Source organism: Eumetopias jubatus, unplaced genomic scaffold, assembly GCF_037043125.1.
Source record: "Eumetopias jubatus isolate StellerSeaLion01/CBP00866 unplaced genomic scaffold, mEumJub1_p1.0 scaffold_10, whole genome shotgun sequence".
NCBI classification, from domain to species: domain Eukaryota; kingdom Metazoa; phylum Chordata; class Mammalia; order Carnivora; family Otariidae; genus Eumetopias; species Eumetopias jubatus.
This window is the reverse complement of record NW_028274816.1, coordinates 52,855,422-52,982,034: the sequence shown is the minus strand read 5'-3', so window position 1 is coordinate 52,982,034 and position 126,613 is coordinate 52,855,422. Positions and strand designations below refer to the sequence as shown.

Sequence of the window (126,613 nt, the reverse complement as noted above, 5' to 3'; positions counted from 1 at the left end):
TCCAGCCCAACAACCGTATGAGGGGGGTAACTAATCCCGGTGTGCAGATGAGAAGACCGAAGTTCATAGACATCATTCAGCTGTTCAGGGACAGCTGCCCCGTGACTCAAATCCACATGCCTGACCACCAGGCCCTCTTGCCCCCTGAGGAGGGAGGCCCCGGGAATAAGGAGGGGACAAGGCCACAGAGAGAGCAAAAGGGACATCGTGCAGGTTCTTCCTTAGCCCAGCTAGCTGAGCGCTGTCCCAGCACAGAGCGGGCACTAGGGGCAGGTGTTTGAAATACCCCGTTTCTGCCAGGGGTAAGGCATAATTTCGCACCCAGGAAGCTCGCCAGAAGCAGGCATGCTGCCTCGGGGAGTCCCAGGCCAGTGGAGCGGTCATCCTGCACCACCAGGAAGGAGCTAAGGTGGTCCTTCGAGATTCGTCTGCGTTCTGATCAGACTTTTGGTAAGGTCTCTTTCCCGCCACCAGCCTGTGACTGTGCCTTCTGGGGCAGAGCATTTGCACTGTGACTGGACCCTGTCCCTGGGACACAGAACCGCCCTCTCCAGCTGCTGTGCATACCGCGCGGATGCCCCTGTACGAATGCCCTATAGCACGTGTCCTCTGTCCCTCCACGTTAGCCCCTCAGCGGGCACCTCGCCACCTCGCCCTGAGGTGTATATTCATCCACATACATGAATGCAAGAGGCTCCCCAGGAGCATGAGAGAAAGCCTGAGCGTGGGAGCCTGAAGGTCTGGATTCAGGGGTCTGTGTATGGCCATCAGTGCCCTAAGGACTTCGGGAAAAGGGGTGGGGGGGGGATTTCACCAAGGGCCTACAGCATTCCAGGTAGTGAGTGCTGGGTGCTTGGTGTGTCTTTTACTCTTCCCAACATCAATGCTGAGAGGTACAGGTTGGTGCCCCCGTTTTGCAGATTTGGAAACTAAGCCCCTTGCCTAAGGACCCAGGGCAGATTAACAGCCCAGATTCTGATGCAAGCCTGTCTGTCCTTTGCCCCCTCCCCCAATTACCTCTAAAATAATGTCCCTTTTCTGCGTCCATGGCTCCCACCTGTGATCACTCCTCTCCGCCTGCAATGGGCTCCACACTGTTCTAGGTGCTGGGGACACAGCTGTGAATGAGGTCCCTGCCCTCATGGAGCTGACAAGCCAGCGGGGAGCCAGATAATGAATAAGCAAACGATGTGGTATGTTGATATATGGCCAGAAAAACAAGGTGTTGAAGGAGGGGAAGGGGGGTCAGTACTCGCTATGGAAGATAAGGTAGAAGGGAAGGCCTCTCTCTTCAGATGGCGTGTGAGCAGAAGTGAAGGAATGAGCCGTAGGGACATGTGAGGGAAGAGAATTCCAAGTTGGGGGAACGGCTAGTGCAAAGGCCCTGCGGTGGGAGCATGGCTAGCATTGGAGAAACAACCAGGAGACTCGTAGGAGGGAATAAGGAGGAGAGAAGGGCACAGAGGAAGCAGGAAGCAGATGGTGCAGGTCCTTGGGCCACAGTGAGGGCTCTGGCTTGAACTCTATGCAGGAAGAGCCATGAGAAGGTTCTGAGGGCAGGAGGGGTGCGACCTAACTCAGGTGTTCACAGGGCTTCTCTGTGGGAGGAAACTAAAGAGGTGGAGTTAGGGTGCAGAGCCCAGTGAGGAGCCACTGCATTAGTCTAGGCTGAAGAGGAGGGTGGCTGGAACAAGGTGGGGGCAGTGGAGTAGGGAGAAGTGAGGTTCTGGATATATTCTGAAAGTAGAACCAATGGAACTTGTTGACAGGTTGGGACATAGGGTAATAAAGTGACTGAGCAGCTGGAAAGATGGGGTTTGCTATTTCCTGAGAGGGGGAGCCTGGGAGAAGCAGGTTGCGGGTGGGGAATCCGGAGTTAGGTTTTATTTATTTATTTATTTGAGAGAGAGAGAGAGTACTTGCGGGGTGGGGGAAGGAGAGAGAATCTCAAGCAGGTTTCATGCCCAGCAGGGAGCCCAACGTGGGCTCTCTGAGATCCTGAGATCATGACCTGAGCCAAAATCAAGAGTCGGACGCTGAACCAACTGAGCCACAGAGGCACCCCTGGATGCCTTTAAAACCCAGGTTTTAAATTTGAGATGCCCGTTAGATACTCCAAGTAAAGATGTCACTTGATGGTTGGATACACAGATGGAGAGAGAGAGCGAGAATAACAGCAAATAATACAAATAACAGAATAGTGTAGTGTTATTATACATAATAATATTAACAAGTTTATTAAGCTCACTCTTTGGTCTTTCCATCTGTTCTGTCTCTTGCTCACACAGTAGCCATATGACATATTAGGGATTATCCTCGGAGGAGGAAACAGGCCGAGAGAGGCTTATTAATTGACTAAGATAACACGCCTAGTAAGTGGCAAGAGTTGAGATCAGATCCTTGGTCTGCCCAGTTCTGAGACCAGATTTTCTTAATCTGCTAGTCGCTTTTGCAATAAAGAGAACTGGGTGATCCTTAAGGATTAGTTTCAGCTCCAGGGAGCCTTGAACCTGGCAGTTCTCTGCTTTGGAGATAAAGGACCCCCTCCCCCCAAACCTGTTAGGAATGTGTGTAGGCCAAGAGTCCATAGGTATTGACTTAGTAGGGGTGGGGGAGGGGCTCTCCTAAATTTTTTTCTGGAGCTTTTTCTGGTTTTGCTTATTTTCAGGATCCTGGCAGAACTTTGGTTGGGCAGTTTAAGGGGTTAGTGGTTTCACTCTGTTAATGAGGGACCCGCTGGTTTAGCGAGGTAAGAGACTTGCCAATGTCATACACAGCAGGCTGGGGTCAAGGCTCTGACCCTGGCATCCTTCCACACCTAGACATCTTCCCTGTGTCCCCACACCCCTCACCAAACCTCCTTCTCCACCCAGATTCCTTCCCTGGGACAAAAAGAATGCAGGCGGAATTGGTTTTCAGGTTTTTATTGTGGGCGTATTTCTGGTAGCGGGATAGCGCGGAGGGGCAGGCCCTCCCACGAGGCGGCAGAGGGGGCCGAGGGGGCCGAGGGGGCCGAGGGGGCCGGGCGTGACAGGTGGAAAAGGGGGAGACGCGGGGAGCTGCTTTACTCCCGGATCTTCAATTCCCGCGCCATCTGACAGAGGGCGCAGGGCAAACAAAAGGTGAGGGCCGCCCAGTCGTGCCCGACGGAGCCCTAGAGGGTGGGGGAGAGAGAGTCAGGAGCCCCGCCATGGGTCCCCCTAGGAGGTCCATCCCCACCCGGGCCCCGCGACCCGCACGCACCTGGATGTGATAGCGCTCCCGCATGCCGGTGCGCAGGGAGTGCAGGCCTCCGGGCAGGTAGGGCGCGCAACAGCACTCCCCGAAGTCGTCGGAGATGCGGCAGGCGAGGCACAGGGGGGCGAAAGTGCCGCACAGACCTGGGGGCGGGCGCGGGGCAGTCAGAGCGGGGCCCACCGGGCGCCCCGGGCCGGCTCCGCCTCGGGGAGAGGCGAGGCCGATGCTCCGCGGCGCGCAGTCGAGGGTCCCGGAGGGAATGAAGGGTCCCAGCGGCGGGTGGTTTAGGAAGCTGGGAGATAGGGTTTTGGAGGGGGAGCTGGGGCCACAACGGGGAAAGTTGAAGGTGCAAGGGACGGGGAGGTTGAGGGTCGCAGGGGAAGTTGGAAGAGGTGAGGTCAGGATCCTGGGGAGTGTTGGAGGTGGGAGGAAGGGGTGAGGGTTAGAGTGTGGGAATTCGGGGTCTAAGGAAGGGAGGGGGCGTGGGGTGCGTGGGGCCTGGCCCCGCCCCCCGGAGGGAGCCGCCGGCACTCACAGACGGGCATGTCGTTGCAGCAGTCCGTGAGTCCCGTGTGCCAGTCGCTGAGCTGGGTCTGGTAGCAGCTGCTAGCGCACTGGGGCTGACTGGTCACTGGGTAGGACATGGCTGCGAAGGTGGTGGGCCAGGGTCAGCGGGCAGCCCGACAGCCCCTCCCGGACACCGCATCCCTGCCGCCCCTTCCTCTGCCGGGCAGTCTGGGCGGGGCCACCAGGCCGCCCACGGAGGGGACACACCACTGCGCCCCCCTTCCTGTCCGCCACGTTTGGGCACTGACACCCCAGTCTGTCCCTATCGCCACTGCCTCCTGCACATCTGGTTGGGCTGTGGGTGGGGAACTCCTGCAAGTCTGGGCTAGGGTGGGTGCCACATCCGGGCGGGGCGAGATGTGCGCCGCCTCCTCGTCGTCTGGGCCTGGGGAGCCGGGTTCCCGCATTTCCAGGGGCCTCTGGGGTGCAATCAGGCGCCATCTGTCTTCGAGGCCAGGGTGCCCAGGGGAGGGAAGCGGCCAGGTTCCAGGGCCTGCAAGGGTTCCAGTGATCCCACCTTTGCCTTTCACGTTGTCGTGCATCTCAAACTGCATCTTGCTGGCCCTGAGGAGGTGGCGGTGTTGGGGACGGCAGAAGTGGCCGCGGTGACAGTGGCTGAGTCTGTCCAAAGGATGCTGGATACTGGGGGAGGGGCGGGCAAGGAGCAGGGGCACTGGGGGCTGGGTTCTCAGGGGGAAGGGCACTGGGGAGAAAGAGGCCAAGTCAGCCTGCCAGCTGGGAGAAACATGGAGTAGGGATGTACGGGGTGGGGGCGAGAAACTCGCCCGTCTCTGTACGGCTGCCGGACAGACCCCACAGGACCTTCCTCATACCAGAGGTAGAGCTGGAGACAGAGACCAGGGGACAGAGACAGGCGGAGTCAGAGACAAGTGGAGAAAGAGATCAGAGCCAGGTGCCCATAGCGATGCCACCAGTAACACTCACACCTGCCCAGCGCTTTGACTTCTCTGCAAGCCCATTTCGCAGATGGAACACCAAGGCTCAGAGAGGTGAAGAGAAATGCCCCACATCCGACGGCCCAGGCCAAGGGGGTTAGTAGAGGCCGTGCTGGGCCCCAGGACTTCCAGATTCAACCCAGCGCCACTGAGGTTGAGAAGGTGGACACGGAGGGCATTGAGAAAGACAGAAGTGTCCACCGAGACAGTCAGAGATATGCAAGGGACAGAGATGTCAGTGGAGTGGGGGTGGGGGGGGGAGGACACAGTGAAGAGGCTGTGGGCAGATGCTCCTACCTGCAGGAGACAGCAATGGCGATGATGCAGACAGGTGTGGGTGAGCCGGGCACTGTGTTCTGTCTCTGGCCAGGAGCTGCTTATATTGGGGCGGGCCACACAGCCCTGGGCGGGGCTCTGACGGAGGTGCCCAGGGAGCCCAGCCGGTCTGGCTGACCCTCTTCCCCCCACAGGAACTTCCCCTCCCTGGCTCTCCATCCCCCATCCCCCCTTTTCCCCTCTAGCTCTTGTGGGACCAAGGAAATCAGGGAGGGGGCCAGGGATGCGGAGCTGGGAGGGGAGACAGAAAGGGGAGCAGGCAGAGAGAGACAGGGGGTGAGGGGAGAGAAGGCAGAGGGGAGGCGCGAGGGGCGCAGCTGGGCTACAGTGCAGAGACCCAAAGAGAGGGACAACAGAGAGACGGGGGAGGGAACGGGGGACACAGAGACAGAAGGGGAGAGGCCCAGATGGGAGAGAGAAGGGGATTCAGAGAGGTGGACAGAGACGAAGACATAGAGAGATGGAGAGATGCCGAGACAGAGAGGGACAAAGATCTGGGGGAGAAACAGCAGAGAGAGGAGCCAGATTCAGAGAAGAGACACAGAGGTGGAAAGTGGAGAGGCAGGGAGGTGGAGGAAGGAATGGGGGGTGCAGGAGAGTGCAGTGGGGGCTCCCCTGTGAGGGCCTCTCCTGTCCCCCTGAGTGAGGCTCCCACTTCCCTGGAAGAGGGGGCACTGTCCTCCCATCTGGGGCCACCAGGCACATGGGGGGCAGTGTGTTTTGGGGGTGACTCATGCTGGCAACCAAAGTAACTCAACTCACTCGACCTTCAAACTGGGAAGGGAGGAGGCTGGGAACCAAGAAGTGTGGTTCTGGTAGGAGATGGATGTGGCCCAGGACTGGGGGTGGGGGGCAACAGAGCAGATTGGGGGCACGGGGGCCGGACTCCTGGATCTGAGGGAGGAGGGGCTGGGGCTTCATCTGAGCCCTTAACAGAGGAGGGAGAGGGGCTCAGATTCTGGCTGGGGGTGTAGACTCTTGGGTTAGGCTAGGCTGTACCCCTGAGTGTGCAGGGGTCCTGGGATTTTTGACTGCTGGGCTCCTGAGGGGTGAAAGAGCGAGGGGCCTGGAGGCCTGAGTCACCAAAGTCTGCCCCCAACAGGCCTGGCAGGGTTGGAAGTGACTCAGTGAGGGAAGCAGCATTAGAGTCGGGTGGGGTTTCCAGCCCGGGTGTCACCCCAAAAATGTAGGAGGCGCTGGAAAATTGGGGTGTTACCTGCAGAGAAGGTAGTGGTGTCACCCCACTGGGAATGGGTATGGGGTGATGGCAGGTGGATCACCCTGTCCGCCTGGGACCCCAGCTTTTCCCTCACCTCCCAATCCAACCCACACCAGGACCCAAGCCTTGGTCTCCCAGCACCACCCAGATGGCTCGCTGTCCTTGTCCCCAGACTGATGGGTGGCACTCAGCGTTTTGCTGGCGCCTGTCCATTACTTGGTCCAGGAGCCTGAATGTCTAGGAACATCTCTCCACTTCTGGTCTAGTGTCCCTGTGCCCCCATCTCTGCATCTTTGCCTCGCCAGCTCTGTATCTCTTTCCTGATGTGTTTCCAAGCTGCTCTGGTTCTCTGTCCCCCCATCTCTGAGTCTCTGTTCCCTCAAGCTGTGTGTCTCCTGCCCTCGTCCCGGGGTCTCTGCCTCCCATCCCCGCATCTCCATCTCCAGGCCTCCGCATGGAGGCAGCCCCAGGGCCCCATCCCCCAGCTGGCTGGACCGTGATCTGCAGGTGACTCAGGGTCAGTCATCTGTGAGGACCCCAGGGCTTCCAGGATGACAACCCGAGTTGTCCTCAGGTTTCCTCTCCCCATTCTGACACCGCCTGGGGGTGCAATTAGACAGCAACTCATGTAGATGAGGAAAGCGGGTGGGGAAGCTGTGAGGTGGCCTGCTTCGGGGCGAGGGGGAGGGCCGGAGCAGGAAGAGCAGGGGCCTGGGGGCTGACCAGTGGCCATGGCTGTCCCGGGGCACCTGGCATCCATCCCCTCAACAGGGTTGCCAGATAAAATATAGGATGCCCAGTTAAATGTAAATTTCAGGTAAACAACAACTACAACAACAACAACACTGTTTTTGGCGTAAGTATGTTCCATGCCATCTTGGGGATATACTTATACTAAAAGAGGTATCTGTTGTTCATCTGAAATTCACCTTTAACTGGGTGTCCTGTATTTTTATCTGCTAACTCTGGAACCCTGCCTTTAAAGACAGAGGAGAGGAATCCAAGTCCCTGGCCCCTTTTTTTCCAGAACCCAGGATCCCAGGCCTCCCGCTCTTCTTCCTCAGGACCTGAGAGTCCAGGTCCGGATCCCCGTCCTCCTCTCTCCTAGAATCCATGACTGGGCGGGGGCACTCAGCTCCTATTCCCTCAGCACCCAGGAGTTCAGGCTCCCAGCCCCTTTCTCTCCAGAATCCAAGCGTCCAAGTCAGGTCTGGGTCCAGTTGCCCAATGAGGGTTTCATAAGGCGGGTGGTGCCATCCGTGGCCCTCGTGGAACCGGTCAGGCAGAGCGGACAAGTGAGGTTGCCCCCTCTTCCCATCCTGAGCCTGCTGCTTCCTCGAGGGCCAGCCCAGTGGGGCCGGGAGCAGAACAGGAGCTCAGTGGCGTTCTGGGTGGGACACCGAGTCTGGGTTTGGGTGTGGTGTGTCTCTGCGTGTGGTGTGTGCGTCTCTCTCTGGGTGCTGTGTGTCCCTGTGGGGGTTGTCCCCACGTCTCTGTGTGTTCTGGGGTGTGACATGTGAGGGGGTCTTTTCTATTTGTGTGTCTATATTGCCTTTCTGAGAGTCTACCCACTGTGCATCTCCCCGCTCCTCCCCCGCTGTGCATCTCGTTCAGGTGTGGTCGGTTGTCATGGTTCTAGAACTCTGACTGGATTAAGGGAGGAGTGATTTACTGAATAGTAGCCTCGTGTGATGGGTTCCAGAGCCAGAAAACCTGGGTTCAAATTCTCATGGCCTCTTCCTGGCCCTGAAAACTTCGGCCAATCACTAAGCTTGCCTGGACCTTGGTGTGTCCGTCTTCAAACTGAGTGGTGGCAAATAGAGTGGTTGTGAGGATTCGACGAGTTAGTTCATGGGAAGGGCTTAGAACTGTGCCTGGCACTCAGAAACGTTTTGTGTTTCTGCGGGTGATGACAGCAAGGTGCTGTTCTAGTTGCTGGAGATACAGTTGAGAATGAAACCAAGTCTTCTCGTGGTCCTGGCTGGGTTTGAATGAGTGGCCTGCCTGTGGCTGGGCGTATAATTGCATACCTGGGGTGTCTGATTTGCATGTGGAATAGGATATTTCTGTGTGTGTTGTCAGTAAGGGCGATTGTGTGATTGTGTGCTGATGTTTATGTTTGTGTTTGTGGGTGACTGCGCGTGGTGCATGTGATTCTCTGATTGTGTGGGTGCAAATGAAGATCCCACTAAGCAGGTATCGAGGGCATGTGTTTGGTGTGATCTTGCATTTCTGACTCCGAGATGCCAGGGGTGTGTCTGTATTTGGGGTCTTGAGAACCCCTCTCTCAGCTCCTCCTTTTCATGTCCCACAGGTGACCCTGGGAGGGTGACTTCTCCCAAAATGATCCTCAGTTTCTTCCCCTCCTCCCTCTTCCTTTTCTTCCTTTTTATAAGACTTATTTATTTATTTGAGCAGGGAAGGGGCCGAGGGAGAGGGAGAGAATCTCAAGTAGACTCCCAGCTGAGCACAGAGCCTGACACAGGGCTTGATCCCAGGACCCCGAGATCATGACCCAAGCCGAAATCAAGAGTTGGAGGTTCAACCGACTGAGCCACCCAGGTTCCCCAAAGCCTCAGTTTCTTCTTATTGGGGATAGGGGGCCCTGTGTCCTCGGATGAAACACCTGTGTGAAAGGGAAGGTGGGAGGAGATGGGCGAGGAGAGGGAGAGGCTGAGAAACACGATGCGGACACAGAGAGATGGTCAGGATCGGGACAGAGGAATAGCTGCCCAGAGAGGTTTGTCCATCCATTCGGTACACATTTGCTGAGCTCCTGCGATGTGCCGGGACCTCTGGTGGGCATTGTTTCAAGGTGTGGGGGAAAGCAGAGAGGCCCAGAGAGATGCCCCAGGGTGGCCCACTCATCTCCACGGTGGGACTTAGTGACAGTTCTGAGTGATGGAGGTGCAGTGGTGGAGAGGGACAGAGAAGACCCTGCCCCTCCCCAGTCCTTCCTGAGGCCCAGTCTGTCCAGATGAAAGAACAGAGGCCATGGGGGAAAGGCCCCTCCCAGGCTGGGGGCACCCCCATGAATCATTTTCTTATCTCCTAATAGGATAATGACATGCCTGCCCCCTCCTAATCACTATTTTTTACCCCAACCGGGTCCAACGCCCATAGTGAGAAGGGTTGGACAAGTCTGGTATTTGGAAATCAGCAGAGGAGATACTTGAAAGCCCCAGTCCTACGTCCTTCCGACCCCAGGACCCAGGAGTCCTAGGCCCCAGCGCCCTACCCCACCCCACGAGTCCCCGCTTGCAGCCCCTCTCTTTTGTTTGCTGTCTACCTTTTCTAACCTCCCTGGGCCTGTCTTTATCTCTTTGCCTGTTTATCTCCATCTGTGTTTTGTGTCTCTCCTGTCTCTTCACATCTGCCTCTTGATTCTTCCTCACTGGGCATCAATTTTCTCACTTGTAAAACGGGGATTATAATAATCTGATCTCTTAGAACTGTAATGAGGAAGACATGCGATAATTATGTGAGATGCTTCGCATAGAACCGGGGCCACAGTCCACGCCATACAAGAGAGAGCTCTCTTATAATTATTGTTTTTACTATTTTAATCTCTCTTGGTATCAATATTTTTCTCTTTGTCTCCATGTGAGTTTCAAGTCTCCTCCCGCTCTGGGTTCCCCTGGCAGACAGCACCCTGGCTTCCCTTTCCGGGGAAGTGGAAAGGGCACACCGAGGCCAGAGCTTCCCCTAAGCCTCCTCCTCTTCATTTCTATTCTAAGCCCCACCTCGCGGGACCCAGAACTCTTGCCTGGGGACAAGGCCTGGCTCCAATCCCATAAATAGCCACATAAAATCTGAAACCTCAAATCCGTCATCCCGGGGCAGGCCAGAGACTCTTGGGAGTCCCCGTCCCTACACCCCGACCTTTCAGGTTCCCAGCTTCCTCCTTCCTCAAGATCCAACCATTCAGATGCTCCTCAGATCCTGAAGTCTAGGTTCCTCTGTTCCTCCTCCCTCAGATCCCCAGCCCCTCCTCCCTCAGGACCACGGAGTCCAGACTTCTCAAGTCCCCATCATCCCTTAGGACCCAAGGATGAGGCCAGCGAGCAGCGCGAGCGGCCAGACCCCACTTTCGGGGCGCTGCTGCAATCCACCACGCCCTCGGCTACCACCCCTTTGCGTTTTTCCAGAGGCGGGCCTGAACCGGGAGGCGCAACTCCGGAGCCTGGCTGTGATAAGCTACCCATGACGTCAGTCACTATCTTCCAGCCAATAGACGCTCCGCCTCCTATCGCCCTGGACCACTTGGGGCACGTTTCCCTGGTAGGCGGAGCCCACGGTCTAAATCGGGCAGCGATAGGCTCTGGAAGACGCCAGTCTCCGCTAGTCTCTGCCAGGCAGCCAATAGGCCGGGCACCTGCGGGGTGGGAATCCCGCGGCGCCCCGCAGAGGCTGGAGCGGCCGGTGAGGGAAACAGGTTCTGCAGGTCCAGTCGGTAAGCTCTTCCCAGCACGCCCAGTACTGGGATTCTGGACATAGTTCGGAGGGGAAACGGCGAGGCTTGGTGGGGTTGAAGGCGGAGGGGGCCGCTTAGCCCGGGCGACCGCGCATTTTGCTTTGTTGGGGAAACTGAGTCCCAGACATTCATGTCTCCGTTCCATTCCTCTCACCCTCAACCTGATTCCCGGCTGCGCCTACCCGGCCTGCACACCCATCCGTTCAGTCTCTCCTGCCCTCATTCTCTCTCCCACTCACGGGCTTTCCCATTTCCTTCTGTTGCTACTCACTCGCTCGCTCATCACACACTCAGCCACCTATTACTCAAACGTTTCCCGAGGTTTCCGGTGTGCCAGCGCTTGTGCTGGACGACGGTGGTGACCAAGATGAGTCAGGCCTAGGCCCTGCCTTCGAGGATCCCGGGTCAGATCCCCGGGAGGACAGACACGTTGATGGGCAGGGGTGTGCGGAGGTGGGGAGAGTCTTTCTAGGCTTTGCTGGGTCAGGAAAGGGTTTCCAGAGGAGGGGACATTGGCGCTGGATCCTGGAGGGGCAGGAGGTGCCAAGCAAAGGAGAAGAGCGTGTGAGAGGGTGTTTCAGCACAAGCGAAGAAAGGGAGGCATGCGGGAGTATTACTCTGTGTAGGTGCCCAAGAAGGAGGCCAGTCAGGTCCTTGTGGTGGGGTAACTATAAGGCTGGAAGAGGATGAAGTGAGCAAGGCCAGCCTTGGCAGCATGGACTCTGTCCTGGGGTGGGGTGGTCGTGGGGAGCCATGGAAGGGTTTAGATCCTGCAGGGGAAGACCAGGTCAGAGCTGGAGCCGGAACTGGAGAAACGAGACTGGACGCTGCCAGTAGCCCAGAAGGTGGCTTGGGCAGACACCCAGGCAGGAGAAGATGAAGCGTGGATTAGGTCAGAGACGGAGGGGATAAGGCAGAGAGAGGTTCGAGAGGCAGAAACAATAGAATATGGGGCTTGATGGGCTATGGGACGAGGGGCTGTCCAGGACAAGACCCAGAGTTCTGGCCTGGGCTACAGGGGTACAGGAGCTGTCCCTGAGATGGGGACGGGAAATACGAGCGGGTTGGTGGGTGGATGACTGTTTTGGGAGAGATGAACAAGGGTTCCTATGAGTTCAACAGGGGGAACAAGACCTTCAGGGAGAGTTCTGGGCTATGGCTCCCTCCTCAGCCCTCCATGTCTGGCTGCCCACATCCCATGGCCCTGCAATGGCTCTGGACAAGGTCACCAAGGACCCACCTGCTCCCTGCTGAGGCATGAGGATAATATTTCCATCCTCATCTCACGCCGACCACTCCCTCCCACCTGAAATCTCCTCTTGTTTCCTGGTTAACTTCTTCCCTCTCCGGCTGCTCCTTAGAACCCGCGAGAACTGATTCCCCTTTTACTGCCCACCCCTTTCCTGGGGGTAGTGGGCCTCAGGGCTCTCTCTCTGTCCTGGTCCTCTGCTCATCCCACCTGTCCACTCTTCCTGGAAAGGTTCTAGTCCCTCAGCTCCAGCCAGAAGTGAGCAACCAGCCTGCTCTCCTGCCCCCTGCTGCCTCCTGGATGCCCCCCCCCCCCGGATTGCTTCACAGAGACTTTTCGATCTCTCCATGTGCAAAACAGCTCTCAGTAGACGGCCACCCTCCTTGTACACACCAGAGCCTCCTCCCAGTAAAGACACAGCCTCACTGTCCACCTGCTCCCATGGCTAGCCTGAGCGCCAGCTTCATCCCCAACTGCTCTACTGCAATAAGTCCTCTTCAACCTCAGTTACCCCCATGGCCTCTGCCCCAGCTCAGGCCTTGTCTTCCCTGTCCCCAGCCTCCTCTGCCTCCAGGACTCCAGTCTTTTCCCCTTTCAGTCCATTCCCCAGTGTCCCAGCAGGCCCTTTCAGTGCCTTAGCTGATCCTGTCCTTCTGCTGCTCAAAGCCCTTTTGTGGCTCCCACTGCCCTCCAGTTCAGTCCAGATTGTACTCCAGGACCTTCAGGATCTGCTCTTGCCGACTGCTCCAGGCCCCCCAGGCCACTTCCCACTTTGTACCTGACCTTCTAGCCAGGCAGAGGCTTTGATAACTGCCCAGTGGCTCTCACAACTTTGCATGTTTCTTCTGCCTAGCAGACTTACACTTATCCTTTAAGGTCAAATTCAGATCACCTCCTCTATGAAGCCCTCCTTGATTACCACACATGGAACCTGGGGGAACTGTGACATGCTGTGTCTGGCTGGGTCTCTCCGCCCATTCTCCCTGAGTCCCTTGAGGGCAGGCCCTGGATAGAAATCATCTCTGCTCCAAACCCAGGGCCTACAAAAGGACAAGACCTCAGAGTCTTGGTTGAGGGACTGAGTGACTGTCACAGCTCAGCAGAGCTTGCGCTTCCAGTATTTGGGGTGATCAGTTTTGTTTCTGGTTTCCTGATACAGTTGCTGCAGTTCTCTAACGTTTGGGTTTTCTTTTCTGGGTGGGTGCTGGGGCTGGGTCTGCGAAGGGGAGTAGCTGAGAACCCAGGGCCATCTGGCACACCACCTGGATTAAGTCTGAAGGGGAGGTGGTCTGTGTTAGTAGGGGCGTCCAATCCCTCCGCACCCAAGAATCCGAGCCTGCAGTCCCCTCGTTCCTCAGGACCCAGAAGTTGGGCTCCCAGCTTTCTACTGCCAGGCTGCTCCGATCCCAGCAGCAGAGTCCGATGCTGCCCCCTGGTGGGCGACACCCGACCCTATTTGCAAGAGGCCAAACTAATTAAAATACTTTTATTTACAAAGGAACAAAACAAACCGTCTTGCCAGGTAGGGCCAGGCCCCCACCCTGCGGCGGTCACAGCAGCAGTAGAAGGCGATGATGGAGTGCAGCTCCAGCTGTCTACGGAGACTCGTTGGTGTGCGCCCCCCACCCCTCAGGCCAGGGTCTCGGCTTTGGGCCCCTGCCCCGACCCCCCCCGCCCCCGGCCGTCCTCCCACCTTAAGGCACAGCCTGCCCCTCCCGCGCCTGGCCTGACGGAGAGGCTGGAGGGGATCGGGAGCCCCTCGACCGGGGGTGGGGTTGGGGGGGACGTACCCGCCGCCTAACCGGGGGCGCATTCACCACGGAGGCCGGCTCAGATGGGAACAAGAGGCCTTTAGTGTCGCCCCCCCGCAGCCCCAGCTGCCCGCGTGGCCCGGCTCGGGCTGGGGCTCAGACGGGCTGCGCGGTGGGCGGGGCGGGCTGAGCGAGGATGAGGCGGATGCACTCCACGCACTGCGCGGCCGCCTGCCGTGTCTCGCGGCACAGCGCCGCCAGGCTCAGGAAGCCGTGCGGCAGGTCCTCCACCACGCGCAGCTTCACGGGCTTGCCCAGGCCGCGCAGCCGCCGCGCGAACATGACCGAGTCGTCCAGCATGGGGTCCAGCGCGCAGGCCTGCGGGACGGCGGGGGTGGGGCACGGGGCAGAGGAACGAGGGGAGGGGGGCGGGGAGTGGGAGACTGAGCCTCGGCCCAGCATCTCCGGCCCCCTACCCCCCTAGACCCACCACCTCTTTCCCTTTCCCCGACTGCAGGGCTCCGCAAGATCGCGAGAGGAAATAGCAGCCCTGGTTCCCCTGCAGCCCTCCCGCCCCCGGGCATTCCCTCCTGGTGGCACGCCTCTCCCTTCGGCTGGCAGCCAGGCTACCTTACCCCACCCCCACCCCCACCCCTCCGCTCTCTCGCTCCCGAGCTCCCTTCCGCAGGTGCACCTGGCCCCGCCCGCCCCTGCTCCCCGCCCCGCACTGTCCCAGTCCGGCGCTCACCACAATGTGCACGGGTGGCAGGCTCTGTAGCATGCCGTCAGACGCCAGCAGCGGCGACATGAAGGGGTTCTTGACGATGGGCGAGTCGCAGAGGGGCATCCGGGCGGGGCCCTGGCTGGAACGCCTAGGGTGGAAACCCTCAGGGAAGGCCGCGCGCGCGCTGCAGCCTCTGTCCTTGGTGCTCAGCTCATCCTGTGCCTTAGCGGCCTCGGGTGCGTAGTCTGGGCCAACCAAGAAGTTGACGTCGGAGGGTGTGGAGGGGCCAAGTGTCTCCGCAGACATTGACAGTTCCGGGCTGTTTGACGTTTCAGAGCTGTCCTTTAGGCTCAGGTTGTGTAGGGTCAAGCTCTTGAGGGAGTCTGTGCCCAGCGGGCCCCCGGGCTGGGCCAGGGCTGCCTCAGACACGCTGCGCCGCATTGGCTCTGCAAGAGGAGCAGGGGCAGGTGGCCAGTGGGGGCCACAGATCAGCCTGGCTCTGTGGACTGGGTGTGTGAGTGGCGGGCAGGAGAGGTCAGGCGGGAGGGCAGTGGCCTCTGCAGGAGGAGCTGCGCGCTAGGGCTGTGGAGGCCGAGTGTTCCCCCCCAGACTCCCGTCCTCGGAGATGGGTGGGGAGCCACAGGTGCCCCAGGCTGCAACTCCAAGGGGGAGGTGGGAGGAGTCACCGTGGAGGGGTGTGTGTGTATGTGTGTGTGTGTGTGTGGTAACCGGGAGGGTGAAATGCAAGTCAGTTTACCTCTGGGAGCCTCAGTTTCCTCCACTGTACAAAGAGGGGATAAAAATAGTCCTTACCTCATAGGAGGTGGTGAGGACTCGGGATGAGGCACTGCTGCCCCCTGGGAGGTCACACACTATCCTCATGTTTTATTACTAGGCCCGGTGCCTCGTTCCAGCTGCCTCCCTGACCCCAGCCCGAGGCCCAGCCAACCTGTGAGGGCCACTCAACACAGAGGGTGTCAACAGTGGAATAGTGAGCAGGCCACGTTCACAGGGAGCTAAAGAGAGTCTTGGGAGCCTATTCGATCCCCAGGGATCCCACACCTGCAGCCACACAGATCTGCTCCCCACATTCCTTCATGTTCTTTAGTTTTATCCCTTACCTTTGAGCGACCCGACAAGCAAGTGCCCCGCTGAGGCCAAAGACACGCTTCGGGCTGCGTGGAATGCCCACCTGAGCCTCCGCTCCATTAATCTGATCCGACCTATGCTACTTACCACTGGGGCCACGACCCTGCCTTTTGCAGGTATCTTTTCTTTTTTAACTCGTCTATATAAATCCACGAAGGCAAGATGCAAGACGATGTGAGAGTAACTGCATAAGTGCCCCGTGACCCAAGAGGGTCACCGGAATGGAACCAGTGAGGGGAGTCACGGGGCGCAGCCTGTCAGGGGTGCCGGCATCTGCTAGGAGCACCTACTGGGTGTCGGGTTTGTGCTGGGTGCTTGGCACAAATAGTTGCATGAAGTCCTTATAACAACCTAATGAGGCAGGTCCTCTTACCATCCTCATTTCATGGAGGAGCAAAGCAAGGCTCACAGATAGGGTACCTGGCCCCCATCACCCCGTAGGTTGCTCGACTGTGGGCCTCTAGGGACTGTACCTGTCACCTCTAACCTTTAGGGAAAGCCCCAGTGTTCAATGGTCCACGGTTCAAATCCCTTTTGTTTTTGTGTGTATTTGCATCCATTTGAATATCCTAAAATTTAAAAAGTTAAAGTAAGACACACTCAGTTGGAATAATTTTCTGAATAGGAATGGTATCTGTCTTCTTCTGAACACGCACTATTATTCAGAAAATACTGTTGGCTTGCTGGAGATAGAAAATGAGCTGGCTGTACTTTAAAATCATTAAAATGTTAAAAAAAAATTGTGGGGAAAAAATAGATCCCTGGATGTTGGTGATTTTTGGCTGCATGAGGATCCTGCCCTGCCCGAGGCTGGAAATCTCTCCCACTGACCGAGGTCTGTGCAGTCAGTCTGCTGATCCCTCCGACCCCAGGCTCCTAGGCCAGCCCCCGGAGTGGGGCATTACCCCCATGTGTCTCTGTTAAAAGTCTGGGAAGAATCTAGGAGGGCTGGACTCCCCCCCCTGAGGGCCCAAGGGATTTGAGTGGCATTCTTGGGATCAAAAATTGGCACATGTGGCAGGCCTTCTGAGTTATTTCCTGGGGTTCCTTTCTGGGATGGGCTGTTTGCAAGGCTACCCCCTATAGTTCCTAGGAGTTCTGAGATGACCTGGCGGACCAGAAGTCCTGGAAATTCTAGGATGTGGAGTGTCGTGGAAAAGCAAGGCTGTGTGGTAGTCCCCAGGGCTAAATAGGGGGTTAGAGCCAGAAGGTGATCTCTGCTTCCCTGAGCACCCGAGGACACAGCCACTCGCCTCCCCCCAGGACGTTCGGTGTATCCGGCTGTCCCTGCTGTCCACCCCGAGTGGGTGTGTGAGGGGAGGGCTTCACTCACCTGCCGTGGGCACTGAGTTCGTGTGGGACTTGTGCCCACTCAGGTCTAGGAAGGAGTGGAGCCAGGAGGAGGCGCCCACGCGGAGGTCTCGGAAGAGCAGGGCTGTGTCCCGCCGCACCAGCCCCATCACGCCCAGTGCCTTCTGGTCTGAGTCCGAGTGCTCCTCTGTCTCCCCACCTGTGGAGTATGTGTGGAGGGCTGAGGCCCAGTCTCAACACCTGGAACGTCAGGCCTCGGTGCCCCCGGGGACCCAAGGATTTCTGATGGCTTCAGTGGGGACCAGGAGTCTCAGATTTCCTCTCCCGAGCCCCGGGAGACTGGGCGCCAGCCCCCATCCCTGCAGGACTCCAGCATCCAAGTCCCCCCCAGGCCTCCAGCTGTGTGTGTGGCGGCCTTACCAGCATAGGCGCTGACACACTTGGTGAGCACGCTGAGGGGCAGCAGGGGGTCCATGAGGCTCAGAAGGCGGGAGGGCGAGGCGGTAGATTGTAGCATCGTGGCTGGGTAAGCTGCCATGATGCCATCTGGCACCCGCACCCCGTAGGCTGCTGCCCGGAGGGACACGGTGAAGCAGAGGTTCCCACCTGCGCTGTCCCCTGCGAGGCATATCCGTTCCCCTGTTGAGCCTGGGTTGGAGGGGGCTTTGGTCAGCCTGGCAGGGAGGAGCTCAAGCTCTGAGCCAGGAGCACTGGACTCTCAGAGGTGGGGTATGGGGGCCCCAGTCCCAAGGTCTAGCCAACAGCAATTTTAGAGATTGGTAAACTGAGGCAGGGGTTTGGGGGACAGTGGTCGGGGATCAGGCAGACTGAGGATGTGGAGATCAGGAGGCTCTGGGAAGCTTGAGAGGCTGGAGGTCAGAAACAAGGGGGACAGGTGGTGGGAAAGGGGAGACCAGGGCCCATTTCGGGAGGGAGGGGCAGCTGAGGCCTGGAGATGGAAGGGCGGGGTTCAGCTGACCATACAAAAGAGCCACATTCCTGTGCCCTGGGGCACGCCCCCACCTTGCCCTGTGCCTCTGGAGAGGTCAGAAGCAGGAGGTCAGAGGAGCTGGAAGAATGGTCTGGAGCGTGGGCCGGGAGGCTGGCAGTGCAGGACAGGGGGTGGAGAAACAGGAGAGAAAAGGTCCTCGGGGATGGAGAGGTGGGGGGATGGGGTGTCAGGGCTAGAGTGGGGGGGGCAGGAAGCAGAAGGAGGAAGTGGTTGAGACGGAAGGTCTGGAGAGCAGTGGGGCAGGAGGGGGTAAACAGGTGGCAGAGAGCTGGGGAGGAGGAGATGGCAAGGGAGGCAGGGGGTGCAAGACTGAGGCCTGAGCTCTCTCTCCCAGTGCAGCACAGGGTGGGGGCAGGAGCAGGGAGCGGGTGACAGTGAGGGGCAGGGGCTCACCGAGGAGGGCACAGTGCTTGACAGCCCAGCAGTAAGCGTAGAAGCACTCCTCCAGCGCTCGGGGGAAGGGGGCCTCGGGGGCCAGGGAGTAGTCGACGGACAGGATGGGGACGCCCAGCTCCTGGGCCCAGCTCTTGAGGTAGGGCTCATGGGATTTGGAGGTCTGGGCCACGAAGCCACCGCCATGGATGTGCACCACCAGGGACTGTGAGCGGGGTGCCTGCTGGGGGCGTGGCCGCAGCTCCAGGCTCCAGGGCCCCTCGGACTTCACCAGGCTGCTGAGCAACTCACTGTCCTGCGGGGGGTGGTGAGGGAGGAGGATCTGGGTGAGGCTGGGGTGGCCTGCCGGGGCCTCACCCCACCAAAGGGATGTGCTCAGAGAGACAGGATGGGGGCGGGGCAGGGGTAAGCACTGAGAGGTGGGAGGGCCTCTGGGGAGTGGGGCTGTTGGTGCTCCTTGGCTCTGTATCTCCTACCTGTCCTTCACGCAGGTCATAGGAGATGAGCCTGACGAGGACCGGCCCGGGGCCCGAGTGGGCCAGAGGAGGTGAGATGGTGACCGTGAGCTTGGGGTCAGCAGTCAGCGGCATTTCAAAGGCCTCTGGTGGCAGACTGAGCAGGCGGCTTACCCTCACCGTAGCTGATGTCATGTTTGCTAGAGACTGGTGGGAGGGAACAGGAGGGGCGCTGGGGAGGAGCTGCTTGCAGCCCCTTGTGCCTCCTCTCCAATCGCCACCCCCTCTACCATCACGCGCTGTCCCAGGCCTGGAGCCCCGCCGAGGCCTGATGTGGCCTGGGATGGGGTCTCTGGGCTCCAGTGTGCCCATCCTGTAACATTGGTGGGGCCTTCATCAGGCCCCCTTCTCACCGATAGCACCTCAATCTCAGTGATATTCCAGAAGGCTTTCCAGAAGTGCACATCTAGGTTCTGTATGATCCGCTCAAACTCCGCGCCGCGCAGCTCTGGGTCGATGGCGAAGCGGCCGCTTGTGAAGAGCGAGCTGGCGGTCACACCTGGGGATTGGCAGGGGTGGTCGGGGGCCCAGTGGGAGTGGGGGCTGGGGGGGTGGAAGAAGGAGGAGGGACAGGAAGGGAGGCGAGTCTGCAGGCAGGATCTGGCCAGGACTCACCAAGGCCTGTTTCGTTGCGCTTATAGTGCTCCCCGAAGGACACCAGCCCGATGGAGATGGTCTGCAGGAACGGCCGGATGGCGGGCGTGAACTGTGGAGAGATGCCGCTGGGTCACCCACTGCCCAGGAGGGACTGGAGGCGGGCAGGGGTGAGGGGCAGAGACGTGGTTTGGGGAGAGACGTGGTCATCCAGCAAACATTTAGTGAGCTCCTACTGTGTGCCAGGCACTGCTCTAGGCGACAGGAAGCAAATAAAGGCATATGTTCGATGTTAAGGAATGCTTCGTGACCAATGCTTTGAAAATTTGAAAAAACAGTAGGTGGAGGGGACACAGACTGACGACTGGGGGTCAGGCTACTTAGATGGGTAACCGGGAGGGTGCTGGAGGAGGAGCAATCCAGAGGAAGTGAGGGAAGGGTGCTCCCTGCAGAGGCCGTGGCAAGTGCAAAGGCTCTGAGGCAGCCTGTGCTTGGCGGGGATAACCTGTGCGGCTGGAGCAGAGTGAATGAGGGGAGAGGGGTGGCAGCCAAGGCCAGGGAAGCAGAGGGGGCTCATGGAGGGCCTGAGGAATGTGGATGTGTTCCAGACGTGGGTGGAGCCATAGAGGGCTGGGAGTAAGGTGATGCAGGGATTTCCTGAAAGTCAGCGAGGACAGAGATGAGGCCAGGCGGATGGGGACCAGTTCCTGGGCGGCAGGAAGACAGACAGGAGATGGTCAGAGACAGACAGGGCCAGAGATCTTGCGGCAGAAAGGCAGCCAAATGGGGAGACAGCATCTGAGGGAGGAGCCAGGCCAGCTAAGAAAAGACAATGGGGAGACAAGATCAGAGAAAAAAAAGCCATAGGAAGCTGGGCAAGGGGCCAGCAGGGTTCTTTTGTTCATTCAACAAATACAGGCCTACATCCTACTTTGTGCTAGGCACTAGGCTTGGGAGCAGGGGGCAGGGGAGGGGGGACCGGGTGCTGAGTTAGAGCCCCATGTGGGAGGCTTCTGCCCTGTGGGGGCTGACATTTTACAGGGGATAGCTGTCCCGTAGCATAGCAGCTGGGCCCTCAGAGAAGAGCTGTCAGGCATGACCTTGCCCCTGGCCAGGGGCCCAGTGGGCCAGAGAGCACAGCGGTGCCTGGCCATTTTGCCTGGAATGCTGGGTTGGGTGGCCACAGGATCACTCTCCGGGGACTCCAAGGTCATGGCCGGGACACAGGGAGGAGCCAGCTGTCCCAGCTGGGCTGATCAATATTTGTGGGGGGTCAGCTTAGGTGAAGGGAAGTTCCCAGGAACACCCAGGCTGCTCTGTGGGAAGCGGGGAAGGAAGGCCGAGAGACTGCCAAGCCCACCTGGGGTGGGGGTGGGGCGGACCCGGAGAGAATCGGGGGGGACTGCAGAGTCGCACAGCTCCAGATACTCCTGCGGGGGGGGTTCCCCGATGTGGGGCTGGGGCCCCGGGGACCCTGCACTGACCTCACACAGGAGCATGTTGGGTCTCTGCTCTGAGTCCCCAGGACCCCCTCCCACCTCCCCCCTCCCCAATTCTGAGCCCCCAAACCACTTTTGCTCTGAGTCCAAAGGCTCCCAGGCTACTTTCCTCTCGGTGTTAAGGTGAATGGTACCCCCCTGGGGGTGGCTGGGGTGGGGCCACCACCAGGTCTCCCTCATGGTCACCAACTCGGAAGTGCTCCTTGGCCTTCCCCATGGCCGGAAAATCCTGAGTCGAGTGAGAGCTCCCGAGGTGAGCCAGAAAGCCCAGGCCGACCGGGGTCCCATGGAGCAGCCGCGACCAGAGTCCCTTGAGCCTCTAAAATGGAGCTAGCCCCCTCCCTCCTGCCCATGCCTCTGGGGGCGGGGTGACTAAATGGGGTGTGCTCTTATAAAGAGGCCTTTGAGAACAGTACTAACCACCCTCCTGAGGGGTCTCAAATGATCTCAGAGGACAGACAGGTCACTGCAAAGAGTGGACAAATCTGAGTGTGGGGATCCTGGCGCAAAGAGCTATGCAAGTTAACGATGTCTTACTACACGGTGGAATCGACACAGGGGCCACAAGTTTGAGACCCCCCCCCACAACCCCGTGCAGCCGCCTAAGCCCTAGACGGCTTCCCCTTTCTGAATCTACCATCCCCGGAGTCCAGTGATACCACTGTGGTAATCCCACCATGCTGTCGGGCCAGGTAGGGGGGCCACCTGGCACCTTCACTGTGGGTCCGGAGGAGCGGGGCTGGGGGGAGTGGGGGGCTCACCTGGAAGCCCAGACAGCGGCCGTAGAAGCAGCCTTTGTGCAGAGTGACGTACTCGTGCAGGAACTCAGCAATGAGCCCCTCGTCACCCTCGAAGAAGAGCCCCCCGGGCTGGTTGGTGGCCAGCAGGCGCTGGGCATAGTAGGCTAGGGCACGGAGCTGGGTGAGGGCGGCCAGGTAGGCCTCGAGTTCCGCCAGGTTGTGGCTGGTGCGGAAGAAGATGCTCCGGCGGTTGGAGGCCACGTAGCGGGATTTGTGCAGCAGGTGCGCCAGGCAGCAGCGGGCCGTGTGCACCAGGCTGCGGTACCCGTTGGCCGGCGTCTCGGCGTCCAGGTCGAAGAGGTGCGCCACGCTCAGCAGGCGGCACAGGGCCGGCTCCAGCCCCAGCGCCTGCTCCCGAACCCCCGCGAAGACCCCCGACAGCCGTCGTGCTGTCTCCCCGGGGCCCTGGCTCGAGAAGAAGGCCATGTTGTCTTCTGCCAGAGTCACCAGCGACTGTGTCATCGTGCGCAGGTCCATGCTGTGTGTGAGCCGCGAGGCTGCGGGCGAGTGGGGAGCCCCCATCAGGCAGGGATGGACCCAAGGGTGGAGTCTAGGGCCCCATCCCCTTCCTTTTTCAGACCCAGGAGTCCAGGCCCCAGACTCCTCTTCTCCGTGGTGTCTCCTACGTGGGACTCTTCTTGGTTTCCTAGCTCCACGCCTCTCCTACAACCCCGGAGTCTATCCACCCCTCTGCTTCCTTCCAGGGACCCAAGAATTCAGGTAGCCGTCTCCACTTGGCTCTCCTGGGGCCCAGGACGCTGAGGTTCTCTGAGAGGTGTGGAGCCCAACTAGGTCCCACCTCTCTCAGGACCCAGGGGTTCAGGCCCCCTATCTCACCTCCTTCTCAAGGCCCCAGGCGTCATCACCCACAGGCCCTTCCCCTCCCCCAGTATCTGGGAGAGCTCAGCCCTCAGCCCACCCATTCCCGTCTACCTGATGGTGTCCCAGGATCCTGGTCTCAAGCCCAGTTCTCTTCTGGAACCCAGTTCATAATCCTAGCCTTACTTCAAACTGAGGAGTCAATCCTGCCCCCTCCTGGTCCCTCGGATCTGGCTGTGGAACCCCCTCCAAGCTCCAGCTGCCTCCCTGTTCCTCTGTGGGATCCCCACAAGTCGGTCCCACTGCTCCCCAGCTGGGTCCCCTGGCCTTTGGGCCTCTCCACTTGGCTTAGGCCGCACGGGCCAGCCCCACTACCCTGCCTGGAACAGCTGCCCTCGCCTCTGCCGTTAGCCTTGAGCTCACTCTGCCACACCCACGCTAAGAACTTTCTCAGTTAGTGCTTGCTCACCCCGAGAACCCGACTGCCTCCATTCACGTTTCAACTGTTATCGGTAGCATCCCCATTTTACAGGAGAAACTGAGGCTCAGAGGTGTTCAGTAAGGAGCTGAAGCTTGCATCAAAAGTGGCCGCGCAGAATTCAAACCCACATCTCTGGGTCCAGAGACATTACTTAAATCGCTGGTCTCCCTCCCAGGGCTCTGGAAGCTGGGTTTCCAGCTATGGCCCTCAAAAACTTGCCCTGGACAACGCCCGACTCCCCACACTTCAGGGTCCCTGGTGATCTTCCCTCCGGGGTCCTTGTACTGTCACCCAGGCCCTGGACAAGCTACTGTTGTCCCCCCTTGGTGGAGACGGTGCCCTCTGCTCTGGAGACTCTTCTCTCCTGAAGCCCACTCAGGACCTTGCCTGGCTTCTGCCTCATCCCCCAGAAGGTGTCTCCCCTCCCTTCCAGTACCTGGGGTTTTAAAGCGCGACCCGTTCCTGTCTCTTAGCAGACAGTGCACTCACCCCTCCCAGACCTCTTCTGAGCTCCCCCAGGCTGAGCTGCGGGCTGGGCTAGGGCTGAGAGTGGGGAGTGCCAGCAGAAGCCTGGGGCCATAAACCGGCTGGGAGGGGCAGAGCCTGCCCGGGGTGTGGCCACGGGCCCCACCTCCCACCCAGAAAGGCCTGGGAACCCGCGCGCGCGTTGTAAACACAGCAGGGAGCCCAACTCCCCGCGCCCCCTGCTGGTCCCCGGCCCCCGCTCAAATGCGAGTCCTTGTCCCAGGCTCCTCTGCCTTAGGACCCCGGAGTCCAGGGCCCCAGCGCCTTCCTCGCTTGGATCCAGGAGTCCAGACACTCAACCCCCTCAGTAATTAGAAACTGAGATATCTAGCTCGCCAAGCCTCTTCTCTCTTAGGAGCCAGGAGTCTTAGCCTCAGTGATGGAACAAAGTGTCTCTTCTCACCCAGCCCGGCTGCCCTCCCTCTCCCCAGGGTGGAGCTCAGAGAGCAAAGGCCCAGTGATCTCAGCTCCTGTCCCCCAGGCTGGCCCTGGCACAGGCGGCCCCAGCTATTGGGGGGGGGGAGAGAGGGTAGCCAGCCATGCCTGTCCCTCCCGAGGGCACAAAAGCTGATTAAGGGTGGTGCCAAGCTCAGCTAGGGGTTCTGAGCCACACATGTCCTACTGTGTGGTGTTCCCATACAGGGCACCTGCCACTTACCCTTCACAGGCCATCCTGCTGTGACTGCCATCCCCACCTCACATATGGGAAACTGAGGCTCCAAGAAACACTTTACCTCTGTTATTCCATGTGCTCCTTACCTGGCCAGCTGTTTCTCACCCTTCAGGCCTCCGCTTGTCACCTCCGCACAGAGGCCCTCCCTAACTACTCCTCTCCACCTAAGACACACCCCCATCATTACTTTCTGCCATCAGACTTGCGTTTCTTCCTAGATTTTTACACACTTGCAATTAGACACGTTCATTTACAGGTTTGTTGCTTGTTCCCCCCCAGGGACAGAACCACACTTCACGGAGCTGTGAAGCTGACGTGTAGAGGCGCAGCTCTTTAGGAAAAAGGATATAAAATCACAAATACAAACTTCGGGACAGGGCTTTGGAAGGGGTCTGCACGAATGAGAGGCCCTAAGGTCATTTGCCTGGCTGTAGGTGAATCCTCTGTCTCTCCTCCTTTTTTTTCTTTTTTCTTTTTAAGATTTATTTATTTATTTGAGAGAGAGCACGAGAGGGAAGTAAGAGGGAGAGAGAATCTCCATCAGCCTCCCTGCTGAGGGGGGAGCCTGATGCGGGGCTTGATCTCATGACCCTGAGATCACGACCTGAGCCGAAACCCAGAGTCAGACACTTAACCAGCTGCGCCACCCAGGTGCCCCTATTTCTCCTCTTTGATTATCATGCCCCCTCGGGCAGGGGGGTGGCCCCAGGGCTCATCATGGGATCTGGCACATAATAGGTACTCAGCAAATATTTGAAGACGGAAAGAAAGCGTGAAGAGTCAGAGTGGGGGCAGAAGCAGGTGAATGGGAGCTTGGGAGAGGACCACTGCTCCCCAGGGCAGACAAACAGATGAACAGACAGAGGCCTCTGGAGACAGCACTAAGGCTTGGTGGCCAGGTGAGCCTGGATGGGCGGTGGTGAGGAAGAGGCTGAATCCCAGGCCTTCATGATTCCAGGGCCCTGCTCTTCGCCCTGTTCTAGGCAGCTCCCTGGGGGCTGAGCTGGGTGGAGCTGGGAGGAAGGGATATTGAGGTTGCCCAGAAACTTGCCAAGAATCTCAGGCAGAGGGCACTGGGGCAGAGGGAGGCGCCCAAGGCCCATGGGCAACAACTGGGGTAGAGGTAGGACCCAGGGGGGTCTTGCTGCCTGGCGCCAGCCCTTTGCCCTAAAGAACCACAGGACAGCCAGACTCAGCCTGGATTCTGGCCCCTGGGGACTGAGCAGGGGTGAGAAGGGAAGCAAGCTCAGGGAGGATGGAGGAGCAAGGACCAGCTCTGAGGCCTGGGAGGGACAAGGGCTTCTGAAGGGGAGAGGCCTGCGGCGCAGATGCATGCCAGGCACTGTAACTCATTTCATCCTCTCCACAGCCCAGGGGCTAGGGACCGTCACCACCCCTTCTGGCAGTGGAGAGAAGTGAGATGCCGAGGAAGACGGGGCCGCCCACGGTCACAGGACCCGCTAGGATGGCTCAGCCGGTCTCTGCAGAGTTTCTGCAGTGTGGGGGGGCTCCTGCTCTCCATCAGGTCTCAGCTGCCCGCTTTCTGGGTGGTCAGGTGTGAGTGTCTTGGAGGCTCACACACAAATTTACATATGTATGTGGGTACATGTCATGCATAGTGTTTGCCTGGCCTGTGTTTGTGGGTGGGTGATATTTTCTCCCCAGTCTGTGCGTTTGTACGTTTCTCCGTACGTCTGAGGGCATGTGCGTGTGTGTGTGTCACGGCCCCCGTACGTCTGAGGGCATGTGCGTGTGTGTGTGTCACGGCCCCCGTACGTCTGAGGGCATGTGCGTGTGTGTGTGTCACGGCCCCCGTACGTCTGAGGGCATGTGCGTGTGTGTGTGTCACGGCCCCCGTACGTCTGAGGGCATGTGCGTGTGTGTGTGTCACGGCCCCCGTACGTCTGAGGGCATGTGCGTATGTGTGTGTCACGGCCCCTGTACGTCTGAGGGCATGTGCGGATGTGTGTTTGTGTTCTTCTTGGCCCGTGAGATTGCACGGGCAGGTGTTTGTGTGTGTATGGACGTATACACTCATTATCTGTGTGCACCCGGGTGTGTGTGTGTGGGGGGCACTTCTTACTCTCATCCAATGCATCACAAAGTTCTCTCTACTCTGCCTGCCCCCGCAGAAACCTCTGGAATCTGGCCCTTCTCCCACTTCCACTAACCCCTCATCTAGAGGATTTTAACAAGTCTTTATGTGTCTCTGATTTTGCCCCCTTCAATGTCTTTTCCACATAGCAGCCAGAGGATTTTTCTAGAACTTCAGTCTGGTCACACAATCCTAACCCTGCAACAGCCCCCATCCTTTGCTCTCAGGATAAAGCCCCAAATCCTAGACATGGCCGCCCAAACCAGGTGCTATCTGGGCCCCCTGCCCACCCAGCTCCCTAATCCTCCCCTCCCTTGCTGAGCTCCCTCTGTGCTGTAATAAGCCACTTCCTTGGGCCTCAAGGTCTCTGCCTGAGCTGTCCCCTTTGCCTCCCTGCCCCCCTTGCCCAGCAGTCAGCACTTGCTCATCCTTGGGTCCAATGTCACCTTCCTGGGAAGCCTCCCTCTTACATTTTCTCAGGACTTTCCCTCTTGTATTTGCCAGTTTACAATTATATCTGATTTGTGGGATTATTTGATTGATATCTGTGTCCCCAGCTCAAATGTGAGTCTGTCCTCACCACTAAGAGTCCAGGCCTGACACAAGTAAATGCTCAGTGAATGTCTGCTGAACGAATCTGTGAGACTGGAGCTTTCTGGGCCCACAGTCAAGGTGGGGGCACAGAGCAGGTTTGAGTTCACACACCCCTGCCCTCAGGAGGTTGGGTTGGCCATCTCTCTGCCCTCACCTGCCAGGTAAGGAAGCCCAGGTGACCTTGCTCCTTCAGAGCCTCAGCATCAGCATCTCGGAAATGGGGAGATCATAATGACACTAGAGTCATTGGTTCCAGACAAGATCAAACTGATGACTAGGACTGCTCCAGCCAGCCTGGATGTCCTTGGGGCAGGGGCAGGGTCTGATTCACCCTAATGAGATGTGGCACCAGGGCAGAGTCTCAGGAAATGACAGGTGGATCTCAGAGTTTAGTGGAATGAGCCTTTGTGAGTAGGTGGGCCCTTGGGTTTGTGGGTGGGACTGGCTCAGCCCTGTGCAAGGCACCCCACCCAAGAGGATTCTGACTCCTCATGACAAGCCTAAGGCAGCATTATTATTATTATCCCAGTGTTACAGTTTGAACATTCCTTCACTTACTAATTCAATAAATACCTGAGTGCCTCTGTGCCTGGCATATCAGGCTATGAAAATGTGGGGTAAACAAGGCAGACACGGGCCCCTTCTTAGGGAACTCACTGCCTAATGGGGAGTAATAGTAATCATAACCTCCACCTCTCAGGCAGACTTGCTGTGTACCAGTATCCAACGTGCTACACTCATTCAAACCTCACAACAGCCCTACGAGTCAGGGAGTCCTATCATTCTGCCCATTTTACAGCTCAGAAAGTTCAGACAGGGATAGAAGAAGCCTGTTGCCCAGTGTACCACGGTTTATGACCCCAGGAAACAGGCGACCAACGCCCACATTTTTAACTTTGGTCTGTACTGCCTCTGGGCACACTGTCCTGCTCATGAGGCTGTGTCTGGCAGTATGACAGTGAATGCCCTCAGGTCCCAGCCTGAGCTCTGAGCCTGTCTGAGTCTGCGTGTGTGCGTGTGTGCAAGTGTGCGTGTACTTGTGTATAGCCAACTCCAGTTCTGTCTTTGGCTAATGATGTTGCCTAAGGCAGAGAGGACAATGGGCTTGGGGTCTCTAGGGTCTGGGGGCTACATCAGTTTCTTCACAGGAACTTCCCATTGGTCCTCACTTGGCTTCACAAATACTCATCACCTAGCAAGGACTTAATGTGCGGTCCTGCCTGGGGCTTGCAATATCTCTGTTGGTCTGTCAGTCTTTCTCCAGCTTGCTGAGATCTGTAAATAATATAACACCTTAGGAACCCAGTTGACAGCCCTCCCTTCTTTGTGCCAGGGAGGGTGTGGTGGTCTGAAGCCTATCCAGGGCTCCCTATTCCTAAAAAGAGTGGGGGTCAGGAAGTTAGGCCCCAGTGGTGCTGGGCTGAAGCAGGGAGGCTGACAAGGAACCGGAGGCACGGATTGTACGAAGGATGGGAGGATGGACTGTTTTGAGCCATACTGGCCCTGGGGCATTTCCTACTACGAGGCACCCCTTCCTCCTACTTTTTCCTGACAGTGAATGCTCTCGAAACTTCCTCTCTGAGCAATAGTTTCTAAACCTCTCCATTACCCTCTCATGAGTGCTGGGGCCCTGAAAACCGGCGCTTGAACCATTTCCCCGGTAGGAAACACTGAAGCCAGGAATTGCCCCACGGTCACACAGCGAGTACGGAGCCGGACCGGGAACTCTAGTCTTGGGGACTCGCATTCTGGACACTTCCCAAGTCGTTACTGGGGCGTCCTGTAGTCTCTATGCTGAGGGTAATATTCCACTCTCACATCACCCATTCTCACAATGGATCATCCCCGCATCCCCTCGCAGGGCGGCAATGGGCCAGCCCACGGGCTCCCCCACTTCTCGGGGCAGTGGGTCCGTCCACTCAGTCCCCAGTTCCCCGCAGGATGTCCAAGGTTCCTTCCGTTCTGCTGCCGGCCCCGCGCGCTCACCTTTGGTTTTGTTTTTTCGCCACCGCCGGCGGCTACGACTCTTGGACCCCTCTTTGGCCCTCTTCGAGGCCAGGGCCCCATCGGCCCTGGCTGCCCCGCTTTCCCAGCCAGACTCCATCAATTCTCCGCGGTCCCCACGCGGGGGCCGATTACAGCCGCCAGGCCCCGCCGGGAGAGCCAATCCTCGTCGCACACCACCACCGGGCCCCCATATCACCCAATCCTGGGCTTGCTCCTCTCTGGATCCCGCCCTCTGAGCAATCCGGGCCTCACTCCACTGCCGGGTCCCGCCCCCAAACCCAGGGGCCTAAAGCCTGGCCCCGCCTCCTCGCACACTTTAAAGGGCCCGTGACCAACGAAAATGCAGCCCTGGAGGCGGCGAGAAGTGTCCTTCGGGCAGGACTAGTGGGGACTCCCGCGGGGGTCACCCCAGAAGGGAAGCCTCGATCTTCTCACGTGCTGACTCTCAGCCTCACTTTCCCACTCACCTTCCCAAGTAGGAATCCCCTAGAACGCGACCCGGCCCGCCTGCGGTAAGGGGAAAGCGGGGCGCCTTTGAGCCTCCGCCTCGGCGGGGTGGGGGGGGCGGGCGGGGTGGGCCAGGTCCACCGGCAATTCAAAGCCGGGGCGGGGCGACAGCACTGGAGGCGTGGCTCTGCCTGCGAGCTGTAGGAGAAGGAAGCCCCGCCTTCTTCCTGCCTTATTCGTCCTATTGCTCTCTTTCTCAGGATTCTTTTCTCTGCTTTCTCCCTCTCTCCCAGGGAATGGAAGGGCGGGGTAAGGAGAATGCTCGGCGCCTGCGCACTAGCCCGAAGCCGCGGATCGGCCCGTCGAGAGCGACGGTAGAGGGCCTGGCGCGTGCCTGCGAAAAGGCGGGAGACGGAAGGGGCTCGAGGCTCGCGCATGCGCACACAGTCAACTGCGGACGGAGCGTCGGAGGAGAGGTTACCGCGTTGGTGTGTGGAACGCCTCCCTTGAGACTGGGTTCTGGAGCCTACTGAAATAGCTCTTTATCCTCAGCGCCAGAAAAAAAAGACCTCAAACCCTCCCTTTCCGTCCTGCCCCTCCTCTCAGCCGAGGCCACCATTGCCGGCCCTTCCGGAGCCCCTCAGCTTCTGGACTGGGGCTGCCTTGCCTCCCCTCAGGCTGCTTCAACAACTAGCCCCTCATTCCACGGACGAGACTTTGCGTGCCCCCTTCGGCCCGAGCGCTGTGGAGCTGGAGCCTGCCCTCCCCCAGGGGCACCATGGCCTGCGTCAGAGGGGGAAGCAGCGCTGGCGGCTTAGCGGAGTCCCGGGCCCGGCCCGCTCCGATACTGCTCCCCGCAACTCTCCCTTCGTCCAGCCTCAACCTTGCCCGAGACTTCGGCAGACCCCGCAGCCCCTCTCCCACGCCACCCTTCCTGAGAACACAACCCCCAGGCCACCGAGCCTGGCTGGACTGGAGGCGGCCTGGCAGGGGAACAAGTGCCTCCCTGCCCGCCCGGGGCGACCTGGAGAGCTCAAGGATCCCCGAGGCCCGATGTTCCACCTAGTGGGGATGGAAACGCCGCGAGGGTAAGGGTTTACGGGTAGCACCAGGTGGCTGGTGCCTAAGGCAGAGGGTGCCCCAGGGCTGTGAGTTTGGGGACCGATGAATGAATACTGGCGGGGCTTGGGGGTGGGTGGGAGCTACTCTCTTTTCCTGGCCCGAAGCCCAGAGCCCTGTCCCACTTCTGTCTGATTTCCCCCAAATCCTCCGTGGGGAGGCAGCCTGGTGCAGGGAAGAAGTCACAGCCTGGCTCTGCCACTCCCGATATCAGCCCTGCCTCCTGCAAGGCCTTTACGTCTCCAGGCCTCAGCCTCCTCATCTATCAAATGGGGCTGTTGATCTTTGGAAGGACTGGTGAGGGATCCCCAGAGCCAACCTGACATACTGGCGGTCCTTAGTTCCTCTTGACTGAACGAATGACTGTCTCTGGGAGGCTCGCTCATTTCCTCCCGCCTCAAACTCACCTGTGTCCCTGTAGTGTCTGTGATTCTGGCTGCCAGTTTTCTTCCCGTGTGCTGATATCCCACCATACCCTGATGCTGCTTCATGTTTCCCCTTGAAGGCCAGCTTCTTTCCCTGGGCCACTGTTCCACCCCTCTTGGGTGATGAATTGCCCTTTAATGGAGACCCCACATCTGGTTCTGAGTCAGAATCTGTGACCCACTCGTAAAACGTCCTCCGCTCTGAGGCTCGTCGCTGTGTGGATGCTTGGTGTAGTTTTGAGAGAAATCCCCACTCAGTCGAAGATCTCAGCTGGGATTTGGCTCCTCGGACTGGAACTCTTTGCTGGGCTGTAGGGTCTGACTGTCTCAGTCTCTCTTGGGATGTAGATTCAGTCTGGGCAGGTGATCCATTTTTGCATCCAGGTCTAGGCTCGGCTGGAGGTGTTAATCCAGCTTCTTGTTGATCTGGAGGTTGCTGCACTGGGCCAGGTCCTGGCTGGGCAACATGTGCCTCTCTCAATTCTGGTTCCTGTTGAGTTTCAGATTCTTTTCCTGGCCCAGGTCCCTGCTGGAAGGCAGCTTCCTGTTGAGAGGAGGGTACCCGGTGCACGGCAGGTGATTGCTGTGGTGCAGGCTCCTGCGGGGCAGGAAGTTCCTGCTGCAAACCTGAATTTTGTGGGGTGCTAGGTTCCTGCTGGGATTCAGCTTCATGTTGGGCAAGGGGCTCCTGCTGAGTGAGGGGTCTTTGCTGTCGATCGGGCTCCTGCTGAGTACTGGGTCCCTGATGAGTCTTAGATGCTGGCTGGGGTGTGGCTGTCACTTTTGGCCCAGGCTCTGGCTGGGTGATGTGTGTCTGGGGTGGCTTAGGTTCCAAGTCAGGCCTAGACACTGACTTAGAACCTGGCTCCACTGTTGTTACTTCCCTCTCGGGAGGTGTTGCTCTCCCAGGTTTCATCCTTCTGGGCCCCCAAGGCCTTTTTTGTCACAGACCCCTCATTGATTCCTCATAATGGCACCTCCCTTTGGATTCCACTCCTTCATCCTGGCATTCCTGGTCTTCCTTTTTAAGGCAGTTGCAAGTGGCACTGCTGACCTCCACTCCTGTGCCTCTTGCTGTGGGAGGAGGGATTAGGAACGGGAGGAGGCTGTGTGCCCAGCACTCTCCTACCAGAGGGGAGGGGCTTGCCCTCTTGTGTCATAAATAGGACCCCACCCACTTACCACTCAGTTAAAGTGTTTTTTCTCTTAAGGCAAGCAACCTAATTTAGTCCTTTGTTTCATCTGGGATGACAGAAGTCAGATACTGGATGAGTGTTCCTTTTTTTTTCCCCCTCCCCTTCTGACATTTCAGGAAAGGGTTAGAGGGGAGGCAGTCTTTATATGTTTTAATAATCTTTTCCTCTTTATTCATTCTTTCAAATGGCTGCCAGTTTAATATCCTTATATTATTGCTTTGATCATTTTATTTCCATGTTAAAAAAATGACACCCTCCCATTTTTACAGCTTGAAGCCCTTTTCAGTGGCATTTGAGATCTTCCACACCATCTCTCTAGCCTTGAACTGTGGTTATGAATATGTGTTTCCTTTTCTTTCTTTCTTTTTTTTAAAGATTTTATTTATTTGACAAAGAGAGACAGCGAGAGAGGAAACACAGAAGGGGGAGTAGGAGAGGGAGAAGCAGGCTTCCTGCCTAGCAGAGAGCCCGATGCAGGGCTCGATCCCAGGACCCTGGAATCACGACCCGAGCCAAAGGCAGACGCTTAACAACTGAGCCACCCAGGCGCCCATGAACATGTGTTTTCTGTACTAGATTGGAAACTCACAGAGTGCAACGACCATTAACGATAATGATGATGATAAGAAGAATCATAAATATTGAAGGCATTTTATGTGTTGGGAGGCTGTGCCAGGGTTTTTTTGTTTTTCTTTAACCTACATTGTCTTTAGTAAGATCATGTCGGATTCGTTGCTATACCTGCCTTCTTGCCCCACTTAGCTCTTACCTCAAAAAGGTTTGTTAAATGGGTAAAAGCATTAAAAAATTGGGCAGTGGAGAGGAAGAGTGAGGCTGGGGGTGGGGAGAAGTGTGTGTAGAATCTGGGTAGAATTTGCAGTAAACAGGCTAGAGTGGGGATTGAATGAGTTGCCAGACCCCATTTGAAAGAAATGATTTTGACTTATTACATTTAAAAATATTTATTGACTTCTGCTTGCTACTTGCCTGGTTATATTTAAGGTCATTTGGGACCAGTTAAGAAGCCAGGGTTTCCAGGTTTCTTTCAGGTAATTAAGCTTAAGCCCGGGAAAGGGGAGAGAGAGCAGGGCACAGGAAAAGACTGACAAGAGAAGAGGGCACCAGAGGGAGCAATAATCTCGGGGAAAATGCTTTGTGAGAACACTGGAGAGGGGACACGGAGGGTGAGCTAGAAGTGAGAGAAGAACATCCTCTAGGTGTGCTCACTATCATCTTGACTGAGAATGTTTCATTGGGAGAGCGAGCCCTCAGAGGTCCTACAATGGCAGAGCAAAGCTTGCTAGCTGACATTGTTTGAGAAATTCCTGGCAGGCTCTGGAGTGCTTGTTTGGCTTCCTGTGGTGCCTTTGGTGCCCTAGGGTGAAAATAAAGATTAATGTTAAAAACGTTTTAAAAACTTAATTTTTGGGCACCTGGGTGGCTCAGTTGGTTAAGCGACTGCCTTCGGCTCAGGTCATGATCCTGGAGTCCAGGGATCGAGTCCCGCATCGGGCTCCCTGCTTAGCAGGGAGTCTGCTTCTCCCTCTGACCCTCCCCCCTCTCTGTGCTCTCTCTCTCTCACTCTCTCTCAAATAAATAAATAAAATCTTTAAAAAAAATTTAATTTTTATGAAAGCTTTCAAGATGATATAAAAGACTCGTCCAATGGAAAAAATAAAATTAAAAAAAATTTTTTTTAATTAAAATAAAATATATTCTTCACTCCTCATTCCTCAGAGCTGGATGCTTAACCAACCGAGCCACCCAGGTGCCCCCCAAAATAAAATACTTAAAAATAAATAAATAAATTTTTGATAGGTACTACCAAATTGTATTTTACTTCTACCACCAGTGATAAGGATCTTGATTTATCTCATTCTTCATAATATCATTGTTTCAATCAGTTTAATTTGCCAATTTACTTTTTATATGACATTTAAAAACGTCCCAAGGGAGGAACCAAATTCTATTTGACATCTTCAGAGATCAATGACCGGGTCCCCAATAGCCCCATCTCCCTCCACTTTGATAAGCAATGAGCTTCTAAAATCTAAGAATTTGGTTGAACCTTTCTAGTATTAGGAAAACTGTATCCGCCTCCCTTGCTCTTCTTATTTCCTCAAGTTGATATTGAGTAGAAAGTGTTGAGAGGTGTGCTTATCTTGGTGTTCATTTCACTTCTCTTGTCTATTCTCAACCCCTGCTCCGTCCCTAGTTGATTCCACAGAGTGCCTCTGGTTTAAGGAAGGTCATTCTTTGAAACTTACTGGTTTTCTTCACACGGGCCTTGTACTGATCACAGGGACACTGCTTCTTTGGCATCTCAGGCACTGTCATGATTTTTCTTTTAGGGGCTCTCAGGAACCAGTCTGAAATAACAGGTTTGGTGCTTAGAGGGGAAGGTTAATATCTTTGAGAATAGGGAGTGGGGGCAGGGCTTTACTTGCCATCTTCCTTGCCTTCCAGTTTCTTTTTCAGACTGCAGTGGAGGTGGGGAAAGGGGTCAACACAGAACAGTGGGGATACCCAGTTATATGAGCACCAGGATTTCTGAGTTGTTTTGCCTGACCTGTATTGGCACGAATTTGGTGGCAGGTTTGGAGGGGGCATCAAGATATCATTAAGGAGACCAAAATATGAAGATTGAGGCGGCTGCCTTTGGCTGCTTTAACTAGGCCAAGCATTTTGCCTCTCCGATTTCAGTCTTATTTATGGGTAACCAAAGGTCAAAAACAAGATCCAGGAATTTTTGTAAGGCAGCCCTGGGTTCTTGGGGGAAAAGACTAAAGGAGAAGGGGCAGCCAGAGATTCAGCCAGCTCTCCCTGGACTTTGGAGGGGTCCTGCTCTTGCTTGGAGACTCAGGAAGAAGACAAGCGTTGGTGCTGCATGTGGTGGGCTGGAGGAGAGGGCAGTGGGTGAAGTCAGCTCAGAAAACATCTGTAGTGGTGTGTGGGGGGCAGGGGTGGGGCTCAGGGGAGGGAATTGGATGGTGATGGTGCAGTTCTATTGTTGATACTGACCTTTGCACTTACATTCTTGGCCTTCTTCGGGGAGCCACCTCTTAGGAGCCTGGCGATCGTCCCGATGGCCTCTGGCGACCCCTGGTGGAAGGAAACAGGTCATGGCCAGGCACCGGAAAGGGAAGGGGCCAACAGAAATGGTACCCCAGCATTGTGCTACCTGCATCAGTGGTTTTTCCTTTCTCTCTCTCTTTTTTAAAGATTTTATTTATTTATTTTAGAGAGAGAAGGAGCACAAGGGGAGCAGTGGCAGAGGGAGAGGGAGAGAGAGAAGCAGGCTCCCTGTGCTGATGCCAGGCTTGATCGCAGGACCCCGAGACCAGGACCTGAGCCGAAGGCAGACACTTAACTGACTGAGCCACCCAGACATCCCTAATTTCCTTTTTTATTCAGGGATCTAGGGTACTTCAAGAGAGGAGTATTTTAAATGGATAAGGAATTGAGGTTTAGAATCTGGCTTAGAGAAGAGCTTAGCTGGAGGTAGGTGGAAAAAGAATGGCTTCTAGATGGAAGAAAGGACAAAAGGTGGGCATAAATCAAGACCTGACAGGGATACCTGGGTGGCTCAGTTGGTTGAGCATCTGACCCTTGGTTTTGGCTCAGGTCATGATCTCAGAGTCATGATCTCAGGGTCGTGGGATTAAGCCCTGCATTGAGCCCCAAGTCGGGCTCTGTGCTCCATGTGGAGTCCCCTTGGGTTTCTCTCTGTCCCTCCCACCCTTCTCCTGCTCTCACTCCCTTTCTCTCTCAAATATATAAATAAATTTTTAGGAAAAAAAAAAAAAGACCTGACAATACCCCTTAGCCCCAGCACACATTAAAATTCTCATGACTTAAGGAATGAGAACAAGGAGCAGATTATTCCATAAACTAGTCAGGATCTTCACCTGACCTTCAAGTTCCTGTATTTGAGTCCATAATCCCAGTTCAACTATAAAAGGATGGTATTTACTTTTGTGCCTCCGGAACAAATCCATTCCTCTTTTGGCCTCTAGTCAAGTCTGTCTTATTACCTGATGCTGTCTTATTCCCATTTTGTGATACCTAAAATATTTCTATGACAATCAAGGATGACGGTTGATAGACCTGAGACTCTGGAGCTAGAAGTGGGCCCAGATGATGCTTCCTTTGTACAGTAGTTTCTGATATTTCCTGTAAAAGTTAATTATGCTTTCACATGGTTCTCCATTGTATTTGAAGGCAGCTCCCTTAACGCACAGTTATATGTATAGTTTGTTGTTTGAAATCTACTGTGGACTGAATTGTGTCCCCCCAAATTCATGATGAAGCCCTAATCCCCAGAATGTATTTGAAGATAGGGCCTTTAAAGAGTTGACTGAGTTAAAATGAGTTTGAGTCAAGATGAGGTCGTTATGGTGGGTCCTGATTCAGTCCGACTGGAGTCCTTATAAGAAGAGATTTGGGCAAAGCGATACCAGAGATGTGAGAAAATAAATTTCTGTTGTTTAAACTCCCCATTCTGTGCTAAATTGTTAGGGCTGCCCTAGGAAACTAAAAATCTTTCTCCCACAGATGGCTCAATAGTCATTCAACTACATACAGCTGACACATGGTAGGCACTTAGTAAATGTTTGTTCAATAAGCAAATGAACAGATTTTCTGGAGAGGGCCCTTAGAGATCATCTGGTTCAATCCAGGGCTCTTTCCCAGACTTGTGCCCTTTCTGCCACACAGATGGAAGGTGTTGCATCATTTTCCCAAGTGCTAGTTTCCAAATGTTCTCATGTGCTGTTTTGAGTGCTATTAAAATAATTTAAACAGGCACACATAGCCCCTGCCATCTAAACTTTTCTAATATTTTACTCTCAACTGACCTCTACTTGTAGTTCCAGAGGAAAGCCACAGAGTGCTAGAGCCAGAGGGAATCTTGGAGGTTATTTAGTTGAATCTCTTTATTTAGAAGTTTTTTCATTCTAAATGTAATATAGCTATATTAGAGAAAATTTGGAAAGTGCAAATAAAGAAATCTTTATTCTTATCGTCTTGTGGTATTTTGGTGTGTTTCCTGCATATGATTTTCTTTATACAGTGATAACCATAGTATGTGAACAAGTTTCTTTTTGTTCACTTTATAAGCATGTTGCTCTGTCATCCTCATAATGGACATTTTTATTAACTTTTTTTTTTTTTTGAGAAAGAGAGAGAGTGCGAGCATAGAGGGGCAGAGGGAGAGAGGGAATCTCAAGCAGGTTCCATGCCCACGCAGAGTCCTACTCAGGGCTGGATCCCATGATCCTGAGATCATGACCTGAGCTGAAATCAAGAGACGGACACTCAACCAACTGAGCCACCCAGGTGCCCCCCCTTTTAAAAAAAATTTTATTTATTACTAGAGAGAGAGAGAGTGCATGAGTTGTGGGAAGGGGCAGAGGGAGAGGGAGAAGAAAACTCCCCGCTGAGCAGGGAGCCCAATGAGCCCAATGACAACTCGGGGCTTGATCCCAGTACCCTGGGATCATGATCTGAGCCAAAGGCAGACGTGTAACGACTGAGCCACCCAGGCGCCCCAATAACAGACATTTTTAATGACTGCATAACATTCCCAGTAAGCATATGAGCTCCTAATTATTTAACTGTTCACTCATTGCTGAATATTTAGATTGTTTTACTTTTGGATATTGATAAATTTATGTTTGTAACTGTTTTCCAAATGTTAGATTATTGTCTTGGGCAAGATTTCCCAAAGTGGAATTGCTGGGTCAAAAGTTAAGAATAGTTTTATGTTTCTTGATATTATTACTAAATTGCTTGTAAAAGGGTTGTACTAATTAACCAAATCACTCTCCCTTTTTTTTTCAGATGAGGAAACTGAGGCACAGAGAGAGCAAATGAAATGCCCAAGTTCACAAAGGTAATGGTGACGCCTCTGAAGCTAAAACCCGGGTCCAGGTTTCTTAAGTCTGTTGTTTTTCTGCAGCCTTTACAACCCTAATTCCATGGTGTAACTTAAAATGAAGCTGCATGTTCCTGTAATATTGTGTTTCCCAAACCTCAGACATTTCTGTGCCACCTTTATGATGCTTTTTGTAGCTTGTATCACCTCTACTATTATTTACTTCTTACTTTTTCTTTAAACAGATTTAATTTACAAAACAGCCTCATCCTCTGCAATATTATCTGTGAGATTAGGGGCTTGATACATGCTTAGATTTTTTTCTAAGATGCATTGACATAAACATAACTATTGAAGTAAAAGCTAATTTATGTCCTACCGAAAATCAATTTTGGAGAATATTGATACAGTGGAATAAGCATGAACTTTACATCCAGGCAGGCGGACCTGGCATCAACTACTTGCTCTGTTAGTTAACGATGTTGTCTCGGCTTCTTTGATCTTTGGTTCTCTGGTTTGTAAAACGAGAATAGTAGTATCCACCTTGCAGAATTAGGAATAAATGAGCTACTGGGGATGCCCAGTGACCAGTGCCCAAGTAGGTGTTCAGTACATGATGGTTATTATTGTGGTTATTATTGCGGATTTCTGTCACTCAGTCCCAAAGAGGGTGTCTGTGCTGGAATGTTAGGTTTGTTGCTTTATGCTGACCTGTATGTGTAAAGAAGCTACTCCTACTTGTTAGGATTCGTGGTAGATCTATCATTATTTTGACTTCCCTGTTCCACTACATATTAACTTTATGATTTCGGACAAGTTGCCTAACTTCTGTGTTTCATTTACCTAATTTGTAAAATGGGGCTAATAATAGTCCATTAGTGTGTGCGTATGCATCTGTTTCCTAGCTTTGTCCACTAGAGGGCGTAGAAGCACTAGCACCTAGTAGCCATGGGCAATACCTTCGTGCCCATGGTTTGTGAGTACTATTCTCCAATGAAAGGAACCAGAGCTCCTTGGAGAAATGGCTGATTCCAAGGCAGGCCAGGGAAGTACAAGATGAGCCCGGAACATCTTGTGGTATCAGAAAGTCCGGAACTGCTAAAAAATGATATGTCAAAAAGACATAGAAGCCTACTTGCAGGAGCTCTCAATAATCAATTCTGAGACAATATGAACAACATAATAAATAATGATAGTAATGGGTTATAATCCGTAAATATCCATGAGTCTTTACTCATATAAACAAATAATTCAATAAATAAATGGGAGAGAAGGAGAAGCTTTTTCTTATAGTAGAATCCCAATTAATAAATGTAGAAGGAATGTTGGAAATAGATAATCACCATTTGGCTAATACCATAGTAACATTTGTTGAAGGTGGGAATCATCAATGGATTTTAAAAATTAGTGGGCAAAAGTATGATGAGAAGAAACAGGCTATTTGCATAGTCTTAAAGTATCTCTCCACAAGATACTTATTAATTATAGTGGGGAAAAGAGTAGCTTTACATTAGAGAAACCTGGCAGACACCACCTTAAGCAAGTGTTCAAAATGAATATCATCAGTAGTCGGGAATGATCAGTATCGTGGGCCATCTGATTTGATGCATGGAGAGGGCACACATGACTTCTGTGGTATTCTTGCCAAAAATGCATAATCTGAATTTAATCATGAAGAAACATCAGACAAACCCAAACTGAGGGGCTTTCTACAAAATAACTGACCAGTACTCTTCAAAACTGTCAAAATCATGAAAGAAAGGAACGCTGAGAGACTACTCTAGCTTGGGGAAAACCAAGGAGACATGACAACTTTATTCAGTGTAGTATCCTGGATTGGATTCTGGACCAGAAAAAGGACATTAATGGGGTGATTAGCAAACATGAATATTACTACATTCATTAATAGTATTATGGGGGTGCCTGGGTGGCTCAGTCGTTAAGCATCTGCCTTTGGCTCAGGTCATGATCCCAGGGTCCTGGGATCGAGCTCCGCATCGGGCTCCCTGCTCAGAGGAGAGCCTGCTTCTCCCTCTCCCACTCCCCCTGCTTGTGTTCCCTCTCTCGCTGTAAATAAATAAATAAATAAATAAATAAAACATTTAAAAAATAGTATTATGTCAATGCTAATTTCCTGGTTTTGATAATCATATTATGGTTATGTAAGATGTTATTTGAAAAAAACTGGATGAAGGATATATGGGAACTCTGATTATTTTTATAGCATTTCTTAAGTCTGAAAAATGAAAAGTGAATTAAAAAATACATTATATTTCTGTGAAGACACAATGAGGTAATATGAGTGAAGAGCTTACAACACTGCCTGCCACATAGGATTGCTTAACACATTCAGCTATTATTGTAGATTAATGTAGTTAATGATGTTATAAGTAATTTATCTGTTATTATAAGTGATTTGTTTCCTAACATTTTCATATATTCTTATCTAGTCTCCTCCCTCTCTGTGAAAAACACACTCTGCATGTATGTGGTTATTTTAAGAGATAAAGTAAGATCCGATTTTATTTTGAGAATTTGGGGGGGATGGGAAGGTGAGGGGTGTCGTTTCCTCTAGCCAGACAGGTCCTGCAAAGCTGTGTTTGGCTGGAAGACTGAGATGGAGCCGGATGTGGCTGTAATAGCGCCACCTGGCGGCAGAGGGAGCTTTCCCCAATTCATTGCCATTGTGCTTTAGGAGCGACTTGAGATATTTTACTCAGTCCGTTTATTGAATCCTTGCTAGGTATACATTATAGATCATTTAATATTCACAACAACTATATGTTCTAAATGGTATTTTACTCATTTTAAGATGGTAAAATGGGCTCCACAAAATGAAGCAGCTTGTCTAGGGTTGCAAAGTAAGGGTGGAACAGGATTTGGATCTAGGTTCCCTGGGCTCTAAGGCTGAGTCTGCAGGTCTAAGTAAGTCTAAACGTGTTGTCAGGTTTGAGAACTATTGCAGGGGTTCTCAGCTGGGGATCAGTTTCCCCCTCCAGGGGACATTTGGCAACGTCTAGAGTTAACTTTATCTATCTTAACTGGGGGCAGGGTTGGAGAGCCTGCTTTTGGCATCTAGTTGATAGAGGCCACACAGATGCTGCTGAACATCTTACAATGCACAGAATAGCACCCTACAGCAAAGAATTACCCAGCCCCAAATGTTAATAGAGCTGTTATCAAACCCAGGTGTAGAGTCTTTTAAGGGCAACATTTTGAACTTAGAAACCTGAGCATTTATTCTTTCACTTAGCAAATATTTACTGAACACTATACTGGATAGTGTGAGGGATATGGAAACAATATACCAGACTGTGCCACCAAGGAGGTTACAGTCTAGAAGGGCAGGGGTGGAGGAAGGAGGAAGGTACACCTTCAATATAGGACAGAATATGACAAGAGCAAAGAGAGAGTCAGGTTTGGACTAAGCACGTTCACAGGACGGAGGGCTCGTATCTGGTTGAGAGAGGTATCAGGGAGGCTGTGAGGAGGAGGTGGTTTCTGAGCTGAGTGTATGAGTGAAGTTAAGCTAGTGGGGAAGCACGAGACCCATTCAGGGAACAACCAACAGTCTTAGTTTAGGTGGAACACAGAGCATTTGTTAGTGAGATGAGGGGTGGATTGGAAAGGCAGGTTGTGGTTAGAGCTTTGAATCGAGGGTGAGGACTCTAGCCTTGGTGTCTGTCACTATGATGGAAAAGCCTTCCCCTCCAGACTGGCAGTCTAGACCCTAGCACTATGGGGCCCAGCACCTCCCAGAGATCTCTACAAGGGAAGTGTAAAATTGGGGTGGAGTAAGGTGAACTTCTGATTTTAAGGATCAAGTTAAATATGTAAAAAAGCTATTTTACCTCAAAGTAGCCGTCGAGGAGTTGGTTCTCTCAAGTAGAAACATACATGGGATGAGCTCTCTTCTGCATGGTTGTTCGGCTAATGGTGAGGCCACCTGAGATGTAGTAAAAGCTGGAGCTGATTTGGAGCCTTTAACCTAAGGCCTGCTTCCCAAAAGGTGAGCTTAGTATGGCTAAAGCTTCCAATATGGATACTGTCTGGTGATATGATTTTTCTAGTTTATTACTTTACCATTAAATAGCATTAAAAATTATTGGTTGCATTCTGGTGCGCTATAAAGAATATAAGCAAGGACTTCTCATCCTCCATGAATGTACAGTTGCCTTTAACACCTTTACACTGCCGTCACCGAGACTGGCTCTTCTGGAAAGGGATTAACGGCAGAAGGTAAGGGAGCAGATTTTTTTTTTTAATTTAAAAATTTTACTTAAAGATCTTATTTATTTGAGAAAGAGAGTGAGCACAAGCAGGGGGAGCAGCAGGCGGGGAGAGAAGGAGAAGCTGACTTCCCTCTGAGCAGGGAGCCCGATGCGGGACTTGATCCCAGGACCCTGAGATCATGACCTGAGCCGCAGGCAGACGCTCAACTGACTGAACCAACCAGGCATCCCAAGGGAGCAGATTTTTATTGAGCCAGTGTATATCTATATTTTGTTAGCTACAGTTTCAGATATTTTGATACCCACTATCTCATTTCGGTCTCGCAACATTCTGGATGTAAGTATAGTCTTCTCCTTTTTGTAAATGAGGAACCAGGCATTGACAGAAGCTAACTTGTCCCAAATCCTTGTAGCTGGAAGGGGCTACATTTCAATGCATGGTTGTTGGTTTTTTGGGTTTTTTTTTTTGCCGCATTTTCTTCTCTGTTTTGCCGCATTTTCTCCCCCTTGCTTCCCCTTTATAGAAAATTAATCTTATTACCTGGATTTGGGCTGCTAGTGACCACAGGCATCAGCATTAGTGGCAGCAACAGAAGGAGGAAAGAGATTAGAATTTTCATTGCGACTGTTGGTGCTGCTGTTGAGTCACTTGAAGAGAGTGTGGAGGGTTCCCAGTTGGAGGCCCCCGACGTCTTCCTGGGGATGGCGGTCTGGGCTTTAATCCCTGGCCAGTGTTCCCATTAGAGGGTGAGAACAGCTAAGTGACGCTGACCTTGTTAGGTAACAGGTTTACAGGAATCTCGGAGGCAAAACTGGCCAAACAAAAAAATGAAGCATTCTTAAGAACACTAGAAGGTGACTGACAACTTGGCAGCAATACTGGTTCCCTCCCCTCCTCTTCCCCCACTCCTTACCCCCCAGGGTGCTAGGATTTCTTCCCCAGATCTTTTTGCTCTTTGAATTTCCTTATATCTTTTTTGGTGCTTTCTAGCTTAATATCGGGCAGGAAAGTGAGTACTAAGGGTCAGCAGAAGAGTGGATGACATGATTTGTTCCCCCTCTGTCCTCCAGGCCCCTGGAGCAACAGGAGTGTTGCTTGAGAAGTTGCCCTGTCCTCACTCTGTTTACAATTTCCTACCAATTCTGTGGCCACATACTTCCCACTTCTGTGGGAAGCAGAGAGTACCGAAGATGAGAGGCTATTTCTCTCTTGCCCAGAACATTGCCCCTGGAGCAGTGGGTCATACTGGGCTTCCTTGTTGTTCATCAGGAAGGTGGCTGTGGCTTAATTGCTCCAGACTAAAGGAGAAGGAACTGGGTTGGTGGAAGACCCCCAGGGCTTCAAGGCCAAGAAGGTTTGAGAAACAGAAACCATAGGAGGGAATTGCTCCAGACTAAAGGAGAAGGAACTGGGTTGGTGGAAGACCCCCAGGGCTTCAAGGCCAAGAAGGTTTGAGAAACAGAAACCATAGGAGGGAAGGAGCCCTTAAAGGGTGTTTGTGCTGTTGGGATTGTTGGCTCCAGACTTTGGAAACAGCCCAGGGCAAAGGAAGAAGGTAATACTACTTAGAGTAACCATTAAGGTGAGAACATCAGTACTTACTCAACTTGACTCATTTCAGAGACTTTGGGAAATGTGCTCAAAGAAAGGGGAGAGACAGGCTTGAATGCTGAGTGATATTTGCGGGGGCGGAGGGAAAGGTTAACAAGGAAGTCCTCCCTGGCAGCCTCCAGGCAGGAGTGAGAACAGGTGGCGTGATTGTTTGACTTAGGAGGGGAGAGGCAAGGCATGAGTGAAACCCTTTTTGATTTCTGTATGATCATTCTTACCCTCTCAATTTTCTTTTCTTTTTTTTAAGATTTTATTTATTTATTTGACAGAGAGAGAGAGAGAGACAGCGTCTAGAGAGGGAACACAAGCAGGGGGAGTGGGAGAGGGAGAAGCAGGCTTCCCACGGAGCAGGGAGCCCGATGCGGGGCTCAATCCCCGGACCCTGGGATCATGACCTGAGTAGAAGGCGGACGCCTAATGACTGAGCCACCTAGGTACCCCACCCTCTCAATTTTCAAATTATTGCTGCTTATCGACATGTTGGAGAGTTGATTATAGACTGCTACTACAAAGTTTATAAAGCACCTTCATGAGGCAGGCACAACGGGGATTTGTCTCCAGTTGAAGGCGTGGGCTTGTTCTGAGCTTGGTCTGATATAAACCACGGGTGTGGTTTCTCTGGAGAATTCTAACAATGGTCTCTGTTCTCCAGAGGCTCAAATCTAACCAGCGAGATGACATATATTCATAAAACCTAGAGTTGGAAGTGGAACCAAATTCCAGAAGTGGCAAGAGTTCACTGTGGGCTCAGAGTCACTTGGGGGGACTCTCGTTAGGTGGAGCTTGGGCGGGGGCTTGCTGGTAGGGTAGGATTTGGATTGGTGGAGGCCACAGAGGAGGGCAGTGCAGAGGAGCATGGAGCTAATTGGATGGGGATCTTTGAGGGTAGTGGAGGGGGTGTTACTGTTCATTTTTGCATAGGGCCTGGCACTTCGGGAGTACTCTATCAATGTTTGTTGAATTAAGGGATATTCTCATAACACTTTAACTAGGCCTGATATGTTAGGAAGCATGTGAAAAGTGCAGTCCATTATCAGAAAGAAAATTTCACTGATGAATGGTCATGTACCACAAGGGACCTGGTGGGAGTGCTTTCCTTTGCCCACTGAGTTTTCCGTCAGTCTGCTCCCCAGCTGCTGCAGTGTCAGTGAGCTCCTCAGCCCTTCCTCCTGGTCCCCTCAGCCCTGGCTCCCTGTCAGTTCCCTCTGTTTGGTCTTCCCCTCCAAGGACTTGGGGTGGGGTTTGGGTCCTGGGAACCATGGGAGGGGGCTTTGGGTCCCTCAGGTCCCTTGATATAAAACACCCCCGGGACAAACAGACTTTTTTCTTGTTAATATTGACAACTACTTAGAGCCCATCTTGAGAACATTATTTGTTTCAACCCAGCCTCTCTGCCTTACAAAGCTTCCCCTTCAGGAAGGAGGTAAGAGAAAGTGGGGAGAAAATACCATTCTGCCCCTGGTGGGTTTCCTGACTCCACAGTGTACTTAGTAGACATTCAGAAATGTTTGTTGATTGATTCCATGATTCATGCTGCCCTAATAATCATTTATTCATACATATATTCAGTAGACATTTGAGCACCTAACGTGTGCCTGGCGTTTGCTAGGTGGTGGCTACCGAGAAGAATGTGTGAGGCTGTCCCTGAGGGGCTCTCACTAAACATAGAGACCCACCGAGGGCTAACCTAATTGCTCCATTTCACAGAATGGAAGTTTAAGTTATATGATTTGTGCAACATCATACAGTTCCATTAACCTCAAAGCCACAGGACTAAAAAAAAAAAGAAAGAAAGAAAGAAAAGCCACAGGACTACTAACACTCAATTTTTCTGACCTGCTAGAATTTCTGTTCGTGTGGCAGCCGTGGTGAGCTCTAACAGGATAGAGTGGACATTCAGAATGAGCCCACAAATGCCTTGGATTAACCAGAAGGAAATGTCTGACCCAACTATGACTGTTTGGGACATTTGCATTATTACTATTTTTTTTTTCACTTTGAGCTTGAAATGAGGAAAACTGAGCCCAGAAAACAAGAGTGGAAGATTTTCACAGGGGGTTGCTGGGATGGTCCTCAAAAGTCTGTGTCTACCTCTGTTGAGGTATTTCCCACTGAACTGTGATGGTCTGGCTTTGAATTTAGGTGCCCTCCATGGCCCAGAGCTCAGTGAGGGCAGAGACCCGGGTCTGGTTCATTTTTGTGTCTCCAGGGTATAGTACACAGCAGGCTCTAATAAATATTTCTTAAAAAAATAAAACTGAATATGGGGCTCCTGGGTGGCTCAGTCAGTTTAACGTCCAACTCTTGATTTTGGCTCAGGTCATGATCTTGGGGTTGTGAGTTCTAGCTCTGTACTCAGCAGGGAGTCTCTTTGAGAGTTTCGCCCTCTGCCCCTCCCCCCCACTCCCTCTCTCTCAAAATAAATCTTTTAAAAAGCTGAATAAAAAGTATACGCCAACAGAAGTGTGGGGTGACCGAGCCGCTGTACAAGTAGGAAAAACCAGTGTCGTCGCATCAGCTGATGTGGCTTTCTAAGACAGGTCTGGCGCCCAGCATGGGAAGCGGGTGGTCCCGTGGCTCTGCTGCTCTGGTTAGAACACTCCTAGGATACTGAGTTTCCGCTGTGCTGGACACACTTCGCTGGCCCATTGGAAAGGGACAGAAAAGTGTAGGGACTTCAGGATTGTCATTTGGGAAAGGTCTGTTTTGTGAAAATGTATTAGACGCATTTCAGGGCCAACAGAGTAGGACTTGGACTGGTGAGTGTGCAGCAGACACGTTCGGCTCAGGATGAGAAAGAGCTGTCATAGCAAAGTAAATTTCCTTGGAAAATTACAAGTTTACTGGCAGAGTTCAGGCAGGGGCTGGATGTCTGAAAACGTGTCGCAGCGATTTTTTTGTTGTTTTTGAAGGTTACAAGGGCAGAGCTTGGCTTGGAACCCCGCTTCCCCACTAATACCACATTTTATTACATATTAGAAAAACTGCCCTTTGAATGATGACATGACTGTATCGTGCAGGCTGAAGTCTGTCTGACAGCTCCTTCCGGTCATTGTGGGTGGTTGTGATTCTCTTACGTAATCTGTGACTTGGACTTCACCCTCTCTGCTGACTCCCACCCCCTTCAAGGGCAAGAACAGTGCATGCACGACCGTGCATTTACGGTCATGGCCACAAGATGGCAGCGCTGCCCCACTGGCACTTCCTAAGACCACAACTCAGGTGTGGGCAAGTACCTACTATTGTGTGTGGGAGGGGGCCGCGGTGTTAGGATGAGGGAAAAATGAATGAAAAAATGAATTAGACACAAATGAAGTGAATAGGTAATTTTCTTCCCTGTCAAGTGACAGAGTTGAGGTGAGTCTGAAACCATTGCATTTTAGAACTGGAACCCCCCCTTTTTTTTAAATAAAGATTTTATTTATTTCAGAGAGAGAGCGAGCATCGGCGCACATGAGTGGGGGGAGGAGCGGAGGGAGAGGGAGAAGCAGACTCCCTGCTGAGGGCAGGTCTCCAGGTGGGGCTCGATCCCAGGATCCTGAGATCATGACCTGAGCCAAAGTCAGACTCTTAATCGGCTGAGCCACCCAGGAGCCCTTGGAGCATACTTTAGGGAAGTCTCTTAAACTTCAATGTGTTTACAGATCACCTTGTTTAAATACAGGACTGATTCCTCTGGTGGCGCCTGAGATGCTGCATTTCTGATAAGCTTCTGGACGATGCTGCTGCTGGTTGCTGGGCCACAATCTGTGTAGCAAAGCTTTTAGAGGTCATTTAGGGATTAGGTCTCACTTTACCTGATTTATGGATGAAGAGAAACTGAAGTGCAGAGAGAGTATGTAACTAGCCTAACAAAGTCATGACTTCAGTGTGTAATTTTTTGCATTTTTTTAAAAGAGTATTTATTTATTTGACAGAGAGAGACAGCGAGAGAGGGAACCACAAGCAGGGGGAGTGGGAGAGGGAGAAGCAGGGAGCCCGATGCGGGGCTCGATCCCAGGGCCCCGGGATCATGACCTGAGCTGAAGGCAGACGCTTAACGACTGAGCCACCCAGGTGCCCCACTTTTTACATTTAAACCCAAGCTTCTGTCCCTTAGTCCAGTTCTCACTCCACTGTATTGTGTGGCCCCCTTTGCGGTTGTTAGTGGCATCTTTTTGGCATAGGAACCCAGAACCCTGATTTTCACCATTTTCACCACTGTCCCCTTTGGTCTTTGCTCAGGGTGTCGCTTTGGTTACTCTCTTACTCAAAATCTTTGAAGGCTCTTGTGTAAATACAAGACCAAGTTCAAATGTCTCTGTCCAGTTTTTGTGGCTGTACAACATACGGTCCCACTTTGGCAAGCTTACCTAACTTCCCTGTTTCTTAATCTTATTTTTCCGCCATAGTTCTCCCTGCTCCTTCCTGTTCCCTAAACATACCGTGTTCAGTCTTCTCTCAGTGGCGGTGCTACTAGACACACCTGCTTGTTAATCCCAGATCCACCACCGACCTTGGCGAGTTACTTTACCTTTCTGAGGATCGGCATCCTCTGAAATAACCCCCAGTGGTGGTTGGGAGGAATACAGAAAATACACGCAAACCCCCTCTCACTCCAAATTAGCATCTCTGGTGGTGCCTGACACCTGCTTCCCAGTGCCTGTGTTGCTCATCATCTCTGTTTCCCTAAGGCTTAACCATTCAAAGGCCTAACCTGAATCGTGCCTCTTTTGGGAAACCTTTCCCAGCCATTCTTGACCTTGTTGACCCCACCCTTCTATAAATTATTTCACCTAAGTATTAGCATTGAATTATGTGCCAGCCTCTCAGTGAGATCCCAGAGAGAGGCCTGAGGGATACTTGGAATTATAATAGTTGAGGGATAATTGAGTTGCATCTTTTTGTAGCGCTCACTGAGTGTGTCACAGCTACCTTCTCTTTCGTCACTTACTGCCTAGCAGCAGCTCCCTTGCACCAGCAGCACCAGCTCCTGGTAGTTTGTGATTACTTTAGGGATAGTTCTCATCAGGGTCCTTCCTGCCTCTGGATTTGGGTTAAACTGGTGTTCCTCTTTGCATGTTATCGATGGCGCCTCCAGGGGTGATGAAATCTCTTTATGGAAACCTCAAGATAATAGTGATAAGGAAGTTGAGCACAATATCATTGCTTCAACAACCCCGTGACAGGAGATTGTGTACACTTTCCTATTTCATGAAATTTACAACAGGGTCCTTACTTCAGAAGAGATTAAGGAGAAAGATCAAATGGGGAGGGCAAGCTTGTTTAAGGGAGGTCGTGTAGCTCTGACTTAGATTCTGTGAACAGTCCATTCAACTGTACCTGGAAGTGCTCATCTTTGCGTGTATTCGTATATTTGTATCACGTTATGTATAACTTCCTCCCTCAGTGGAATTAGAGGAGCTCACTTCAGGCTCATAACAGTACAATTACATGGTGTGTGCCTTCTCTGCGGCAAAGGTTTCCCTGAAGTCTGGAGAGAAAATAGACCAGCAGGGCTGGACACTTTACTTAGCATCCTGCCTTCTTTTTTCACTGGACAGCAGTCTACTCACCCATCACTTTCTCAATCAGGGGATTTTTGGTCTTTGCTTTCCCCTACCATGGGTCCATGGTAAAGTCCAAATATATTTATCTTGTGCCTGGAACTGGCTGTTATTTTTAAAAGAGAGGCCTGAGGAATGGCTTCCTTATTCATTTCCAGGATTCTAATCTTCATTGACTAAGCTGGTGGTTTCCAGCCCTGGATGCTGGTTAGAATCACCTACAGGGCATTTAAAACCTACCAATGCCTGTGCCTTATCCCCAGAGAGTCTGACTTGATTGGTCTATGGTGTGGCCCCGGCATTTGTAGTTTTTAAAAGCTTCCAAGTAACATAGTCATTTTACAGAGAAACCTTAGGCAAGTGTTCAAAGTTAACGTCACCAGTAATGGGAGATATCCGTATCACCGGCCTGATATGATGGACTGAGAAGGCACAGCATCACGTCTGTGGTATTCTTGCCAAAAGTGCATAGCCTAACTTTAATCATGAGGATATATTAGATAAGCCCAAACTGAGGGTCATTTCACAGAATAATTGGCCAATATTCTTAAAAAGTTAAGTTAATGAAGGTAAAAGAATTTCTCAGAAACTGGCCCAAATTAAAGGGACTAAGGAGATAACACCGCCAAATACAATGTTTGATCCTAGATTGGTTCCTAGTCCAGAAAAAGGACCTTAGTGGAAAGGTTGATGGAATTTGAACAAGATATGTAGGTTAGTTCATTGTATTATCAATGATAATTTATTGATTTTGGTCATTGTACTGTGCTTATCTATAACATTAATATTTGGGGAAGTTGAATGAAAGGTATATGGGAACTTGGACTATTTTTGGAACATTTTTGAAGGTCTGAAAGTATGTCAAAATGAAAAGTTAAAGAAAAAAAACAAAAAATCTTCCAGGGAATTAATGAATTGCCAGAGTTGAGAACCACTGCCTTAGGCCATCTTGCCTAATAATGTCAGAGTTATCTTCCTGACAATGCTATTTTGTCATGTTTCTGACTTTCTTAAAGTTTCCCAGTTACTCCTATCATCTGTAGGATAAGTTCAGATTCCTCAGGCTGCCGTTCAGGGCCCCTGTAGCATGCCCCGATCTGCTGCCTTGCTCAGCCTGTAGTTTTCTTTCTTTCTTTTCTTTTTCTTTTTAAGATTTATTTATCCATTTTATTTTATTTTTAAAGATTTTTTAATTTATTTTTCAAAGGAGAGAGAGACAGCGAGAGAGGAAACACAAGCGGGGAGGGGGGTGGGAGAGGGAGAAGCAGGCTTCCTGCTGAGTAGGGAGCCTGATGTGTGACTCGATCCCAGGACGCTGGGATCATGACCTGAGCCGAAGGCAGACGCTTAACGACTGAGCCACCCAGGCGCCCCAACAGTTTACTTTCTTGTGTCTGAATTTATTCTTTCTCTTATTTCTATAATGCTCTTGCCTTCCTGCTCAGTCTCCTGAATTATTGTTCACCCTAAAGCCCATCTCAGACCCTGTCTCTTCACCGAAGCCCTTTGTATCTCTGTTGGAAGCAGTCATCTTTCCTTTCCTTGAATTCTAGTAGGTAGGGTGGCGTGGAGTGAAAACATGAGCTTTAGATTAAGAAATATGTGAGTCTGATGGGCGCCTGGGTGGCTCAGTCAGTTGGGCGTCTGCCTTCGGCTCAGGTCATGATCCTGGGATCCTGGGATCAAGTCCTGCATCGAGCTCCTTGCTCAGCAGACAGCCTGCTTCTCCCTCCGCCTACCCCGCTGCTCGTGCTCTCTCTTTCTCCCTCTTTCTCTAAAATGAATAAATAAAATCGTAAAAAAAATAAAAGAAATATGTGAGTCTGAGTCCTGGTTCCATTTTTAACAGTTCTTAGAGAGGAAACAAGTGACTTCTTGAAGTTTTAGTTTCTCACTTGCAAAATAGGGATAATAGCATTTACTTCAACAGGCAATTCTAAGCATTAGATGAAGTCTAAACATAAAGGTCTCTAGCACCTAGGAGGTTCCTTCCTCCCTTGGTTTGTAGCTCAGCAGTCTGCAAAGGGATTGTGGGGGGGTGCCTGGGTGGCTCAGTTGGTTAAGCGACTGCCTTTGGCTCAGGTCATGATCCTGGGGTCCCCGGATCGAGTCCCACATCGGGCTCCCGGCTCAGCAGGGAGTCTGCTTCTCCCTCTGACCCTCCTCCCTCTCGTGCTCTCTATCTCTCATTCTCTGTCTCTCAAATAAATAAATAAAATCTTTAAAAAAAAGGGATTATGGGTGCAAAGGTTCTCATCAAAATTTTCTGCTAGTCTTTAAAAACATACTAGTACTGAGATGATAGATACTCCTGAGCTGAATTGAGTGCTTGGGGCTTTAAGAAATTCAACTGACATTCTTTTTTTCCTGGAACCCAACTCAGTGAATAAGTGACCTATGGATAGAAGAATGTAACCCAGCAGAGGGAGAAGGGAGGGACAATGGGTTTCTAAATGGGAGAGCACTGTGATACCTCCCACACCAACCCCCCTTTGCTCTCGGTCAGACAGCACTTGAGGAAGTACAACTCCTTACTAAACTTCTTTTTTTTATTTTTTTAAAGATTTTATTTATTAATTTGAGAGAGAGAGAATGAGAGATAGAGAGCACGAGAGGGAAGAGGGTCAGAGGGAGAAGCAGACTCCCCGCTGAGCAGGGAGCCTGACATGGGACTCGATCCCGGGACTCCAGGATCATGACCTGATCCGAAGGCAGTCACTTAACCAACTGAGCCACCCGGGCACCCCCTTACTAAACTTCTTAAACCATGAGTCCTGCCAAGCAGCCCTCACTAATCCATTCCATGCCCAAGTGCACATGTACAGAGGTGAGTCAGGTCCCCTGTGCGGTGAGCGCTTTGCTCCCTTTTCTGCCCTCTCAGTGCTGGGTGCTCTGGTTTGGCCGCAGTCCCAGGTCTCTAGTATTGGTCTGAGAAGACAGGCCCAGGAGGGGCAGACTGAGAAGGAAGTCAGATCCCAACAGGCATGGGAAGAGATAGGCGAGGCTGCCATTGTACAAAGGCCACAAACTCTGGGTGTGTTTTATGACTGTTTCTGCATTTCGAATCTCCTCTCCTTTATGACCATTCGAAGAACTCTCTCAACCTCCTGCTTCTCATTACATCTTCTTTCCCTAGTGCACCTCTTTTGTGGCCAGAGAATGGCTGTGCAAATAGTTGACAGTTCAGGAAGAATGACTTTTCATGGGGACCAGGAACCTGACCCCGTTTCTTCCCAAAAGAGATTGAGGTTCATAAAAGCAAGCTTTTATGAGGGATGTGCAATTGTGAGTGTGGTATGAGGGAACAGGTGCATCTGTGAAAGGCAAGACAGGAAACAAAATGCTGACCATTGAATCCTGCAAATGGGGTCAGAGAGCAAAAATCATTCTGGAAGGTAGATTTCATCCAGGAGACTGCTGAAATCTTAGGCTGCTCTGCTCCCAGATTAAATTACTAATATTTATTTGGGTGGGAGAGGAGGTTATATTATGTGTTGTGGGATGGGTAAATTACTTAATGTCTCTGTCTCAGTTTTTTTAATCTGTTAAAACAAGGGTGATGACATTCATGGGATTTTTTAGTGAAGACTGTAGCTACATCACAGCGCCGGGCACATAGTGGGTGCTGGGTGGGTGGGAGCTCTTACACTTCTGGCAATAGGCAGAGATGCTGCCCTGGTCACCTGGGTGGGGACGCACTTTTTCGCCAAGGTCCTGGCAGGCCAGCTGGAGATGAAAATGATAGGGGAAGTTAATTTCCAGGAGTAGAAGGATTGGGTCACAGTAACTCGTGAACAACATTCTGGAAAGTGTCGTAATTGCACGGCAGGATCCCCAGAGTGTTGTGTGGCTTCTGTCACAGTTACTGTCCCTGGGGGCCTGGGAATGTGTCCTAGAGCTAGAATGTGTCCTAGCACTGAGCTGTGTGGGCGGAGAGGGCAAAAAATGGAGGCCTTGCTGGAAGCTGAGCCTAGAAGTGGGCTTTAGGGGACGTCTTGGCAAACAGCATTCCTTCTGACCAAAGAATTCCCTGCTGTGGCTGGGCTGCTCCTGCCTCCGCACTGTTGTTACCTAGAAGGAGTAGAGAAGGACTGCAGAAGGATGACATAAAGAAATGAATGTACGGGGAAGCCTGAGTGGCTCAGTCGGTTAAGCGTCTGCCTTTGGTTCAGGTCATGATCCCGGGGTCCTGGGATCGAGCCCTGCATGGGGCTCCCTGCTCAGTGGGGAGCCTGCTTCTCTTTCTGCCTGCTGCTCCCCCTGCTGGTGCGCTCTCTCTCTCTCTCTCTCTCTGACAAAATTTAAAAATCTTTAAAAAAGAAAAGAAAAGAAAAGAAATGAATGTACAGATTCACAGGGCAGAATTGGAACTGGCACGTGTAAGTTATGAGGAATTCTGTGTAAGTTTTATGTGAACATAAAAGGACTTCAAAAAACCCAGAGTCTCCATGTAAATAAATATAGTGGCTGCCTTGAGTAGCTATTCCCAGAAGCACTGAGGCAGAGTCACAAACGGTGTGGGTAGTATGGTAGTATGGCCTTCTTTGCTAAATGATGAGAAAGGCAAAGGAGGAAATGGGCACGGGGCAGAGAAAAGGGGGTGGCGAAGGAAAGGGTGGAAAGGGATGGTTAGTGAGGGCTGACTGCACTCCAGGCACCAGCTTACTTTACTCTGTCCGTGTCTTTTCCTAATGCAGTGAGCCTTATCCTTGTGCTACAGATGAGAGAAAAAGAGGCTCAGGGAGGTGAAATGACTGGTCCAGTGTCATCCAGCCAGTTAGCGACAGAGCTACTGTGCTTCACCTCAAAGCTTGTGCTCTTGCCTATGTGTCAGAAAAAAAAAAAGAGAAGGAAGGCAAAGCAAATTTCTTTTGTAGAGTTTAGAAAAGTTGCCTGTGGTACACAGAGTGATGGCCTCCCCCAAATGTTCATTCCTAATGCCTGGAACCTGTGACTGTTACTGAATTCAGCAAAAGGGGCTTTGCAGATGTGCTAAAGTTAAGCATCTTGAGATGGTAAGAGTATCCCGGATTATCCAGGTGGGCTCAGTGCACTCACAGGGTCCTTGTACTTGAGAGAGGGAAGCGGGAGATCCAGGATTGGAGCACTGCAGTGAGGGTGAGCAAGAGCCCACTAGCCATCGCTGGCTTCGAAGGCAGAGGACCTGGGAGCCCCTAGCGGTGGGGTCAGTTGGAGAAGCAGATCACCTCCTGAACCTCCCGAAGGAATACCAGCCTGCCAACACCTGGATTTTAACCCAGTGAGACCCATTTTGGACTTCTGACCCCCAGAAGTGTAAGAACTGGAAAAAGAAAGTATTTGATCTTTGCATTCCGGAAGGTTACAGTCTGCCACCTGGAAAAAGACTGGAAGAAATATGTCCAAATGTTAACCCTGATTAAGTTTAGATTACAGGTGGAAAATGAGTATGGGTGATAGTTATTTTCTTTTTTATACTTTACCTTAATTTTCAAAAATAAAAGCATTAAATATCATTACTCTAGGATGTTATAAATAGCCCCTCCTGGGCTTGGGGCCAAACCAGAGCACCCAGCACTGAGCTATGTGGGTGGAGAGGGCAAAAAATGGAGGAAAGCCTTCACGGGACAGGGGACCTGACTCACCTCTATACATAGCACGTGGGCACGGAATGGATTAGTGAGGGCTGCTTGATTTGTAGAGTGTGTTCTGATTGCCTGCTCTTCTCTGTGAACTTTCTCCAAAGCCTTTGCTTGCCTTCCCTCCTTCCCACCTCTCCTCTCATCAATCCACAGCTCCCATTTTCCAGAAGACTTATAGGCAGTTAATATGTGACCCCCAGACAAAGAATATCCATCTGGGCAAAACCGTAAAAAATCAATGTGCTGTGGGAGCACAGAGCGGGAAGCATTCATCTGCCTGTGGAAGCCCCTTCAAGGTGTCTGAGGGAGCATGCCATTTGAGTTTGCTGAGGGCAAGGGCAGGAGAAGGAAGGGTGTGAGAGGTGGAGGGCGGGCTGGGGCAAGGGCTGGAAGAGAGAAACAGTGGATCCCTCCACCCCTCACAGCAGAGAAACAGTAGACTCTGCCCTGAGGGTAAGCATGAGACTTTGTCCTTCAATCTAAATGGTCCATCACCTCAGTGGATCAAACCCAAAGAAACAAATCTCTAGGCATCAGGGAGTAAGGTCAGAGACCCGTTATGGGGCGAACTAAGATACTCAGGCAACTCGGAATCTTATCAAGTAGCTTTGGACTTGGTGTCCGGGGAGAATGTTCTCATGAAACATTTGTTATTTAGGGGCATCTGGGTGGCTCAGTTGGTTGAGCAACTGACGCTTCATTTCGACTCAAGTAGTGATCTCAGGGTTGTGGGATCAAGCCCTGAGTCAGGCTCAGCGCAGAGTCTGCTTGTCTCACCCTCTGCTCAAACAAACAAACAAACAAACAAACAGAAATATTTGTTGTTTAAGGCTCAGGTTTTTCTGTTCTTTCCCTTCTGTTTCTTGCAGTACTGGGGTGGGCAGGGCTCCCCCTGTCCTGTACCCGTGCCCAGTGTTTTGAAGGAAGGGTTTGTTTCCTTGTTGTTTGTTTCCTTCAGCTAGCTCTGAGGTTTTTTGGTTTTTTTGTTTTGTTTTGTTTTGTTTTCTTTCACCAGCAATTAAGGAAATGATAGAGTGGCTCCTTTTCTCCACTAACAGTCTCATAATGGAGTCATCGAAATCTCGTCTTGATTCTTCCACCCTCCAGGGAGCCACGCCTTTTCCTGGTCCTCCTAGATCCTGGGTGACTCAGAGGCCATGCAGAGCTCTATGTGAGGGAAAACAAACACGCAACAGAAAACAAAACCCAGGAGTGAGTAAGAACTGTTGCAGTTGCCTCTGTTTTCTTAAGGTGTGTTCCTTTCTCCCTTCCCCCTCTCCACCCTGATATTTGAGGGCCAAGTCCCCATCTCTGGGCACAAAACTGGTTTCCTTGCTGCCATTATGGTTTGGTTCCACCCACCCAGACAAAGGGCCTTTTTTCCCCCCTACAGTCAAAGGCCCTAGTGCTTGGCCCTAGGAGTTCCACTCTGAACTGGTGCCAAACCTCGAGCCTTCCTGTTCTGTTCCTCCCAGGTCATCTGGGAATTTGCAGGCTTGCGGGGTACGGTAGGGAGTCCTGAGTTATGTCCAGAAAAAAGGGAAGATTATGGGAATCCCGCACGGAATTTTGGCACTTTTGCCATGGCTAGTAGAGCACAGGCCCCGTGGCTTGAACGCCCTAGCCATGCCTTTCTTCTCTCTTCCTCCTTAAAGTCTGTATCATCCCTTCAGGGCCCAAGGATCTACCATCAGATAAAATAAATTTGGCTGATATCTGGGTGACAGGTGACATGTTCCCTGGGTGGCTGGCCTTTTAGGTTAGAGTGGAGTGGTGGATATTTTTGGCCTGGTCTTATCAGGGCTCTCTTTGGTAGCAGGAGGGGTAGGGCCCTCCCAAATTGTGCAAGTCTTGACAACCAGCCTAAGGAGTTTGGAGTCCTGTGAGTGGGGAACTACCAGAGGCTTTCAGTGGGAAGTGACCTGGTCAGATTATTTTTCGGGACACACGCTCTGGCAGCTGGTTTGTTGCAGCTGTGGGGAGTCCACGTGGGAGTCTGAGATCTGAGCTGGGAGTGCAGGGGCAGGGGAGCCGTTTGAAGAACTGGCAGGCCTTGGTGAGTGACCAGAGTGGGTGATGGTGGGTGGGGGAAGACGAAGATGACTTGGAGCTGAGTCTGGTTTGGGCTCTTGGGTCGATCGGGTGCCAATAGCCCTGAGATGAGGATGAGGGATAGATAGGCTAGCTTGTGACTGAGATGCTAAACACCATTTTGGGTATGTTTGGATGAGATGCTTGTGGACTGTCCAGGTGGAAATACTAGGGGCAGTGGGGAGAAGCTCTAGGAGGAGGCCGGGCTGGGGCCGGGAAGTGGTGGAGGCAGTGACGGAGAAGAGGGAGCGTGCCGAGACCTTGTCCCTCAGCTCGGCGTGGTCCCCTCAGCTTGGTGTGGTCCCCTCAGCACAAGGCCGGGGGTACGCAGGCCTGAGCGCTATTCTCCATCAACCTGTTCTGTTGATCAGAGTGATTTTTCAGGGTTTTGGCCAGATGGATAGTCTTCGTCTAGGGGTCACATATTAACTGCCTATAAGTCTTCTGGAAAATGGGGGCTGTGGGTTGATGAGGGGAGAGGTGGAAAGGAGGGAAGGCAAGGAAGGGCTTTGGAGAATGTTAACAGAGAAGAGCAGGCCATCAGAACACACCCTAGAAAACACTTGACATTCATCACAAAACATAAAAGCACAATATAAATTTCAACTTTCGTTGAGAGCCCGGTGTCCAGCGTCCAGGGGCAGAAGGGAGTGGTGAGACTACCAGGGCACAGGGAAGGGGTAATTTAGGATTAAGCTAATAGCGAAGCAGCTAGCTCTAGAAACCCTAAAGCTTTAAAAGTTACTCGACCTGTCAACTTCTTGGGAGTAATGAGTGTTATATGTACATATTGCAATATAAAATAGTACTAGACAACAAATGTGGTGTGCTTACTAATTATAGTACAACTGACAAGTAGTAGAACAGCTAGTACCCAGCAAATACCATGTGCTTTCTACCTGCCAGGCAGTGTGCTAAACACGGTAAATAACTAGATCACCTCACGTGCTCGCCGTAACAGCACATGTGGTGGGTACTTTTATGAGCCCCATTTCACAGACGTGGGGGCTCAAGCACAGTCGTCTGCCCGGCGCCCTGCAGCTCGCGCTCAAGAGCCAGAGTCTGAGGCCAGGTCTGGGGACTTCACCGCCTCTGCTCTTAGCCACCGGGTGGCAGATGGGACAGTGAGAAGGTAGGACTTCTCCGAGATGGTCCTTGAGCATCTGTATCAGAATTATCTGGGATGTTTGTTAAAAATTGAGATCGACGGGTCTCACCCCGGACCAACTGAGAGCAGAATTTCTCAAACACTGATAGTTGAGACTACTGAGTGGGGGCCGGAGGTCTGGGTTCTGGAAGGCAGTGGAATCTTGGCTTCACCCGCTGTTTGGATCTCGTCCGTCTGTGAATCGACAATGTAGTCTACGCTTGCTTTCTTCCTGTGGGCTGTTGGAGGGGTACATTCTGTCCTGAGAATGGATGAAATTACGCTGACATTTATGACAGGGAGGCATTCGGAGGCAGCGTCCTTTATTCACATTTTCCTTCCACCCTTCATTTGCTTCTCCCCCCCCCCCGCCCCAGCGTGGGTTTCACTTCTCTGCCTTTCCCCCGCGTGGCTTGCCACCTGGGTGGGACAGAGGCTTGGGGAGGGCAAGGGAACCTGGGAGGGTCTCAGGGCTCTGTGGTGGCCGTGGCACTACGGGGAGAGCTCTGCACGCAGCTTAGCTGCTCCACCCTGTGAGGGTGGGGGCAGGGGAGCCGCAGCCCGGGGTGCTGGGTGGAGACCCCGTCACCCACAGCGGTGGGGTTTTCTGAAATGGAGGGTTAATCTCCCTAAGGCTCCACGCCAGGCAATGCAGATAAACAGGAGGAAATGCCAATCCTCATCTCATCCTCTAGTGAGTTTGGAGGGTGGATCCAGTTACACCCCTACCTTGAGTGAGGACAAGGGAGTTTTATACGGTTCACCTTGGGGGATAGTCCCACCCTGGCCTCCAGAAGACCCAGAGGGATGGGGAGAGCCCTGGGCTGGGAGTGAGGAGAGCTGGTTCTTAGTAGTATGTGAGCTAAGCGTTACTGGAGAAAGTCACTTGTCTACGCTGGACTTGGTTTTCTTACCTGAAGTTGAATTTGGCTGAGATATATCTTTTATGTTCCTTCTTGCCCTCAAGTTCTGACTCTGTGATTAGTAGCAGGAAGACAGGGGCAGCTGTGGCAGAGCCCTGAATGCTTCTCCTGTCTCACATGCCTGCCTTTCCCCAAACGAGCAGGTTGGAAATTCTGTTTGTGTCTCTTCTTGCACAGCTCTGTGTTTATTTCAGTGGCCTGAAGATGTCCACTGCGGGTGTGGTGAGGAGTCAGGAGTCAGGAGCCTCCCTTGGCCCTGGGGAAGGAGGGCCGAGTTGGGGGTTCCCTGCCATTGCACAGAATTCTCACGGTTTGGTTTGATATGACTTCCCTTCCTATTCTTCTGCCTCCTGCACAGCCTTCCCCTGAACATCACATTCAGTTTCCGGAGTGGGCTATGATTGTTTGGATAGCTTTCCTGGCTCTTATCTGTCTGTGGTTCCCTGAAACAAATAGCAGGAAATTCTTTTCATAGCCATCAGGGTCTCCGCTTCATGTTTTCCTCTTTCCCCGAAGAGCCAGACAGAACACGCAGGCCACGGAGATGCATGTGCATGCTCTAGCTCCCAGCGTTCATCTGTGCTGAAGCGTGATGGGCTTATATTCTTAATATTGTCTGGGGGCTCGAGGTATACTTACGAGTTGTGTGGTGTCCTAATGGCTTGTGTGTGGCTACCATTTAGTTTAGAGTGAGTGCTGGGAATGTGCACGCCTGTGTTACAAGGGCCTGGGTGTGTGCTTGTGGATCAGACTCTGGGGTCAAGGTGGTTGATGCTGAGAGGAAGTGATTCAGGAGCTGGTTTGCTCTCTCTGTTTCTGCTTTTGTTTGCGACATACTGGTAACGTGTTGTCAGAGGGCTGATTAAAAAGATGTTAGAAATTTCCTTAATCTGGTCTGAAATTCACCTTGTTTTATTCTTGGGTGTGTAACCTGTGAGGGTGTGGAGAGGTGGAGAATGAAACACTGGATCTTTCTGAGCAATCGAGGTCGGTTCTCACAAATTAGATGTTGATTATTTAGCTATCGCCACCATTGGATTTGTGAGCAGGATCCAGAGGATTGGAGCGCTTTGGTGACAGAGGTATTATGTTGTTCTGGGATGATTAGAGACAAGTTGACAAGCAGGAAACAGATCAAGTTTGTGGCTTGTTTCTAACCAATCTTTAGGCATTCTGACCTTTAAGAATAATTTAATTTCCCTGATGCTGTCACCTACTACCAACTGTCAGGAGCTGAATTTTCAAGGATAAATGAAATTCGCTCCCTGTCCTGAGTTGTTAATAGTTGGTCTTTTCTTGGACAAGGCTTTCTGGGCCTAATTCCCTCAGTTCCCGACTCTCTTACCAGGAAGCCTTTGAGAGCTCTCAGAACCAGACAGGAGAGGTTGACACTGGAATGGCAGATGCACGAGAGAGGGACAGGAGTCCAGCTCCCTGTACTGAGCACAGTGACCGTGGGAGGTAGGAAACTGGGCTCCTTCAGAAATGTTATGATAGGTAACATGGTGGGGATGGCAACTCCGATTGTCCCCCACCTTGTCTCTCAGCTCCTCATGACTCAAGAGCATGCCCTCAAGCATTCCCAGAGATGGACAATGAGTGTCTGTTCCTTGGGGCTCTGGAAGCAAGATTGGTTAGCTACTCTAAAGAACGTCAATAGTGAGGGACGCCTGGGTGGCCTAGTCAGTTAAGCTTCTCACTCTTGGTTTTGCCTCAGGTCATGATCTCAGGGTCATGAGATTGAACCCCATGTTGGGCTCCACATTCAGCATGGAGACTGCTTGAGATTCTCTCTCTCTCCCTCTCCCTCTGCCCCTCCCAGTCTTTCTCTCTTTCTTTCTCTCTCTCAAATAAATAAATAAATCTAAAAAAAGAACAACAACAACAAAAAGAACATCAGCAGTGAGAAGGGAGGGCAATTTGAGGCCCTATAGAATTATCTTTAGGGAACTACAATTACTTCACTCCATTCAGACCAGGAGGTTGGTGGTAGCTAAGGGTGGGGAAGAGAGAACAATGCACAAAAAATGCTCAGACAGGTGCCAAAACTTCTCATACCAAGCTCATATCCTTTCTACCCTTGCGAGGCACCAAGTGAACTTGGGTAGTATTCCCCTCTCTGTGGAAAAACCATTTTGCTAAGGCTTCGTGATGTCCTTTTGTGACTTCTTTTCCTCTTCAGTACTGCCTTTGATATTCATTTCAGCCTGAGGTCATTTGTGTAAAATTACTGGGGGTAGGGTGAGTGACATCTTTCCAGACTCTACATTCCTGGGGTCGGCTCTGGGCTCTGCACATTTCTGCACATTTCAACCCTCCAGGTTGACCCTGGGAGCTTAGTTCCAGCCTGGGTCCTTCTGTAGCTCTTTCACCAGCCCGGCTGCTCCCTACAAGAGAGGGTTCAAGTGCTGGGATTTCTGAGATGTCCATGTGCCTTTGGAGTCAGGTAGACCAGACCTGGATTTAAGTTCACGTTTTGTTCTTTATTTTTTTATTATTTTTTTTAAAGATTTTATTTATTTATTTGAGAGAGAGAGAGAGAATGAGAGAGAGAGAGCATGAGAGGGAGGAGGGTCAGAGGGAGAAGCAGACTCCCTGCCGAACAGGGAGTCCGATGCAGGACTCGATCCTGGGACTCCAGGACCATGACCTGAGCTGAAGGCAGTGGCTTAACTGACTGAGCCACCCAGGCGCCCCACGTTTAGTTCTTAATTAACTGCATGACCTTGGCAAGTGACTTAAACTGCTATACTCCTGTCAAATGGAGATGATGCTTACATAATAGTTATTATAATAGTAAACTGTCAAATGCATTGAGCACCTTACACTTATTAATTCGGTTAATCCTCATACATTTCTGGGAATTAAGTAGTTGCCATTGCTAGTGTAGTTTTTCAGATGAAGAAACTGAGGCACAGAGAAGTCAAGCAGCAGGTGTCAGTTAGTGCAGTTACACAAGTGGTGGAGCTGGGATTCTGAACTTGGGCAGTTTGACCCGGAAGCCTGTGTCCTTAACTACTGTACTAGATGTTGTATTCACAGCATGTTAACAAGAATTCATTGAGATAAACACTTAAAGCACTGGGTATAGTGCTTGGCCCATAGTAGGCACTCAGTAAATGGTACCTGTTACCACCAGAGTGGAGAAGCTTCCTTCCACGTGGGCAGGTGGCAGATGTGGCCCTGGGTCCGGGTGAGGCAGGAGGGACTGGAGTCCCTGGGGCTTCCATGGTGTCAGGGCTTCTACTGATCTCTCTTTCAGACAGGGCTTGTTGGCAAAAGTCTCGTCCTTGTAATCCCAAAGTTGCCTGACAGGCCCCGAAAGGAAAACACAAGAGCTGAAACTGGGTGGCCCTTCCAGCCAGCCGGGGCTCAAGAACCACTTCTCTAACTCTGCTTCTGAGGAGCTTGACTTCTCACTTCCTGACGTGTTATGCATTTAATCAGGGCTTCCAAATAAGCCACCTGTGGAACAGAGTAGGGCTAACTGCCTAAATTGGCACAGGATGAAGGGTTAGTGCCAGGAAGCCAGGGAGACCCAGATGTGGGCTTCAGAGGAGGGCGGTGTCAAGCTGGCTCTGCTGCCTGGTGTGGTGTACCTTGGCTCTCCGCCTGGCCCTGAGAAAGGCTTGGTCATTGACGAGTGGTTCCGGCACGCCTGCCCCACTTGAGGTGCCAGCTGGGCTTAGAGGCCACAAGGCTTTGGAATCCCTTCATGGCTCTGCCACTTTTTAGTTGGGTGGCCTTGGCCTTTTATTCATGTTCTTCGACCCTCAGTTTTCTCATTTGTGAGAAAATTGTGAGGATCAAGTGAAATAACATATATAAAGCACCAGAATAGCAACTCACATACTGTAGGTGCTCAGTAACTGCTCTCAGTCATGGGTGGAGGCAGTTGGGGGATGGGAGGAATATAAAAATGAGATTCTTTGCCTTTTTTTTTTTAAAGATTTTATTTATTTATTTGTCAGAGAGAGAGTATAAGCAGGGGGAGTGGCAGACAGAGGGAGAAGCTGGCTCCCTGCTGAGCAAGGAGCTCCATGCGGGACTCAATCCCAGAACCCTGAGATCATGACCTGAGCCAAAGACAGACGCTTAACCAACTGAGCCACCCAGGCATCCCCGATTCTTTGCCTTTAAAGAGGTTACAGTCTGGGTGGGGTCAGGGGTAATGAGACAGGTAAACATATAAATCACAACCTCATAGGGATGGTATATAATGTAACACAGGGCCCCAAGTATAACTGACATGAGGGGTTTTAGAGTTCAGACATAGGAGAGCTGCCCTGTGGACTAAGCTGCTCAGAGAACGCTTCCTGAACAAGTGAACTGTGCAAATGTTCAGAGGTTAGGAGGACGGCAGAGGGGCATTCCAGGAAAATATCCGAGAGGAGACCAAGCAGCATAAGTTCAGGGGAAGGAGAGGAAACCAGTTGGATACCCCTAAAGGATAGAACCATCCTTAACAAAGGTTAGATAAAGGCAGATATTCCAGACAGGATTTTTTTTTAAAAGATTTATTTATTTATTTGAGAGAGAGAGAGAGAGAGTGCATGCGAGCGGGGGATGGCAGGGCAGAGGTACAGAAGCAGACTCAGCTCTGCTGAGCACAGAGCCCAATGTAGGGCTCGATGGCACCACCCTGAGATCATGACCTGAGCTGAAACCAAGAGTTGGACACTTAACCAACTGAGCCACCCAGGTGCCCCCCCCCAGACAAGTTTTTTTAAAAAAGATAGAGAAAGGTGAGTTTCAGGCAGAATTTCAGGAGAAGTTCCAGGGTTTCAAAATTATAGTGATCTGTAGGTAGAGCAAAGGAGGTGGCTGCCAGTAAGCTCAGGCCAAGCTAAAGTTCAGGAGAGGAGCCTAGAGAGCAGAAAGAGAAGGAAACCTCCCCCCACCCCCCAATCGGGACCTATCAGTTTACATATGGCACCACCAAGTTTTCCTGAAAGGGAGTGAAAACTAAGTCAGGCCAAATCCTTAGGGAGTCAATTAGGGGCCTGAGGAACTGGATCTGTTGTCCAAGGAAGTTTAGACCTCCGCATCTGGTATCCAGTGGGAATTCTCTGGTTAGGCTCTGGCTATCCTTTGCTGAAAATGTCTGTCTGTGAAAAAAATTCTTTTGTATTTTTTTTCTCTTATTGTTCCTGTTGTTAGTTCCTACTGAAAAAATTAGTCAGTCTTGGCTGAACTAAGTAGAAAAGATTTGTTCTTATCTAGCCAGTATAATTAGGGTGGTTTTAAGAACAGCTCTGGAAAACAATGTGGTGGTGGCCATGCCTTCCCACTGCCCTTTTGATAACTTTAATAGCATGACTGCATTGTCATTATGCTCTATTCTTTATCTGACTGAGTACACATCTCTCACTCCTTTGAAAGCAGCTTAACGTTAGAACCTGTATCTATATTTGACTTTTTTTTTTTAAGATTTATTTATTTATTTATTTGACAGAGAGAGATACAGTGAGAGAGGGAACACAAGCAGGGGGAGTTGGAGAGGGAGAAGCAGGCCTCCCACAGAGCAGGGAGCCCGATGCGGGGCTCGATAGCAGGACCCTGGGATCATGACCTGAGCCGAAGGCAGACGCTTAACCCACTAAGCCACCCAGGCGCCCCGTCAGTAGTTTCTTTGCAGGTACTTTAAAAGTCAAACATAGAGGGGCGCCTGAGTGGCTCAGGCGTTACAGAGCAGTTACAGAGCAGAATGACAAGTGTTGTGACTGAGGGACAGATGGGGTATTACATGAACACAGAGGAGAGTCTCATAATTCATCTGAGATGAGGGTGGAGGTGTTGAGACTGGTCAGACAAAGCTTTTTTTCCTTTTTCTTTTTTCAAGAGCAAAATTCTAAAGGAGGAATAAAAATTGAGGAAAGAGTCTTCCAGGCAGAGGGAATAGCATGTGCAAAGTCAGTGGTGTGAGGGGTCTTATATTCAGGGACCTGCAAGCGGTTGAGTATGTTGTAACAGGGAATACAGAGGGATGGTGGTTAGAAATAAGCAGTTTGGATATAAAAGGCTAAATAAATAAATAAATAAATAAAGGCTTTTGAGGAGGAATCAGCATGACTGAATGAGAGCCTGACATGCTGGGTAAAGAACTTTGGATTTTATCCTCTGGGTGATGGACAGCTACACCTAGATTTTAGGCAGAGCATTGACGTGATCAAATTTGTGTTTGGAGATCACTTTGACTATCAAAGTGGAAAACAAAATGGAGTCAATTTGTGGGAGGAAGATGAGCTACAACCAGGGCAATTCAGCAAGGAAACCCCAGGCACAGGATAGGTGAGGTCGGTGATTGCTGCCCCTGCTCCCCTAGGATGCTCCTCTCCATCTGTACCTATAGATGGGTACCCATAATGAGTGTAGTTTCTTCTTTTTATTTTTAAGATTTTATTTATTTGAGGGCAAGATGGCGGAGGAGTAGGAGACCTGGATTTCGTCTGGTCTCAGGAATTCAGCTGAATAGGGATCAAACCATTCTGAACACCTACGAACTCCACAGGAGACCGAAGAGAAGAATAGCAACAACTCTCTGAACAGAGAAGCGACCACTTTCTGGAAGGTAGGACGTGCGAGAAGTGAATCCGAGGCGATATTCGGGAGGGTAGATGGCGGGGGAGGGGGCCTCCGTTGGCCGCTTCCGGCAAGTGATAGAGCCACGGAGCACAAAATTGGACCTTTTAGAAGCCGGCTCCGCGGAGCGACGTCGCTCCAGTGGCTAAGCGGGGGGTGGAACCCTCGCGGGACAGTGTGGTCTCAGGACCCTCGGGGTCACAGAAAGATGGGGGGTGCCTGAGTGCGGCGGAGCTGCCAGGTATCGGAGCGGGGAAGCCGGCTGCAGAGACGGAGCCGAGGCGCGGGCTCTCAGCTCGGGGTGGCCGTAAACTGTGATCCGCGGCCCAGTCGGGCCACTGCTCCTCCAGCAGGGACCCAACAAGTGGCAGATCCGGGGAGACTCCCCTTCCTCCCCCGGGAGGAGCGGCGCGGGAGTGCACCGCAGGGATCTGCTGGGTTTGGAGACTCCACATGGGGTCGGGTGCCAGAGATAGAAACCCTCGGTCACAGGCCAGGTGAGCACGGAGTGCGGCCAGAGACCGGGGACACCGGAGTGACTGCTTTTCTCTGGGGGTGCACTGAGGAGCAGGGCCCCAAGTTCTCGGCTCCTCCAGGCAGAGATTGGGAGGCCACCATTTTCACCCTCGTCCTCCAAAGCTGTACCGAGAGCTTGCAGGGAACAAAAGCTCCCGAGAGCAAACCCGGGCAGCTTGCTTAGCCCGGGCTGATAAGGGCGGTGCAATTCCGCCTCCAGCAAAGACATTTGGGAACCACGGCAACAGGCCCCTCCCCCAGAATATCAGCACGAACAGCCAGCAAGCCAAGACCAAGTTTACCAATCAAGGAGAATGGGAGAACTCCAGTGCTAGGGGAATATTGCACATAGAATTCATGGCTTTTTTACCATGATTCATTAGTCTTTCAAAGTTAATTTTTTTAACTTTTTTTTTGAATTTTTCTTTTTCCCTTTTTCAGCCAACATCTTATCAATCCCTTTTTGAAAAAAAATTTATTTTATTTTTCATTTTTAGAGTCATTCTATCCCTTCATAGTAGATACCCTTATTTTTGGCATGTATATATATATATAAGTTGTTCTCTCTTTAAAATTTTGAGATAGTTTCTTCTAACAGATCAAAATATACCCTAAATCACTAGTGTATGGCTTTGTTCTAGTCTCCTGCCTGATCACATTCTTTCCCTTTTTTTCTTTTTTTTTTTTAAATCTCCTTTCTTTTTTCAAACAACTTATCAATTCCTTTTATAAAATCTTTTATAATTTTCATCTTTACAGTCATCTCCCATCCCTTCATTGTATCAACCCTTATTTTGTACATACATAAGTCTTTCTTTCTTTAAAATTTTAGGAGGCACTTTCTTCTAACAGACCAAAATACACCCAAAATTTAGTGTGTGGCACTGATCTATGCGCTAGCCTGATCATATTTGATCATATTCTGTTTTTTTTTGTTTTGTTCTGTTTTTGTTTGTTTTTATCTTTTTCTTTTTTTCTCTCTTTCTTTTTTCTTTCTTTCCCTTTCTTTTCCCCTGGTTTCAGGTCTTTTCTGATTTGTTTAGAGTATATTTGCTGGGGACGTTGTTAACCTGTTAGTATTTTGTTCTCTCATTCATCTATTCTCCTCTGGACAAAATGACAAGATGAAAAAAATCATCTCAGCAAAAAGAACAAGAGGTAGTACCGTCTGCCAGGGACCTACTCAATACAGACATTAGTACGATGTCGGACCTAGAGTTCAGAATCATGACTTTAAAGATACTAGCTGGGCTTGAAAAAAGCATGGAAGTTATTAGAGAAACCCTTCCTGGAGAAATAAAAGAACTAAAATCTAACCAGATCGAAATCAAAAAGGCTATTAATGAGGTGCAATCAAAAATGGGGGCACTAACTGCTAGGCTAAATGAGGCAGAAGAGAGAATCAGCGATATAGAAGACCAAGTGATGGAAAATAAGAAACTGAGAAAAAGAGAGATAAACAACTACTGGATCACGAGGGCAGAATTCGAGAGATAAGTGATACGATAAGATGAAACAACATTAGAATAATTGGGATCCCAGAAGAAGAAAGAGAGAGAGGGGCCGAAGGTATATTGGAGCAAATTATAGCAGAGAACTTCCCTAATGTGGGGAAGGAAACAGGCATCAAAATCCAGGAGGCACAGAGAACCCCTCTCAAAATCAATAAAAATAGGTCAACACCCTGACATCTAATAGCAAAACTTACGAGTCTCAGAGACAAAGAGAAAATCTTGAAAGCAGCTCAGGAGAAGAGATATGTAACCTACAATGGTAGAAACATTAGATTGGCAACAGACCTATCCACAGAGACCTGGCAGGCCAGAAAGGACTGGGATGATATCTTCAGAGCACTAAACGAGAAAAATATGCAGCCAAGAATACTATATCCAGCTAGGCTGTCATTGAAAATTGAAGGAGAGATAAAAATCTTCCAGGACAAACAAAAACTAAAGGAATTTGCAAACACGAAGCCAGCCCTACAAGAAATATTGAAAGGGGTCCTCTAAGCAAAGAGAGAGCCTAAAAGCAGCATAGACCAGAAAGGAACACAGACAATATACAGTAACAGTCACCTTACAGGCGATACAAAGGCACGAAATTCATACCTTTCAATAGTTACCCTGAATGTAAATGGGCTAAATGCCCCAATCAAAAGACACAGGCTAACAGAATGGATTAAAAAACAAGACCCATCCATATGCTGTCTGCAAGAGACTCATTTTAGACCCAAAGACACCCCCAGATTGAAAGCGAGGGGGTGGAAAACCATTTACCATGCTAATGGACACCAAAAGAAAGTTGGGGTGGCAGTCCTTCTATCAGACAAATTAGATTTTAAAACAAAGACTGTAATAAGAGATGAAGAAGGACACTATATCCTACTTAAAGGGTCTATCCAACAAGAAGATCTAACAATTGTAAATATCTATGCCCCTAACATGGGAGCAGCCAATTATATAAGGCAATTAATAACAAAAGCAAAGAAACACATTGACAACAATACAATAATAGTGGGGGACTTAACACCCCCCTGACTGAAATGGACAGATCATCTAAGCAAAAGATCAACAAGGAAATAAAGACTTTAAACGACACACTGGACCAAATGGACTTCACAGAAATATTCAGAACATTCCATCCCATAGCAACAGAATACACATTCTTCTCTAGTACCCATGGAACATTCACCAGAATAGATCACATCCTAGGTCACAAATCAGGTCTCAACTGGTACCAAAAGATTGGGATTATTCCATGCATATTTTCAGACCACAGTGCTTTGAAACTAGAACTCAATCACAAGAGGAAAGTCGGAAAGAACTCAAAAACATGGAGGCTAAAGAGCATCCTACTAAAGAGTGAATGGGTCAACCAGGAAATTAAAGAAGAACTAAAAAAATTCATGGAAACCAATGAAAATGAAAACACAACTGTTCAAAATCTTTGGGATACAGCAAAGGCAGTCCCGAGAGGAAAGTACTTAGCAATACAAGCCTTTCTCAAGAAACAAGAAAGGTCTCAAATACACAATCTAACCCTACACCTAAAGGAGCTAGAGAAAAAAACAGCAAATAAAGCCTAAACCCAGCAGGAGAAGAGTAATAATAAAGATCAGAGTAGAAATCAATGAAATAGAAACCAAAGAACAGAGAACAGATCAACGAAACTAGGAGCTAGTTCTTTGAAAGAATTAACAAGATTGATAAACCCCTGGCCAGACTTATCAAAAAGAAAAGAGAAATGACCCAAATCAACAAAATCTTGAATGAAAGAGGAGAGATCACAACCAACACCGAAGACATACAAACAATTATAAGAACATATTATGAGCAACTCTATGCCAGCAAATTCGCTAACCTGGAAGAAATGGATGCATTCCTAGAGATGTATCAACTACCGAAATTGAACCAGGAAGAAATAGAAAACCTAAACAGACCTATAACCACTAAGGAAATTGAAGCAGTCATCAAAAATCTCCCAACAAACAAAAGCCCAGGACCAGATGGCTTCCCAGGGGAATTCTACCAAACATTTAAAGAAGAATTAATACCTATTCTCCTGAAACTGTTCCAAAAAATAGAAATGGAAGGAAAACTTCCAAACTCATTTTATGAGGCCACCATTACCTTGATCCCAAAACCAAAGACCCCATCCAAAAGGAGAATTACCAATATCCTTGATGAACATGGATGCAAAAATTCTCACCAAAATACTAGCCAATAGGATCCAACAGTACATTAAAAGGATTATTCACCATGACCAAGTGGGATTTATCCCTGGGCTGCAAAGTTGGTTCAACATCTGCAAATCAATCAACGTGATACAATATATTAATGAAAGAAAGAACAAGAATCATATGATCCCCTCAATAGATGCAGAAAAAGCATTTGACAAAGTACAGCATCCTTTCTTGATCAAAACTCTTCAGAGTATAGGGATAGAGGGTACATACCTCAATATCATAAAAGCCATCTATGAAAAACCTACAGTGAATATCATTCTCAGTGGGGAAGAGCTGAGAGCTTTCCCCCTAAGGTCAGGAACGTGGCAGGGATGTCCACTATCACCACTGCCATTTAGCATAATATTAGAAGTCCTAGCCACAGCGATCAGACAACAAAAAGAAATCAAAGGCATCCAAATCGGCAAAGAGGAAGTCAAACTCTCACTCTTTGCAGATGATATGATACTTTATGTGGCAAACCCAAAAGACTCCACCCCAAAACTGCTAGAACTCATACAGGAATTCATGTATGTAAAGTGGCAGGATATAAAATCAATGCACAGAAATCAGTGGCATTCCTATACACCAACAACAAGACAGAAGAGAGACAAATCAAGGAGTCTATCCCATTTACAATTGCACCCAAAACCATAAGATACCTAGGAATAAATCTAACCAAAGAGGCAAAGGATTTGTACTCAGAAAACTATAAAATACTCATGAAAGAAATTGAGGAAGACACAAAGAAATGGAAAAACGTTCCATGCTCATGGATTGGAAGAACAAATATAGTGAAGATGTCAATGCTACCTAGAGCAATCTACACATTCAATGCAATCCCCATCAAAATACCATCCACTTTTTTCAAAGAAATGGAACAAATAATCCTAAAATTTGTATGGAACCAGAAGAGACCCCGAATAGCCAGAGGAATATTGAAAAAGAAAAGCAAAGCTGGCGGCATCACAATTCTGGACTTCCAGCTCTATTACAAAGCTGTCATCATCAAGACAGTATGGTACTGGCACAAAAACAGACACATAGATCAATGGAACAGAATCGAGAGCCCAGAAATGGACCCTCAACTCTATGATCAACTAATCCTTGACAAAGCAGGAAAGAATGTCCAATGGAAGAAAGACAGTCTCTTCAACAAATGGTGTTGGGAAGATTGGACAGCCACGTGCAGAAGAATGAAACTGGACCATTTCCTTACACCACACACAAAAATAGACTCCAAATGGTTGAAAGACCTAAACGTGAGACAGGAGTCCATCAAAATCCTAAAGGAGAACACAGGCAGCAACCTCTTTGACCTCAGCCGCAGCAACTTCTTCCTAGACACATCGCCAAAGGCAAGGGAAGCCAGGTCAAAAATGAACTATTGGGATTTCATCAAGATAAAAAGCTTTTGCACAGCCAAAGAAACAGTCCATAAAACCAAAAGACAACCGACAGAATGGGAGAAAATATTTGCAAATGACATATCAGATAAAGGGCTAGTATCCAAAATCTATAAAGAACTTATCAAACTCAACACCCAAAGAACAAATAATCCAAGCAAGAAATGGGCAGAAGACATGAACAGACATTTTTCCAAAGAAGACATCCAAATGGCCAACAGACACGTGAAAAAGTGCTCCACGTCGCTCGGCATCAGGGAAATCCAAATCAAAACCTCAATGAGATACCCCCTCACACCAGTCCGAATGGCTAAAATTAACAAGTCAGGAAACGACAGATGTTGGCGGGGATGTGGAGAAAGGGGAACCCTCCTACACTGTTGGTGGGAATGCAAGCTGGTGCAACCACTCTGGAAAACAGTATGGAGGTTCCTCAAACAGTTGAAAATAGAGCTACCATACGATCCAGCAATTGCACTACTGGGTATTTACCAGAAAGATACAAATGTAGGGATCCGAAGGGGTACGTGCGCCCCGATGTTTATAGCAGCAGTGTCCACAATAGCCAAACTGTGGAAAGAGCCAAGATGTCCATCGACAGATGAATGGATAAAGAAGGTGTGGTATACATACACAATGGAATATTATGCAGCCATCAAAAGGAATGAGATCTTGCCATCTGCAACGACGTGGATGGAACTGGAGGGTGTTATGCTGAGTGAAATAAGTCAATCAGAGAAAGACATGTATCATATGACCTCACTGATATGAGGAATTCTTAATCTCAGGAAACAAACTGAGGGTCGCTGGAGTGGTTGGGGGGGAGGAATGGGGTGGCTGGGTGATAGACATTGGGGAGGGTATGTGCTATGGTGAGCGCTGTGAATTGTGCAAGACTGTTGAATCACAGATCTGTACCTCTGAAACAATGCAACATATGTTAAGAAAAAAAAAGAAGAAGATAGCAGGAGGGGAAGAATGAAGGGGGGAAATCGGAGGGGGAGACGAACCATGAGAGACAATGGACTCTGGGGAAACAAACTGAGGGTTCTAGAGGGGAGGGGGGTGGGGGGATGGGTTGGCCTGGTGATGGGTATTGAGCAGGGCACGTTCTGTGTGGAGCACTGGGTGTTATGCACAAACAATAAATCATGGAACACTACATCCAAAACTAATGATGTAATGTATGGTGATTAACATAACAATAAAAAATATAAAAAAAAGATTTTACTGATTTGAGAGAGAGAGCATGCAAGCAAGCACGAGGGACCAGGTCTCTAGTACCTACCATAGCACCTGGTAAACAGGAGGTGGTTCAGAAATGCTTCTTAGATATTTCACTCCTCTTTGTACCACCCGAGCCTAACTTGATGCCTGACCTTTGGAGGTGTTCAGTGGGCCTTGCTTGGCTCCACCACCGTGACTTGTGTAACAGCTACTGGGCACTGATTTGAAGGTAGGGTGGGTACCCTTTCTCCTGTGGTCACAAACTAGACGAAATTGCTTTCCAGGTTAGGACTGACCTTGAAGATATCTTTTGCATAGTCTTTCTCAAGATGTTTCCAAAGACATTCTCCATCTCGTGATGAGTCTTTGTTCCAAAGTGAACAGTGGCTTCCTTTAGGGCAGGAAACATATTTTTATTCATTTTTGTATTCCTATGACTTATCACAGTACATGATACATAGTGGGTGATGGTAGGTATTTGTTTCATGAATTTGAAATTCATTGTTTTGGACTTGAAATATGTTTTATGAAATATGCTGATTCCTCCTCATAAGCCTTTATTTATTTATTTATTTAGCCTTTTATATCATATTTTAATGTGCATATACTAAAATTTACGTATCTGTGTAAGAATCATTAGAAGACCAGAAGCAACAAGACAGAAGTCAAACAACCTCCCCTTGCATGTGGGTTGTATGGCAGACTATACCAAGTCATTGACAAGAACTGCAATATGCAGAATAATAAGGCCAGTCCCCTCTTGTGCCACCAAAGAGCAGCACACAAAGTAAATATGAAACACAGAAGCATAATAATTGTTGCAAGCAGTCTTGTTGTTTCAAACATTTTCTTCAGCTTCATGGGTCCCATTAAAAAGCACATCCTGGCTAATGCAGCAATATTTCCAAGGGTATAAAATGCTGCAAAAAGCTTTATGCCACCAGGAAGCCACAGCAATCCAGTTTCAAGGATAGAGAAGAAAGTGCCGCACACGAAGCATATGACAAACCACTTCAACCTGGTGTTGACCCTAAGGGATGAGGCATCCAGGACCTGTGAGGTCCGTCGTCCTGACCACTCAGGACCCACCACAGCTTCTCCGATGGCCCTGCTCCCCCACCACACTGGCAGCCCCTGGTTGCTGGCACCCTCAAAAGCCTTTTAAACCTGTAGCCTAATGGGCAACTAGGCATACTGAGGACTGGAGGAGAGGAACTCTAGGAGATGGGAGAAGTTAGCAGAATGGGAAGTAAGTTATTTCTCAGAAATATTTAAAAGCTGAATTGAAACAATTCAGAACAGTTCTAGGCCAAAAGTTGTGGGTTTCTTAGAAAGTCCTATTGGGGAGATTGGGAAGCTCTGGGTTCCCTTTACCACTTACCATTACACAGATTATTTGTTTCTCATATACTTTATTTTAATTTTTTTTTTAGATTTTATTTATTTATTTGAGAGAGAGAGAGAGCGCATGTACGAGAGGGCACAAACGGGCGAGGGATAAGCAGACTCCCTGCTGAGCAGGGTGCCCAACACGGACTCTGTCCCAGGACCCCAGGATCATGACCTGAGCCAAAGGCAGATGCTTAACTAACTGAGTCACTCAGGCGTCCCTCTCCTCAGTTATTTAAATGACAGTTAAACTAGATGACTCAGCATGTTTTCCTGATTCTTTGTCTTTCTTTTTCTTTTCTTCATTAGGAATGCCTTGCTCTTTTATGCCATTATCATCATCCTTTAATTCCCTGCTGAAATGCTACACTCTTTCCCTGAAACCCTGTGGAAGAAATAGTCTCGCCCTACCCTGAACATCTCAGTTTTTAGACCCCCTCATGGTACTTAATGTTATTACTAGAATTATATTTCGGTTATCATTCCTATTCCCACTAGAAAGAAGGGATCTAATTTAGCTATGTGTATTTCATAGCACAGGACCTTGTAAATGTTGAGTGAGCCATGTGACAGAACTGTATTACTGGTTAGTGTGATGTTTAACTTTACATGTCAACTTGACTGGGCCATGGGGTGCCCAGATATTTGGTCAAACATTATTCTGGGTGTTTTTGTATGAGATTAACATTTACATCGGTAGACTGAGTAAAGCAAATTGCCCTCCTAATGTGGGCAGACCTCATCCAATCAGTTGATGGCTTGAATAGAAGAAAAAGGTTGACCCTCCTCTGAGTAAGAAAGAATTCCTCCTGGCTGTCTGGGACATCAGCTTCTCTCTGCCTTCAGACTTGAACTGAAACATTGGCTCTTGGAGCCAAACATGGGTCTGGAGCTTGCTGGCATTCGGACTGCAACTACACCATTGGCTCCCCTGGTCTCCAGCTTGCTGACTTACCCTGCAGATCTTGGGACTTGTCAGCCTATTTCATCAAGTGAGCCAATTCCTTATAAATCTCTATCTATCTATCTGTCTATCTATCTATCTGTCTATCAGTCTATCTATCTGTCTGTCTGTGTGTCTATCTGTCTGTCTATCTATCTGTCTGTCTGTCTGATCTCTGTATCTAGATACATATCCATCCTATTGGTTCTATTTTTCTGGAGAACCCTGACTAATACACTTAGGTCCTGGATTTTATTTTATTTTTTATTTTATTTATTTGTAAAGATTTTATTATTGAGAGAGAGCGAGAGCGCACAGAGGGAGAGTGAGAGGGAGAAGCAGACTCCCTGATGAGCGGAGAGCCTGACGTGGGGCTTGATCGCACGACCCCGAGATCATGACCTGAGCCAAAGGCAGATTGAGCCACCCAGGAGCCCCTAGATCCTAGATTTTAGAAATATTCTAGAGAAAGGAAAAGAGTTTGATCTACCTTTCCTGGAATTGGATTAACATAAGGCCACTTTTAAAATGATGCTTACCTTTGATACCTTTTCATCTTCTGAATGCTTCTCATGTGAACTCTTCTCCCTTTTCCAATATTTCAGCCACATAGGACTTGGACACTTCCATCAGCGCTCCACTATAGTACCTGAATGAGGCCCACCCTGCTTCACATGTAAGGCCCAAATTTTCCTTGCTTTTGAGTCCTCTTCCCAACCCCACCCTGTCAGAGCCCCAACTCAGTGTGGTAGGTCTGAGGTAGGTGGTGGGGGAAAGCAACCTGACCATTCAAGTGATTCATGTATAGCTGAGAACTCCCTAGCCTTCTCAGAATCATTTGCTAAATGAATTGGGTGAAATATCAAGTAATTTAATAAAATGGGGTGAAGTTTTTAGGCAAAGTGGGAATGATATCTTTGAGTAACTGCCCAGTGGGCAGGCAGGACAGCCTTCTGACCGTCAGCCGTAGGGTGAGCACCTCCTATGCACTTGCTGCTTTGGCAGATTCTTCCCTTTTCTATTTCTGAAACCACAGCTTCTCTAAGAACAATAGCAAGTAAGCGCTCCCACAGAAATAGGGGTGGAGACTCTGCTGCCCGCACAAAAAAGGAGGGAGAGGAAAGGGAAACTGTGTCTCCACTGGATCTTTATAAGTTAGCAAATACTTAGGGTTTTGAAAGGCTCATTTTAGAAGAATATAGACTGTTTTAAAGATGATGAGAAAATCAGTGGTTTTATATTACGTGTGGCCATGAATGAAGACCCTGGCAGGAGAGCAGATGTCAGTGGAGCATGAGAGTCACCCTGTTCGCAAACATGTTGGTTAGTCACATCTGCACTGAAGCTGCCCTGGCTTAAAATACTTAGTGCCTTGCCTATTGTAAGACAGATCTTCTCTCCAGGTTTCCTGTAAGAAGGAAGGGGAGGATTTAGGGGAAAGATCATGATCATAATATAAAACTACAAACTCCTTGCATCTGTTTCCATATTTAAATATATTATGTCTTTCTCATATTAAAAAAAGTCCCCTGGGGTGCCTGGGTGGCAAAGTCAGTTGGGCATTTGACTCTTGGTTTCGGCTCAGGTCGTGATCTCAGGGTCATGGGATTGAACTCTGCATCAGGCTCCACGCTTGGCATGGAGTTTGCTTGAGATTCTCTCTCCCTTTCTCTCTGCCCCTCCCCAACGCGTGCGCTCGCTCTCTCTCTCTCTCAAATAAATAAATCTTAAAAAAAAAAATCTCTTTTTTGAACCCTATTCCTCTTGCTGACTTCCGCTCTAGCACTGTCTTCCTTTGTATAGACAAACTTCTTAAAAGTATTGTTTTTAACCAGTGTCTCCATTTGCTTATCTCCAATCCACTCCTCAGCATCATAGAGTTAATTCTCTTCCCACGCTGTGCAACCAGAACTCCTCTAACCCAGGTTTCTAATGGTGAAGTTATCCCCAAACAGGATAAACCCTTCTCACCTTTGTTTTACATGATGTCATAGAGCCCTTGCCCCTGTTGGCCACTGCTTCACTCAGACTGCTGCCGTGGCCCCCACTCTGGTGGCTCCCCACAAATCTGCCCATTCCTTTTCAGTTCTCTTTGCCACCTCCTCTGATCTGTCCGTCCCCTAAATGCCATTGGTGTCTAGAGGTCTGTCTTGTCCTGTGCCCTCCTCTCTTCCTGTATGTACTCACCAGGCCCTCTGTGACTTCAGTCATAATCCATCTCTCTTGAGTTGTGTATCTCCACTGTCTGTTGGGTACCTGCTTTTGAATATGTAGCATGTCCCAAACTGTCTTACCTCCAAACCTGGCTCTTTAAAAATAATAATAGTTATCATTATAGTAATAGATGTGTGCTGGTAGCCCACAGTGATCTGTGCCAGAAACCTGCTACCACCCTGCCTCTTCCCTTCGTCATTCCCTCAGCTGGTCAGTCGTCAGTCTTGACGGTGTTACCGCCTACCTATCTCTATCCTGTCTCCTCCTTTCCAACGTAACTCACACTACTAACTCAGGCCCCCATCATCTCCTTCTCTGGATCCCTGCAACATCTTCTCTCTGACTCCCTTCCTTGCCTCCAGCCTAATTAATTCTGGGTCCCCTCCCAGCCCCTTGCCCACATTGTGGCTGGAGTGGCCCTTATCAAACAAACTTCTGATCGCATCCTTTTCCATTATTAAAGTCCTTCAGTCCTTCTGTGTTGCCCTCCGGCTGCACTTTGACCTCTTCAGCATGGCTTCCAAGTTTTTTTCCTGTTAAAATTTAAAAGACCTCAGTGTACTTCCGCTTCCTCTGTCTCAGTCCTGCCCCTCACCCCAATTCTTGCACATTATGTTCCAGCCACACCAAAGTACTTTAATTCCTGAAATTCCCTGCTTCTATGAGTCTGGGCCTTTGCACTTATTCTGTCTGCCTAGAACACTCCTGTCATGCCTCTTTATTTTCCTATCAGTTTGAGTTATCTTTCAGGCTTTGGTTTGTACCTTACTTCTGTAATCTACTACACTAACACACCAACCCTGGATTATGCTCCTGAAGTTCCCAGCACTTACCCCTTTTGTAGCACTTACTATGCTCTCTTGAGACCATCTGATGAATGTACTGTAAGCACCTTGTAGGCAGAGATGATGTGTTAAATTTCTGGGGCCTAGAAAAGTACCTTCCTTTATTTTTTTTATTTTTTTTTATTTTGACAGAGGGAGACACAGCGAGAGAGGGAACACAAGCAGGGGGAGAGGGAGAGGGAGAAGCAGGCTTCCCGCCGAGCAGGGAGCCCGATGCGGGGCTCAATCCCAGGACCCTGGGATCATGACCTGAGCTGAAGGCAGACGCTTAACGACTGAGCCACCCAGGCGCCCCAGAAAAGTACCTTTCATATAATAGATGCTCAATAAATATTTGTGGTATCAACGAATGATTTCCATAGTTACTTAGGACACCTTTCTTCTTAAGTCAGTTGAACAAGTGGTATAGAGCTGGTAGGGAGAGAGCACAAATGAGGTCCAAGGCCTTGATATCAGTTTTTGTTGTTTTGTTTTAATTAAAGCAAAAGTTCAGATTTTTGCAGTGTTACAGGCTGGCTATGGGTCTTAATGGGCTTGTGGGCTAGTATAACTGAACCTAAACTCCAGCCGGCTGACACTGTCCTTTTCCAGACCTTTCAATTTCTTTTTAAGTAACAGCTTGAGATAGAATTCATATACCATACAATTCATCCATTTAAAATGTATAATTCAGTGGTTTTTAGTAAGTTCACAGAATGGCATGACAGCCATCACTGCAATGTTAGAACATTTTCATCACGCTAACAAGAAACCCCATACCCATTAGCAATCGCTCCTCATCCCCATCTCCTCTCTCCATTCCCTGGAAGCCACTAATCTTTTTGTCTCTATGAATTTGCCTGTTCAGGATATTTCATATAAATAAAATCATACAATCTGTGGTATTTGTGACTGGCTTCTTTCACTTAGCATGACGTTTTTAAGATTCATCCATGTTGTATCAGGTGTCAGTATTTTATTTTTATTTCTTTTTATTGCCAAATGATTTTCCATTACACACCCTATTTTGTTTATCCATCCATCAGTTGATGGATATTTGGGTTGTTTGCACTTTTTGACTAGCACAAATCATGCTGCTTATGAACATTTGTGTACAAGCTCTTGTGTCGACATAGTTTTTATTTCTCTTGGGTATATATCTGGGAGTGGAATTGCCGGGTCATATGGAGGACTTCAGATTTTTTGTTTTTTTAAGTAGCCTCCACACCTATCTTGGAGCTTGGATCCATGACCCTGAGATCAAGAGTCGGATGCTCTACTGATTGGGCCAGCCCGGTGGCCCAGGACTTAAGATTCTAAAGAACAGAGGGCACCTGGGTGGCTCAGATGGTTAAGCGTCTGCCTTCGGCTTAGGTCACGATCCCAGGGTCCTGGGATTGAGTCCCGCATTGGGCTCCCTATGGGAGCCTGCTTCTCCCTCTGCTTCTCTGTCTCTCATGAATAAATAAATAAAATCTTAAAAAAAAAAAGATTCTAAAGAACAGAGGTTGTAGGGGCGCATGGGTGGCTCAGTCGGTTGGGCGACCAGCTTTTGGTTTCAGTTCAGGTCATGGTCCTGGGGTCCTGGGATTCTGGGGTTGAGCCCCACGTTGGCTCCTTCCTCAGAGCAGAGTCTGCTGGTCTGCTGGAGGATTCTCTCTCCCTCTGCCCTTTACCCCCCCCCGCCCCCCCTGCCACTCATGCACATGCTCTCTCTCTTTTAAATAAATAAATCTTTAAATAAAAAGAACAGAGGTTGCTTCACAGAATAAGCTCACAAGCACACGAAGCACTAATAACTCTTGCTCTTTAATTTATTGATTTACTGGCAGGCAAGTTTTACAGCTGACTCTGAAGAATTGACATTAATCAAATTTCTCTATCTAATGTAAAGTAGCCAACGAATGTGCAAAGTCCAATTCTCCTGTGCAGGAGAATAAAGTCCTTCTTGGGTTTAAACAGAAGTGGGAGAAATTAGTGTCTGGTTCTGCCCATTTCCACTCCCACTCCACCGTACCCCTGGACCACACAGGGCTGGCTGATGGAGTCATGCAGGAAAGCTTCAACTGGGGAAGCTGGCCTAATAACTGACTTTAACTGTAATTAAATCACTGCTACCCTCTGTATTTACAGTAGGAATGTATTGTTCCTTTTGTATTACACCTCTCTTTGGCTCTTCTTTTTTCATCTCCAACATCTCTGCCACCATATACACTCCTGTCTTTCTTTTCTTCTCAACCTACTGGTAGTATCAAGTTGTTCCTTGGTCCCATTTAAGTTCAGACAATAAAGTTATGAGACTCAACATGAGTTTTAGGATTCCTTTTACAAGTATCTCATATCCAGATAAATACAGCCACCTTAAAAGTAGTTGTCCTGGAAAAAAAAATAGTTGGCCTGGGTGGCTATACATTTATTCCAAGAGTTCTTTTGTTACTCAAAACATTTTGGTATTTCACGTAGTTTCTCTCAACACCTGTCTGAACCCTACAAGAAGACCAGTTTCACTTCCTTAATAATCATACCTAGTACCGCAGGGGGCCTCCCACTTTGCTTGTATTTATTTGTCTTCCTATTCCCAGTTCCCCTTTTCCTTTCTAGCTCTAGTCCCCAGACAAGAGGAGTTCTGGATTCAAATGGGGCAAGGCTCATTGACACAGAGAGGCAGTGAAGGGAGACTGGCATGTTTCACAAGACTTTGACCTTTAAACAAAGCATGCTTAAGCAGCTCTTTTTTTTTTTTTTAAAGATTTATTTATTTATTTGAGAGAGAGAGCAGGGGGAGGGGCAGAGGGAGAGAGAAAATCTCAAGCAGATGCCCCACTGAGCACGGAGCCTGATGTGGGGCTCAATCTCAGGACCTTGAGATCATGACCTGAGCCAAAATTGGAGGCTTAACCGACTGAGCCACCCAGGCGCCCCTAAGTTGCTCTTTTTAATGTGACTTTCTTCAGTGTCCCATTTCTGCTTTGTGATCCCCCCTCGGCCTTTTTTACAGGAAAAAAAAAAACATAAAATACTGGGGCTGGGAATATGGCCTTGAATTGTTCTCTCAGAGGAAGCCTGAGGAGAATGAGTAGAGAGAGGCACGTCAGAGGGCTCCATTTCCTTCTGGTCCTGGGTAGTTAATGTTCTACCAGCAATTTCCACTCTTGGGGAGATGCTGCTCAGGGTAGAGGGCAGTTAGTACAGAGTTGTGATTCAAGGGAGACCTGCATCTGACCTTCCTGCTTTATCTCTAAAGTCTATAGCTGTGATCTTGTATCTTCTTAGTTCTTAGACTTTGGATCTTCATATTTTCTTCCTCTTTGAGTCTCTGCTCTGGGAGAAAATGAAGATGTTTATTAGGGATGGGGGGGAGGGGAACCCTGAAATTTGCAAAACAAAAATTAACATATAGCTGAACTTCCTGCCCATCATGCCTCCCTCTTCTCCCCAGCAGTTTCTGAACCTCCCAAAACCCCAGTGAGATGTTAGCTGATTGTACAAATGTATCTACAGGATTTCCTTAAGATGGGGCTATGTTTGAAGGCTTTATGTTCTGGTTACCATCTTACCTGCTTTTCCCTTTTCCAGAGGATTCTACTTCTCATGAATAGGTATGAGACCAATGGTTGAGAAATTCAGCCTCCCTTCACCCTTTAGTAATTGCAGAATAAGTGATGCAGAGGCTGTTTAGATAATATAGGTGTGGAGAGAGAGGAAAAGGAAGCACTGGAACACCTGCTGGGGGAGAGACCAGAGAGCACCATTAGTCAATGAACATCTCTGGAGCAGAGTAAGGGAGGAGGTGGAAACAAAGAAGGGAGCTCAAGGAAGCCAAATAATTGTAGGAATTGAGGGTATAATAGGGGAGTAAAGGGGGCTAGGCAAAAGCTTTTGGCAGTCCCTTCCCTAGTACCTGAAAGAGTTGCTTGATTAGTGGCTGTTATGGACTTGGCCTTAGGGTACGTTCTGGGGGTATAGAGATAAATAAGATACAGTCCTTACTTTACAAGTGTATAGTCTAGCAAAAAGAAGAAAGGAAACAAGTACAGATTAGATGAGATTTTAGGGATGCCCAGGTAGCTCAGTCGGTTAAGCGTCTGCTTTCAGCTCAGGTCCTGATCCCAGGGTCCTTGCTCAGCGGGGAGTCTGCTTGTCCCTCTCCCTCTGCCCCTCCCCCCCGCTTGTGCTCATACTCTTTTTCTCTCTCTCAGATAAATAAATAAAATCTTTAAATTGAAGTATAGGTGACATACAATACTATATTAGTTTCAGGTGTACAACATAGTGATTTGACAATTGTATACATTATGAAATGTGCATTGTAAGTGTAGTTACCATCTGTCACCATACAAAGTTATTACAATATTATTGACTATATTCCCTATGCTGTGTTTTTCATCCCTATGGCTTATTTTATAATTCGAAGTTTGTACTTAAATTTTTTTTTTTAAGAGAGAGTTCGCGCCTTTGTTTCCATGCCAATAGTGCTTTCACAAACATGGTGAACGTTACTAAACCTGGCAGACTTTCTGCAAGAAGTGTGGCAAGTACCTACTCCACAAAGTAACACGGTACAAGAAAGGCAAAGATTCTCTTTATGCTCAGGGAGAGTGACGTTATGACAGGAAGCAGAGTGGCTATGGTGGGCAGACTAAGCTGATTTTTTGGAAAAAGCCTAAAACTACAAAGAAGATTGTGCTGAGGCTTGAATGTGTTGAGCCCAATTGCAGATCTAAGAGAATGCTGGCTAGAGTTTTGAACTGGGAGGAGATAAGAGAAAGGGCCAAGTGATCCAGTTCTAAGTTTAATATTTTGTTATATTATGAAGACAATAAAATCTTGAAGTTATGTTAAAAAAAAGAGAGTGCGTGCATGTGGGAGCAGGGTAGATGGGGAGTGGGGGTGGGGGGAGGGGCAGAAGGAGAGGAGAGAAAGGATCTTAAGCAGGCTCCATGCTCAGTGCAGAGCCTGATGCCGGCTGATCTCAGGACTGGGAGATCATGACTGGGAGATGGTGACCTGAGCTGAAACCAGGAGCCAACTGCTTAACCAGCTGAGCCACCCAGGCACCCCAGGAAGTCTGTACTTCTTAATCTTTTTCACCTTTCACCCATCCCCCCTCACACCTCACCCCTCTGAAAACCACCAGCTTGTTCTTTGTATTTATGAATCTATTTCTGTTTTGTTTATTTAGATTCCACATATAAGTGAAATCATATGGTATTTGTGTTTTTCTGTCTGACTTATTTCACTTAGCATAATACCCTCTAAGTCCATCCACACTGGCAAGATTACATTCTTTTTTATGGCTGAATAATATCCTACTATGTGTGTGTGTGTGTGTGTGTGTGTGTGTGTGTGTGTGTATAACATATTTTTTTGTCCATTCATTTATCAATGGGCACTTGGATTGCTTCCATATCTTGTCTATTATGGATAATACTGCAAATAAACATAGGAGTGCATGTATCTTTTTGAATTAGTGTTTTATTTTCCTCAGGTAAATACCTCGAAGTGGAATTGCTGGGTCATATGGTATTTGTTTTTAATTTTTTGAGCAACCTCCATACTGTTTTCCATAGTGGCTATACCAATTTACATTCCCACCAACAGCTCACAAGGGCTCTATTTTTCCCATATCATTGCCAATTCTTGTTATTTCTTGTCTTTTTGATATTAGCCTTTCTGACTGGTATGAGGTGATATCTCATTGTGGTTTTGATTTGCATTTTTCTGATGATTAGTGATGCTGAACATCTTTTCATGTGACTCTTGGCCATCTGTATGTCATCCTTGGAAAATGCCTATTCAGGTCCTCTGCCCATTTTTTTTTCGAAGTCTATTTTTAATTTTCTTTTAAGTAGACCCTACACCCAACGTGGGCTCGAACTCATGACCCTGAGATCAAGAGTCACATGCTCCACTGATGGAGCCAGCCAGATGCCCCTCCTCTGCCCATTTTTTAAATTGGATTATTTGGTTTTTTGGTGTTGAGTTGTATGAGTTCTTTATATATTTTGGATATTACCCTCTTATAGGATATATCATTTGCAAATATCTTCTCCCATTCAGTATGTTGCTTTTTCATTTTGTTAATGGTTTCCTTTGCTGTGCGAAAAGTTTGATGTAGTCCCAATAGTTTATTTTTGCTTTGTTTCCCTTGCCTCAGGAGACAGATCCAGAAGAATATTGCTGAGGCCGATATCCAACAGATTACTGTCTATGTTTTCTTTTAGAGGTTTTATGGCTTCAGGTCTTAAATTTAGGTCCTTCATCCATTTTGAGTTTATTTTTGTGTATGGTTTAAGAAAGTGGTACAGTTTGATTCTGTTGCATGTAGCTGTCCAGTTTCCCAGCACCATTTATTGAAGAGACTATCTTTTCCCCATTATATATTTTTGCTTCCTTTGTATGTAATTGACCATATAAGCTTGGGTTTGTTTCTGGGTTCTCTATTATGTCTCATTGATCTATGTGTCTATTTTTGTGCATGTACCATATTGTTTTGATTACCGTAGCTTTGTAGTATTGTTTGAAATCTGGGACTGTGATTATTCCAGCTTTGTTCTTCTTTCTCGAGATTGCTTTGGTCATGTGGGGTATTTTGTGGTTCCATACACATCTTAGGATTACTTATTCTAGTTCTGTGAAAATACTCTTGGAGTCTTGGTAGGGATTGCATTAAATCTGTAGATTGCTTTGTGTAGTATGGACATTTTAACAATATTAATTCTTCCACTTCATCAGCATAGTATATCTTTCCATCTATTCCATTTATCTTCAGTTTCTTGCATCAGTGTCTACAGTTTTCAGAGTACAGGTCTTTCACCTCCTTGGTTAAATTTATTCCTAGGTATTTGATTCCTTTTGATGTGATTTAAATGGGATTATTTTCTTAATTTCTCTTTCTGGTATTTTGTTATTATTCTGTAAAAATGCAACAGATTTCTGTATATTAATTCTGTATCCTGCAGCTAAAATTTATTGTTTGCCCACTGTCTTCTAAGCATTTTACACATGTACTAACTCACTGACTTCTGACAATAGCCCTGTGAAGTATGTATTGTTATAATCCCTGTTTCATAGGTAAAGAATCTGAGGCACGGAGAAACATTACAAGTAGCCTGCCCAAAGTCTCAGAGTAGGTCCTTAGGAGCAGGACCTCCAAGGTAGTCCAGCTCCAGAATGTGTGCTCCTAAATAACATGGTCTCTGGTAAGTCATCCAAAGCATATGCCTAAACTCTGCTGCTTCACACCTGCATGCCTTTGTACCACTGGTTTGCCCTTTGGCCTGTACTACTTTTTTCTTAAAGACTCTGGTTAAGGGGAGGATGCTCCTTTAAGATCTTCTCAGACTTTGGGCACCTGGGTGGCTCAGTTGGTTAAGCGACTGCCTTCAGCTCAGGTCATGATCCCGGAGTCCCAGGATCAAGTCCCACATCGGGCTCCCTGCTCAGCAGGGAGTCTGCTTCTCCCTCTGACCCTCTTCCCTCTTGTGCTCTCTATCTCTCATTCTCTCTCTCTCAAATAAATAAATAAAATCTTTAAAAAAAAAAAAAGATATTCTCAGACTTCTTTTGCCTATCCCAGAGGCAGTCACTGTCCTTGGAGCTTGACTGCACTTTGTCAAATTTTGTTAAACTACATAGTAGTGTATGTTGGAATATCTGATTCCTTGTGTTACAAGCTTCTGGAGAGCAGGGACTTCTTTTTTTTCTGGAAAATTTCAAACAGTTGCAAAAGTAAAGCTAATAATAAGATGAATCCACATACTCATCATGCAGCTTCGGCAATTATTTTGTGGCTGGTATTGTATCATTATACTCCTCTCCTCAAACCTGGATTATTTTGGAGCAAATTTCAGACATCAGATAATTTCATTAATATTCCAATTGTACTACTAAAATATAAGGTATCTTTACAAAAATATAACCACAATACCATTATTGCACTAAAAATTAATACTTCCTCAGTGTCTTAAAATATTCACTGTTCTGATTTCTGCAACTATCTCATAATTTCCCCCCTTCCCTTCTCTTTCCTTCCAGCCTTTTTTGTTCCTTTATTCTTTCTTTGCCTACCCCACCACCCCCTTAAAAATCCAAGTAAGGGGCTTTATTTTTTTTAATATTTTATTTATTTATTTGAGAGAGAGAGAGAGAGAGAGGCAGACAGAGGCAGAGGGAGAAGCAGGCTCCCCACTGAGCAAGGAGCCCAACGTGGGACTCAATCCCAGGGCCCTGGGATCATTACCTGAGCTGAAGGCAGATGCTTAACCAACTGAGCCACCCAGGTGCCCCGGGCTTTATTTTTTAATCTTCATCTTCTCATCAGCCCCTGGCTTAGTGCTTGACATACAGAAATCCTCAGTAAATGTTTGGTAAATGAATGACTCATCAGAAATCTATAAAAATGCCCTAGTTGAATGAGTGTAGCCTTATTGTCATATTTGGTTGGTTTCTTTGCGTGGCTTTTGGTTTCTGGTACTTTAGTTAGGGATTAACTTAGATGCTGGCTACCGTCAGATTACTAAAGGTTTGAGGACAGTGAGTGTGTCTGTGACTCAGACATTTGCATGCTAGAAGGAAATGGGCTGGGTTTTCTTGTTTCTGTTTTTTTTTAAAGATTTTATTTATTTATTTGAGAGAGAGAGAGAGAGAGTGCGCGCACATGAGAGGGGGGAGGGTCAGAGGGAGAAGCAGACTCCCCATGGAGCAGGGAGCCCGATGCGGGACTCGATCCCGGGACTCCAGGATCATGACCTGAGAGGAAGGCAGTCGCTTAATCAACTGAGCCACCCAGACGCCCTCTTGTTTCTGTTTTTTGTCCCTAGTCTCTATTTCACTTTGAGTTTGGATGACCGTGTTTGGCTTTTTTGCTATTTCTTCAAAATAGGGATGACCCTGAAGGAGCTCCTTGAGAGCATGAACAGAGTTCACTTTGTGGTGGTAGGTTTTGTACCTGATAGACTGAATTGGTTGCTCCTTCACTTACTTTATTTTTAAAAATTGAGATGAAATTGAGATACACTGAAATGCATATAGATCTGGGTGCCTGGGTGGCTCAGTCGGTTAAACATCTGCTGCCTTCTGCTCAGGTCGTGATCATGGAGTCCTGGGATCAAACCCTGAGTTGGGCTCCCTGCTCAGCAGGGAGTCTGCGTCTTCCTCTGCCACCCCTCCTCCCCCACTCCCGCTCGTGTTTGTGCTCTCTTTCTCTCTCAAATAAAAAAAATAAAATCTTAAAAAAAAAAAAAGAAATGCATACAGATCTTAAGTGTACCATTTGAGTTTTGGTAAATGTATATACATCCATGTAATCACCACCTGAATTGAGATGTCAAATGTGACCCAGAAAGCTCCCTTGTGCACCTTTGCAGTTAATTCCACCCCCTATGGTGAATCCTAACATCATTAATTATTATTGCCTATTTTTGAGCTTCATTTAAATGGCATCATATAGTATGTGCTCCTTCATGTCTAGCTTCTTCTGCATAGTATAATGTTTTGGAGATTCATATATCTCATTTTAGCAGTAGTTTGTGCCCTTTTTATTGATGACTAGTATTCCCTTGTATAGATATACCACAATCTGTTTATCCATTCACATACTGATGGATATTTGTGGTTTCCATTTTTTGGCGATTATGAATAATGCTGTTTAGAAGCATTGATGTATAACTCTTTGTGTGGATATCTATTTTCATTTCTCTTGGATAGATAGCCAGAAGTGGGATTGACTGTATATTTAACTTTATAAGAAAATGTCAGACTCTTTTCCAGAGTGGTTGTGTCATTTTCTATTTCCACCAGCAATATGAAGAATGCCAGCTGTTTCCCATCTTCACAACAGGTGGTATCAGCAGTCTCTTAAAGTTTAGCTACTTGCCGATAATTTTGAGTACTCCTCTGTGCCTTGAAGAATAGATTATTCATTTTATGCCCATCACGTGGAATATTCTCCTAACTCCTCAGTTTTTCAATTTTACCTATGTTTTAGGTGTTTCCTGACACAAAATATACATGAGAATTACCTGGGAGTCTTTCCAAATAACCCAGGTCTCACTGAAGACACACTGTACCAGCAGCTTTCTCAGGGATTGTTCATGGACTCAGTATGTATGTTGGAAAAGTTCCCCAGGTAATTCCGATTTCTATTCCTAGCTAAAAACCACTGCTTCGAGGCTCAAGTCCTACCTGTGATAACAGAGGTTCTTTATCCTGTCTACACGTCAGCAGGATCTGGGGAGCTTTCAATACTCACCAGTGCCAGGATTCCAGCCTGCACCGATGGAGTTGGCATCTGGGGGTGGGGCCTGAGTGTCAATTGTTTTTTAAAATTTCCCCATCATTCTAATGTGCAGCCACATTTCCCATTGGATTTCTTTCTGTCTTCTCTTGTAGCATTTATACCTTTTTATTTTTATATTATAATACTTTTTCATGTCTTATCTCCTGTCTTAGGCATTATGTTCCTAGCCTTTCTCATTTCTGTGTCTTTCATGGAGTCTGTCACCCACATTTGTAGCACAGTAGGTGCTCAATAAGCATTTCCCGAACACATGGATTGGTCATCAGAAAAAGTTCGCAGTCACAGGTAGGTTGTGTCCTCAGTCTCAGAGTCCCTCTCCTCCCTGGGGTTGGAGTTGTGATGACCAGTAGGGGTAACTCCTCTGTGAGGTAACAGAACCTTGCCCTGTTTGGTATTTGTTTTCAGGCATATCACTCGGACTAAGAATTATATGTATATATGGGGTACAGCAGCAGGGTTGGGTAAGGAGACAGATCTAATTAGAATGGAGGAGTTATACTAGAGTTGTGGTAAAGAAGGTAAGAAATATTAGTAAAGAGGAAGAAATTTGATCTTACCTGATAGGCCAGGGTAGGCCACTACAGACCCTTGAACAGGAGGGTGAACCAGTTTTTAGGAAGATAGTGAGGCAAGAGTGAGCAAGAAAGATTTTAATAGAGAGACCAGAGACAAAGAGTCAGGCTGTACCTCCAGCAGTTATTGAGGGCCTGGGTTGTTTAGGGTCACGGGAAGCGACAGAACAATGTACTGAGAGGTGTTAAAGGACCATCAGGTTTTGTGATGTATCGAATCTGGGAAACCAGAGAGCAATGTGGAGGAAACAGTGGTAGTGTGGAAAGATGTGGAAAGAGAGGAGTGAGCTGCCGGGGAGGGCTGTGGGGGTGGGGATGGGGGGTGCAATTTAAATAAGGAGGAATTTCAGAAGGTGTTTGGATGTGAGTGTCAGGAGTTCTGGGAAGCAGTAGGGGCTAGAGATACAGATGCAGGAACCATCTGCGGAGAGGCTATCGAATCTATGGAAGAGGATCGTGGGCAAGTATCCAGTCCGGGCCTCACTACTAAATCTGGTGTGGGGCGTGACGCACAGGTCAGGGGGTGGAAGGAGGAGAATGCCCCAGGAGGAGAAGTTGTCCGTGGTCTTAGACATTGTAAAAGCGGACAACGTGAGGATGGTGAAAATATCTTTGAATTGGGCTAAGGACGGATACTGACTTTCTGCTGCACCTAGCGGTCTTGGGTGTGGAGGCGCCACTGCACAGGGGCCAGGAAAAACCAGGTGACAAGGACAGGGGACGCAGCACACGTGCTTCTATGGCTTGGACATGAAGGAGATGAGAGAATAGGCTAGTACTTAGTGGGATTAATAAATGAAGGGTATTCAGGTTAGAATACCCTAGAGAAGGGTCTGTGTGACTGGACCTGTGGAGGCTCTGAGCCCAAGCTGTACTGCTGCATCTGATTCACCAGAGCCACCTGTGCAGGAAGCGCCACTTGTCCCTAATAAAGAGGCCTGGAGATCTTTTACTCATGAAATCATGTCTCTCAGAAGAAAATAGGCAGTTTCTTCCAAGCAGGTTGAAGCTATGGCCTGTCATTTCTAGATAGACTCACTTTGTCAGCAGGCATGCAAATGACTTTAGCTAATTTTCTGATCACTGGATCAAATATCTGTAGACTTAGGCTCATTCTGACTCCCAGTTCAGCAAGTTCTCTTTCTTCTGCCTGTAAAGAAGATATTGTCTAAAGCAGTATCAACCGTGAGGCAGCATGTTCATGTTGACTTTATAATTTTTATTATAAATATAGAGCAGATTTTACAAATAATTCAGAAGTAGCCCTAGCCAGACAAAATTAAATAACACAGAATAGCATGGATGAGGGGAAGTATATACAGACTGTGTCAGGGTTAGAAAACCCTTGAAAGAGGTACCTGAGTATAGAGAATTCCCAACTCGCCCTCTTTGAGGGGCCTCAGACACAGCATGACATCAAGTAATCAATATCGAATAAAACCCCTTTCTCAACCCCAAAGAGACTGTGTAGAGGAGGCTGGGTGGGAAGTATGTTGCCTCTCCTTCTTCTGCCCTTCCTTTCTATTCTGCACACTGGGGCTCATAGACCCCGTGGGAGAAAACATTTCAGAGGCTGTTCAAGGCACCTCCAACCCAGTTATCACCCTCCCCTGTCCTCACACCCCTCACCGCCCTGGTTCCCCAGGAGCGTCAGCACCAGGGCAGCTTTCCAGGGGGTAAGCAATGCCAACAGGGGTGTGAGTGTGTTCCCTTCAGGGCACCCCCACTTCTCAAGGACCAGTGGAACCTTGGCAGAGGCCAGGTCTCCTAGAAAGTGAGTGGGGCAGACACCATGCACAGCAGAGACGTGGAAAGCAATGGTGGATGAAGACCGGACTGAGATGCCGGGAAACTGAGTTAGACCCATTCCTAGCCACGAAGGAGGAAAACTGCTGCTGCTGCTGCTTTTCTTTTTTGGAGCCCCCGACATAAACACCTTGAGGAGCTCCTGGCCAAGGGGAATTGTGCGGTCTTGGTGGCTTCTTCCACTGAAGGCAGTCAGGTTGTCTTACCTAGCTAAGTAGATATAGCCCCTTTCACATAAACAAGCAGTTGCAAAAACTAGAATGTCAGACTATCTCAGGGAAAGAAACTAATACACCAAACTGCGTTCTTTAACAATTTTTTAAATAATCTCTGAAGGGTAGCTCTCTGACTCCTTTCCCAAATTCCCAGCTGATTATCTCTACTAAGAGCTGACTGCTCCCTGAAGCTGTAAGCCCTCCTTCTGTGGGCATCTCCTTGAATAATAAAATTATGAAACATACCTGCATTTTTTTTTTTTTTTTTGCATTTTCCTTTAGGAATCACCTGTAGACCTCAGCGAATAATTTTCCTAACTGCTTCTAGTGGGTTCTCTGAAGACAGGCTTGTCAAATGGCTTAGGTGGCTTTCTAGTTACGCAGCAAGGTGTTTAGGCCCTGGTAGACAACTCTGACAGTGGACAAAGGTGTGGAATTTGGTTCAGCATCCCCATTCAGCCTATTTGTCTTCCTGTGCAGGGTGGGGTTCACAACGGGGCTTTGGAGAGAGAGAAGTTTTTACTTTTACTTCTTCTCTCTTTTCTTTTCTGGCACGTGCATTTCAGCGGATCAGGAGAGGACGCTCAAGGTTATGGTAAATTCAAGTTAGACTCCAGTAGGGCAGGACTGGGGCAGGAAGGAATAGGTACGTTTAAAACAAGGGAAGGCCGAGGGGCAGAGGTTGTGGCCACTTCCCAAGGTCTGCTTTGCCAAATTTCAATGACAAGGAGGGTTGGGTTTCCTAGAATCCCGGATGTACCTTTTCCTCTATTGACACTGAAGGGAGGGGCTGTGACCAGGCAGCCCGGAGGCGCCTCATTAGGGAGTGAGGTGGGGAAAGAGGCTTCTTCCCCTTTTCCCTGAGGGTAAAGGGATCTCATAGTGAAGGGGACGAGAAGCTTGGAAAGAGCACAGTGAGCAGGACAGTTTGCGTTACATCTTTCGTACTTCTGTATACACCGTTTCTGTGGCTGCTGGGGATGGGGAGGCCGAAGTTGATTTCGTTGATTCCTGGGCATTGAAGTTCAGGGAAGAATATGCAACTTCTTCAATCTGAAAGGCATGAGAGGTGTGGTCAGTTAAATCAGAGGCATAGGTCAGGCCCTCACCTTGTGTGCTGTGATTCAGCACCATGTGCTATCACCACTTCGAAACTGAAAGCTTTGGAGAAGGGTTTTTATTAGCCACGATTACTCTGCTTGCTAACATCCTGTTGAGTGATCATTAGAAGAGATAGATTATAGTATTTATTCATACTGGAATGCAGTGATACAGCATCTGAGAACGGACAATCTACAAAGGCATAGGAGGACATGCATGAATCTCACAAAACAATTTTGAATGAAAGAAGCTAGACACACACAAGGATGTACTATGTATCCCATTATGTAACAGCGTAAACAGACAAAAGTAGTGCATTGGAAGTCAGGATAGTGGTTACTCTTTGGAAGGAAGTAACTTGAGCGGGTGGGGATGACAGGTTTTATTTCTTGACCTGGGTGCCTTTTCTGTTCAACTCGTGAAAATTTATACATCGTTAAACTATATTTATGATTTAAGCATTTTGGTATATATGTATATTCTACTGAAAGGTCGAGAAAAATTTGGTTAAATTATGGTAAAGTAAAGGAACCAAGATCTCAGAACCATTAGAATGGACATCATCCTTTGTTGGTAAGAGCAGGGTCAGTGAAGGTAGAGGAGGGAGAACCATGTGGTGCCTTATGCTGGTCACTGTGCTGGGTGCTTTCCATTGGTCGTCTCATTTGATTCCTTCAACTTCTCTTTGAAGTAGGCAGCATGCCCATTTTACAGATGGCAAAGCCCGGGCTCAGAGAGCTTACGTTACTTGTCCAAGGTCACAGGGCTATTGAGAGTCACAGCCAGGATTTAAACACAGGATGGGGTTAATTCCAAAGTCCACATTCTTGTAATGAGGTAGAGTCATGAACCAGTTGCTGCATTGAGGAATTCTGACCCAAACTTGATCTCACATTTGTATCTTCAAGAATAACCCATTCTACACAGAGATACTTCCATGAGAAAATCAGCCATTGATGAGTGAAATAAGTCAATCAGAGAAAGACATGTATCATATGACCTCACTGATATGAGGAATTCTTAATCTCAGGAAACAAACTGAGGGTCGCTGGAGTGGCAGGGGGTGGGAGGGATGGGGTGGCTGGGTGATAGACATTGGGGAGGGTACGTGCTATGGTGAGCGCTATGAATTGTGCAAGACTGTTGAATCACAGATCTTTACCTCTGAAACAAATAATGCAACATATGTTAAGAAAAAAGAAAAAGAAGAAGATAGCAGGAGGGGAAGAATGAAGGGGAGTAAGTCGGAGGGGGAGAAGAACCATGAGAGACGATGGACTCTGAGAAACAAACTGAGGGTTCTAGAGGGGAGGGGGGTGGGGGGATGGGTTAGCCTGGTGATGGGTGTTAAGGAGGGCACGTTCTGTGCGGAGCAGTGGGTGTTACGCACAAACAATGAATCATGGAACACTACATCAAGAACTAATGATGTAATGTATGGTGATTAACATAACAATACAAAATTAAAAAAACTAATGATGTAATGTATGGTGATTAACATAACAACAACAACAACAATAATAATAATAAAAAGAAAATCAGCCATTGAAACTAGTTGTGCTTACCTTGTTAGACAAATTGTCAGGATGGTCCTTACCTGGGGAAACAAAAGCAGAGTTCCCAATCCATGAAAATGCAAAGCTCATTTACGGCCTTAGAATGGGGGTTGGCAGGTGAGAGCAAGGGTGGGGAGGTGGGTCCTAAACTGTTGTGGTTTCTAGCTGAAGGAGGTGGCAGTTGGCGGGAGGATGGGGTAAGGAAGTGGCCTATGAACGCTTGAGGAATTCACTTTCCTCAGGGTTGGGGTCCAGACCCAGGGCATTGGTACCAGAGGAGGGGTAAGAGTAGAGCCACAGGAGACCTCAGTCCACTTCCGACAACTTCTTCCAGCTCACAAGGTCTTGATTTTCACCCAGATGTATTTCTCAGCAACAGGCTTCAGTGGCAAGAAGGGACACTGAGGCCCACAGTACCCAGAGCACCACAAGACAGGGAAAGTCTCACCAAAGGAGAATGCCCACATCCATCATAAAGGCAGGAAGGGAAGGAGTACGGACAAGGAAATGACTCCTGGAAACAGGTCCATCCTTGCTCAGGCCTGCTTGGCCCAAGCAGTGAATGTTTCTCCCAGGGCTGTGTCTCAGGGGAATCTTTTGTGGCTAGAAGGGTGTGAGGACCTATGCCAACCTAAGGTTGGGAAATGGAGATCCCCTTCCAAAAATTCAGAAGGTAGGAAGTAGTTTGGGAATCCAGGATTCCCTGTTAGGGCAGGGCACATGGTGGAACACACCAGGTCTCACTGGGTGAGTGGCTTTACTTACTGTGGTTGGAGGCTGAGGGTTTGTGCTCTGTGACATCACGCAGGTCACTTGCCCTAAATAAATATCAGACACTGTGACTGCCATTCCCAAGCATAGGATCTTTGGTCCTTGAATTAGGAAGGACATTGTCAGCAGGTAATTCCTTGGGGTTCCTCAGTGTTCATTTATACCGTGGTTGGTACTGCCTTTCCTCTTAGGGCCTCCTCCTTCAGTCTACCCACAATCTCCTCTAGGATTTGTTCCTTTCCTGTTTCCTGGATGTCCACATGTGGGTCCATTGTTTATCAATTGCATCTGAGCCTACTTGTACCCTGACACCTTTCCCCTTCTGTAGGTAGATGCTGGTTTTTGTCTCACTTTACTTATTGTCCAAGAGGCCTTTGGTTGTTTTTTGCCTTTTCTTAGGTTCTCTTCCTCTCTCCTACAACTGTTCAAAAGAGCACACGACTCACTTTCTCCTGCTCCTCCTTTCATTTCCTCATTTTTTTCCTTCTGGGACCTTGTCTTCCCCGACTGGGAGACAGAAACATAGGGGGATGGGAATAACTGTGTCCAAGAGACAGTGGGGTCCAGGAAGCATGAAGAAGAGATCCACAGGAATTAGTGCTGAGAAGCAAGGGTTTAGAAAGAAGGAGGAGCAGATCCAGGTGCAGAGACAGGGGCAAAGTCTCCTTCCCTCTCCCAAGCATGGCAGTTAGCCTTGGAGAAAGCGGAAGAAGAGGAAAGGTCATCATACCCGCCAGTCTTCCTGATAAACAGAAAGTACACCAGGGCTGCTATCACAGCAACCCCAGCCAGGACTCCAATCACAATGCCCGCAATAGCCCCAGGTGGGAGGCCAGAATTTGGTTGCGTTCTATCATCTGTCATGGAAAGAAGAGAGAAGAATGAATGAAGGTGACATTATTTTACAGTGGGGATCCCCTGGGGGACAACTCTCAACGTGTAGTAGTCTCTACTTGTTCCTTCAAGGAATACATTTTCTGTGGGAAGGTTGCTGTGAGGTGATTAGCTGACTTCATCCTTCAATTTTTTCTCTCACCGTATTTTTAGGCTGGTGATCAGACTTGCCTCAATTCTCTCCTGGCCTTTCGGCACTCAGATATTTTTGAAGGCTTTGGAAATGTGAGAAAGGCTGATTGCTATTTTTCTATAACTTCCCACCTTCTCATGGTTGCATGTTTTTCTGTGTGCCAGCTGTGGCAGCCATGAATATGCACCTCTCAGGTCTCTTGTGGTGAGGACTTAAGTGATGGAAGGCCTGGAGAGTGCATTCTGAATTCACCATCTCCTTTGCACAGAGACCACACTTCCCACAGAAGGGGGGAGGGATATGAAATAAGCCCAATTCTATGAGAAATCGTTTGCCTCTTAAGGGTGACTTGAGCTCAAGGACCCCTCCCCCCGTCACCTTGCAGACAGACACCCTTGTAGAACTGCACTTCGATCTAAAACTTTCTTCTGTCACATCTGCACGACAGTCTGAGGAACCTCCCAGGCTCCTCCCACTCCTGTCTTACCTTCACAGGCATTTTTCCTAATAAATAAATAAATATTTTTCCCAATAAGCATAAATAAATAAGTAATCCCACTTTGGCTGCATCTCAGGGGATAAAAACTAACATACTAGGCTTGAAACTTTGTATTCGACTCCTTTTTTTTCCTTTCCCGTGTTCAGTCGGTAACTATGTCCCAGTGACTAATACCATTTGCAGCTGTTTCTTCTTTTTTATTTCTGTTGCCCTCACCAGCCAACTCAAGCCTGATGTATTAATATTTTCTTAAAGGTTTATTTATTTATTTGAGAGAGAAAGAATGAGACAGAGAGAGCACGAGAGGGGGGAGGGCCAGAGGGAGAAGCAGACTCCCCGCCGAGCAGGGAGCCCGATGCGGGGCTCGATCCCGGGACTCCAGGATCATGACCTGAGCCGAAGGCAGTCGCGTAACCAACTGAGCCACCCAGGCGCCCCAAGCCTGATGTATTAATATTAATGTTAGCTACTATTATGGTGTACTTAGTATGTACCAGGCTCTATGGTAAATACATATATCTCATTTGATCCATATGATAATGCTCTCAGATAGACATTATTTCCAGATGAAAACACTGTGGCTTGGAGTAGTGAACAATTTACCCAAAGTCATATGGCCAGTAAGAGGTGGATCTAGGATTTGACTCTAGGACTACCTGACTTCATAGAAGCTAATGATAATAAGAGTAGTAATAGCAGCTAACACTTATGGAACATTTTCTCTGTGTGTAGCATTTTGCTAAGGGTTTAATTGATTATTACATTAAACCTTCCCATGAAGCAGGTACTTATTACAATTTTCTTTTCTTTTTAAGATTTTATTTATTTGAGAGACAGAGTGAGTGAGAGAGAGAGAGATCACGAGCAGGGAGCCTAATGCTCCAGGGACTCCATCCCAGGACCCTGGGATCATGACTTGAGATGAAGGCAGATGTTTAACTGAATGAGCCACCCAGGCACCCTCTTATTACAGTTTCCAGTTGAGGAATATGAGGCTCAGAGAAGTTAAGAATCTTGTGCAAGAAATCTGTAATTGTAAATACTTACGTTAAAAAAGATCTCAGGGCGCCTGGGTGGCTCAGTTGGTTAAGCGACTGCCTTCGGCTCAGGTCGTGATCCTGGAGTCCTGGGATCGAGTCCCACATGGGGCTCCCTGCTCGGCGGGGAGTCTGCTTCTCCCTCTGACCCTCTTCCCTCTCAAGCTCTCTATCTCCCATTCTCTCTCTCTCAAATAAATAAATCTTTAAAAAAAATAAAAAAAAAATAAAAAAGATCTCAAATCAATAACCTAACTTTGTAAGGAACTGGAAAAACAAAAACAAACTAAACCCAAAGTTAGCAGAAGGAAGAGAATAATAAGGATTAGAGTGCGGATAAATAAAACAGTGAGTAGAAAAACAGTAGAGAAAATCTATGAAACCAAAAATTGATTCTTACAAAAAGATGAATAAAATTGACAAAACTTTAACTTAAAAAAAGATTAAAATTACTAAAATCAGAATCGAAAGTGGGGGAAATCACTACCAACTTTATAGAAATAATAAATATTATAAAATAATAAGTATTATAAAAGTACTATGAATAATTGTATGCAAACAAATTGGATAATCTGGATGAAATGGACAAATTCCTAGAAACACAAAACCGACCAAGATGGAATCATGAAGAAATAGAAAATATGAAAAAACCTGTAACCAGTAAGGAGATTGAATCAGTAAGAGCATTCAACAAAATTCAACATTCTTTCATGATAAAAACCTTAAAAGTAAAAATAGAAGGAAACTGCTTCAATATGATAATGGCCATAGATGAAAAACCCACAGCCAACATCTTACTCAATGTTCAAAGACTCAAAGTTTTTCCTCTAAGATCAGGAACAAGACAGGGATGCCTGTTTTTTTTTTTTAGTATATGTGCTGCCGAAGCGAGCACAGGGATGCCTGTTTTTGTCACTTTTATCCAAAATAGCTTTGGAAGTCCTAGCCAGAGCAATAATTAGGCAAGAAAAAGAAAGAAGAGGCATTCAAATTAGAAAGAAGTATAAAATGATCTTTGTTCACAAATGACATGAACTTACACATAGAAAACACTAAAGATTCCACAAAATCTGTTATAATAAACAAATTCAGAAAAACTGCAAGATACTAAATCAACACACAAAAATCAGTTGTATTTCTATATACTAACAATGAATAATCCAAAAAGGAAATTAAGAAAATTCTATTTACCACAGCATCAAAAAGAATAAAATACTTAGGAACTAATTCAACCAAGGAGGTGAAAGATGTATACACTGAAAACTACAAAGCAATTGCTGAAAGAAATTAAAGACATAAATAAATGGGAAGACATTCCATGCTCATGGATTAGAAGACTTAAGATGACAGTACTACCCAAAGTGATCTGCAGATTCAGTGCAATCCTGATCAAAATCCCAATGACATTTTTTTTTGCAGAAATAGAGAAATCTATCTTAAAATTCATATGGAATTTCAAGGGACCCCAAATATCCAAAACAATCTTACAAAAGAACAAAGTTGGAGGACTCACATTTCCTGATTTCAAAATTTACTGCAAAGCTATAGTAATCAAAACAGTGTGGTACTAGCATAAAGACAAACAAACAGACCAATAAAATAGAATAGAGATCCCAGAAATAAAACCTTACATACATAGTCACACCATTTTTTACAGGGGTGCCAAGACCATTCAATGGAGAAAAGACAGTCTTTTCAGCAAATGAGGCTGGGAAAACTGGACACCAATGCAAAAGAATTGAATGCTTACTTAACACCGTATATGAAAAATTAACTCAAAGTGGATCAGAGACCTAAATGTAAGAGTTGGAAGAAAACACAGGGTGAAACTTTTCATGACTTTGGATTTGGCAATGATTTTTTGGATATGAAACTAAAAGCATAGGCAATAAAAGAAAAAACTAGATAAACTGGGCTTCAATTAAAATTAAAAACTTTTGTGCATCAAAGGACACTATCAACAAAATGAAAAGACAACCCACAGAGTGGGGGAAAATATTTACAAATCACATATCCCATAAGGGTTAATATCCATAACAGAGAACTAAAACTCAGCAACAAAAAACCTAATAAAAAAATGGGCAGAGGGGGCGCCTGGGTAGCTCAGTCATTAAGCGTCTGCCTTCGGCTCAGGTCATGATCCCAGGGTCCTGGGATGGAGCCCCACATCAGGCTCCCTGCTTGGCGGGAAGCCTGCTCCTCCCTCTCCCACTCCCCCTGCTTGTGTTCCCTCTCTTCCTGTGTCTCTGTCAAATAAATAAATAAGATCTTAAAAAAAAAATGGGCAGAGGACTTGAACAGACATTTCTCCAAAGAAGACATCCAGATGGCCAACAGGCACATGAAAAGATGCTCAACATCACTCGTGATCAGAGAAATGTAGATAAAAACCACAATGAGATATCACCTCATGCCCATTAAGATGGCTATTATTAAAAACAAAGTGAAACAGAAAACAAGTATTGGTGAGGATGTGGAGAAGTTGGAACTTCCTTGCATTTGCTGGTGGGACTGTAAATGGTGCAGTCACTGTAGAACTGGTACGGCAGTTCATCAAAAAATTAAACAAAGAATTACCATTTGATGCAGCAATTCCACTTCTGGGTCTATGCCCCAGTGAACTGAAAGCAGGGATTTCAGTAGATATTTGTAAACCCATGTTCATACCAGCATTATTTATAGCAGCCAAAAGGTGGAAAAAAAACAAAAGTTCATAGACAGGTAAATGATAAACAGAATGTGATACATACACATGAGGGAATATTATTCAGCCTTAAAAAAGATGAAATTCTGACACGCTACTACATGGATGAACCCTGAAGATGTTATGCTAAGTGAAGAAAACCAAACAAAAAAATAAATATTGTTATGATTCCACTTAATCTTAGAATAGTCACATTCACAGAGACAGTAAGTAGGACGGTGGTTCCTGGGGTTAAGATTGGGAGTAGGAAGTTACTGTTTAATGGATGGTGGTGATGGTTGCACAACAGTACAGATGTACTAATGCTACTGAACTGAAAACTTAAAATGGTTAAAATGATAAACCTTATGTATATTTTACCACATAAAAAAATGGTAACAGAGGAAAAAAGGAATCTTGTGTAAGGTCACACAGTAAATGCCAGACCTAGGATAAGAAACTGACTATATCTGATTCAGAGGCTTAGCTCTTAACCACTCTGCCATTCTGTTTACTGAAATGGTCTCTTGATTCTATTCTGCTCTTCTGGCCTCTGTGACTTCTATCCATTTTGCACATCATTGGTAGAGTAATCTTCCCAGGAAGATGGAACACGGGGCAAGGTGTCAGTTACCTTCCACAGCCAGTCTGACAGGGTCACTTTTACTGGAACTGCCTGGGTTGGAGACCTCACACTGGTAAGTCCCGGCATCTTCCTTCCTGACAGGGTCTATGGTGAGGGTGCTGTTGTCCTGGGACAGCTTCATCCTCTCCGTGAGCTTTAGACTCTCGTTATTGAAGAGCCACCCGATAGAGACTCCAGTGTTATTTGTGGAGCAGGTCAGGACCACAGAGTCCTTATTTCCTGTGACTGTGGTGTTGCTGGCATGCACAGTGGGCTGGGCCACTGGCTCTGTGGGGAAACACAGGTGATAGAATGAGAATGGGCCTGGGGCCTTGGGTCACACTCCTTCCTCTGAGATGCCAGCCATTCGGAGGGCCCCGGCGAGCTCTGTAAAGGTGCCCCACAGGATGGCCCTGCTGTCTGCAGAAGGATGAGTGTCTTTGTTCAGGTGACGATCTGTAAGGAGAGGGCTATACCTCCGCCTCTGACCCTCAAATTCCCTTCTGGCCCTCAGTCCTGTGTCTGCTCTGCCTGGACATCTCTGTAGCATCAGCACCAGGAACCTCTTCTAAGCCCACATGTCCAGCATCCTCATCATCAGGTGGAATTTTTTACCCAGTGGCTTTCTTGTGACCCTTTCCTAGAGCTTTCTTTTCCTAAAAGGTCAGGCCCCTTCTCTAGTATGGTAGCTTTACATAGAAAGGGAAGGCATTTCCCTCTTATTAAATAATTTATTAGAAAATGAGAATGGGGGGCGCCTGGGTGGCTCAGTCGTTAAGCGTCTGCCTTCGGCTCAGGTCATGATCTTGGGGTCCTGGATGGAGCCCCATAATGGGCTCTCTGCTCCGCGGGAAGCCTGCTTCTCCCTCTCCCACTCCACCTGCTTGTGTTCCCTCTCTCGCTCTCTCTGTCAAATAAATAAATAAAAAATCTTTAAAGAAAGAAAGAGAGAGAGAGAGAAAGAAAGAAGGAAAGAAAGAAAGAAAAAGAAAATGAGAATGGCCCAGCCAGTCTTTGTGAGTTTAGGACCTGGAGAAGTTCCAATCTAAAGGGCTTCTCAATCTGAATCAGACTTTTACTTCCTGGCCTGTGGATTGCATATTACAGGGAGGAAATCTTTAGAGTAGTGGTCACAGTTTTAATAGAAGGCTGGTACTCTTAGCTTTAGGTATAAATATATACTTTTGACACTGCTCCTTCTGTCCCATGAAGGGACTTCGTGGGGGAATCTACCATTATTCACTGCTCTCCTTAAGTGTAAACGTACTGGTGTCATGTAGGGTTATAGAACTGGTAGACTTCAGAGCCTGACACAATCAGAGGGTATGCCCCAGGGCTTGCTCCTGCCCATTTCCCGGCGGCCTCACATGAGGGAGACTCTGGCACAACTGGTAGCACAATTTGGCCAGATTGAAGACAGGCTTCTCCTGTACCTTCTCCATATGCCCCTGTCCCACCACAGATGAACTCAGAGCAGAGTCAGTCTGTACGGCGAGCCAGGAGCAAAAGGACCTTCCTTCTCCCTCTATAAGCACCCCCCCCCCCCCAGCAGCGTTCTGGAGCTGAGAGAACCCTCTCCCACATTCCAGGCTGGCCCCGAGGTCTGCCATGAGAAATCAGAGAGCAAGGGGAGGAAGTGTCTGCAGACATGTAAAGGGAGAGTACAAGGACAGATTTGGGATTTGTTTGTGACATAAGCAAATAACAATAACTTCTAGGCTCTTTGCTGAACACCAGACAGACCTTCACCACAGCGATCCATGCAGATGCTCCAGGGATCCACTTACCAGAGACTGTGATAGTCTTGACTGTGGTCTTATTGAGGCGAGTGCCAGAGTTACAGGCGAGGCAGGCATAGGATCCACTATCATTCGCTGTGATGTTGGGGATAAAGAGCTCCTGTGTGGATGACTGGGGCCTCCCATTGATAAACCAAGAATACTGTGCGGGCGGGTTAGAGGCTGCATGGCAGGAGAGACTGAGATTGGCCCCTAGATGGTAATAGGAGTCTGAGGGGGAAATGGTGGGGGCGTCCGGGCCATCTGGAGCAAACAGAATAAAGCCACAGGTGATGCAATCCAAGGGCAACCGAAGCTCCCGGTCTGTATTAGGGCCACAGTGTCCCTCTGAGCTGGGTCCCAACCTCATTTTAAAAAGCCCCAACCAGAAGCCCCATGTTCACTGAGCCTGGGTCTGAGATATTCACTTGTGTCTCCTCACAGGCTACTGACCCTCTCAGGGAGAAACTGTCCATCCCCATCCAGTCTTGGCTTAGGCTGAGTCTGCCCAGGTTTGCCTGAGACAAGAAGCCATGGTCAGCCTGGGAGTGTAGCTGAGAGTCAGGGACTCGGACCCCAGTAGGATGGATGGGCCTGGCCCCCGGCATGTGGATTTGGGCTGACAGCCCGGGCCAGGTAGGAAGGGAAGTTACTCACAGAGAACATTCAGGGTGAATGGGTCACTATGACCGGCACTCACTGGGTTCCGAGTTTCACACTCATAGGGTCCTGTGTCATTCCTTGTGACACCGTGTATAGTGAGAGTCCTGTTGTCCAGGGACAGCTCCAGCCTGGCGCTGGCCGGGAGGCTCTCATTGTTTACTGACCACAGGTAGCCTGTGCTCTGAGTTTGAGGTCCACACGTTATTACAACAGAATCCACATTCTCCACGGGGTCGGAGTTGTTGCTTGTGATGCTGGGTTTGGGTAACTCCGCTGTGCAGACAACAGAGAGAACATTGCCCTGGGTGGTACCTGAGTCCTTCAAAGAATAAGGCAGGTCTGTGTAGCTCAAGACAAATGCAAGAGGATCTGAGCTCTCAGAGAACACAGGCCACCTGCTCTCCGTGTGAGAGCAAGCACAGGCCTTCTCAGGTCAAAGAAGCGTCAGGGTTTGGTTGTAGAAGACACAGGACAGGGAGCCAGAGACCACCCTGGGCCTCGGCTGGTTCTTCCCTGACCAACTGACTGTCTGACCAACCTCAAAGGCCTGACCTGGAAAGTGCAGGTGCTGAGGCCCTTTCTATGGCACAGACCTACACCAGTCACCCTACAGGTGTTCTCCCCTAGGCCTTGCTTTCCAGGGTTGTCCTGGAGATGGGTAATGATGGGCCTTCCCAGAGCTCATAAGCCTGGAGAACACTGGACAGCCTGGCCTGGAAGCGGGTATTTGAGCAGAAGTAATACCAGGGGACACCAGGGCCAAGCCTGGAGGTCAGTCCAGCACTCAGGCTGCGGGGCCACGAAGTAGGTCAGTTCTGCCCAGGTGTTCCATGGTGACTGACCTGAGACAGTGGTGGAGCAGAGTCAAGACTAGAAATGCTCCAGAAAAGAGTGAGGGGGACAGGCAGGGCCTGGCTGGCTGTGGCAGAGAACTATGTGCTCTGCGCTCGGTCTTTAAAGTCTGTTTTCCCACTGCAGAGGCCAGTGAGGACCATGCTCGTCTTTCCTGAAATACAAGTGGGTGTTTGCAAATGCAGAAGGGGTGACCGGTGGTAGGTGGGGGACTGGGGGGGAAGGGCATCTGGCCTTTATGGACCATTGTAAACACAATTATGAGATAGAAATTTGAGCAATTAAATGGTTTTGATATGTGAAAATCAATATTAATACCTAAAAAATCTAAGACCAGTTTCTAGAGCTCCCTAGGGAGCACTATATGTTGCAGACCAAATTCTGCAGTCCAACCACGACACATTATGAATGAAGGAAGATGTTACAGTGGGTTTGAAATCAGTGACTCCCTGGGTAGAGAACGACATATGAGTCCTATTAATAGTATTGATCGGGGAAAGTCTGAGGTGCCCCTGTTATATAAAGGGAGGAATGATACCAAATTAGTAGAAATGATATTTGTTATGTCAGTAAATTTAGGAAAGAAAGTCCCTGCCACCAATTTCTACAGTCAAAATGGAAAGAAACCCAATGCTTGTATGAGGCTTTCTTTTGACCTCAGGAAACACAAGTTTGATCCAATTTACCCAAATTGGGCAGCATCTAAGTGAAAGGACAGGGACTGGAGGATCTCACCGTGTGAGAGGATCCCACCCTATGGTGAAGGTGTCCTCAGGAGCACCCACGTGCGTGTGAAACAGGCAGTGAAGCAGTCGGAAGGCGCAGGGTCTGGCCAGCCCCCCGGGGGAGGGTCTGGGGAACCCCTGGGAAGAACGAGAGCCTCACCAGGACGAGCACGTGAGTCAGGAGTAACAGGCATGAGATGAGCCCATGAGCTCCTGGGGACTGCAGACCTGCCCTCCTGCCTTTGACTCCCTGCTGGAGTCATGTAGGGGGGAGATCAAGGGGTCCCATGGCCTTGTCATGGGGTGTGTTCTACTCGGCGTCACGGAGGGAAAGAGTCCTGGATGAGGGCCGAGTGACAGCTCGCTCTCCTCGTGACCTGGGGGAACTGGCTCCTCATGGAGCCCGGCAGAGGATGCTGCTCGGATTTCTGTGTCCTCTACTGCTGCCTGGGAGGGTGGGCCGGGCCACAGGTGTTAGCAGGACAATCCAGGGAAGGCTTAAGGGTTAGTAAAGGCGGCTGTGCAGAACAGGGGTAGTCCCAGCTGGAAAGGAGCAGGAGGAAGATGAGGGACAAGGTCGGAGCAGAGAGCCAGAAATGTCCCAGGCTGTGAGCAGTGAGGGTCACAAGGGACTTCACAGACTCTGGGCACTAAGAGCCCACAGCCGCCCCAGGGGCAGGATCCTCCCATGGCTGAGCAACACCACAGTCCTCGTGAGACTCTCGGGCAGTGGCCTGAGGGGCTGGTGGCCAGAGGGACAGACCATGGGTCTCAGCCCCTGGAGGGACAGGGAACAGGTGTGGCCAGAACCTCCTAGAATTGTGCATCCAGGGTCCAGACTCTGAAGAGACTTGGAATCATTCATTCCTTCCTTCCCTCCTTCATGAAAGAGCAATTGAGTTGTTGGGCCCTGTGCCGGTTAGGGGTATGCAGTCGGGAGGAGAGGGCAGAGTCCTTTCCCTTACACTCCAGTGGGATGCCATCAGCACATCAGGAAACAATAAGTGATTCCAAGTCCGATGCAGGAGCTGTGGATTGGCCACCTGAGGGGAGGCCTGGGCATTCCCCAACTGACTCTGGTCATTGATGAATTTAGTTCTTGAGTAAAAACATTAATTTTCCATTTGCACTCACTTCCCAGCCCAGAAAATCTACCTTGAGCTATGTATTCCTAAGAAGAGAGGTGTGATCCAACAGCTGGTCCCAGGGTCCATAGATGCCTGATAAGGCCCCTGACAGGCCTGTACCTGCAGACAGACCTTGTAGGATTGTGATCTGCCTGGGTGACTCTGATTCAATGTCTGCATCGCCCTGTGCCTCCGTTTCCCCTCAATAAAATCAAGTAAATGGTCTCAGGCTTGCCGTGTTGTCTGTAATTAACCTTAAATCCTTCACCATTACCTGACCTAAGGCTTGGTATAGAGGAGCTGCCCAAATAAACACGTTACTTGCCTCCATGAGAGACGGCTCGCTCGGCCTGATCCCTGGTGTGAGAGTTGCTGCCAGGAGCATCTTCTCTCCTCTGTTCCTCCCTGGGGGCGCTGACCTTCTTCTGGGGTTTCCTATCCCGCAGGGCCATCAGACTGTGGCCCAGAGACCTTGCCTATCTCTGTTCTCCACCCCAAGTCTCATGTGAAAGATCAGGCTCTGCCCCTCCCCAGATGTGGCTCTTGGTGCCAAGCCCTGGCCGGTGACCAGCTCAGGAACCTCAGGAATTGTTGCTCCCAGTCCCCCCTGACAGGAAGCCAAAACCCACGTCTGGAATGGACTCGTCAGGGTCACTGGAGTCAGGCGCCCTGAGACAGGGGTCTGGGCAGGGGCTTTCTGGGCTGAGCTCTGGTGGGGATCCCAGGGGCCCATTAGGCCTGACCCTGACTGAGCCCTGCAGGGTCTTTCTCAGGGTCACATGTAGGAGCTCAGAGTTTTGAACTGAATCTCTCTCCCTCTGCTGAGTTACTCCCATCAGAGTGGTCCTTCTGTTTGCTGCAAATGTGCTGTGGCTGGAATCCAGGAAGGGAATTCAGAGCTTAGGAAGTTTGTCTCCACTGTGTGTGTCCCACACTAAATGTTCCAACCAGATACAGGACATAAGGCAGAGGGGATGGAGGTGCAATCCAGCCGTGTGATTCTGTTGTGTGAAGTAGAATTCACCCCACCCAAAACCAGAGGTGAGAGAGGAATTACTCACGGAATACGCGCAGCTGTCCTCTTCCTTGAACAACCTGAAAATTTTTCTTTATGATTTGTACGGTGTAGTATCCAGTGTCGTTCAGGGTGATGTTCTGGAACAGCAGGGATCCGTTGGGGTATATTGTCTCTCTGCCGCTGTATGCAGGCCCTGCGGTACTATTTTGTGTGTTTACTGCATATGATACAATTTGAAGGCTGGGCTCTGTAGTTGGCCCTCGGAACCAGCCATAGCCTATAGGATCCCCAGGCCGATTGTGGACGCTCAGAAGAACGTTTTTCCCTACAGCAACATTGGACGGCACTGATTCCACAGTGACTTGGGCAGTGGTGGGCGGGTTCCAGATGGTTAAGAGTGAGACTAGGAGGGAAGGGAGGAGACAGATCAGTATTTGGACCTATGTGTTGGAGGGAAAGCTGGGGCCCTGGAGACAGAGCAGGTCCTAATCCCCCAGCTTCGCGGTGTGTGTCTGAGTGTGTGTGTGTGTGTGTGTGTGTGTGTGTGTGTGTGTGTGTGTGTCTCCCCTGTTGGTCAAGGTCAGTGGCATGACCACACTACTTCAGTGCCTCTGAACTTAATTTCCTCCGTTTCGAACACTGTTCCTCACATGTCTGTCGCTCACTGCCTCCCTGCCCTCGGATACCTGCTCCCACTCAGGGGGTCCTGGGGAGAGGCCTGCCCTGAGCGCCTCCTCTAAAGACCCTGTGTCTTCACATTCTGACCTTCCCTGCTCTGTTCCCTTCCTGGTGCTTGTCAGTACCTGACATCAAGTTCTAGACGTCTTTGCGTGTCTGTCTTCCTCCCCATAGAAGTGAGCTCGGGGAGGGCAGGGACTCCTCTGATCTGTGCTGTACCCCAGGGGTGGGGCCGGCTGCAAATACCCGGGGATGAATGAATGTGGCCCCAGGGCTCTCCAAGTCTGGCGTTTGTCTGTTAAGATCTCAGGTTGGTGGGAAGGGGCAGCGATTAGGTTGTTGTTATCAGTTTCAGAATTCAGTCCTCAGTGATGAGTAACTTGGGAAACAGCCCTTGGCTCCCCACTTCCAGATCATGAGATTTTCCCGTTGCTGAGCCGACTCCCCGGTCCTGCCCTGCTCCCCTGTCTCCTCTCAGAGCCCTGTCCTCCCCGGGAGACCCCAGCCAGCCTCTCTCTCCCATCCTCCCGCCCCCTCGCAGGGGATCATCCCTCTCACCTGCCAGCAGGAGCTCCTGCCAGGGGACGCGTCCTCCTCGGGGAGGGGCCGAGGGGGGCTCCATGGTGCCTGCTGCCCGGTCCCTCCCTCCCTCTGGGGGAAGAGCTTCTGCTCCAGAAACGCTCAGGAGCACTGCGGTCCTGTCCGGTCAGCTCTGAGGTCCTTCCTCCCTCTGAGCTGCGCGGCCTCTGGGGGCAGGAGCGCTGGGCGGGGTCACGTGGGCCGGGGGCGGGGTCTCTGCCAGGGCCCCTCCCTCCTGACTCCCTTGTCCCCTTCTTCCCCTTTCATCTCTGTCTACATTGCGGTTCCCTGGGAACTGCTGAGGCCTCTCCGTCTTCAGCTGTGATTTCCCAGCATATGCGAGAGCGCGCACACGCCCTTGTTTGGACAAACACAAGCCTGTGGCGTTGGGGTCCGGTGACCCCCACAGCTCGGGGTAAGGGGCAGGGTCAGCGTCCCCACAGCCCTCTCTCCCTCCCTGTGTGGCTTTCCCTTCAGAGCAGGAGTCTGGGAGCTGCTTCAGGAACTCTTGTCACAGGGATGTCACCCCCACTGTGCACTGGAATCACCTGTGGAACTTTATAAAGACTGTGGATGCCCAGGGGACACCCAGAAATGCTGCGTCAGCAGTTGCCCAGCCAGGCTGAGAGCCCATGATGTGGGGGTGGGGCCGCCTCTCCCTCTCCTGAGCCCACGGAGGGTCTGCAGGTGCTGTGAAAATGCAGATTCTGACTCAGCAGGTGTGGTGTGGACCCCAGAGTCTGCCTCTAACAAGCTCCCAGGTGATGCTGATCATCCTGGCCCCGGAGAGCACACTCTGAATAGCAAGGCTGAGGGGGACCCAGTTTCCTTAGAAGATGGCCCTTCTCCCTACCCTGAATTGGTTCTGCTGAGTCTTGGCCTTGAGTCTGTTGGTACCACACACACGGCCCCAGGGTCCCCAAATCCAGGGGATTATTTCTGTTGTAACAGAGAATCCCAGCTGGGCACCTGTCTCCCCAGTGTTCTCACAGGTCTGGGGAGGTTGGACTTACACCTGGCAGCAAGGTCCCAGAGATGACTCTGGGGATGAGAAAGGAGCAAGCCGGGTGATGACTGGTGAAGGACCCACGGCCCATCCCTGGTTGTGCCCAGGCTGGCCTCTGCTTCCAGGGACACAGACCCAAGACCAGGTGTCTCAGGAGCTCAGTTCCCAGGTGGGAAGGGGCTTTCTTGCGTGTCTTGGGAAGATGAGATGGCTGGGGCTCCTTGGAAGGTTTGGAGAAGACCCTCCCTCAGGGTCTGTTGGCTGAACTGTGGCCCAGAGACTGTCCATGTGCCCCTGAGTGTCCTAGGCAGCCTGTGTCTTCCGCCTGGGGGACTTTCCCGTGGTCCCCCTGCCTCCCCCATGGGTGGTGCCAGGCAAGGAATGGGGAGCTGTGCAGGGACCCCTGGCAGATCAGGGAGCTCCTAGGCCTCTAGGTAGAGCGGGCAGGACAGAGCAGACTTTTGGGAGGGACCCAGAAGTGTCTGTTGGAGAAAGGGATGCAAACCAGGCTCCTTCTCCACCTCCTTAGCCAAAGCCAGCTTCAGGGTTTAATGGCCTCTGTGTCATCTGCATGTCCCTATGTTGCCCCCAGGAGGTGATGCTGGGGGCTGCATTAGGGATGCTGACCAGGCTCCCAAGGATATGCCTCAGTCCTGGGCTGAGGCGAGGGACTGGTCAGCCCGGGTCCTGGTCCCTGTGGGTCCTAGACTGCCTGACTCCATCCCAGGGCAGGCTGAGTCCAGGGAGAGGACAGGCAGTGTCCAGAAGATTCCTGATCCTGTCAGGAGAATTGTCAACCCAGAGGGAGGTGCTCCCTCAGGAGGAGCTCTCTGTCCTTGAGATTTCAAGGAATGACCTTGTAGGGGTCTCTTGAGACTTTGGGGAGAAGGCGCTGGCCTGGGGTGCTGGGCACCACAATGCCCTGTCTCCCCATCACAGCACTGTGGGGGGATTGCATCCAAGTCATCTGTGTCCCTGTCTCTGCTCTGCTCTGGTCTCCCCACAGGAACCAGGAGCTGGGGCGGCTCCACCCGGAGACTCAGCTGAGGGATCCCAGAGCTGCCTCTGTGAAAGGGGAGGAGACCCTCAGCTTCGGGGAAACAAACGCAAATCCTGGGTTCTCCTGTGCCGTCTACCCAGGAAGCTCTGCTCATTCCCCACGAGTCCTTGGGCTGTTGAGAAACCTTCAGGGAGACATAGGAGGTGTCCCCACAGACCAGGGGCCCTCAGGAAGAGGAGTCATCCCCTGATGTCTTTGGAGGGCAGGGTAGGGCTCTGAACTCCCCTGGTCGTAACTGCAGCTGGGCTGGTGATCCAGAATCTGTGGCAGGTCAGAGCTCTGAGAGCAGAGGAAGGACACAGCTGCCCACCCAGGCCCTCCCGGGAGAGCAGTCAGTCACAGACAGAGATGGGAGTGTCCGTGTTCTGGGAATGAATGGGGGTCTGACCTCCAACTGGAGGAGGTCCCTGTCGTTCCTCCTGAATCTCGGAGGGGGAAAGGCCTGACAGCCTTACAGGGCCAGCCTCGGGCACGTGCTGGCCCCCTCCCACGCTGGTGCCAATGCCCTCGGTCCGCAGGGAAGAGGCTCCGAACCCAGGTGACACGGGGGTGACATGCTTCCATTGTGTGGTTTCCCTCACGCATTTAACGAGTATTTACTGGGCATTTCTGACTTGTCAGGCCCTGGGCTGGGTCCTGGGAGCTCTATAGAGAACAGGACAGATGTGGGCCCTGGACTCATGGGGTTTCCCTTGGAAGAGGGCCACAGGCAGTCAGGACATCAGGGCACTGAGGAGTCAATTAGAATCGAGAGAAGGGTCAGGAAGGGAAAGCGTCTGGTGCATCTGGAGCATGTCGGGGGTCTTAGCTGATGGTGGGTCCCATGGAGCACTCCTGAGAAAGTGACCTGGGGCTGAGACTGGAAATGTGAGTGGAACTTCGCCCCTCATAGGACAGAGGATGTGGAGGGACTAGCTGCCCATAGAGGGACAGTCTCAGGGGGCAGACACCCGCCTGGTCGGAGGAGCTTGAGGGGGTCCAGTGTGGGGATCCTGGAGAGCCAGGAGGACTGGGACGGGGTGAGGCCGGGGAGGGTCAGACCCTGCTGGGCCGTGGGTGCTGAAAAAGGCGCCCAGGAGTAGAGCAGCTCTGCCGCCCTCTGGTGGACATTGCAGGAAATGCGGACGAAGAATCCCCTCTATCCAGTTGTATTATTTTTTTAAAAAATGTGTACTTGAAATAATATTTCATATGTGGATATATAATTTTTAACCACTTTATTGAATTATAGTTGACATAGAAGTCACTGAACATATTGAAAGTATACAATTTAATACGTTTTGCCACGGGCATGCGGAGAAGTCATTCCTAGAGTCATTCCATGAAGATACTGAGTATGTCCCTTCCTCTCAAAAATCTCATGTCCTCTTTATTATTTTCATTCCACCCCCTCTGACCCTCCTTCCCCATGTTCCCATGAAACCTTACATTTGCTTCTGTTCTTATAGATTAGTGTGCATTTTTCGGATTTCGAGAAGTGGAATCAAACAATATAATTTGGGGCTGGGGTTGACTCCTTTACTCAGTGTCATTTTTTTAACTTAACCCATTGTTCCATGTTATTGAAGTTTCAGTTTTTTTTCTTTTTTATCCCTTTGTTCTATTACATTGGAAGGATGCAGAAAGTTGTTTGTTTTTAATTCATTCACTCATTTATGCACATTTCTGTTGTTTCCAACTCTGGGCGATTACAAGTACACCTGCCAGGAACTTTTGGGCAGGAGTCTTTGAAGCGGGCACGTGCTTTCATTTCTCTTGGGTAGAGTTCCACCCAGGAGTGCAGTGAGGGGATTGCTGAGGAGGCACAGGTTTAATTTTTTGAAAAACAGGCTACACTGTTTTCCAAAGGAGCTTTAATTGTAGTTTCTCACTAGCGACTTAGGAGAGTTCCAGTGGCCCCCCCATCGTCAACAACACTTAATTTGGAAAGTCTTTTTAATATTTAGGCAGTCTACTGTATGTGAGGTGGCATCTCAGTGTGGTGTTTGTTTTTGTTTCGACTGTGATAACTGTTTTCATTTTCTTTTATCTTTTTTTAGTTTATTAACACTGCGTATGAAATCTCTTCATAGTGTTCCATTATATGTATGTGCCAAATTTTCCTCAACCCTTCGTCTCTCAATGGACATTTAGGTTGTTTCCACATCTCGGCTACTGTGAATAGTGTTGCAGTGAACACAGGTGTTGTAGTAATCTCCTCAAGATCTTGATTTCAGTTCTTCCGGAGAAATACCCGGAAGTGAAGGATTGCTGGATCTTAGTGCAGTTGTATGTTTAATTTTTGAGGAAACTCCATACTGTTTTCAGAGTGGCCGTGCCAGTTTGCATTCTCTGCATCGGGTTGCTAGGGTTCCAGTTTCTCAACATCCTCACCAACACTTGTCTTTTTTTTTTAATTAAAGGTTTTTATTTATTTATTTGACAGAGAGATAGAGAGAACCAGAGAGCACAAGGAGAGAGAATGGCAGAGGGAGAAGGAGATGCAGGCTCCCTGCTGAGCAGAGAGCCCAACACGGGGCTCGATCCCAGAATCCTGGGATCATGACCTGAACCGAAGGCAGACTTTTAACCGACTGAGCCACCCAGGTGCCTGTTTTTTTTGGTTTTTGTTTTTTAACAACAGCCATTCCAACAGGTGTGTGGTAATATCTCACTGTGGTTTTGATTTGCATTTCCCTTTTTCACATACCCGTTGGCCATTGGAGAAATGCCTGTTCAAGTCTTTAGCCCATTTAAAATCAGTTTATTTACGTTTTACTATCTGGTTGTAAGAGTTCCTTACATATGTTGGATATTAACCCCTTATGTGATACATGGTTTGAAAATAGTCTCTCCCAGTTGGTAGGCTGCTTTTTCATTGTGTTGATGGTTTCCTTTGCTGTGCAGAAGCTTCTTAGTTTGGATATAGTCCCACTTGTTGGTTTTCCTTTCTGTTGCCTGTACTTTTGGTATCATATTCATGAAGTCATTGCCAAGACCAGTGTCATCAAGCTTTTCCCCTATGCTTTCTCTTAGGAGTTTTATGGTTTGGGTCTTATACTTAAGTCGTACATCTATTTTGAGTTGATTTGTGTGTATATGTAAAGTAATTGCGTCATTTCATTCTTTTACCATGTGGATATCCACTTTTGCCAACATCGTTTGTTGAAGAGACTGCCCTTTCCCACTGTGATTCTGACACCCTTGTCAAAGATCCATTGACCCTATATAAAAGCACGGATTTAGTTCTGGGCTCTCTGTTCTGTTCCATTGTTCTGTCTTTCTGTCAAGACTGTTACCTGACAGAGAACCAGTTCTGAACTCAGATTCGGATGCTCATGCCTCATAAATAAACACTTGAGAGACAAGTGATGGTTGGTAAGGAAACGTTCCTTTATTCAGGAAGCTGGCATGCTGGGAAGATGGTGGACTCATGTTTCAAAGACCATGTTCCCCATCCAGGGAGAGTAGGGTTGGAGGGTGCTTTAAAGGGGAAGGCATGAGAAAGGAAAGGGTGGCTCCATGCAGGAGAAGAGGTGCCCAGGCGGTTAGTCATATATGGACACAACCCTGAACAGCCTTGCTGACAAACAGGGCACCTATTTTCCAAAGTAGGCAGGCCTTATCTCCTGGGAAATTTTGGTCCTACACTCCTTGAGGCCAGTAGTCTGCAAATCCCAAGGAAAGTAGGTTAGTTCTGCTACAGATCATGGGACTTAGGACAGCAAGCAAGGGGTGAACCCTTAAACCTGGTGGAGGGCTGTCACCATGGCATACCTATTTGATTACTGCAGATTTGTCATGTAGTTTGAAATCAGGCAGAGTGATGCCTCCAGCTTTTTTCTATTTGCCCAAGATTTCTTTGGCTATTGGCATATTTTGTGCTTCCATCCAAAATTTAGAATTGCTTTTTTCTCTTTCTCTGAAAAATGCCATTGGAATTTTGATGGGACTGCAGTGCATCTGTAGGTCATGTTGAGTAGTGGGTATATTTTAACAGTATGAATTCTTCCAACCCATGGACAGGGGATATCTTTTCATTTATTTGCCTTTGCTTCAGTTTCTTTCATCAGAGTCTCCTAGTTTTCAGTCTAAATTTCTTTCCCTTCCTGGGTTACAATTAGTCCAAATTATTTTATTGTTTCTTTTTTTTTTTCTTTTCCTTTTTTTTTCAGAGAACACTGATTTCTTTTACTTAGCTGTAAACAAGTTAGTTGCAACACAATTTCTTTTCCATGTGTAGAGCTCTCAATAGGTTTTTTTTAAGATTTTATTTATTTGAGGGTGCCTGGGTGGCTCAGATGGTTAAGCATCTGCCTTCGGCTCAGGTCATGATCCCAGGGTCCTGGGATCGAGTCCCGCATCAGGCTCCCTGCTCCTTGGGAGCCTGCTTCTCCCTCTGCCTCTCTCTCTCTCTGTCTCTGTCTCTCATGAATAAAAAAAAAAAAAAAAGATTTTATTTATTTGAGAGAGAGAATGATAGAGAGAGCATGATTGGGGCTAGGGTCAGAGGGAGAAGCTGACTCCCTCCTGAGCAGGGAGCCTGATGTGGGACTCGATCCGGGGACTCCAGGATCCTGACCTGAGCCGAAGGCAGTCGCTCAACCAACTGAGCCACCCAGGCGCTCTCTATAGGTTCTTAAACAGTAGGAAAACTTTTGCTGTTCAATTTCTTCTTCTTTTTTTTTAAAGATTTTATTTATTTATTTGACAGAGAGAGACATAGTGAGAAAGGGAACACAAGCAGGGGCAGTGGGAGAGGGAGAAACAGGCTCTCCACAGAGCAGGGAGCCCAAAGCGGGGCTCGATCCCAGGACCCTGGGATCAGGACCTGAGCCAAAGGCAGATGCTTAACGACTGAGCCACCCAGGCACCCCTTGCTCTTCAATTTCATTGAGAATCTTCCACAGGAAGCATCCCAATAGAGTGAGAGTATCACGATGTTTCTGGCCCACTCTAAGTATACTATTTTAAAGTACAGTTGAAAAGTTAAATGTGTACAAATTCAGAGGTGTAAGAAACTTCAAGAGGTACAGAGTTTAGGGAGGTGAAGGCTGCGAATGTCCCTTTTCCTTTAATGCATCCTTTATTTTGCATTCTTCACACATAAGCAGTGGTTCCTGCTATTTCCTGGGCCAAAAAGAGCAGATTGTCCAAGGAATGGAATTTACTCTGGCATTCTCCTAGCTATGACGCCTTTGCAAAGCCAAATGGCAAGACACAATCAAGTGCATCTTTGGGCAGTACTCCAAAACTACAGGCTCTGGTTGCTTGGTGGTGGGAAATAGGGACCTTGATCTTGCTTCCTATGAGCAGAGACTCAAGCCATGGTGTCTTTGTGTTTGCTTCTCTTCTGGTTGAATGGACTCTGCTTATTCCTTGACCTGTGGAGGCTGGGGGCTACCTCCGAAGCAGCATCTTTGGTGTCCTCAGAGCAGAGCTCCCTTGCCTCTGACCCTACAGACTGGACTACTCCCTGCCTCCCCGGTGCCTGCTTCCACCCCTCAGGGCCATGCCAGGGCAAAGCATTTCATTCTTTCTGATGCCATTGGAAATGGGATTCTTTTGTTTTCCAGGGAGTTTGCCATAGGGTCTTTGTTAGTGGATAGAAATGCACTGATTTCTGTAGATTGATGTTGTATCCGCCAGCATCCTTTTTGTTTTTAAAAGATTTTATTTATTTGACAGAGAGAGCGAGAGAACACAAGCAGGGGGAATAGTAGAGGGAGAGCAGGCTTCCCGCCAAGTAGGGAACCCGATGCGGGGCTCGATCTCAGGACCCCAGGATCGTGACCTGAGCCAACGGCAGACAGATGTTTAAACAACTGAGCCACCCAGGTGCCCCCGCATCCTCCAGCTTCCTTAAATTTATTAGATCTGACAGTTTTTCATGGAGCCTTTGGAGTTTCTCTATAGAAGATCCTGTCATTTGCAAACAAAGAGAATTTTACTACTTTTCTGGCATGATGCCTTTTATTTCTTTTTCTTGTGTAATTGCTGTAAGACTCTCAGTACTATGCTGAATAGCAGTGGTGAGGATGAGCACCCTTGTCATGTTTCTGGTTCTATAGAGAAGCTTTCAGCCTTTCATCACTGAGTATGATGTTAGCTGTGGGCTTGCCATAGACAGCTTTCCTTCTGTTGAGGAGCAACATGGTAGAGAGTTTTCTAATCCTCTAATTTCTGTATACAAATTTGTCTTTGCACACACAAAAAAAATGCCCACTGAATAGAAAGGAGAGCACTCCTGAATGTTGGTGGGAATGGAAACCGGTGCAGCCACTCTGGAACACGGTAGGAAGGTTCCTCAAAAAGTTAAAAATAGAACTACCCAGTGGTCCAGCAAACGCTCTCCTAGGTATTTACCCAGAGGATACAAAAATCCTAATTGAAAGGGATACACACACCCCGATGTTTATAGCAACATTATTTACAATCGCCAAACTATGGAAACAGCTCAAATGTCCATCAGTTGATACATGGATAAAGACGATGTGGTGTATATATACAATGGAATATTTCTCAGCCACACAAAAAAAAAAATGAAATCTTTTCATTTGCAACAATGTGGGTGGAGCTAGAGTGTATTATGCCAAGTGAAATACGTCAGTCAGGGAAAGAGAAATACCCTTTGATTTCAGTCCTGTGGAATTGAAGAAACAAACCAAATTAGAATAGGGGGAAAAGAGAGAGAAAGAGAGAGGCAAACCAAGAAACAGACTCTTAACGATGAGAACAAGCTGATGGTTGCCAGAGGGGAGGTGAGTGGGAGAATGAGTGAAATAGGGGATGGGGAGGAAGGAGGGCACTGGTTGTGATGAGCACCAGGTGTTTATGGAAGTGTTGAATCAGTATATTGTACGCCTAAAACTAATATACCGCATGTTAACTAACTGGAATTTATTTTATTTTTTTTATTTTTAAGATTTTTTTAATTTATTATTTGAGAGAGAGAGAATGAGAGACAGAGAGCACGAGAGGGAAGAGGGTCAGAGGGAGAAGCAGACTCCCCGCTGAGCAGGGAGCCCGATGCGGGACTTGATCCCGGGACTCCAGGATCATGACCTGAACCGAAGGCAGTCGCTTAACCAACTGAGCCACCCAGGCACCCTTATTTTTTAAATTTTAAAGACCTTTTTTTTTTTTTTTTGAGAGAGAGAGAGCGAGCGGGGAGGGGCAAGGGAGAGGATCTCCAGCAGACTCCCCACTGAGCACAGAGCCCTACATGGCACTTGATCCCACGACCCTCAGATCAGGACCCAACCTCCTCAGCCACCCAGGCACCCCAACTAACTGGAATTTAAAGAAAAACCTAAAAAAATGCCCACTGATCAATTTTTATGTCATGAAAATAGTTATATTGGCATAAGGTCTAGACAAGTAGTTAGGATGTCCCCCTTAATATGATGCAATAGAAAACCCAGGAAGCATTCTTGCCAAAAAAATATCACCCGAATCTCTGCAAGCTTTGAGATTCATTTTCCAATTTATAGGAAAGACGGGGTTGAGAGAAGCAAGTGAAATGACACCACAAGGAAACAAAGTCAGAATGTGGGCATCCTACACGTCAAAACGTCTGGTCTGGTCTCTTCAAAGAGTGTACGTCATGAAACAAGTTGAGGGGGTACGAGGACTGATACAGAACGAAGTGCTGTGCTTACTGCGTTTTCAAAAATTGAACACACCCATGTACCTAGCAGCTAGGTCGGGACACAGAACAGTGCTGGCACCCTAGAAATCCTTACCCTCTTCCATTTATAAATCTTTTTAAAAAAGTTAATTAATGTATTTGAGGAGGAGGAGGGGCAGGGGAAGAGGGAGAGAACTCCTCACGCCGACCGCTCACTGAGCACGGAGGCTGACGCAGGGTCAGTACCACGACCCTGAGATCATGACCTGAGCCAAAATCAAGAGCCAGCCACTTAAACGACCAAGCCACACAGATGCCCCCCTCCCCCACTATAAGTTTCTAATATTGAACCTTTGCTTTCCTGGGACAATTGGAATTTAGTCACGGTGTACTGTCTTATTGTATATACTGTTGGAATTGGTTTGAGAATGTCGTGATTAACATGTTTGGCTCTCTGTTCATGAGTATGATTGGCCTGATATTTTCCTCTTTTTGTGCTTTTGTTGTTGTTCCTATTTCAGTTCAAAGGTTATACGAACCCCAGAGTCAGTTGGGGACATAGTCTCTCGCTGTTCTATGGATGAATTTGTACAATTTTGAGATGATCTGTGTTGAAAGTTCTGTGGAACTCACTGGTAAAACTTCAGAGCTGGAAATTTTTTTCTCTTCCCTTGAAGTCTTTTCATATGGGAAATTTTAAATGTATACAAAAGAGAGTTTGTATACAAACATGTTATAATAGAGAGAATGGTACTGTGAACCCCCAGGTACTCATCTCCAGCTCCAAAGTATCAACTCGTGATGAACCTTGTTGTTTCTCTTTCCCTTCTACTCCTCCACTGACCGGATTCAATATTAGAAATCATATACTTTTTTTAACATTTTATTTATTTATTTGAGAGAGAATGAGAGATAGAGAGCACGAGAGGGAAGAGGGTCAGAGGGAGAAGCAGACTCCCCGCTAAGCAGGGAGCCCGATGTGAGACTCGATCTCGGGACTCCAGGATCATGACCCGAGCCGAAGGCAGTCACCTAACCAACTGAGCCATATACTATTGTTTCTAAACACTTTTGTGTGTATTTCTAAAACATAAGGCCTCACCCCGAATAAAAAAAAAAGTCAAACTTAGAGAAACGTTACAAGACTATTAGAGGGAACTCCCATATACCTTTCATGCTTATTTACCAAAGTCACATTTGTACTCTGTCTGCATAGATGTAACTATATGCACGTGCATGCACACAAATCTTTTTCATTATATATATATGTATGATTTTTTGATGTATCACTTGGAAGTTATAGGTATCCTAATACTTCACCCTAACTACTTCAGCCTGTATCTCACCAAACCGAGATTTCCTCCTATATATCCACAGGACGATGATAAGCTCCCCCAAGTTGATATTCATACAACAATATAATCTAATAGGAACTCTATATTTGCTTCCTATTACTGCTGTAACAAATTACCACAAAGACGGTGCCTTAAAAGCAGCGGACATTTATTATCTTACAGTTCTGGAGGTCAGAAGTCCAACATGGGTTTTACTGGGCTAAAATAAAGATATTGGCGGGGCCACATTTCTTTCTGGAGGTTCTGGGGGAGGATCAATTTTCTTGCCTTTTCCAGTTTCTGGAGTCTAGCGATACTCCTTGACTTGTGGTCCCTTGGCACTCAGTTGGGAGTCGGCTTGAGGGTTCTCTCCCTCCCTCTCCCTCTGTTCCTCTCCCTGCTCATGAGCACACTCTGTTTCTCAAATAAATATATAAATCTTAAAAAAAAAAAAGAAAGGATCTAACATTGGTGCCACTGGATACCAGAAGTAGGAAAAAAATATGGACTGAAAAGTGTCTGAAGAAATAATGGTCCAAGAAGATGAGTGAACCCCGAACATGATGAGCAGTCACACTAAGGCACAAGGCAAATTTGTGAAAACTAAAGACAAGAGGAAAAAAAATCTTTAAAACGAGCCAGAGAGGGGCACCTGGATGGCTCAGTCATTAAGCATCTGCCTTCGGCTCAGGTCATGATCCCGGGGTCCTGGGATCCAGCCCTGCGTTGGGCTCCCTGCTCAGCGGGGAGGCTGCTTCTCCCTCTGCCTTTCCCTCTGGCTTTTGCTCTCTTTCTCTCTCTCTCACTCTGTCTCTCTGAAGTAAATAAATAAAATCTTTAAAAATGAATAAATAGAGCCAGAGAAACAACCCATTGCTTATTAAGGAACAATAATTTAAGCAAGTGATGGTAGGTTTTGTATCTGACAGCATGGAGGCCAGAAGGAAGTGGCAGGTTTTTCAAATTGACTACAAATCCTGTACCTGGCAAAATGATCCTCAGGAGGATCATTAGGGGAAATAAGGAAATTTTCTGATGAAGGAAGAATATGAAAATTTGTTGCCAGCTGACCTACTCTTAAAGAATAGCCAAGGGAAAGATGCCCAGTTCATCCTTCTCTGTGGTTGGTTTGATGCCCACAGCTACTCCTTCCTGGCTCATCTTCATGTGCTCGTCAGAGGCCCCATGTTCTGTGCTCCCGACACCCAAACCACATTTATAAACACTGGGAGTGTCTATAGCTTGGGTCCCTGAGCGATGTGAGGACCGCTGAGTTCCCTCATGGTTTGGCCACAGCTCTGGCGTTCTAGTTAGCGTGGTGCCAACATGTCCACACCACTCACCCCTTCCTCTATCCTGGGTGACTGGAGATGGGGGCTTGGTCAACTCAGAGGTAACATTTCCCTCTGTGACCCAGGAGAGAAGAGACCCAGAGTTTCAGGGGAATTTCTTTTCTCTTTTTCTTTTTTTACATTTATCATGATTATTTTTTAAGTAAACTCTGTGCCATACATGGGGCTCAAATTCATGACCCCAAGAACAAGAGTTGCATGCTCGGGGTGTCTGGGTGGCTCAGTTGGTTAAGCGTCTGACTTCGGCTCAGGACATGGTCCTGGGGTCCTTGGATGGAGCCCGACGTCCAGCTCCCTGCTCAGTGGGGAGTCTACATTTCTTCTCCCTTTGCTCCTCTCCCCTGCTCGCAATCTCTCTCCCTCTCCCTCAAATAAATAAATAAAACGTTAAAAAAAAAATACAGTAGCATGCTCTACTCACTGAGCCAGCTAGGTGCCCCTGGGGGGAATTTCTGCTAAGAGAACTGACCATTCACAATAAAAGGGCCAAGGAGGGGATGAGTCCTTTTTATTCAGATCCTCTCAGATCATCCCTGGTAGGTCAGGGGTCAGGACACTTTTCCTGGGAACCCCCACTTCATGGGAAACGGGGGCCTTGTCCTGGGTTCAGGGCAGCCTGTAGGGGTCTCCAGAAATCAGGAGGGACCCGACCCTGGGTCCACGTCCCTGAATATCTTCAGGGCTTAGAGGGCTTCTCTGGCTCAGGCTGTAGCTCCTGACTGCACCTAGAGTCTGGGGTCTCAGGAGGGCCCTGGAAGGAGCAGTTCCCAGGGGAAACTAAGAAGCCATTTCTGCTCTGTGGTCGATCTGGCAGTAAATGTTTGTGTCAGGGTGTCGTAATTCCTGTAAAAGAAGAAGAGGCCTCTGAGCCCCTGTCACCTTCCTGGAACATATCTGGGTGACTTTCAAGTTCGAGGACCACTTGGGCTGCTCTCTGGGAGCCTGGCTGTGTGGCAGATGTCTGCCCCCGGCCCCTCCTTCCTCCCACAATGCCCTGTCCCTCTCGCTCTCTTGTTTCCTGAACCTGAAAACACAGCCAGGGGCAGTTAGGGCGCAGATCTTCAGCCCCCTTGGGCTTCGGGGACCAGAGCAGTCATTGCCCACACTCACCTGGTAGATAGAAACGGCTGTGGTGGGGCTGGGCAGGGAGTCCTAAATAGGAGAGAATGAGTGTTGGTAGTCAGAGAAGGAGGATCATTTCTCTATGGGAGTGATGGTTCTGCCTCTAGAAATGCCTTCTCCAAGCCTGCTGACCCATTCCCCAGGCCCGACCACTGCCCACTGCACCCCCTGCCCCATTCCTGTTAGCCCAGGACCCCTGGCTGGTGCTCCCAGTGCCCACCCTGCCCCTGTCTGGACTCCAGCATACTCCTTTGGCCAGCTCAGGAGAGCAGGGACAACTCAGGACATGCTGGGGGATGGTCCTGCCCCTGAAGATGGTCCAATCCTGGCCAGAACAGGGCTTGCCTTGTCCTGGCTACTCTGAGGGAAGCAGGGTCTGCTCTGTGCTGCTGAACTGGCTGGTTGCCCGCCTTATGCCTGCACAGCCTGGACCCCAGTGGAATGAGTGGTGCAGGGGGCGGGCTTACCGGGGATGCAGAGCTGCTGGCTGGACCATGGCCTGGGGACAGAGACAGGAGTTAGCACCAGGGCTGTGAAGACGCTTGGGGCCACCCTCCAGGAGGGGACAGGTCCTCAGCTCTCAGAGAACAGGGAAGCAGGAGCACCTCCCAGGGACAGACCCACTGGCCATGTTAGGGCCCAATGGGGGTAAGGTGCTGACCTATGATCTGGATTCTACAGGTCAGGGAGTATGGCCAGCTGAGGTCCCTGTGCAGGAGACCCAGACAAAGGGTCAGAGGCCCTGGGGAGTGACTGGCAGGATGGACAATGTGGGCAGGACTCCGGGGCTCCGGGTCCCACCTGCGCTGACGATGTACTCACAGGGGGTGGATGCTGGGCGCCAGAGCTCTCTGAGATCACGGCAGCCACTGGCCCTAGGAGAGATCAGGCTTCCATGTGAGGGGTGCAGGGAGAGGTCACAGCTTTAGTGTCAGAGCAGGGCACGAGGAGGATCCTCATTCCTGGCAGGGGTTACAGACCCCCTCTCTCCACCAGTGCTGTTTAGGAGAGGGAGGGCCCAGGAGAGGGGATTAGGAAAGGTCTTGGGAGCACTTCTGTCCTGGGCTCACAGGGGAAGCCCCACAGGCTGATGGGCTTCTAGGAGAAAGTGTCCTGAAAAGGGATCAAGGACCCAGGAAAGGAATCAGACATGCGGGTTTGTCTGAGTGGAAGGGTCAAGCCTGCAGCCATGTGTGCAGGACAGTTGGGGAGCCCCGGGTAAGCTGGGTCCCTGAATGTGGTGCCCCTGCTGTGGCCAGACCCTCGCCCCCTCAGGCCAGAGGATGCTGAAATGTGTCGGCAGCCCGTCCTCCATCTCCATCTGCCTGGGCAAGCGGCATAAGGACATCCCAGGACCTCCACCTGGCCGAACCCAGGTGTTCTGCTCTCACACAACAGGGACTGCGGTTCATGCATCTGCCATTTGGGGGATGACCCCACCTGGCCTGTGAGGATCTTCCACTCTCCTTTGCGTGACCCCGACCAGGACCGGCCTCAGGTCCTGAGGCTGCAACCGCCCCTCACGGGGCGTGTGCACTTAAATAAACCACGGGAGGTGCTCTTTACTGTGTATTTAGTCCTATGAGCACAGATGTAGGTTTGCCAGATGAATGCAGACAACCCTGAGGGGATGTTCCCTAGTTGTCCCTAATGTAAAACCGAGGAAGCTGGGAAAGAAGCACCCTGGACAGCAGCTGGTGAGGAAGGAGTCAGAAGGAATGAGAGGGAAAATCCAGGGGGCAGTTGGGTGGCCTGGAAGTTGCAGCCCAGAATCCTAGGTCAGGGTGGGGTCCCCTCCTGGCCAGGGCTCAGCTGACAGGATCAGCTTGTGGGAAATGCCATCGTACCTTCCAGTCCTTGTGTGGAGCAGGAGACACCCCAGGGCGGCCGACAGTGCCAGGCCGACCAGGACCCCGACTGCAATGCCAATGATGGACCCCACAGGGAGACCTGTGGTGCTTCTTTCATCTGAAATAAGAAGAAAAGGGGAGGGGAATGTGTCCTAAGTCAAATCTGTGGAAGCCAAGACAGGCCGTGGGGGAAGGGCCTGGTTAGGGAGGAAGGAAAGGCCACTGAGCTCTGGGTGATGTGTGTGTTGTCACCACACTGTCCCCACCCCCTTGACCGCTGCATCATTTCTCTTCCTCACGGTGAAACCCTGGACTTGCTTCATTCTTCACATTGTCCCCCCGCCCCGGGGCCCATGTCAGTGTGCTGTTCATTTACTGCTCACATTATGCCTCTTCCCCTGGGTCTTCCTTTCCATCTCTATCAATGTTCTTAGAGGGAGGCCCTTACCTGTTGACTCAACACTTTAAAAAGAATAACATTAGCTGACTGCTTTCGAGGTCGGCCCTGTGCCAGGCACGTGGGAAATACTTTACGTTTATCTCATCTGCTGCTTCCCTGTCCATGAGGGGGCCAGGTGTCATCCCCACTGTGCAAAATGAGCATCTCACTATGGAAAGGGCTTCAGTAAATCAGTGCAGGTCACCGAGCTGGAACGTAATCAGACAATACTTAATTCCAAATCCTCAAGACTTAGCTAGTAACCAAAACCTTAATATCAAAAGGACAATAGCTGCTAAATTTGATTGAGCCTGAATCTGTATATGATGCTGGCTCAGGATTTCATCTCATGAACTCATATTAACAACCCTCACAACAGCCCTAAGATCCAGCTGTTCTTTCCAGTTTTACAGATGAGGACACTGAGGCTCAGGAGGTTCAGCATCTTGCCCAAGTTCCAATAGCTGGTATTGGAGCAAACAGATCAGAACCAAGTGGTAACAAGATTAGTCTAATTCCAGGGATTTTATCCACATTGCCCTAGAGGCTCTGAAGGTGGCTCCTACCTACTCCAGGCCTGCATCCATTTCACACCCCCTGCCAGTAGAATATACAGGGAAGGAGAGGGAGAGGTGGCGGTTCACTCACAGCTCACATCCAGCTTGATGGGGTCACTTTTGCTAGAACTGACTGGGTTGGAGATCTCACACTGAAAATTCCCAGCATTCTTTCTCCTGACAAGGCATATGGTGAGGGTGCTGTTGTCCTGGGTCAGCTTCATTTTCTCCATGAGCTTTAGACTCTGGCCGTTGAGGAACCACTGGATGGAGACCCCAGTGTTATTTGTGGAGCAGGTCAGGACCACAGAGTCCTTATGTTCTGTGAATGTGGTGTTGCTGGCAGGGACAGAGGGCTGGGCCACGGGCTCAGGGGAGAAACACAGGAAGTGATGGAATGAGAGTGGGCCTGGGCCCTGGGGCTACGCTCCTTCCTCTACGATCTCAGCCACTCTGAAGGCCCAAGCAAGCTCTGTAAAGGTGCCTCAGAGGATGGCTCTGCTGTCAGCAGAAGGATGATTGTCATTGTTCAGGTGACGTTCTGTAAGGAGAAGGCTGTACTTCCCCCTCTGATCCTCAAGTTCCCTTCTGGCCCTCAGTCCTGGTTCTGCTCTGCCCGGACATCTCTGTAGCATCAGCACCAGGAACCTCTTCTAAGGTCACATGTCCCGCATCCTCATCATCAGGTGAAATTTTTTATTCCCGTGGATTTCTGTGTGATTGTTTTCTTGAACATTTTGTGACTTTAAAAGATCATGTCTCATTCCTTATATACCTTTCCATGGATAGTGGGGGAGGAGGACTCGTAGCTCTTCTATCTTTGTGTCCAAGGCAGCTTCATGTAAAGTAGGGAAGGCATTCACATAGTTACGATTTACTAGGGAATAAAAGCCGCCCGCACCATCTTCACAACTTTAGGAATCAAAGAGTTTTTTTTTTAAGACTTTATTTATTCTTTTGGGATGCAGAGATACAGAGAGAGAGAGAGAGAGAGAGAGCATGAGCGGGGGAGAGGCAGAGGGAGAGGGAGAGATAAGCTCCCCGCAGAGCCAGGAGCCCGGTGTGGGGCTCGATCCCAGGACCCTGGGATTGCGACGTAAGCCGAAGTCAGACGCTTAACCATCTGAGCCACCCAGGCGCCGCACTAATCAAAGAGTTTTTAATGTACAGGATTTCTCACTCTGAAGAAGACTTTTACTAGGAAACACCCACAGCTAGCATCACACTCCATGGTGAAACACTGGAAGTAGAAGACAAACATGCCACTTTTAGCACTGGTATTCAACACAGTACAGAAGTCCACGCAAAAATAATTAGGAGGAATAAACCAGAGAATGCAATGAAATTGGAAAGGAATAAGTACAATTCTGTCTCTTTGCAGATGACGTGAAATTTTATGTACAAAACCCTAACGATCCCCACCCACCCCACAGAAACTGTTGAACTAATTAAGAATTCAACAAAGTTGTAGGATTCAAACATCAACATACAAAAATCACTGTGTTTAGGAAAACAATTCCACTTACAATAACATTAAAAACAATAAAATACTTAGGAAAAAGAGAACAAAATCTTAGGAATTACTTAATGAGTCAGCAGACTGTATATGGAAATCTATAAAACATTGCTGAAAGAAATTACAGAGGACACAAATAAATGGAAAGACATCCCATGTTCATGGAAGATGGGACTTCATATTGGTGAGATGAGAAAGCTACCCAAAGAGATCCACAGATTCAATGTAATCCCTATCAATTTTTTTTAAGATTTTATTTTAAAGTAATCTGTATATCCAACATGGCACTCAAACCTACAACCCTGAGGTCAAGAGTCGCATGTTCCACCAGCTGAGCCAGCCAAGTGCCTCCCTATCAAATTCTGAAGGAATTATTTTTCAGAAATAGGAATTTCCAAAAATTGACTTGGAATCTCAGGGACCTCCAATACCTATTTTGAAAAAGAACAAAGTTGGAGGACTCCTACTTCCTGACTGAAAAGCTACATTAACCAATAATAATGGGGATCTGGTATAAAGACAGACATAGAGCCAATGAAATAGGATAGGCACCCCGGAAACAAACACTGGCATATGGGGTTGAATGATTTTCAAGAAGGTTGTCATGACCATTCAATGGAGAAAAAAATCTATTCAACAAATGGTGTTGGGAACACTGGATATCCATGTGAATGAATGAAGTCGGACCTGACCTTCCACCACGTAGACCTCTGTACACCATGTACAAATGTTAATGCAAAATAGACCAAACATCAAAACAGAAGAGTCAAAACTATAAAAGCCTTAGAAGAAAATGTAATGCAAAAACTTACTGAAACTGGATTTCCCAGTGATTTCTTAGATATGACACCCAAAGCAGAGACAACAAAAGAAAAAAATAGATGAATTGGATTGCATCAAAATAGAAAACTGCGTGGAGACAGATGGGAGCGCCATTGTGTTGAGTAGAGCATGACATATAGAGCTGTCCAATCACTATGTGCTACACCTGAACTAATGTCACGAGGTGTGTCAGCTAAAGTTCACTAAAAAAAAAAAAAAAGAGTGAGGGCAACCCATGGATTGGAAGAAAACATTTGCAAATCCTATCCGCTAAGAGATTAATACCCATAATATA

General features: G+C 48.9%; 4 protein-coding genes, 2 long non-coding RNA genes and 1 pseudogene across 15 annotated transcripts in view; 2 read left to right on the top strand and 5 right to left on the bottom strand.

Moving 5' to 3' along the window:
- Positions 1–2,993: 2,993 nt before the first annotated feature.
- On the bottom strand, positions 2,994–4,052 carry CNFN (cornifelin). Its single transcript, XM_028088172.2, has 3 exons — positions 3,773–4,052; positions 3,244–3,380; positions 2,994–3,154 (listed from the first exon to the last, which is right to left on the bottom strand). Exons 1-3 carry the CDS (start codon positions 3,879–3,881, stop codon positions 3,065–3,067), a joined length of 336 nt encoding a protein of 111 aa, XP_027943973.1. The 5' UTR covers positions 3,882–4,052; the 3' UTR covers positions 2,994–3,064.
- Positions 4,053–13,715: 9,663 nt separating this feature from the next.
- Positions 13,716–29,535, bottom strand: LIPE (lipase E, hormone sensitive type). Of its 4 annotated transcripts, none has more exons than XM_028087907.2 (10): positions 29,448–29,535; positions 21,748–22,283; positions 19,509–19,599; positions 19,247–19,392; positions 18,855–19,040; positions 18,379–18,673; positions 17,394–17,621; positions 16,996–17,172; positions 14,538–14,959; positions 13,716–14,167 (listed from the first exon to the last, which is right to left on the bottom strand). In XM_028087907.2, exons 2-10 carry the CDS (start codon positions 22,261–22,263, stop codon positions 13,946–13,948), a joined length of 2,283 nt encoding a protein of 760 aa, XP_027943708.1. In that variant the 5' UTR covers positions 22,264–22,283; positions 29,448–29,535; the 3' UTR covers positions 13,716–13,945. The 4 variants fall into 4 exon arrangements, with proteins under 4 accessions (XP_027943708.1, XP_027943704.1, XP_027943706.1 ...); XM_028087903.2 differs by lacking the exon at positions 29,448–29,535 and adding an exon at positions 28,960–29,165; XM_028087905.2 differs by lacking the exon at positions 29,448–29,535 and adding an exon at positions 23,576–23,651.
- On the top strand, positions 18,225–19,783 carry LOC114197076 (uncharacterized). The gene is made up of 3 exons (XR_003606852.2): positions 18,225–18,517; positions 18,870–18,925; positions 19,535–19,783. It is a non-coding gene; the product is annotated as an uncharacterized LOC114197076 (long non-coding RNA).
- LOC114197077 (uncharacterized) lies at positions 29,313–89,197 on the top strand. 3 transcript variants are annotated; one of them, XR_015769075.1, is made up of 7 exons: positions 29,313–29,492; positions 29,721–30,515; positions 38,009–38,060; positions 65,611–65,785; positions 75,607–75,677; positions 85,114–85,241; positions 88,028–89,197. It is a non-coding gene; the product is annotated as an uncharacterized LOC114197077 (long non-coding RNA). The 3 variants fall into 3 exon arrangements; XR_015769076.1 differs by lacking the exon at positions 75,607–75,677; XR_003606853.2 differs by lacking the exons at positions 75,607–75,677; positions 85,114–85,241.
- Positions 33,407–42,894, bottom strand: CXCL17 (C-X-C motif chemokine ligand 17). The gene is made up of 4 exons (XM_028087908.2): positions 42,816–42,894; positions 35,189–35,269; positions 34,435–34,536; positions 33,407–33,542 (listed from the first exon to the last, which is right to left on the bottom strand). The coding sequence occupies exons 1-4, from the start codon at positions 42,892–42,894 to the stop codon at positions 33,445–33,447; spliced, it is 360 nt and encodes a 119-aa protein (XP_027943709.1). The 3' UTR covers positions 33,407–33,444.
- A 912-nt stretch (positions 89,198–90,109) lies between the features above and the next one.
- LOC114197066 (CEA cell adhesion molecule 1) lies at positions 90,110–107,824 on the bottom strand. Of its 4 annotated transcripts, XM_088026881.1 has the most exons (9): positions 107,631–107,823; positions 106,438–106,797; positions 102,667–102,945; positions 102,019–102,273; positions 100,241–100,519; positions 95,091–95,217; positions 94,355–94,407; positions 93,599–93,630; positions 90,110–91,985 (listed from the first exon to the last, which is right to left on the bottom strand). In XM_088026881.1, the coding sequence occupies exons 1-9, from the start codon at positions 107,692–107,694 to the stop codon at positions 91,866–91,868; spliced, it is 1,569 nt and encodes a 522-aa protein (XP_087883007.1). In that variant the 5' UTR covers positions 107,695–107,823; the 3' UTR covers positions 90,110–91,865. The 4 variants fall into 4 exon arrangements, with proteins under 4 accessions (XP_087883007.1, XP_087883010.1, XP_087883009.1 ...); XM_088026884.1 differs by lacking the exon at positions 106,438–106,797 and having other exon boundaries at positions 107,631–107,824; XM_088026883.1 differs by lacking the exon at positions 100,241–100,519.
- A 10,988-nt stretch (positions 107,825–118,812) lies between these two features.
- LOC148163238 (cell adhesion molecule CEACAM6-like) overlaps positions 118,813–126,613 on the bottom strand; it is a 13,976-nt pseudogene continuing 6,175 nt past the window's right edge. The window contains exons 6-11 of the transcript XR_015769065.1: positions 124,072–124,348; positions 122,982–123,102; positions 121,957–122,009; positions 121,602–121,633; positions 121,123–121,164; positions 118,813–120,855 (exon numbers count right to left, since the gene is read on the bottom strand). The product of XR_015769065.1 is annotated as a cell adhesion molecule CEACAM6-like (transcript). The remainder of the gene's footprint in view (positions 120,856–121,122; positions 121,165–121,601; positions 121,634–121,956; positions 122,010–122,981; positions 123,103–124,071; positions 124,349–126,613) is intronic.

Excerpts from the sequence above, each read along its gene's own strand:
- CXCL17 (XM_028087908.2), bottom strand. The coding sequence starts at position 42,894 with ATGAAAATTCTAATCTCTTTCCTCCTTCTGTTGCTGCCACTAATGCTG. Across the intron at positions 35,270-42,815 it reads CACTAGCAGCCCAAATCCAG|GGGTCGCCAGAGGCCATCGG; the intron begins GTAATAAGATTA and ends TCCTTCCACCAG. Across the intron at positions 33,543-34,434 it reads GGCCCGTGTGAAGAAAACCA|GGCACCAAAGGCACCACAGG; the intron begins GTAAGTTTCAAA and ends TTTTCACCCTAG.
- LIPE (XM_028087903.2), bottom strand. The coding sequence starts at position 29,077 with ATGGAGTCTGGCTGGGAAAGCGGGGCAGCCAGGGCCGATGGGGCCCTG. Across the intron at positions 14,960-16,995 it reads GAACTCAGTGCCCACGGCAG|AGCCAATGCGGCGCAGCGTG; the intron begins GTGAGTGAAGCC and ends CTCCTCTTGCAG. Across the intron at positions 14,168-14,537 it reads TGCCACCCGTGCACATTGTG|GCCTGCGCGCTGGACCCCAT; the intron begins GTGAGCGCCGGA and ends GCCGTCCCGCAG.
- CNFN (XM_028088172.2), bottom strand. The coding sequence starts at position 3,881 with ATGTCCTACCCAGTGACCAGTCAGCCCCAGTGCGCTAGCAGCTGCTAC. Across the intron at positions 3,381-3,772 it reads CTGCAACGACATGCCCGTCT|GTCTGTGCGGCACTTTCGCC; the intron begins GTGAGTGCCGGC and ends GCCCGCCCCCAG. Across the intron at positions 3,155-3,243 it reads GGGAGCGCTATCACATCCAG|GGCTCCGTCGGGCACGACTG; the intron begins GTGCGTGCGGGT and ends CCCACCCTCTAG.
- LOC114197066 (XM_088026881.1), bottom strand. The coding sequence starts at position 107,694 with ATGGAGCCCCCCTCGGCCCCTCCCCGAGGAGGACGCGTCCCCTGGCAG. Across the intron at positions 106,798-107,630 it reads GCAGGAGCTCCTGCTGGCAG|TCTCACTCTTAACCATCTGG; the intron begins GTGAGAGGGATG and ends CTTCCCTCCTAG. Across the intron at positions 102,274-102,666 it reads ATTCACCCTGAATGTTCTCT|ATGGCCCGGACGCCCCCACC; the intron begins GTGAGTAACTTC and ends TGTTTGCTCCAG.